The 144179-nt window shown below is 39.6% G+C and overlaps 1 protein-coding gene and 1 long non-coding RNA gene across 9 annotated transcripts; one reads left to right on the top strand and one right to left on the bottom strand.

Annotated features, from left to right (window-relative positions):
* Positions 1-9624: 9624 nt before the first annotated feature.
* On the bottom strand, positions 9625-23016 carry PTGER4 (prostaglandin E receptor 4). 2 transcript variants are annotated; one of them, XM_032851376.1, is made up of 3 exons: positions 22409-23011; positions 21023-21944; positions 9625-11523 (listed from the first exon to the last, which is right to left on the bottom strand). In XM_032851376.1, the coding sequence occupies exons 2-3, from the start codon at positions 21899-21901 to the stop codon at positions 10933-10935; spliced, it is 1470 nt and encodes a 489-aa protein (XP_032707267.1). In that variant the 5' UTR covers positions 21902-21944; positions 22409-23011; the 3' UTR covers positions 9625-10932. The 2 variants fall into 2 exon arrangements, with proteins under 2 accessions (XP_032707267.1, XP_032707268.1); XM_032851377.1 differs by lacking the exon at positions 9625-11523 and adding an exon at positions 18083-18665 and having other exon boundaries at positions 22409-23016.
* Positions 23017-23538: 522 nt separating this feature from the next.
* Positions 23539-132850, top strand: LOC116864117. 7 transcript variants are annotated; one of them, XR_004381946.1, is made up of 5 exons: positions 23539-23830; positions 100527-100569; positions 121491-121578; positions 131871-132078; positions 132537-132850. It is a non-coding gene; the product is annotated as an uncharacterized LOC116864117 (long non-coding RNA). The 7 variants fall into 7 exon arrangements; XR_004381947.1 differs by having other exon boundaries at positions 121488-121578; XR_004381943.1 differs by lacking the exon at positions 23539-23830 and adding an exon at positions 43172-43278.
* Positions 132851-144179: the final 11329 nt, after the last annotated feature.

Here is a 144179-nt window from a genome sequence, read left to right as displayed (position 1 = left end):
TGTAAAACACCTTGGATGGAGTCTTGCATAGGATGTCCTCAGTAAATGTTAGCTATTTCTGTGAAGAACTTGACTTAGTTTGGAGATATTTAACCTGTTTCTTCTGAGTTTAAGAAAGTAGGAGAATTTTGTAATCTTTATCTGAAAGTGAAGAGTCACTACTTTTGATATTTTAGAACAGATGGTTATCAGTTGGGGTTATTCTTGTCATAAAGTCAGCCCTAAAAGAGGCAAGACCCAGGATGGAGGGCATGTAGCTACGATTCTGTTAAAGAACCTAGTCTTTTCCTGTATTCATATCAGTGGGACAGATTTGTCTTTTCCTTACTCAGATATAAGACATAAATTGGAAGACATAAAATGGAGGGAAAAGGAATAATGAATTTTGAAGAACGAAGGCAGCTCATTTATTCATGCCCCAGAAGATGCTCACCTAACACTCTTCTGTGCATGAAGACACGAATGCACATATCATTTTCTAAGATGTGAATACTTATACATAGACATTTGCTAAGCTTATTAACTGCAATAGCAAACACTTCTAATTGATGTTTATAATAATGATACAATTAAAGATGTTTAATATATTCTCTGAAATAACATTAAATACTATATTGAATATAATTTGTATTATTCTTATTTGAAAATTGTATGGGATAGACACTCGTTAGTCAGAACACCACACATCCAGATCATGCCTGATAATTTGAGAATCCATATATTATTCTCTAGACAATAGGTTTTTAGATTATAATGTATTTATCTTAAATATGCTAACGAATGCTACACAAACATTGAAAAGCATGTAAGTTGTGAACCCAGAATCACTGCAGTTGGGGCCTTTTAGAGGTACACACTTTTATAGTAGTAGTCTTAGTGTAAAGAGGTTTTAAATTGATGTTATATGACAAAACTGTAGTGAAGATTTAAGTAAAAAAGTTTTGTCTGAGAAAGCTAGAGTTCCTATGATTATAACTGACCACTATAGCCTCTTGAGTTCGAAAATTATGCTTTATGTAATGATGTCAAAAGTTTGTTTTACTGCCTTTCCCAGCAGTAAGAAAATTCTGTCTTTTTTTTTTTTTTTTTTCCCAGACTTTGTGAGTCAGTAGCCTTTCTAAATTGACTCTGGACCTGCCATCCTGGAGCTTTGATTTCATGACATACATGTATCTACATGAGTTGTGAGTTGACACAGGAACCATAGTTCCATAACTATCTTTGAATTAATTAGTATACTCAATGGGTTTTTTTCTGAGAGATTTATATTAAGCCAATGGTGTGAAATTGATGACATTTTAGGATTGAGAAAGTAAGGGTTTCTTTTTTTTTAATCAATAATAAAGTACAGAAATTTGTGAGTGATTGACTCATTACCAAAGTAAATTAAAAATGAAATATGTCACTTTAGTCACTTGCAATTAAATATGCTCTCTGGAAGGGGTAGCCCTGTGGCTGGTGTGCCATGAATTGTGCCTCAATGAATGTTATATGTGAACTTGGTGTGTGCGCCACGGTGGAAGACAGGTTGAAAAATGTTGATCTACATCTTGTTGAGAAGGCAGAGGGTAGAGGTGGCCTCCTCTCGAGGTGCTTCTTTACACATCCATTAAGCAAGGACTCCTGATCACTCCCTTCTCGGATCACCTCAACTCCCTGCAAAAGGGAGTTCAGGATAAAGAACTAGACATGCAAACCTTTCTCCCCTTTCTGGGGATTTGTAATGCTTGCAGAGAGCCTGTGTTTTATTCTCTTGCCAGACATGGCATAAGCTTTGCAGTGAAAGGCTCTATGACTCTGCAAGGGGAGCCCTGGAGTTGTGCAGGACTGCCCATTCCTTGGTGAGCAGGTCTGTCTTATTCTGGGTTAGATATTAGGTGGCTATTACTGGTGCAAACTAAATCTGATATACTGAATCTCCATTTGCCTGGCTTGGCCTCTCAAGTGGCTCAGAAGTCAGGAGGGGGACGGGGGATATTATTTCATGATTCCCTCAAACCTCAACAAAAATTTGTGAAAATTGTATTTCAAAGTAAGCATGAGATAAACACCAAATTGGGATTTTTTTTTTTTCTAATTTTACCTATTTTTCAAGTCCTGGAAATTCTGTTGGAAATGGATAATGTCAATCACAAGACAATATGTAAACACTTGTTCAGGTTGTCCAAAGACCTATCCCCTGGGAATTGTGAATGACCACAGTATTGACTCTAGATTTACTTAGAAGGAGAAAATGTAGAACAAATCATATTCTCTGCCCACCTTGTTAACTTTCTCAAGAGTATAATTTACATATAGTAAAATGGACCCTATATTGTAAGTTTACAGTTTGAGGAGTTTTAACAAATGTGAACAACCACACAATCATCATTACCATCAAGATGTAGAATATTTCCATCACCCAAAAGTTCTCATGCCCATTTGCCATGAGTTCTCCTCCACCCCAACAACTAGCACTGTTCAACCACTGATTCCTTTCTGTGACTATGAATTAGATTTGACTCTTCTAGCATTTCAAATCATTCAGTATTTACTCTGTGTCTGACACTTTTGCTCGGCATAATACTTCTGAAATCCGTCCATGTCGAGATTCATCTGTGCTATTATGTATATCAGCAATGGGTTTTGTTTTTATTGCAGAGTATTATTCTGCTATATGGTTAAACCACAATTTATAGCTATTCCTGTATGTTGATGGGCATCTAGGTTGTTGATGAACATCTAAGTTTTGATCTCTTACGAAGAAAGCTGCTATGTATATATGTCGCAGGTTTGTGTGTGTGGCAGTGTGTTTTCATTTCTCTTGGTGAAATACCTGGAGGTAGGATGGTTGAGTCTTATGGTTAAGTGTAGGTCTAACTTTCAAGGAAACTGAAACTTTTCCAAAGTATTTGTGCCATTTTGCATTCTGACAAACATTATCAGTTGCTCCATATCCTTGTCAATGCTTGATGTTGTCATTGTTTTTCATTTTAACCACTTGGGTGGATGTGTAGTAGATCTCACTGTGCTTTTAATATGCATTTCCATGATGATGTTAAACATTTTTTCATATGTTTATGTGACATTTGTCTATATTTGGGGAAGTGCCTATTCAAATCTTTGGCTGATTTTTTATTTGGGTTATCTAATTATTGAGCTGTAAGATTTTTTTCTATATTTTAGATAAAAACTCTTTACAAGATATTTGTATTGTGAATATTTTGTCCCCATCTATGGTTTGCCTTTTTTTTTTTTTTTAAGAGTTTATTTATTTATTTGATAGAGATACAACTAGAGAGGGAACACAAGCAGGGGGATGGGGAGAGGGGGAAGCAGGCTTCCCACTGAGCAGGGAGCCCAACTCAGGGTTCCATCCCAGGATCCTGGGATCATGACCTGAGCCAAAAGCAGACGCTTAACCGACTTAAGCCACCCAGGTGCCCCACCTGTTTGTTTCCTTGATGATAACTTCAGAAGAGCAGAATTTTAAAATTTTGGTGAAGTTCAATTTATATTTATTTATATTATATATAAAGTCCAATTTATATATTAAATATTTAAATATTATATATATATGTATATATATATATATAAATGGTTGTGTCTTTTGTGTGCTGAGAAATCTGTGCTTACTCCAAGATCAGAAAGATTTTCTGTGTTTTCTCTAGAAGTTTTAGACTTTCAGCTTTTATAATTAGGTCTGTGATCCATTTGAAGTTAATTTTTATGTGTTGTACAAGGTAAAGGTCAAGGCTCATTTAAAAAATTATTTATTTATAATCTCTACACCTAACATGGGGCTCAAGCTCCTGACTCCAAGATCAAGAGTTGCATGCTTTACTGACTGATTCAGTCTGGTGCCCTGAGGTTAATTTTTTTTTTAAATGTCCAATTAATTATTCAAGTACTATTTATTGAAAAAACTTTCCTGTGGTATACCTTGAAATCTTGAAAATCAGTTTACTGTGTCTTTGCAGGCTTGAGTTGTATATTCTGCTACACTGATCTATGTGTTTATTCTTACATCAATTTCACACTGTCTTAGTTACTGTGGCTTAAAAATGGTAGTCTTAAAAATCAGTGTGGTTTTTCTAATTTTATCCCCCCACCAATTGTGGAGCTAATCTAGTTTCTTTGCTCTTTTTTTTTTTTTTTATTTTATTTTGTTTGTTTTTTTGCCCTTTTAGAATTTTTAGAATTTTGGAATCAACTTGTCTCTATCTGCAAGTCTGCTGGGATTTTGATTTCTACAAATCAGTTTGGGAAAAATTAACGACTATATCATATATTTGAATTCATGATCATGGTATAACTGTCATTGTTTTAGGTATTTCATTTCTCTTAGTGATGCTTCTTGGTTTTCTGTGACTAGGTCTTGCCTATATGTTTGTTGTTTATCCTTAAATATTCCATATTTTTGGATGCTTTTATAGGGAATGTTTTTAAAATTTTATTTTCCAATTTGATACTATTACACAGAAATACAATAAATTTTTTTGTGTATTGAGCTTGTAACCTACCACCTTGATACTTCATTTATTAGTTGAATTAGCTTTTTGTAGATTCCTTACAATATTTTATCTATAATAACAAGTCTTTGTGCATAAAGACAGTTTTTCTTCCTTTTCATACTGCATGCCTTTTATTTCCATCTCTTGCCTTATTGCACAGGCTAGAGCCTCCAGGACAATGTTAAATAGAAGCCGTGAGAAGGGACGCTCTTGCCTCATAATCTTTGGTCTTTCATCATTAAGTATGATGTCACCTGCAGGTTTTTTTTATCCATGTCCTTTATTAAATTGAGGAAGTCCCTGGGCAATTAAATTTTGTTAAATGTAAATAAAAATGTATTTTCTGCATCTCTCAGAAGATCTTATAATTTTTCTTTTATCCTGTTAATATGATGAATTACGTTTATTTTTTAAATGCCAAATCAGCTGCATTCTTAGATAAACCCTAAAGATCCTTTTAGATCTTTTTAAATTAATTTCATAATATTTTATTAAGGATCTTTAAGTCTATGTTCATGAAGAATATCAGTCTGTAATTCTCTTGTAGTTGTCGAATCAGGATAATGCTGAGTTCATTTGTAAAAATATTGAGTATTTTTACCTACTCTTTTCTCAAAGAGTTTCTATAGATTTGGTATTTCTTTCAATAGTGCTTAATAGAGGTAACAAGTGAAGTCACCTAGGCCTAGTGTTTTCTTTTGGGGAGGGTTTTAAATTAATTATAAGTTCAGTTTTAAAATAGCCACATTGTAGGTCTTGTCAGTTATGTCACATTGAGTAATAGTATGGTTTGCTTAAATCAGGATTCAAAAAAAGTCCATTTCATCTGTTTATATGTCTCTTCATTTTTTATTTTTTAAAAAGATTTTATTTATTTATTTGAGAGAGAGAGAGAGAGAGAACACAGGAGCGGGGTGGGGGGTGAGGGGGTAGAAGGGTAGAGGGAGTGGGAGAAGTGGACTCCTTGATGATCGAGGAGCCCGACATGGGGCTGGATCCCAGGACCCTGAGTTCATGACCTGAGCTGAAGGCAGAAGCTTAACTGACAGCCACCCAGGCGCCCCATGAATTTGATTTCTTATAGATGGATATGATTTAGCTCTCTTACATTCCCCCCAATGTATTTATTCGCCACTTCTGCCTCCATTGCCAATAAAATTGATTATCATTTTGGCTTCAATCTATATTCATTATTTAATAAGATACATAATTATCTCACACAGTTAATCTGACCTAGGTTTTTATCAGTTTACCTTTTTTTGTACTTTGTTGCGTACAGAATCGATAATTACTTTTGTTGTTTTTCTGTAATTTTCCATATATATATATAGTTTTTCCCTTCACTGCCTAATAGAAATGTAATACTATTCTCAATATTGCCAGACGTTAACTAATCTGTTAATTTTTTTTTTTTTTAAACCTTAGAGAGATCCTAGAGCCCCTCTCCTGCCTCAGTCTAGATGCACGCCCTCCTGGCCTGCTACAGGGCTGTTGCCTTGAGCTCTTTCATCATTGTTCTCCAAATTCTCTTTGCTTCTCCCTTGCATGGAATCTTGTTTCACCCCTTCTCAAAAAAAAAAAAAAAATAATAATGACCTAATTATTCAGATTTTGTGTGTGGACTTGCCAAGGTAAACGTTTTTTGGACATAGGAATGTTTGGCAGGCTCTTCTGTTGGCTCCCATGCTGTGGAATGCGGTGGGTGACCTAGAAAGGTAAAGATAAGGTAATGAATGAATGGTAGAGACATTGATTTTGATATGAGAATCAGAGGCCCAACCATCTTTCTTTCTTTTTTCCCAAAGTGCTTCCAGCCTGCAGCTAAAACCCCAGGTGTGCCCCAGGACAGCTCCATGCTAAACAGCAGGATGAAATGTGCTCTTTTGCTATGAGTCTCTTTCTCTCTGGTTCCATTTCTTGTGTATCCAGAGAGCCACCTTGGGATCAGACTTGTGGCGTCTGAGACTCAGGTTTGGAGGTGCTGGGAAGGGCACGTGGTGGGGAAGGCAGTGGAAGAGAACACACTTTATGGTGTATTTTGTTCTGAAGCGATCACAAGGACAGGTTCACTGCTGTCTGGAAGGAAAGCATTGCTGCTAAAACTTTCATAAGTTGAAATGGTGTGAAGTGAGGAAGCAACGACCATTAATTTATATGGAAAAATTTTTGAGCTTTCTCAAACCCCCAAAATAACCTTAGACTTTTTTGATATCCTAGGACACGTTTTGCCAACAAATGCACAAAAGAGCTCCAGATGGAGCACAGACACTCACAGACACGGTTCAAGCCCTGGCAGCTTGGTGCCAGGACGCTGAGTGCCAGTTTGGGGCAGGAAGTTGGGGGGCCTCTGTCACCGCTCAGGGTTGCGCTGCCTCTGGAATGGCTCGATGCGAAACCAACGCTGAATGCTATTTTTGCTTTTCACCTTTTTTGGTAAAAGCAAAAGTCTTCTTTGGATTTCTTTGGGTTAGTGAAAGCATACTGATGTAGGTCTTTTGTAAGAGCGAAGTGGTGTAATGCAAACCTTGGGAAAGTGGGAAATGCCTGTAGTTTAGGAAAAATGACTGTCTCGTGTCATATGGCTATTTCTGCATTAAGATTTAAGGCCAAAGGCATAGCTAACAGTAAATACTACTGTACCTTGGTTTTCCCATGGGCCTTTGTGTTTGTGACCCCAATAAGAAACCATGGAGAGGGTCCTTTGGGAAAGGACTTTTGTATTCCATGGTCTTCTCATCAAAGTACCACTTAATAGCTGTACCAGTATCACCAACTTTCCTAACACTCTTGGCGTGTTGGTTAGATTATCTTAAAGATAATGAGATGGAGTTAAGATGATATTTCTGTCCGCTATATCCTGTTGGGACCAGGAAGAGTTTAATACAAGCCAGTTAGACAATCAGAATTTTCTTGCATAGAAAGTTTGAAGCTCTTAAATGTTCAGGAACAAGTTTCCCACAAGAAACTATCTTCCTGTCACATAGCTGGTAAGTTTTATAAATAAATGTGGAATGGATGATGGACAATGCTGAAGCTTTTCTTCCTTGGCTGTTCCTTTAATAAGCCAGACGTAACAATCAAAAGACATTGTCATGGACTGAATTGTATTTCCTTGAAATTCAGATGGTGAAGCCCTCTCCCTGATCCCATGTAGCTGTATTTGGAGGTAGGGCCTTCAAGCAGATAATTAAGGTCCAACCCAGGTCAGAAGGGTGGGCCCTAATCCAGTATGAGTAGTGTCCTTATATGAAAAGAGACATCAAGGAAGCAGGTGTTCAGAGAGAAGGTCATGTGACAGCATAGCAAGAAAATGGCCATCTCAAGGCGAAGAGAGAGGCCTTAGGATACGCCAAGCCTGTTAGAACCTTGACCTTGGGCCTTCAGCCTCCAGACCGTGAGAAAATAAGTTTCTGCTTGAAGCCATGTGGTCTGTGGTATTTTGTCATGGTAGCCCTAGCAAACTAATATGGACATAGAAGCCAATTTAAAAATGTACAAAGGATTCAAATAGACATTTCTCTAGAGAAGATATTAAAAAGGCCAGTAAGCGTGTGCAAAGGTTCTCAACACCATTAGTCAGTAGGGAAATGAAAATCAAAATCACATATCCATTAGGATGGCTAGAATCAAAAAAGACAATAAATACTAATGAGGAAAAAAATATATCGATGAGGATACGGAGAAATTGAGCCTCTTCTACATTGCTGGTGGGAATATAAAATGGTGCAAGCACCTGGGAAAACAGTCTGGCAGCTCCTCAAAAAACTAAACATATAGTTAACATATGACCCAGCAATTTTATTCCCAGCATATAGAGAACTGAAAACAAGTGTTCACATAAAAACTTGTATACAAATGCTACTATCAGAAATACAGAAATATTTTTTTTAAAAGGAAATACAGAAGTATTACACAGCCATAAAAGGGAAACGAAGTACTGATTTGTGCTACAACATGGATGAACCTTGGAAATATGCTAAGTGAAAAAAGCCTGATATTGAAGGCCACATATTGTGTGACTCCATTTATGTCCAGAATAGGAGAATCCATAGATAAAGTGGTTGACAGGTGCTAGGGAGAGAGGAGAATGGGGGGGTGCCTGCGGGTGGGCAGGTTTCTTTTAGGGATGATAAGTATGTTCAGGGATCAGCAGTGATAGTTGTATTCTGTGAACATACTGAAATATGGGGCAAACTTTATGTGGATTTTATTTTAATTAAAAAAATAAACCAGAATCCGTATTCTGGATGGTGAACCTCTGAAGTGAAGTATGAGTGAGATTATTCTTTGAGTATTAGTAATGCTAATTTGTGAATGAGGCTTTGTTTTTCCTCCATAAACATAGCTGATATATAATATGGGTGGTATATGTATTTCATTTATATACAAATCTAAAGATTGTCTCATTGTCCATATACATGGGAGAAGAATGAAAGCCTCTCTCACAGGTAAAATATTCTCTGAAAACATTGTTTTTTAGGTTTCGGTTAGAATGGGGAAAGAGAACATCTCAGGCTTGGGCCAGAAGCTCCTTCTCTAAGCTTCCCTGACATCAGCTGAGAATCACTGTGCCTTCGGGTCTGTGAAGATGCGAGTCCTGACATCATCCAAAAATATCTTTAAAAACTTGCAAATGGCAAGTCACAACCTCACTTCTGGGGATTACTCTGAGTGTGTCCTTACAGTGGTACCATGTGTCAGCTAGGGGCTTTTCAGAAATGTGCACACCCCAGACCTACAGATACTGTTCTCACAAGCTCTCCAGAGGACTGATACATGATCAAGTTTGAGAAGCACTGATTCGGAGAATTTACAAGTCGGGAGGGTCACAAGCTTATGCTGATTTTTTGGTAATAAATATTTGGGTTCTCCACACAGAGTTCTCCATAAGTTAGGCCTAATACCGGCTCCCCTATACTCTCCTCCGCCCATATGTGATTTTAAGCCGAACTTACACCGAGATCTTGGTTTCTAAATATCATTCTCCATTAAGTGGATCCAAGGCTTTGTACCATTGTAACTTTTTTCTAAATTTGACATTACTTCAAAATAAAACAATTAAAAAATTCCAATTTAAAAGGATGTAGACGATGACCTGAAACAAACAAAAATCACACAAGTTTTCCAAAACTGAGGATATGGAACTCAGACTGAGTGTATTTATTTATTATCATTCCAAAATAATTTCAGTTGGTACAACTGCTTCTTAAAACCGTATCACTACCAGGCTCAGAATTTAATTACAACCAAGCAATTCACAAAAACACTTTAAGCAACAAAACATGCTTAGTATTTCCTTGAGAAAGGTCCTTCAAATGTGTACAGCATTGCTGGGTGTGACACAGAACCGCTAGAAGGTTACCCTTATGTGTCCCAGTTCTGCACTCCTCATGTTGTTAAACAAAGCTTCCGGGATACTTCCACATCTCAAAATAAAAGCTTTCATGGGGCAGTCTGCCTTCCTCTTAAATTTTAAAGGATACTCTAGATCGTTCCTTAGGAAAGGAAAACTATGAACACTTTAAGAGGGAAAACAAGTTGCTTAGACTCCTTTTATATTTTACATTTCAGTTATGGGTTCTTTATTCAGACCTTTTAAAATCTGTTATATTTTAAAAAGTATCAGTGGGGACAAAAGTAGAAAACATTTACCAGCAGGTTAGCTTCTTCCGAACTCACAGTTTTCTGGATAAATACATGTAGCATCACTAAAAATGTTTCACTATGTATTACACATAGCTTGGAAAGAACTTTAATATTCTGGACTATAACATTCATGTCTTAAAATAGTATCTTGCTTTATTCCTTTTATAATACTAAACTCTTTCTTTTAAAAATTTATATCTTATTTTATAGCTATGAATCTCACTGTGTATTTTCTACACCTTGGCCTGAATTTGTTTATGAAAAAAATCTAACATCTGCAACTTCAGCTGGTTATACTGGGAAGGGGGGGGAGGTTACCATAATTTTATTATACCTTGTATTAACAATAAACCTTCTCACAGAGAAGAAAATAGTTTAAATACCTTAAATCATATTTACAACAATAAAATTCACATTTCATGCTTTAGTGAGACACTTAAATCACAAGATAGTCCTTATAGTTTATTGGAATGGAGCCCTTCAGTACCTGGCCTTCTGCTGTATGCCAGATACAAAGCTCTGGATGTTACGAAAATAGCAAAACTTACGCCATCCTCCTATCAAGTAGAAAAACTGAGGGTAGATCTTCCCAGCCATCAAGTGGTGACAGAAATCCTGTGTCATAGTGAAGTGAAAAGCAATGTGCTTCCAACCACGGGTCCCCTATGAATCAACTTGATTGTCTGGAAAGTGCTAAAGAGCCCAGATGTTCTTTAATACACTTCCTTCATGTGTCTATTGCACAGGATTTTATATGCTTCCAGAAATAGTGCTGTATTTCTTTCCTTAGCTCCTATATACATTTTTCTGATAAGTTCAGTGTTTCATTGGGAAACGGGACTTGCAGAGAGTTCCCCTTGGGGGCAGGCCCAGACCTGCTGCTCCCATTAACCTCATCCACCAGTAATACACTCTCTGAATCCTGTCCCTGGGAGGAGTCCGAGGTCTCTGATATTCGCAAAGTCCTCAGGGAGGTGGTGTCTGCCTGGGCCAGGCCCACGCCAGTTACACCCGGAAGCAGATTCCTGCCTCCAAGACCATTATCACTGAGGTCCGGCATGTATAGGAGGGTCTGAGATGTGCTGCTGATCTCCTTCAGCTCTCGGGAAAGGAAGGAGCGGGAGTGGCCAGACATGGCGGAAGATGTCCTTCTGCTGTCTGAGCAGTGCTGTCCCGAATGATCTCTGCGGGACCCACCAATGCGGCAGAAGAGGCACTTGATCTTCTCTATTGCTTTGCTGAGCACAGTCTTCCGCAGAAGGATGTAGATCCAGGGGTCCAGGATGGGGTTCACAGCAGCAATTCGGATGGCCTGCAAGTCTGGGTTTTTGCTGATTTCTCGCACCAAACGTGGCTGATACAACTGGTTGATGAACACCCGTACCTGCATAAATGAGATGCTCATGTTTAGGTGTTGTCACTAATCAGCTGGGGAAATATTTGCATCAGTGTCTAACGTAGTAATATCAGCTAGCAGCCCTCCTTTCTATTAATAAGTGCCAAGAAAGAGCAGCTTACATGGTAAGCCTCAGAAAAACCGGTAATTGTGCAATCGCATTTGTTTTGAGTTAGTGTGACTTCAGTATTTCTGTAACTATCTTATGAATATCTTCCCTTGATCAAAGAAGGTATACAAAAATGCAATGTATTTACAGGCAACACATGCGTAAAGTGTCCTCGAGAAACATTTTATTAACTTCCTTTCTGTGAGTGCTTTTAAGTTTTTGCAATTCAGATGAAGTATCTTTTTCCCTCCACAGCCATTGATTTCCCTTATTCCAGTTGCCTTTTAATTTTTTTTATTTTATTAATTTTTTAAAAAAATATTTTATTTATTTGCCAGAGAGTGAGCGGTCACAAGGAGGGGAGAAGCAGACTCCCTGCTGAGCAGGGACTCCAATGCAGGACTCCACTCCAGAACCCTGGGATCATGACCTGAGCTGAAGCCAGATGCTTAACTGACTGAGCCACTTAGACATCCCTCCTGTTGCCTTTTTATATATGTAAATGAAACTGAGTTTGTAAGTTAACTAACCATCCAATCATCACAGAAAAGTCCAGAGATTCCTTTATTATAGAGTTTAGTAAGAATATACTGGAAACTTTTAGACCACTATCTGAATCTCATATCATCCAGAATGACCAGAGAATAGTTTCTATTTTCTCTTTAGAGTCTGTTCATACTAATCCTCTGTATTACCAACTCTTCCTTCAAACGCCTTTTCCAATTTTTTCCCTCCCACTGCATTTCTCGCCTGGATGATTGCCTCAGCCACCCAAGTGGCTTTCCCACCTCCAATTCCTCTCCTCTCCAATCCATCCTCCAAACTGCCACCAGAGGATTCTGTCTAGAAAGCAGATCTAACTGTGCTGCTCAATTGCGAAAACTTCAGTGGCTCCCTGCTGCTTATAAACTATAGTTTTGTTCAGCAACTGCAACTCCGTGCATCCTTCCTGGACTCCTGTCGGAATCAGTCCCTTCTGGGGTGCCTAGGTGGCTCAGTCGGTTAAGTGACTGCCTTCAGCTCAGGTCATGATCTCCCCCAGTCCTGGGATCAAGCCCCACATTAGGCAGCCTCTCCCTCTGCCTGCCGCTCCCCCTGCTTGTGCTCCCTCTCTCAAATAAAAACAATCTTAAAAAAAAAAAAAAAAAAAAAGAATCCGTCCCTCCTTTGTGTCTGTATAGCATTTGAGGCAGTAAATAGCCAAGTGCTGAAAGCAGCTGTGCACAGACCAGTCAGGAAGACAACTGGTTCTACCACAGTTTGAACTGTTTTACGGCAAAATGCACGTCTGCAGCCCACCATAGGACGGGTAGGCATGAATAGACGGGAGCATAAAGAGACCCTGGCAACCTGTTTGCTATTTTGGAGTCTTATTTTTGACAGTTCACAAGTTTACTATAATCACTTACTCATATATTCTTTCATGCATTTAATCATTTAAGAGTAGGCAGCTATAGTGTGTTAGGCGCTGCGATAAGTCTGGCCACAAAAAGTTGCATTAAATACCACAAACTTCTTGAAGGCAGAGAATAATCTACAAGGCAGAAGACAGGAAGGAAAACCAGCTGTGACTGCAGGGTGATTAAATGAAATGGGAGAAGAACATAGGGGAGCACAACTAATCCAGATGCGGGGCAGGAGGGTGTCAGAGGAGGCTCCTGGAGGCTCCTGCCAGAGGAGGGAGCTTGCCTGGGGTTTTTGATGGATGAGGGGGAGTTTGCTAAATTTAGAAGGAAGGATATAGCATTTCAAATAGAGGTAATTCCATGTGTAAAGTCATAGAAGAATGAAATAATATGCCAGCTTCTGGGAACGTCAAATGATTTAATTCTGAAAAGAGCATGAATTTATGTAAACTTAAGGATGACTACATTTTATTCTTAGAGGAAAAAGCACTTGCCGAATGTACACTCTTAAATTTACTCTTAAGAGTTTTGTTGTCTTAATCATCCTTCTAATTCCACTAGGATCTTTTATGTAAAAATCTCACTTCACATAAAGAGTGGTTTTAAGATAACTGACCTCTGTCTTTAGCAATTGTGTAATAATTATTACTTGCCTTTAGTAATTATTTTAACTTAGGGAGAAGGAAGAGGGTAGTCCCAGGCAAGGATGCATAAAAGCCATAAAAAAGGAGAAAGAACTCATGAAAGCAGAGCTGGAGCCATTTAACTAGGGGCAAATACCTCTAATGAGAGTCGAGGATGGTGCTGCTTTACCATACCATATAATAATTCATGTTCATGGTGCATTAATCACCATGAATGAAAGAGAAGGGATATTTTAGAAAGATTTATAACAGTGTAGATAAAATAAGTTGAAAATGCTGAAGGAAACAAGTGACATTAATCTGTGAAACTCAACTCATGAGAAACTTGTCTAGATTAAGCTAGATCAGTGAGGTGTAACCATATGTCAATTTCTTCTGTAGCGGGAATTCAGAACTTGATCAGTTACAGGTCCATAGTCCTTTTCTAAGAAATTAGTTTTTCATTTGCAGTTATTTTATTGTTATTCTTTTTTTATTCTTTTCTTTTTTTTTTTTTTTGATTGCAAAACCTGACTTAAACTTATTTTGGCACTAAAAGCTGAAATGAACTAGACCATTGGGGTATTTATACTTTATTTATTCTACTGAGTGTAAGTATTCCTGTGTTTTGCCTTGAGATATTGTCCCAACTACATATTATACAGTACATTACTAAACTGGTTTTCTAAAAGACAAGAAATTCTGAATTCTAAAACACATCTGGCCCTAAATATTTTAGATAAGGGATTATGGTCCTGTAAATTTCATAGAATAAAATAAAATGGCCAAATGGCTCTCAATACCATAAAATTAATACCTTGGTCTTTGGAAGATAGCTAAATAAAAAGTGAACTAGAATAAACAGAAGTATTTGATGTCTTAATAGACTTTTGGAAACCTGCTTGCACAAGCAATACAAGTCAAAGCAGGATTGATTGTCTATCTTTATAAAAAACTAGTGAAACAAAGCATTTTGGTTTCTTCTTACCATAAAGAATTATTGAGGCAATGAGCTGCGTTTGGGCACTGAGAGATGCCTTTTCTCAGATGAAGTGTTACCAAGACCTGAAGGTTCTTATCAAGCCACTCAGTCGATGGCCGATTCTGGTCTGGGCCCCAAGGTCTCCCAGTGAATTCCATGTTGCTTTTTCTGTTCTACAGGCTGGCTGGCTTTCTGTTTAAGAATTATTTCCTGACAATGGAATCATTGGTACAAAAAGCATGAGGTTTATATATTACTCACATCACCTACTATGTTCCTAAGGGTCAAAGAAATAATGGACTTAAATTTGTTAGTATCAGACCTTCCCAGTGCACAGCCTTTAGGAAAAAACCCCAAGACGGGTCTGTGAGAACTTGAGACTTGCAGCCTCTAGGTGGCGCTGTTGCTCCACCTGGGAGTTTTTGCACTACAGGTTCTCTCTAAACAATAGTTTTCACAGCCATCTCTAAGACCCTTTTCCGGAATAGAATCTTGGTTAACTCTGAACTTTACATTTCTGAGATTTTTAACATTGAAATCTTTTGTTGCTGGTTGCCTCTCCCACCAGTACCTCAAAGGAAACAGGGTGAGTATGGCAAGGAGAAAAATTTTTGAAAGGTTGAATTGGATATAAAAGGAATGAAATTTGTAGCTATTTACAGGAATGTATTAGGAGTTAGCATTTTATTTTAAAATCTCTACGATGTTTTAGAAAAGCCAGAGAGTTGTAAAAAATTAATAATTGGGATTTTATAATCCAAGGTGATGAGAAACATCACAGCAATCTCCCTTCATCCACAGCTGTATTTTATTTTGACTAGTGTCTGAGGGAAGGAAGGAAGCCCTACTTTAGTTCCAAGGAGTGGGGGGGGTGCGGCGGTTGTGCAAGCTTACGATATAATATAAGCCACTGAGCCTGGTTATTTAATTTCATTTTAAAAAAGGAGAGCCCACAGGATAGCAATAAAGACCAGTATGAAAAGTAACATTTCAGGTTCAGATCAAAACATTCTCAAAAAGTGGTCAAATCATTTGGAAAAAAAAAAAAAAATCAAGACAAACCAGTTTTCCTTTGTAGCATGTTCTCATTGGAGATTGACTTGAGGTGGAGAAAAAGACAAACATGAACAAAAGCTCCATGCTCTCCACAATGTTTGAAAAAGTCTAGCCATCTCTGTCTCGCTTTAAAGGCTACTCTCCCCAAAGCAGGGGAAACTCCAGATTAAGATGGGAATATCCACAGCAGTAGTTCAATGTTATGTGGGTAGGTGAAAGTGCTTTTCTGGAATTCCTGTCAAAATAAACAGTTTTCAGTGTTGGAAGAGTGTGCTCCTGATAAAACAGAACCTCTGCATGGGGTGGGGGTAGAGACACCTTAAAACAGTTCACTGGATGCAAACAACATGTATACTCTCTTGCAGTTTTAAAAGTGAATCTCTTTTTTAGGAGCCGCAGATTTGTGCAGGTGCTTTAACTTTAATATTGGCAGACACTACGATATTCTGAAGCGCTTGAAGATGACCAGAAATTAGGACTTGGTAGCATTGGAACATAACTTGGAGAAAACATGATAAACCCAAAACAAGGTAGGAGGACAGGAGAGCTGTAAGAGAGGCTGTTTGTTGCAGAGGTACAGGCATACACTCTGAATCAAACTAACCTCTGTTCAAATCCTGGCCCCATTCCTTCTAATTAACATGCAGGTGATGACAGGGCTTCGTACAATGCCTGGCACATAACGTACACGTCTGGTGTCCTTGCTTTCTTGGGAGCTCATGCATGTAAGTTTGGCTACTCTGGAATACAGGAATAATTTCAAAACCACAGTTTACAAGTAACTTTGAGGTATAGTTAAAGGATTTGGTATCAAAAACATGTCCTTCCTATGTAAGAAAAACCTGTTAGCAGGGAATGTCTAATTGAAGAATGTTGAAATTTTGATGAGACTGATTTAGTCATTGACTGTCAAAGTACAAATGCTTTCTAACAAATGACAAGATCCTAGAGTGGGGTTTGTGTGTGCTATGTGTTCTGTTCCAAGAACATAAATGGAATTATCTGTGTGTGCTCAGTTATCTAACTGCCCTGTGAAGAATCCAAAATTGACACAGCTGTTACTAGAAATTCTTACCACTTTTTTTTTTAAATGACAAAATATATTTAAGTAAAGGATAGTGGAAAGAATTCTTGCCTGTGTGGCAGTGTAAGGAAGCTCCGTTCCCCTTCCCTCTGGGTCACTAACAAGCCATTTATTGTAGGCAAATTATTTAATTTCTACAGTCAGTCTCTACATTGAAAATACATTTCTGAAGTCACTTTTTTTGTTGTTGTTTGTTCGTTTTGTTTTTTTCTATTCAAGCTTTCAGTATTCTAATGGGAGATTACAAGAATCACTTTGTGTCTTGGGTGGGGGGAAATCTTAGCAGATATTCATAAAACTGAGCCTTGACAGGTCAGCAAAGTGTGGTAAAAATTCAGGAGACTGGGACCCCCCTGCCCCCCACAGCTCCTCAGCAAGTTGCAGAAGGATAGAAATTCTTAAGTGCCCTTGGGAAAACTGAGGAGCAGAGTGCAAATACTGGCTAGCCTTGCTTTCTGCACTATTCGGGCGGGATGCTGGATGTGGGAATCCCTTCTTTCCATGTGCTACTCTCTGCAGTGTCCAGGCTTCTACCACCAACTTGGTCTGCAATTCCAGGGTTATGACTAAAAGACTGCTTTCAGGAATGGCTGTGTTTTTAACTTAGCCAAATTTATTTGAAAAATAATCAAATGGTTCAGGTTCTGCTGTAAGAGTACTCGAATTCATGGTATTCCCCTTACCCCTTTAACTGTGATTCGTACTCATCCGAAATCCCATCAGCTGGCCTGGGACTCCGGTTTGCTTTGCTTTCAGTAAAGTCTATCTATTCCCACCCGTTTCCTCTGCTCTAATAAATCTTTCTTGATCGAATGCTGGTGAAGGCTTTATAGAGACAACGGGCGTATAGGAAACAACCAAATTAACACTCACAAGAAGCTATTTTCCTAAAGATCAATGTTTTCCTTGTCCAAAGCAGAAGACGAGTCAAACTGGCCATTCTACCCCTAAAAGAGATGAATCCTTGTTACTTAGAGTAAGAAGAAAGAAAATAAGAGAAGGGAGTAAGCGGTAAATACGGCCTCGGCCTGCCTATGCAAGGGGGAATATGCTTTTCAAATCCTACGGCATTAACTGTTTAGTGCTGAGGCAAAATATCTGATTTTAATTGTTATCTCAACATGAATGACTGCAAAATTGGGCACCAGAAGTTGATCTAGCTACAGTATTTAACACTGGGACCTTAGGAGACTGTTGTCTTATTTGCATATTTCGGAAGAAGTCAGTCCCTTTCATTTATCTTAAGTGTAGACTCTTTAATTTCTTCAGCTTTTTTTGTGTTTAAAAAAAAAGAGACTGGTTTTAAATGGAAGAATAGGCCAAATGACCAAGAACCACCTTCCCACCGAATCTTGTCACGTAACGTTCCTTGTTGAATGTACTTATAACACCTTCTCTGTTCATTTATTATGACTCATTTTAGAAAATTTCACAAGTTTAGCACAGTTTCTTTTATCTACGATTAAGCTCCCAATCTTTCTCAAATTTCCATTCCAGGCTCTGTTTACAAGACATGTGTTTTGGATAACAAATTAAAATTTACTTTTTCCTATGTAACTCAGTATCAGGTGCCCTCTAAGAGCCACTGTAATTTTTTTCCCCTTGTGTCCAAAAGACAAAATTTGGCTGCTTATTAAACTTCAAACACTGTGTCAAGCTTTCTGAAACTCCAAATAAGATCTGTTTGCTCTCTTAGCCTTTCCAAAGCATTTTAACTGTTTTTGAAGGGTTTGATTTTCCTCAAATAGGATTAGCAACCAACTTGCTTTGATAAAGGTAAAAAGGGTGCTTCATTACTTTCCTTGGAACTGAAGATAGGTCCGATGGCTTTAAAAGTCAGAATTCAGAAACTTTAAACTTCAATTGCGATCTGAATATGAGAAACATGAAAATACAAGAAAGCTGTAAAAGTAAGCCAAGGTAGACTATAGTTATGGGTAAATTCCCCTTTTAACTCTTTCAGTAACAGGTGAACTGTGGGTGGGTGGGTGGTATAATGACTTCCTTGCTTATCATTAATTTACAGCTAAACTGATTCTGAAATTAGACTTTGGTAGCCAGAACTAAAGGCTAAACCCCAAAGTTACTGTTCCTTGATTCCTTATTACTTACAAAGGCGTGTGAGTACTTCACTGTATGATTACTTCTTAGCTGAGCCAGTTTCAATTTACAGAGTAAAATTACATAGTATCTCCTGAACTACTGACTTTATATAATAGTGGGTAGTATGTGTTAGTTAAAATGTGGCTAATTTGCAGTCTACAAGTATAGCTCCAATAGTTTCTTGCCTCTAGCTTCTCAAATAACATCAAAGGCTTTGTGATAAATGACCCCTGTACCACAGGGGCAGGTCCACTTCAGCCCATAAAATGAATGAAGTTTTTTATACCTCTTTGGATGTTTTAAGAAAACAATTCACCTGTTCCTGTGCAGTCATCAACAGCTTCATATGCTTACCTTCATATTTTAGAAGTATGTGCAACGTGTTGCTAAACTAGCTCTGTTTCCTCAGTTAAAGTGGATATTCTTCTGTATGTAACAGCCCCTCACTTTGTCATTTATTGTACTGTAAAACATAAGGCAGCAGCCAGAGAAAGGAGCCCTAGCGGGAGCAGGGTTCTTTCTTCCAAAATCTCACTGTATTCTCAGTTGCCATTACAGACAGTAAAATATATTTATGTGGCTCAAGTGTGACTTAACTTGGTAAATTATATTGAGTCCTGGAATGGTTTAAAAGCCCTTCTGGCCAATCATATATATTTCTGTTTTTTATAAATTGTCAAGAAGCTACTGTGTGCTGGCTCTCAGCCACATCTAAGTTCCTTTTGTTTGCACTCACTTTTATCAGAGATATAATATTTTTATATGAAAGATCCCTGGACTGTATTAAGAGAAAGAAAGGAAGAATAGCTCATTAAATTTATTTTCTCTTGTTCCCAATCAGCAGAAGAAAGAAAAGTCCTCTATATTTGAGTTGGTAGTTTAGAATTTTTAGACATGGAGTGTTTTGAGAGATGGAAAACCCAGAACTTGTTGCTTTCAAGAGAAACTCTAGGAAGCTGTTAATGCACCTGAACCTATCAGTTTCTGGTGCATTCTGGTTTAATGACAGGCTGAGAAGAGAACTTAGGTGCATTTTCAACCTTTCTGTTAATAACATTTTGAAAGCTAACCCAAAGGCAATTTTAAAGAAGGCGGTGTCCCCAAAGTGAAGTGTGCCAAAACTCAAATGCACACACTGTATGAAGGCCAAACTTAGAAATGTTCTAGGAGTGAGACATGATGTAATATTATGTGAACAGGGTTTGGAGTCAGGTGGGTCTGAGGTTCATCACAAGCTGCAGGGTTTTGGCTTGGCCATAACTAGATCACCACCTCTAAAGCTTCCTTTGTTTAGGATGGCACTGTACCTCTCACAGTTATTGAGAAGGCAAATTCAATAACCCCTGTACATCAGCCTGCCCTTCACAGGCTTGAGAATCCTGGCTTTCCTGGTCCCAAGAAAGAATGAAGGAACCTGACTCTGGGACATGCCCTAGTAGGAACTGGGACCCACACGTGCAATGCACAGCATGGTAAAGGCAGGAAGTCCAGCCTGACGGTAGTTCTGCTAGATTATTTTAAGCAGGTCACGCCCTGTATCATGTGAGGGCGTCAGACTAGACCAAAACACATCCAGTCTCTCTAGCTCTAAACTTCTACATTATCTACTAAAACAAACAAACAAACCAAAAGAAAAAACTTAATGCATAAATCAAAGCACCAAAACCCCACTGCCCTAAGGAATGGTGTATAACAAAGAGATCACCACCCCCGAGGTTTCGGGCTTCTGCGGTTCACAGTGGAGGACCTAAGTCACACTACAGCGGTTTCCCCTCCACATCTGAGTGTCAGGTGTTCCCGGAAGGCTCAAGGCCAATGTCAGGCAGCGAAGGGTAGGGGCTGTCCCGGGAGAGAGAGGAAACCAGGCTTTCGGAGAAAGAAACTGGGGGGCCTAGGAGAAAAGCACCTGCTACATCTCACTGGGGATGCGGTCGAAGAGGAGGTTGGGCCTGCGCTGTGAGAAGTCCAGCGTCGAAACTCCAGACCCGACCTGGAGGGCAAGTTCACTGTCAAGGCACAAAGAGGGAAAAGAGGAAGCGGCAGACAGAGGAGGGAAGCGGCAGACAGAGGAGGGAGGTGGATGCGGGGCAAGGACCTCTGAGGGCCCCATTCCCAGCCACTCACCACGAGCGGGATGGAGCAGATGAGCACCACCAAGGAGGTGGCGATGAGTAAGATGACCATCTGGATCTCGGCGCCCGCTATGCCGCGGAAACTCCGGCGGCGGCGAAAGTCGCCGAGGCGCGGCAGGGCGGGGGAGGCGGCGGCCGCGCTGCTCCGGCAGGGGGCCCAGGGCACCGCGAGCGGGCCCGCCGCGTGGTGCTGCTCGGTGCCCAGCGACGTGCGGCGCATGAACTGGCGGTGCATGCGGAGCAGCGCACCGCACACCAGCACGTTGCAGAGCACGGTGGCGAGGATGAGGAAGGAGCTGAAGCCGGCGTACATGTAGGAGAAGGCGGCGTGCGCCGTCACGTTGGTGGTCCAGTCAATGAAGCACCAGGTGTCCGGGTACTGCAGCCGCGAGCTGCCCAGGCCCATGTTGGGCAGCGCGCAGAAGAGCACGTTGGACGCATAGACCGCGACGAGCGTGAGGCCGGCCAGCCGCTTGTCCACGTAGTGGCTGTAGAAGTAGGCGTGGTTGATGGCCAGGTAGCGCTCGATACTCATGGCACAGATGATGCTGAGGCCGGACAGGCTGAAGAAGAGCAGGATGAAGGTGCTGTACTCGCAGAGTGCTTCGCCTCCGGGCCACTGGCCCTTCATGTACGTGGCGATGGTCACCGGACTCACCAGCAATGTGCCCAGCAGGTCGGTGACGGCCAGCCCGCATACCAGCGTATAGAAGGTCGTCTCCTTCTGCTCCTTGCGCGACTTGCACAGCACCACGATCGCCACCAGGTTGCCCACCACCCCGAAGATGAACATCACCGCCGGGATGGTCACCGGGCTGTTCGGACGGTCGGGGGTAGAGGAGGCGGACGCATTGACCCCAGGCGTGGACATGGTGCTGGCCCTCGGTACGCAGCCTTGGAGTTCGAGGCTGGGTCTGGGGATGGTGGGAGAGACAAAGGCGCGGTGAGCAGAAATTACCCCTTGCCGGTGTCAGACCAGGGCCCAAGAAACACTATGCTGATGAGACAGGACGAACGACTGGACCCTGCACGGTGGACTGTAGCCACTTACCAACTTCGGCCACCGAAATCTCCAGGCTCCGGATACGTCCTGCCAGAAGCACCACTCTACTGCCATTAATATTTGTCGGTTGATACTGCCAATCTCTCCTCCTCCCCCAGCCCAACTCTCCCCACCGCCAAGATGAACAAGACCTATCTCTAGGGACAAGTGAGTGGTTCGCGCTTATTCCCGACAGATTCTGAGTCAATAAAATCCTCACTGAAAACAAGTTACGGAAGGCAATTTGGAAAGCGCACTAGCTCCTCCCCCGCCCCGCTGGAGGAGCGCCCGCCCACCGCTCCCGGCCTAGTGCCCCCAAACCCTGGTCCGTCTCACCTGTGGTAGCCGCGGCGGTGGCAGCGGCGTAGGACCCCAGGGTCAAGGCTCAGGTATCCACGACACGCCTCTAACCTGCCCTCAGTCTCGCCTCCTCAGTGTGGAGCTTGCCAAGCCTTTGTCTTTGAGAAGAGCCGGGTCTCGGTGGCTGCCAATTTTCCGGAACTGGGGTCAGAATGGCAAGCTTTCAAAAACTTGGGAGAACCAGAAGGGTCGCGGGATGGGTCAACGCAATCTGATCTTGGATTTCTTTCTTTCTTTCTTTCGTTCTTCTTTCTTCCGTACCTTCAAAGACGGGACCAAACTTCGAGGAGCCCGCGGGTCGGGTCCCCGGGCTGACAGCGCGCAGGTGTGGGGCCGCGCGCGCAGGTGGCACGGAGCCTCGGTCCCGGATTCGGACCACCCTCCTCCTCAGCCCTGGGCAGCACGGGCGGCTATCGGGGCTGGCGGCTGCCACTGAGGCTGCTTCCGACGCCCCGGAGGCGGCTTGACGTCCACTTGGCCTGAGGCTCTGACCTGGGATCTTTCATCTTCTTCCTCTTGGCTGCCGGGTTTCGAGCTCCGCTCTCGCCCTTCCAGCCTCTGTACAAACTTTTCTTCTGCTCCAAGTTTCCCTGGCGGAGGCGGGGACACACAGAGCGCGGCCCGGGCGCCCATTGGCCGGCCGGTGAGGGGGCGGGGCGTGTTCTCCGTCGCCTGCGCCGCGAGGCAGCTCGCGGGGCTGGGAGGCGGGGCTCCGAGCCGCGCGCGAGGACCCGCTCCCCGCGGCTTGCCCCGCCTCCTCCCGGCCGGGGTCGCGAAGACAGGGGCGCGCGTCTCAGGCTAGTGTGCAGAGTGCCGCCGCGGGCGGGGGCCCCGGGAATCCCAGGTGCTCTCCCGGAACCCTCTGAGCTACTCAAGACTCGGTTTCCAGAGGGGGCTAACTCTGAAACCAGCATCTCTTCTCCCCCACTGCCTCCCGCTCCGAGTCAGCAATTTCTCGCACCTCTGCACGTGGACCTCCACACCTGGGTGCTGGGAAGGGAGGTCGACTGCTTTAGAACTCCACCTTAGAGCGGCCCAGCTGTGCGCGCGCGCGCGCGCGCGCTCGGCTCTGGGGGAGGTAGGGTGGAGAGGAGCGGTGCGTGCGCGCGCGTGGCCCGGGGTTCCAAGTCGGGAAAGAGCGCGCACGGGACCGGGGGCGTGGATGGGCGGTCGCGTGCCAGGCTTGGGCGGGGGAAACAACTGAGAATCTATCCTCCAAAAGTAATTACAGTCGGTCCAGAAAAGTAGTTGGTTGGCAGTGCCCAGGCTGTGAGCATCGCTCCGTAGGGCATCCCCGGGTTTAAAAAAAAAAAAAAAAAAGCGCAAGAGAGACGGGACCGCCGCCTCTCCCGAAACTGGTGGCGGAGTCCTGCGGCTGTGGAGACAGGTGACCCGCAGGTACCACGTGGGACAGTTAGGGTGGGAGGCCTGTGTAACCGCGGAGATCTTTCTCCTCCTCCCGGGAACTACTCCTCCCAGTAAGAACGGCGGTCTGAGCTTCGAGCCTTGGCCCTGTTGTATTCACGTTGGGTACTTTCACCACGAAGCCTTTGAACCGCTGGCAGATGGGTGCGATGGGGATTTGAAAGTTTTTCCAGGGAAGGAATTGAACAGTCATTGTCTCCATGATTAACTCTTGGAACCGCCCAATAGCTCTACCTTTTTTCTTTAAGTAACAGTTTTACTTACTTGGTGGTGGGAACAGTGTTTTTGTAACAAACTCACTATTCACTTCTTTGTACTCTGGTTCCTAAAATCAAGACTGAAAACAGAAAAGAAACGATTGCAAAACTCCATGGTGTAATTATAACTGCTTCGCCGTTTTGTTTTGTTTTGTTTTTGTTTTTGTTTTTGAACAAAATTAAGAGATTCTGTGGGCCTTTTAAATTCCTAGAAAAATCTGTTTCTAAATGCCAGATACATGCATTTTAACATACTGCATTTCCTCATAGATTAAGCAAATAACTCGATTCTTTTATGTGATAAGCAGGTATTCATTCCTTAAATGTTATTTCATAAATAAACAGACCCCCTAAGAATTGACCTGGTTCTCCTTTTATTGTCAAATGGCACGGTAAAAAAAAAAAAATAATAAATAAATAAATAAATAAAATGAGCAATGGGAGAACCAGAAAGGGCATTCCAGACTTCACCTCATTACAGGACATGAAATACCTGGAATTACTCTTAAAGATACCACATGGATATATTAATATAATATTGTTCTATTGTTTATGCTATTTCCTCATGAATATCGGGGATTTGGAAGGAATCTATAAAAATAATTGCTGGCAGTTGGTCAGTTGCCCAGTCTTCTCTCAATCACCATAATAACCATTTCTGTTTGTCTATGTTTTCTGTGAGTAGTAAACTCTAAGGATGTGTCAGTCCTGAAAACAAGGTAACACTAGAAAAAGGAACCGGAACATTCTACCCCCATTCTTCCCTAATCCGTTGCATCATTATCACCCTGTCAGGTGGCTATCGGTAAATATAGGAAGGAGAGGTGGGAAGTTCTACTTATATATTCATGCTAATAAAAATATTTTTTCCATTTTTCATTCCATTTGAAGTTCCTCAAATGGAAAACAGGATTGGTACTTGTTAATTTTTTTTAAATTTTATTTATTTATTTATTTATTTATTTATTATGTATTTATGTATTTACTTGTCAGAGGGAGAGAGAGAGAGAGAGCACAAGCAGGGGAGCAGCTGGCAGAGGGAGAGGCAAACTCCCTGCTGAGCAAGGAGCTAGATGCAGGACTCCATCCCAGGACTGTGGGATTGTGACCGGAGCTGAAGGCAGGTGTTTAACTGACTGAACCACCCAGGCATCCTGATACTCGTTAAATTTTTAAGGGTGAAGAGTATATTAAATATAATAATAGAGGCACACTGCTGAAATGATTAGTGAGGTTACAAGTTTTAACATGTCATTGATAAGCTGGGCTTGTTATCAATGGAACCATCTTTTTTATACTGGTCTTTTAAATTTTCTTTCTACAGTAGTTCTAGGAAGATGGAAATAAATGAGAAACCAGGACACCAGATGAAAAAAAATTAATGAAGTTTACCTGTATCCTATTTTGCTGTATGATTCTTAAAGCTTAAGTTTAGCCTTCAGAAGTTGAATTTGAAGGTTAGGGAAACAACTATTTTATTTTCTTAATTTGGAAAACTGGAACACAGTGGTTCAGTTGCCCTCACATTCTTCCAGGAATCTATACTGCAAAAGGAAATGAAGAATTTTCATGACATGTAGACTATTTTTGTTCTAAAAATTATTTTCTATTCTCCCTTGCAGTTTTTACCTCAATCCTTATTTCTCTGCACTGGAAGACCTGGGTTCAATTCTTGAGAATTGTTTTAAATCCTTTTTGGAAGTTTAAACTAGTGTAAGAGCTGCCTAAGTGATCAGTCTGTTTTAGCTAAATATTTGCCTACTCTTTTGAGTAAACATCCCAAGGTGGGAACCTGTTTAAAAGCTAAGGCTGGGGGCGCCTGGGTGGCTCAGTGGGTTAAGGCCTCTGTCTTCTGCTCGGGTCATGGTCCCAGGGTCCTGGGATGGAGCCCCACATCGGGCTGTCCACTCAGTGGGGAGCCTGCTTCCTTCTCTATCTCTGCCTGCCTCTCTGCCTATTTGTGATCTCTGTCTGTCAAATGAATAAATAAATCTTAAAGAAAAAAAAAAAAGCTAAGGCTGCTTGGAGGCTACCAACAACATTTCCCTTGACTAATGTGAATCCTCCTGGAAACAAAGGGTTGGGTAAGGAAGAGGTAATTCCTGCGAAGAATCCCATTCCTGGAATGGGTAATTCCTGGTAATTCCAGCAGGATTAATCAGATCTGGCCTGGATCCCTTCCTAAACCTAATCTGGCCAGATCTTAAAGCACTAACATTCATGTAGCAAATCTGTGCAAATTGTGTTTGCTGTCCATCTTCCCTGACAGGCCATGTGGATACTAAAAACAGTGAAAAAGGCATCTGTCTGGTGCAAATAACACAGTGCTCTTGGATACAGTTGTCTTCCATGTGTTCCCCTATTTGGTTCAGCGGATGACAAGTGTGGCATTAACCTGAGCTTGGGCATGAGGAGAGGTCCACAGTTGTGGTTGTGGCCCTCCAAGGACTGCCCTCCCTTTTTAGTGGTATATTTCAAATGTGTGGTCCCCAATTATTACCACTTTCTGATGATGAATTTTAGGCTGAGTCTAGTGCCTGGAGTTCGCACATGTCAGTACTGTGCTTAACTCCCCGGCATCTTCTTGTGGAGATAAATTAACTGCAGTGGAGGTCAGTTGCCTCCAACTGACTCCTTTAGGTTGCTTCCTTCTCCAGCAGTTTTACTCCTCAAAATGTTGGTTTTCTACCCTCTTTATTTTCCCCCTCTTTGCTCTCAAGTATTTCTACAGCACTCCCATTGTGGCTAGGCCAATGGGCAAAGAAAGGATTGATTACTTATTGTTGCCCATTTTTGAAGATCTAGGTGGAGAGGGAAAGCCTTACTAGTTCAGGAGTCTCTTCTGTTGGAAGGCGGACATTCTGATTATACTTGAGTTTCTTGTCACACACCCACCTATCTCTCTGAGGCATCAGTCTAGGCCAGTTGGAAGGAGGAACCTGTGACTTGAGAGAACACGTGAATATGTATTCTGCTTACTGAACCCCTGCAAAAGAAGTTCAGAGCTCTTAATTGGGGAGCAGAGGGCGAAATGAAGTAAGATTGCCATCTGTTGGAATTCAAGCCAAAAATTAGTCTCTGGCCTGGCCTACTTCTTGACCTCCCACTTAATAGGTGTAGATCACAAAGCATGCTAAAGTGCTGAGTTGAAACTCTGCTGTAGTTTAAGAAGGTCTGAAGATATGAAAGTCTGAGGCAGGTCACCTCCTTGAAAGCAAAGGAATTAGATGGGCAGCTAATTTTATTGGAAAACTTTATTTTATTTTATTATTTTTTTAAGAGCTACAGTGTTTGGTTTAACAAGAAATGAGATTAGATTGTTCACATAGAAAAGCAATTTTAAATACGATTTTCTGATGCCAAGTTATTTTGAGTGTCTATTTTCCTGTAATAGATTATATATGATAAAGAGCTATAAAATTTATCTAAAGCATTTTTGCAGAAAGATTCATTCATGGACTCTAATAGAAGAACACCAAGTACATTTTGAGGTCATCTAATGTGAGGGCTGAGCATCAACTATGGATTTTTTTTCTCTCAATCGCCAATTAGTATAAGGTGTCAATTGTTAAGAAATAAAAAAAAATGTTGAAATTTTAGTAGCTGAGATACTTCTCAAAACTGTCTTCCTGTGTTAACGATTTGTGTTCATCTCAATCATATTACACTAGTGCCGCAGTGTTTTTAAAAGAACACTGGCAGTGCATGGTCTAAAGTGCAAGTCTCTCTAAACTGTGTTTAATTTTGACTTTTTTAAAAAATGATTTTATTTTTTAAGTAATTTCTATACCCTATGTGGGGCTTGAACTCAAAACCCCAAGATCAAGAGTTGCATGCTCTACAGACTGAGCCAGCCAGGTGCTCCTAATTTAAACTTTGTTAGCGGTTAGATCTTACCTGAGTATTCTACCTATGGATTAAAATGATTGTTTGCAGCCAAACAAACTATAAAAAGAATTATTTAGTTTTGTCTTCCCTTTCCTGGCTTGCATCTCATCTTTTGTTTTGTGTCCCAAATTGAACACTTTAAAAAAATCTCCCCTCCCCCAAAGAAACAAAATGTATTTTCCTCTTAAGGAGGAAGCTATATGCTAGATACGGTTTTACCTGGACACCCATAATTTTGGAGATCTCGTTTGCAGACTCCTTTAGTTTCTTACCTGCTGTATGGTCACCTGAACTTGAAGGCGTGGTGCTAAAAATGTCCATTTTATGAAGCGTCCATAAATCCTAGGTTGTCAGAGAAAGTCCAGGGATCTCTCTTTTTGGCTTAGGTGATGGACTGTTCAACTTTTAATCCCAAAGCAAGTCTTTTAGCCTTTGCCAAAGGTGAGTCTCAACAGAAGAAAGATTTAAAAATGTATTTCAAAAAATTCAGTTATTTGTATTTTTCATTGATTTTCCCTTGATGTTTTTAAGGGTTAGTTTATTTTCTTAGGACATAGAATATGTTTTTGCACTGACTTTTTCCCCCACCCTGCGTTTTTCTTTCTTTCTTTTTTTAAGTTTTATTTAATCTCTACACTCAGTGTGGGGCTCGCACTCAAGACCCCAAGATCCAGAGTCAGCTTTTTCTCCAATTGAGCCAGCCAGGTACCCCCACAATCCCACTGTGTGTTTCTAAGATGAGATCTATACAAGACAGTTAGAGGGTTGCATCTGCTGTTTTACTGATTTGCACAAACACCGCTTGTAGAGAAAGAGGCCTGAGAGCTGTAGCTTTAGAAAAGCTGTATTTGGGGTGCCTGGGTGGCTCAGTGGGTTAAAGCCTCTGCCTTTGGCTCACGTCATGATCCCAGGGTCCTGGGATCGAGCCCGCATTGGGCTCTCTGCTCAGCGGGGATCCCATTTCCTCTCTGCCTACCTGTGATCTCTGTCAAATAAATAAATAAAATCTATATATATAAAAAAAGCTGTATTTATCAGAAATTCCTATTTCAGGAACTTTTCAGTTTTTCCCAAGTAATCCCCTACACTACTGTGTGGTGGTTTGTGGCCCTTGTTTATTTTTAGAAATCTGAGGGAATCATTTCTCTTGCAGAGTGAGTATCAGCTCTATAATCCGTGAGCTAATGTGTTAATTGTAGTGGCATTTTAAACCTTGGGCAAATGCTAACATCTCATTTCCCCCTTCCTTCCATAATAATGATAAAAGCTTTCCTATAATTCAAATGAAGGCTCACTATTGAGAGCTTTCCTTTGCACACCCCTCCCTGCTCTGCAACAATGAGTCCCCATCACGCCTCCAAGAATAGCAGCACCTGTTGAGCCTTAAATCCACAAACCCTGTGATCTAGACAACCAGGATTCTAGACACCTTCTGAAAGAAGCCAAGCAGATCTTCCCTCTTTCTTTTTCTCCTCACCCTTTCCATTTCCCTATCAACAATATCAATAAGTAGCATTTATTAAGCATTTACCATGTACCACGCAGTATACACAGTGTTTTGGGTGAAATTTTTTTCCCCTTTGTAAAAATTAGGATACTTCTTCTTCTTCTTCTTTTTTTTTAAGATTTTATTTTTAAGTAATCTGTACACCCAATGTAGAGCTCATACTCACAGCCCCGAGATCAAGTTGTATGCTCCACTGACTGAGCCAGCCAGGCGCCCCAATGTTTCAAGGTCACAGAGCTCGTGAGTGCTGTGACAGAGAGTGCAAGCTCTGAATTACAGAGTCTTCTTCCCCAATATTGAGCAGGGGCCCACTCCTAAACACCTCAGCCCCTCCCTGAAACAAATAACAAACAAGCAAACAAACAAATAAAAAGGCTACCACATTTTCATAAAGGATACAGGTAAAACTTCTCTGAACAATAATGGTATGTTCAGTCTAAACACCGGCCGTGCCTGTGCCCCTAGGAAGCGGGTGCAAAAAGCAGGAAGTAGAAAACTCAGTGTTTCTGATTTGAGTTTATAGCCACTGAGTTTACTTTTCTATTGTATATGGAGTAGGTTACCACTTCTGCAACTAGCAAGGGGATCAATAACAACTTCTATGACATTTAAATGATCGAATATTTCCTTATAAAGCTCTGGCTTACTCTCTTCCCAGACAGTGCCCAAATCAACTTTCCCGCTTAGGTTGAACTTACAGTGGAGAGTGGTGTCCATAAGCTGAAAAAGCATTGATTGGGTATAAAGTGTAAGCCATATGTTATACTCAGCCCCCTATATTTATCTTAAATAAGCGTATGGTGAACTTCCAAGGGAGTTGGCATTATTGCTCTTGCAGTTCTATCAGGATGTAAAGTCAGTAAGAAAATCTGCATTCATTTGGTTTCTTTTTTATAGGAGATGGTGTGGGAATGGGTATAATCAAGAAAGATTAGCATAAACTCAGGAATGGGGGTGAGGGGGAGAAATAGATCATCTATCCCTTTTTGTCTTTCTAGATTCATTACAGATATTGCTAATCAATAGCATCACTCTTTCCTTTAAGGGTCCACCACCAGTTTACTAGTAATGGCACAAGAAATGAAACTCATTTGCCATGCTCGATCTAGCATGCAATTTGTAGAGTTGGCTTTAAGAGACCCTAATAGATGGTGGTTTTGTAAACCTGTGATGATACATGTGTGTGGTCCTTTTTGCCTAGATTAAGGAAGGGCTATGAAGATCTTTTATAGGGATTTTTTGCTTTGGAGGGCAAACTTTGTATGAAGAGAATGTGAAATGGGTATAGAAAGAGAGAGATCATGATCATTAAATATGTAACTAGAAAAAAAACCTCACACAGGATAGAGGATCCTGCAAAACAATTTCACCTAATAGGTACTTCAAGAATATCTGGGATGTATCTAGTAGTGTAATAAATGACTTTATGCAAAATACCCACATTTGCAAGTCAGGCAGTAGCGGAACACAAACTGAAGAGGCAGGAAGAGGTTTTGCTTGGGTCAAACTGGCATTTAAGTCTGAATGTTTTCAGCTCTAACTGGATAAATCTTCCAGGACCTCAAATAGAATTTTGGGAGCCAAGTAGGAAGTAAATGATGGGGGAAAAAAAAAAAAGATGACTTAAAACCTAACTTTACTTTATTCAGTAGATATTATGATGTCTAAAAGTACACAAAAATGAGTATTTGGAAAACTGAATTGCTTAAAACCTGTAACAAAGAAGTTTGCTAAAATAATAGAGCCCTTTGGGGAATATTTCCCTAAAGGATCAAACATTTATTAATTATATCTATTTTCTCTTTTGCTGTTGTGTATTTTAACAGTTCTCACTTATATAAAGAATATATATTTTTAATTTTATTTATACTAATCAAACTCTTGTTTATCTCCCTTATCAAAAGGGTAAAATACTATTTGTTTCTTCATTATGATTGTAGCACAGTGTACAATTTTAGAACCAGAGAGGAGAAAACACCATTTTTAGTCTCAGTTTTTACCTACCTTAAGTTCCACAGGATTAAGCTTATTCAGGCTGATTATGTTATAGTGCATCAGTGTTAAATGTGTCCACTTGCAAGAGCTGAATCATTTTCCTAAATTTTTGCTGACCTCCAGTGTTTGGTGAGGAACCTCAGAAAAATTCAGCTTTCTAGCTAATATTTCTGAGCAAGAGAGCAGAACATATTCTATAGAATAAAAATTCACTTGAGGGCCACTTGGGTGGCTCAGTCAATTAAGCATCCAACTCTTGCTTTTGGCTAGGGTTTATCCGCCCAGCGGGGAGTCTGCTTGTTTCCTCTCGAGATGCCCCTCCCCCTGCTCCTGCATGCTTGTGTGCAGGGGCACTCTGTATTTCTCAAATAAATAAGTCTTAAAAAAATTCACCTGATAAGTTGATAACCTCTGTAAGGTATGGAGAAAGAATATATTGAAACTTCGGTTAATGGGAAATTGTATTTAAGAGTAATAGACTCAAAATGGTCCGTGAATTGGTGTATGGTTAGATGAAGAAACACTTTCTTAACACATCAGCATCCTTCTCTATTAACTTAATACTCAACTTCATTAACATGAATACTGAAGAAAGGGTATTAGCATTTTGTTTGCTTTGAGTCGTAGTTCTTAATTTTATTTCAAAGTGCAGTTGAAAGAAATACTCATGCACTTTGGCTTTAAAGCATTCGTTAAAACAAAAAGCAGAATCAAACCTATAAGGACAGAGAACAAATTGATGGTTTGTTCAGAGGGAAGGGTGGTAGGGGGATGGGCAAAACAAGTGAAGGGCAGTGGGAGATACAAGCTTCCAGTTACAGAATAAAAGACAAGGCAGAGGGAAGATAGTCAATGAAATTGCAGCAGCAGGTATGGTGACAGATGGCAGCTACACCTGTGAGCAGAGCGTAACGTGTAGAGAAGCTGAATCACTGTGTTGTACGCCTGAAACTAACGTAACACTGTCAACTATACTCAGATAAAAAATATTTTAAAAAGCATTAGCTTAGTAACTGGGATATTTTCTCCCTGATAACACCAACACTTAAAGATAAGAATGCCTAAAGAAGACAAAATGTCAGTGTTTTTTATCAACGCAGTTGAAGGGGGGAGTGTGGGAAAAAGGAAAGGAGGTAGAAAGGAGGGGAAGGACCAAGGAGAGAGAAAAAGAAAGGGAAAAAAAAGAAGATGACTGGGTGGTAAGTCAGGTACACATTTTCTCAGAGTCACACCCATAGATCAAATCTGATGTTATGGGCATGTTGCTCTTGAAGTTCCATCTACAACCTCCGAAAGCAACAAATACAAACCTGAATGGAAAGCCTGTGTGTCACTAACTACTATTAATAATGTAGAAGATTTGGATAACTTGTTAGAAGTTATTTATATTCTTTTAGAATGCCCATTATCATTGCAGGTGTTTCAGGACAAGCTGAGCTACCTTTCCTGAGAGATCAACTCTTTGAGAATGACAAGAGGAAATATTAATGTTTTCTTACCTCTTCGTTTTTACCACTATAAAAGTATTTTGATTATGCTAATAAGGGATAAGTGTATATTATTATTTACAATATCTATTTGTATAATTTGTGACCTCAAAAAGAAAAACTAACTTTTTGACAATTAATACAGCATAGAGCCTGTTTTCAATACCCATCCTGTCTAGAAGAAAGGCTTTCATGGTCAGATACATTTTGGAGATGCTGTACTCTATTCCCTTGTTAGAAAGTCTTGTTGTATATTGTTATGAAAGGTCCTGGGATGTCTGCAATTGAAAAAATTCAAAACTGTTTAATTTTGTTTTAGTCACCTTCCCCCGGGCTTATGTGATCATGCATTCTTTCATCAGTAACACCTGTTAACATGATACAATTTAGAATTCCTTGGAATTCACTCAGGGGATCTTTCCTAATATGCAAAGGATACTTTATTATTTGGTTTTACTTTATTTGGTTGAGAGACAAACATTGTAATTGCAGTAGATACATTTTTCTTTTTAGGAAAATTTTTCGTGTTAGGAAAATGCATAGGTCATTCATGATTTTATGGATACTGTTACTTAGACTGACCCTAAGTAACATATGTGAAAAATGAGTAGATTTAAAGAAAATACATAGTGAAAAATGTAGAAATAACATACAGATAGGGCAAAATCATGAGGGTGGTAGGTGGTGAGTATCTGAAGATTGGGGATTAAAAATAGGCTGCGGTAACTTGAATATATACATTCAGACTCATCATCAGGAAACACGGGGAAGAAAGATAGTAGCTCTCTGCTTCTGGCTTAAAATAATTTTGTGACTTGGGAAGAGAAGCCTGTTCTGGATGAACCTCAGTTTCCTTATCTGTAAACAGGGAGAGCTGGATTGGAGAATATCTGTGGTTGACTTCAGCTCAACAACGTTGATGTGAATGGTAAGTGATAGAGGCAGTTTGATCTGCTAAGTCCCCTCAGGCCCTCTGGAACTCAGGAAAGCTCGTTTAGTTTTGGGTAGCGAGAGAATTATAATCCTGTAACTATCCGTACCAGGAAAACAGTGGCCAAATGTTGCACTGACCACACCTTGGTGAATGTTGGCTGGGCCGGCACGCTCTTGCGTTGGTTCCTGGGTGGCAGTGAAGCAGAACACTTCATTCTTTGATGTGCCTTTCTTTGGGATCTCTTTACATCCTTTCCTCAAAGTAGCTGAGCCAGGTTCCTGGATTTGAGCTCTTCGTGTGAATGGAGCTCCTGGCAGTTCTAGCTTCAGGGAATTTCTCTGACCTGTGGAGGAGACTGTCTGGAGGACAAGGCTTACTTTCTTTGGTTATAAGGCTGCACCTTTCCTCCCCTGCGGTTTTTTGTTATCTGGAGAATCAACATGTATATAACGTAATATTTAGTCTAACAGTCTGGTCTTGTTTTGAAATTTCAAAAATATGACTTTCTTTTGTTAGATTTATCCCTAGGGCTCCTTGGCTTTGTTTTGATTTTTTTGTTTGTGTTTTTAATGATTCTTGATTTATGAATGGGATCCTGTGATCTATTACATTTCTAATGGCTGATTGTTAGGGCAATATGATAGCATGGTTATGTACAAATACAAACTCTGTTAGGCTCTTTCACTTACTAGCTGTGTGACTTTATGTAAGTTTCTTAACCTGTCTCTTCCTTTGGGTGTTTTAAGTCTTTAAAATCAGCATAAAAAAAATAAATTAAATCAGGGGAATAATACTAATCTCCTCAGAATTAAATAGTAAATACATTAAAAAGCACTTAGTACCGTACCTGGTAAATAGCCCTCAGAAACTGTTTATTATTACAGCTGAAGTCTAGGACAATTTTTTTTTTTTTTTTTTTAAGAAAGAGCATGAGCGGAGGAAGGGGAGGGACACAGGGAGAGGGAGAGAGAATCCTAAGCAGGCCCCACCTCCCCTCCCGCCCCTCACCCCCCCTAGTGGGGCTCGACCTCATGACTCTGAGATCACAACCTGAGATGAAATCAGGACTCTTAACTGACTGAGCCATCCTGGTGCCCCTAGGACAATTTTTGGTCAGATTACTGAATAGTTATTCATGTCAGTTGATTGTCTTGGAAGTTCTAGGTATGTAATTACATCACATGAAAAGAATATCAGTTTGAATATATTTTCCTTTTCCGTTTTTCTAGAAGAATTCTTTACGGGGATCTATAGTACAATGTCAAATAGTAGTTGAAATGATTTCTGTGTCTTTGTACTGATGATTCCAACTTTGTTTTGCAGAATCTATCTACTATAATTTATAATCAATTTTATGTCCCTTTTTTTTAAAAAAAAAGACTTTTTATTTATTTGACAGAGAGAGAGAGAGAGAGGGAGATCACAGGTAGGCAGAGAGGCAGGCAGAGGGAGAGGGCGAAGCAGGCTCCCTGCCAAGCAGAGAGCCTGATGCAGGGCTGGATCCCAGAACCCTGAGACCATGACCTGAGCCAAAGGCAGAGGCTTAACCCATTGAGCCACCCAGGCTCCCCTTTGTCCTTTTTTTAACTTACCATTATGACATGAGCATTTTTCATGTTAATAAACTTTTGGTAAACATTATTTGTTCTAGATTATATAAAAAATTACATACTACAAGATATAGGACATAAAATATACTAAAATATAAAATTATATTTAGTTTAAATAATGATGATAATAATAGGAACATCTGTGTATATGCCAAGCTTAAATAGAATATTAGGAAACCCTTAGGAGCTCTTTCTGCCTTTCCTCATTTGCATCAAGAATTTTTATCCATCTTGGGAGCCTGGGTGGCTCAGTGGGTTAAGCCGCTGCCTTCGGCTCAGGTCATGATCTCAGGGTCCTGGGATCAAGTCCCACATCGGGCTCTCTGCTCAGCAGGGAGCCTGCTTCCCTCTCTCTCTCTCTGCCTGCCTCTCCGTCTACTTGTGATCTCTCTCTGTCAAATAAATAAATAAAATCTTTAAAAAAAAAAAAAGAATTTTTATCCATCATTTCCTTACTTTCCTTTTTAATTTTACCACCAATATATAAATATTGCCAAGTAGATGTATTATAGTTTATTTAATAGTTCCCCTATGGTGATTATTTATATGGGTTTATATTTTGGATGTTGGGAGTTGAGATTTCTCATATTGAAGATTCTTTCCTTGGGATAGATTCTAAGACATGGAATTACTAGGTCAATGGGTGTATGATTATTTTAAAACCTTTGGCCAAATATTTATTGTCAAATTGCTTTCCAAAAGGCCTACATCTATTTATATTCCTCCAAAACAGTATATAAGAATGACCATTAAAGTTCAACAGCCATCAACACTGAAGGTTAATAACTTGAAAGGCAAAAAATAATCATGTTTTTATAAAACTCCTAAAAATGTTTTATTTTTTAAAAGGTTGATTAATTGTTTTTGAAGGATACTCTGTATATAGAAATGTTCACATCTCACAATTGTTTAGCTTGATGAATTTTCACAAAGAGAACACAACTTTGTAAACTAACACCTGAATCAAGAAATATATGGATGCCCAGGTATCTTTGTGCTCACTTCCAGTTTAAATTTAAAGACCTTTTTGTGTGCTAGAACCTTTGAAGAGAGAAAATTGACCTTTCTGACGGATTTAGTTATAAGAGCCAGCACTAAGTTTTTGAATTATGAAGGAGGGAAGATTTATAAAGGTCTATATGTGTTTAACGCTGTTACTGTCCTTATAAAGTAAAATAGTGAATTTGTAATTCTGACCAAATATCTCTCTTTTGAAGTGGCTTGATGTCATTTGGCTATCAAACCAGATAACTTTGCAATTACTCAATTATGCAAGCCCTCATAGTGTAGACTGTAATGCAGATATTTAAGTTATACTGTCTATAAAGATGGATTAGACACAGATTCCTGGGGCCCAGCTAAGACTCACTGAATCAGCATTTGCATTTTTATGAGTGCGTGGCTGGTGCTGATGCACACAGTGGGCCCTGGACCACATTTCAGTAATATTTCTCTAGAGGGTAAATGCCACTTTTGAAGAAAGACATTCTGCAAATGTTGGTAATTGAAGCAGTTACCTAAGGCAACCCTTCTATATTGTATGACCTTGGTTTTTGTTGTTTTTTTTTTTAAAGATTTTATTTATTTATTTGACAGACAGAAATCACAAGTAGGCAGAGAGGCAGGCAGAGAGAGGGGGTGAAGCAGACTCCCTGCTGAGCAGAGAGCCCGATGCGGGGCTCCAACCCAGGACCCTGAGATCATGACCTGAACCGAAAGGCAGAGGCTTTAACCCACTGAGCCACCCAGGCGCCCCATGACCTTGGTTTTTAAAACATGTAATAATATAAGGGTGCCTGGGTGGCTCCATCGGTTAAGTGTCTGACTTTGGCTCTGGTCATGGTCTTGGAGTCCTGGGATCAAGCCCCTCGTCGGGCTTCCCGCTTAGTGTGGAGTCTGCTTGTCTTTTTTCCTCTGCCCTTCCCTCTGCTTGTATATGCTCTTTCTCTCTCAAATAGAGAAACTTTCCATTTTCTGAAAAATGGAATGCTTTTCAGAAAAAACAAAAACATGTAGTAAAATATATTTTTCATCCTTCTGTCCTTTCTAGGCTTTCCTTCTGTGGACCTAGACACATGGTGTAACATAGGGGTGGTGCAGTTTGTGTAACCGGAACAGGAAACATCTAGCTGGAGACACACCCCTTGATTGCAAAATCTCTGGAACTGACCTGGCAGAATGGATCTAGCTTTTCAAAGGATCACCCTAAGCTTATTTATCTTGGCAATCTTATGGGTATATGATCTGTGTTACTGTGGTAGCCAGGTGAAACAGTGTAGCTTCAGGTTTTACCTGACTGTACATATAGCAATAAAACGGAAACAAACAACTGACTTGCTCCCTCCCAAATGTCTTCTCTTTAACCTAAGTTTACCTCTTTGGTGCTGCAGTTTTGCAAGTGGATCATTTTATAAAAATGTTGATAATTCAAATTTTTAGTCAAAAGAGAAGTTTAGAAAATTATCCATCTGTTTCTTCTCTCTAGACATTGAAGAACACTAAAGTTCATATGTTTTTGCAGAGTCATTTTAGGAAAAGCAGAGTGCTGGGGCGCTTGGATGTCAGTTGGTGGGGCATCCGACTCTTGGTTTCAGCTCAGGTCATGATCTCAGGGTTCTGGGATCAAGACCAAGTGAGGCTCTGTGTTTGGTGTGAAGTTGGCTTGTCCTTCTCCCTCTGCTTCTCCCCCTCCCCCTGCTCATGTCCTCTCTTTCCATCTATCTCTAAAGTGAATAAATAAAATCTTGAAAAAAAGAAAAAGCAGAGTGCTTTCTAAATAGTCAGATACTAGGTAATAATTCATAGAAAAATTTTATGGGGTTTGGCTTTTGCTTTCAATTATTATTATTATTTTTAAAGATTTTACTTATTTATTCATGAGAAACAGGGATGAGTTGGGGCAGAGGGAGAAGCAGAAGTCCTAATGCGGGACTCCATCCCAGGACCCAGGGATCATGACCCAAGCTGAAGGCAGACGCCCAACTGACTGAGCCACCCAAGCTTCCTGCTTTCAATGACGTTGATTAGAGATATTGCTTGTTTTGCTAGACTTGGTAGATTAAAGTCATGTTGATTCTGATCCCTCAATATTGCTTGAATCCAACCTACTTCTCTCCACCTCCACCATTGCCCTGGGCTGATGCACCTGTTTCTCCTTTGTGGTCTGCAGCCAGGGGCTACTAACTGGTTCCCCTTATATTCTTGCCCCCTTCCAGTCAGTTTTCCACCTTACTATCAGAGAGGACTTTTTTAATAAAATAAATTGGATCATGTCATTCTTCTACTTAAAATCTTTCAGAGGATTTCCTCCAGTGCAAAGTCCTTATCATGGCCCACAAATTCTTTTACCATCTGCTTCTGGGCCCTTTTCCAAAACTCAGTACCATCTCTCTCTTGCTCATTACACTCAAGATGTTCTTTTAAAAATATATATATATATTTTATTAACATATAATGTATTATTTTCCCCAGGTATATTAACATATAATGTATTATTTGCCACAGGTACCCTGTGAATCATTAGGCTTACACATTTCACAGCACTCACCATAGCACGTACCCTCCCCAATGTCCATAACCCAACCACCCTCTCCCTATCCCCCAGCAACCCTCAGTTTGTTTTGTGAGATTCAAGGTGTTTTTTAACTCATGCAGGCCCTTTCTTATCTCAAGGCCCTCATGCAGGCTCTTCCCTCTGCCTGGAAGTCTCTTCCTACAGTTTTCGTTTGGCTGACTCCTGCCTGTTTTCCATCTATGTTCAAATGCCACATCCTTAGCGAGATCCTCCAAGTCTAAATTATGTTTCTCTAGTGTTTCTCATCATGTATTCTTTTTCTCTCAGTAACTCTTCACAATTTGTAAATATAAACATATGTGTTTGTTTTTCTCACTAGTATGTTTTGAGGGAAAAATTTAAGGCTATGTTGTTCCTCATTGTATCCCTAGTGCCTAGCACAGCGCCTGATCCTGAATAAATACAAGATTTGTAGTTACCCAATGTGTAAATTATCTCCTGCTGTGTAACAAATGAAGGCACAAATTTAAACATTTACTTAAAACAACAAAGAGTTCTTATGTTTTGTTGAGCCAGGAATTAAAAAATTTAACTAATTTTTCTATTTTTCTGTGGACTATTAAGGCTATTGGCAGAAGGCCTCCATTACATGCCTCATGGTGAGTCTATAGAGCTGTTGGAGTGTTCCTCAGACATGGCAGCTGGCTTCTTCTAAAGCGTGACCCAAAAAACAAAGAGAACTTTGGCAGTCACATATGGTCAGTTTCACCACATCCTACTTGTTAAAAGAAAGTCGCCAAGTAAAGGTCGTATGTAAGGGGAAAGGAAATTGGCTCCATCCTTTGAAGGGAGAGGTGTTAAAGAACAGGAGGGCATTTTTGGAAGAACGGGGGTGGGGGCCCTTTTGGAAACCACCACAGTTTTTCCTCTTGCCACAAATTACTTATATTGCCTCCATATGCAAAATATACTAAAATCCTACTATCCCCTAAGAATTGTATCTATTTAAATTATGAGCTTGAAATGCGGGATGTTAACTTCAACATCAGGTCCAAGTGTGGAGAGACAAGTTCCTGGGTGTAGACCCTTAAGTATAGCTCCTTTAATACCATTCCTCTTGATCTTAAGGCTTAAGAACTAAAGAGACAAGTTATTTACTCCACCCACAGCCAATGTGGTACAATGGTGGGATAGGCCTAGCATAACCACTGTAGACAGTTCTGTCAAAAAGGGGGCAAACGGCTTGTGCACTGCAGTCCATGGTCTATGGCAATTGTGAAATCCAGCTGCGCACAGGTGAACAGTTCTTAATTAGGAATCAAGGCTTGGAAATAATGCTGTAAGGCTCTTTGTTCTTAATTTTTAAGCTCTGAGCCTCCCCCTCCCCCCAACCCCGATGAAAGGTATGTGTTAGCAGTTGAGCAGTCTTTTGAAGCTAACTTCCTCCTTGTAGAAGTTTGGGGGTGTAAAGTCCTCTTGTCACTTGTATTCATTCTCTCTCCATCTAAGCTGGTCGTGTCTATGTTAATGTGATGTATGTAAAAATGTAAGTGTTTATAAGACACAGAAATAATATGGAGGAAGAGATTAATTCTGCTGTGGGCAGGGAGGACTGGGAAGGCTCCAAGACAGATGATGTTTAAGCAGCATTTTCAAGAATGAGTAGAAATCCATTGGGAAAAAAAAAAAAAAAGAAAAGAAATCCATTAGGAAGACCACACAGAGAGGAGCAACCTGAACATAGGGAAGAACATGTAGAGGAGAACCACTGGACTGAAATTGTTATGTATGTACACGGACTTATGTGGAACTTGTTATCGATAGTACATATGGTATGCAAGACTTGTATTATATTCTGTAACTCATTATTTCTCAAAATGTGGTCTACCAGCCTCTCACATCCAAATCATTTGGGCACTTATTAAAAATGCAGGTTCCTGAATCCTACTCTGGACTTACTGGAGTCATATCATACTCTTGACCCTCTCGAGGAGGAACTCAAGGACTCTTGAGTTTTAAGGTTAGATGCCCTAAGGGTTTTAGAAGGTTCTCAGTAGGTTCTAAACATGATTTGAAATGTAGATAAAATTGCTCTGGAAGCTGTGCAGAGGGTGGTAAGATGGTCAGAAAGGGAGAAAAGTGTGGAAGCTTTTGCTGATGGTTCTGTAAGAGAAAATGGAAGGCTGATGGAGATGAAAAAAGGAAAAGTTACGAGTTATAAAGATAACGAAGATAACACAGACAAAGGAAATTGATACAATGAGGTTTTTACGTATACATGTATAGATAGATAAAACTTACAGTGCATTACGTGTGTGAAGTTCTGTGGGAACTCAGGAGGCAGAAAATAACACTTGTAGTCAGAAATGAGATGGAGAACAGTGGGAGTGATATTTGAACTGGGACTTCACGTATGAATAGGAGTTTACAAAACAAATAAGGGAAGTTACACGTAGAAAAGAGCATGCATAAAGCTAAGTGAGGATCCAATATGCTTTGGAATAATAAGACGTTGGGTTAGATTTGAATATAGTTGCTTAAGAGAGAGTGGTAGGATATGAGGCAGAAAGGAGAAGTTAAGATCTCATCAGAGAGTAGCTAGCTACTCACCAGCTCATTTCTTCCTCTTCCTGAGCTCACAAATTTCCTTCTTGCAGTTAGGTGAGGTCATGTGATAGAGTTCTCACAGGTTACAATGTGTGTGGAAGTGATTTGCACCATTCTGGATCTGGCCCTTAAAAGTCTCCTACGAGCTGAGCTAGTGTCCATTGCTGTAGACATTTGTGGCAACCTCAGAAGCCACTTGCAGGAGATAACAAAGCCACAAGATGGAGAACACCTGGGTTCTTGAATCACCTTTTGGAGCATAGGTGGCTGCAGATAAGGAACACCCATTTTGGATTCAGTATAAGTAAGAAAAGTAAGAAACAGACTCCTTGGGTTTGAGCAATGGCATATGCTTGCTATGCAAAAGAGTTTGGACATTATCTCATAGGTGAAGAGTCGTTTCCAATAGGGAATGATGTGATCTGATTGTCTTTAGGGGAAAATCACTTTCAATATTTAGTAATGAGAAGCCTTGGGGTACCGTGAGGGTCTTCCACAAACGTTCAATAGCTGTCTAATGAATGGGGGAATGAGTTTCTCTAGGGCTAGGTTGTAGACCAAACACTACATGCATAAGTGAAAGTTATAGGGGGAAAGGTTGACTAGTGTGAGGTTTCCTCAATGAGCTACTTCTTCTTCTGAAGAGAGGGCCCGAGGGAGCTGGGGGAATTCTGTTCAAGTTTTTAGTGGGAAACTGAAATAGAATACCTTTAAGATGTTTTCAGTTTGGGGAGTCCATGACCCAAAGTGATTATTTCGGTCTGAATTAACAGACATGTGCATGTGTGTCCCACGTGAGCCATGCAATTAGTCTCTTCTCTGTTTGTACCATTACACATACATTTATATTATCTAGACATTGAATTTGAATTCTGTGTTTCACTTTATGTATAAAGCCACAGTCACCCTTTCCATATATATAAGCTTGAACCTGCAAACACAGTTTAGCAGCTATGAAATTTGCATTAACTCCCCATCTGTTTATTAATATTACTTTCTATTTCCTCAGTGTCATTTCCAGCAAGTGTTAAATAGGCTGAGCTATCACCCAATTATGAGAATGAATGCGGAGGCTTCAAACACACACACATGCACACACAGATAATTCTCATGAAAAATAACCTATAAATTATTTCTTTTTAGGAGTGCCTGGGTGGCTCAGTTGATTAGGTGTCCAACTTTTGATTTCAGCTCAGGTCATGATCTCAGGGTCGTGGGATTGAGCCCCATGTTGGGCTCCACACTCAATGGGGAGTCTGCTTCCTCCTTCTCCCTCTGCCCCTCCCCCGCTTACACACATGCACACAAACTTGTTCTCTTTTAAATAAATAAATGGATCTTTTTAAAAATATATTTCTTTTTAAAAAGATACAGAACTTTTCTTCTTCCTGAGACCTGTCTTGATTTCTTTTAGTACCTGGTACTACGTTAATTTACATAACCGCATAAAATATTGTCAGAGATCATGAAAGAAACAGACAAGATTGTAACATAGCAGTCTTTTGATTCCAAATTACATAGCTCTTGAACATGAAAAAGGTAATTGACGTGGTGTATCTATGACTTCCTACATATTTCCTGGGATCTGGCTGGCCATCTTGGCTTTAAGAAGACTGAACTTGGTAATGTATGGTTGGGAATCGTTGGGAAAGTTTATTAGCTCTGTTTTAATTAAACTGGTGCAGTGCAGTAGGAGCAAGGATATCACTGCCCTTTTGTTACTCTTGGCGATCCTCCAATTTCTCTTTTGTGATAAATTACCCACCCTTTGGCCTCTGATCATCCACCAGGGAAACAGGTTATTGCTTTGTGGAGCAGAGGGGGAAGTATATTATCGTTTAATTTTCAACAACAAGGGTGGACATGTTGTGTTAGGAACAAATAAATCTTAACAGTTACTAATCTCATGTTTAAGCAATTCCAGGATTCTTTTATTAGGACTTTATGGAAGGCTTTCTGTAAAGGTTGTCATTCTTCTCTGGGTGGTAGATACCCAGGTTATGAAGCCATGACTGTTTCGTGTCTCTAGAAATGAAGGAGGTATCTTTTCTGGCAGGGAATGAGACCTTTCCCAGAGAAGTCTATAGAGTAGGCTGTAGAGTATTGCAAACGTGTTTTTAAAAAGGTTGTTCCAGGGGCACCTGGGTGGCTCAGTGGGTTAAGCCTCTGCCTTTGGCTCAGGTCATGATCTCAGGGTCCTGGGATCAAGCCCTGCATCAGGCTCTTTGCTTGGCGGGGAGCTTGCTTCCCCCTCTCACTGCCTGGTCTCTGCCTACTTGTGATCTCTCTCTCTGTCGAATAAATAAATAAAATCTTAAAAAAAAAAAATAAAAAGTTAGTTCCATTGGGGCGTGTGGGTGGTGCAGCAGTTAGATATCTGACTCTTGCTTTCAGCTTGGGTCGTGATCTCAGGGTCATGGTATTGAGCCCTGAGTCAGGCTCCCTGCTCAGTGTGGATTCTGCTTGGGATTCTCCCTCCTTCTGCCCCTCGTGCCCCCCTTCCACCCCACTCTTTCTCTCAAATAAATAAATCTTAAAAAAATATAGGTCTCTCCATTTAAAGCAAGAGTTTTACATACCAAATAATCAACGGCGAGTATTTCTTTGGAGAAGGATTTGGTGGCTAGTCAGCAAATAGGGGTAGCTTCCATTTTTAACTTTATATACACTCATATTGTTTGATTTTTAAAAACATAATGGATGTTGGGATGTCTGGGTGGCACAGTCAGTTAAGGCTCAGGTCATGATCCCAGGGTTCTGGGATCGAGCCCCATGTGGAAGCCTGCTTCTTCCTCTGCTTACCCCTCTCCCTGCTTTTGCTCTCTCTTTATCCGTCAAATAAATAGATAAAATCTTAAAAAAAAAAACATAATTGAGGTAAATTGCATTTGTAAGAAGAACGATCAGGACAAAAACTAGTAGCTCTCAAATGCATTTAATTTTGGAGAGAGACTCTGACTACTGTATCGTCCTTGCTAAAAATAAAACAACTTGTCAGCATGTCTGCATGTGCCTCAGAAATGATCCTCTCACCAGAGCTATAGCTTATATTTAAAAATTAGGCACGGCTGAATGAAGAACAGGAGAGGGAATTTGACATGGAGGAGAAGGCAGACTTGAGGTAATAGGGACACACCAGAATTCTTGAAGCACCATTCTAAGGAACTGGCTTGATGGGAGGAAAGTAAAGCCCTTCCGTGGGTGTGTCAGTCTGCTAAGTTGCCCTACAAAACACCACAGACTTGGGGGCGCTTAAACAGCAGAAATTATTTTCTCCCACTTCTGAGGCTGGAAGCTTAAGATAAAGATGCTGGCTGGTTCAGTTCCTGGTTGAGGGCCCTCTTCCTGGCTTGCAGATGGCCTCCTTCTCGCTGTGTCCACACATGGTCTTTCCTCTGTGTGCACACATCCTGGTATGTCCTAATTTCCTTTTATAAAAAAAACCAAGCAGATTAGATGAGACGTACCTCAGAGGCCTCCTTTCAGCTTGATTATCTCTCTGAAGGCCTTATCTCCAAATACAGTCACACTCTGAGGTTTAGATTTTAACATGTGAATGGGGGGAACATACAATTCAGTCTGTAACAATGGATATGTTTTCCGTCCACGGTTTTTTATTCTTTTTATTTTTCTATTTATTTTTATGTATTTTTTGTATATATATATGTATATATATGTTTTGTATATTTATTTATTTTTTATTCTTATGGATTTCAGTGAGAATGAGTTGGGAATGAAAATGACTATAAATATGCAGACTCGGGGCGCCTGGGTGGCTCAGTGGGTTAAGCCTCTGCCTTCGGCTCAGGACATGATCTCAGGGTTCTGGGATCGAGCCCCACATCGGGCTGTCTGCTCGGTGGGGAGCTTGCTTCCTCCTCTCTCTCTCTGCCTGCCTCTCTGCCTACTTGTGATCTCTCTCTCTGTGTGTCAAATAAATAAATAATCTTAAAAAAAAATTCAGACTCAAAGTAACCACAGTTTACTGAAGAATAAGAGATGATCACTAGCCCATTGTGCAAAATGAAATTAAAACAATACTGAACTGAAACTTAAGCAAAGATATGTTACACATTTAATGCATGAAGAATAACCAAGAAATTGTATATTTATAGAGGAAGGTGGCAGTTCTGTTGTTTGTGTGGTTTATGTTGAAATCTCGCTACTATTAGAGTCAAGGGATGTATGCTACCTTATTATATTTTAAAGAAAAACAGACATGGCAAGAAAGTGTAAACATTAAACGCACTGAAGCTTTTATAGAATGTTATTCAGTAACAAAGGAAATATTTACCTGGTATCCAATTTAAAATCCTTTTAAAAGCATAATCAAGGTGTTTTAATCAGAGTATGTATTTAGTAAAATGTTTGATATTCCAAGATTTGAAACGTAATAGCACCATAATTATAATAGAAAATATAACACATCTCACAATTTTCTAATTTTGAGTTATTCCAAGAGGTTTTTTTACTTCCTTAGTGTTTAGAATGCTCAATGCTCAAGTTATTTCTAGAAGAATTCTTTTTAGACTTACTGCCAGCCTCTCAATTTGACATATACCAGACGTTGCCTGTGTTGTTGTTGTTGTTTGTTTGTTTTGCCATGTTCAAATATTGTCCCCACCAATAAGGCGGTGAGCATCTTGGGAAGGGCCAAGACTAATTCATGGTTATTGCTCTAGACCCCGGCACATAGTTGGTAGCTAGTAACATATTTATTAAGGCCAAGTAGTATAGAAAATTTCTCATACATTTGATTATTTTGAAAAACTGTGGAAATGTAAACTATGAGAACAAATGTCAGATGATTGCATGGGTGAGGTTTTAGCTCTTGGGTTAGTTGCTCAAATAATTATCTCAGACCCCCAAATACTTTAATTTGAAATGCTTAGAAAATGGTTAAAATGCCTTAAAGATTATTTGCTTATCAGAGAGAGAGTGCACACGAGAGAGAGAGAGAGAGAGAGAGAGAGCGAGAGCGCACAGGCAGAGGGAGAAGCAGGCTCCCCTCTGAGTAGGGAGCCTGATGTGGGACTGGATTCCAGAGCTCTGAGATCATGACCCAAGCTGAAGGCAGCCGCTTAACTGACTGAGCCACCCGTGCATCCCTAAAATGTTGTTTCAGTTTCTTTTTTCAAATTACCTGTGGTAGGTATGCATAGTGGTAAAAATGTGAACTGCTGTGGTCATCATCCTAGCCTTGCCATTAACTCACTGTGTGACTATGGGCCAGTTCTCTGTATCTGTGCCTGAGTTTCCCTTATAAAATGGGATGATATTAATACCTCCCTCCAAGGGTTTTTCCTCAGGATTTAATGAGTTGGTCAGTTAAAAGCTCTCCGAAGGGTCTGGGGCATCATAAGTGCTCCAAGTGTTTGCTTTTTAAGATATCTTTATCAGTTCATCAAAATAGGTGTAGACCCCTGACTCCCATCCCAGCTACTTTCCTCGGTCTCCTACACTTGTGATGTTATTCAACTAAACAAACAAAGCAAAATCATTTCGCTGGCAAAGTAAGTTTTAACCTGTGAAATTAAGACATACTGCCTAGGCCAAATTTCAGACCGATTATCAGCTGAGCAACAATGGCGCAAGCCTTCGGAAGCAGTGGCCCCCTTGGATCTTTTCCCGTGAGTGCTTGTGCCCCGAGTGAATGGTCAAGACATGAGCTAATTGAAGTGAAGTCCAGACGGGATTGATCATAGTTACCTTGGACACCAAGAGCACTCACTTGGCAGCCTTTGAGGGCCCACAAGTCAATGCCCAGCAACTGGAAAGCGAGTGCTTACAAGTAGAATCCCAGTGGAATCACAGGGAAGCTGTGGGCATGGGTCTTGGTTCATAGGAACTGGGAGATGTGTGTTGTCTATGGGAGGTTACCTCCTCTAACACCTAGGATACCTTTGGGTACAGTCCTGAAGTTAATCGTCGAGATGTTATTAGAGGTCCGATCACTACCCGACTTTATGGCTTTGGGCTTGTCTCTTAACTTCTTTGGACCTCACTTCCCTCATGCGTGAGGGGATAGGGCAAGGTGTTCTTCAAATTTCCATCCAAATTCAGTGGTTTATGATGATTCAAGTAGAAGTACAGTCAATAAAAATCTATTTCACTAGCTCACTATACCTCTTCATAAAAGCAAAGTCAGAGTTTCTGCAAGAATACTGTCAATTCCTGTATTTGAAAAAACCTATGATTATGAGAACAGGAAATGAACTGATTCAGACTTCAAATTAAATTAGTTAATATTATTCTTCTTATTTTTTAAGTATTTGACTTTTAGGAGAAAGAAGCAAATCTAAAGAAAATAGTTTATTATAAAAACCAGATATTCCCAGGGGTGCCTGGGTAGCTCAGTTGGTTAAGCATCTGCCTTGGGCTCAGGTTGTGATCCTGGGTTGGAGCCCTTCTTCGGGCTCCATGCTCAGAGGAAAGTCTGTTTCTCCCTTGCCCTCTGCCCCTCCCCCCACTTGTGTGTTCTCTCTCTCTCTCAAATAAATAAATAAGATCTTAAAAAAAAAAAACCAACAAACCAAGTATCCTCAAATCAATTGTCAAGGCCTAGCACAATTCAGTTTTATCTCCTGATCTTTACATCTTTAATATGCTGTTGCTATAATTGATGCTCAGTAATATGTCCCTAAAATATCAAAGACAGATTAATTACTTTAACTAGGCTATACTTAGAAGTAATATGTTTCAATATATTTTATGTCCTTGCCGCTACATTTTAGAAAGCTTTTTGATCACCACTACAAATCAAATGGGTGTCTTGTACAACATTAATGAGAAAATTCAATTTACCAGACAAGAGTTGGAGGAGTAGGATTGCACTGTACTTTCACTACTAATCCGTGTGCATTTAAACAAGTCGCTTCATTTTGTGATCCTCCCTTTTCTCAGACAAACACAGGGTAAGAGAAGAGACAATGTCTAGGATGCGTCTTTATTTCTAAAATGCTATGTGAAGGCAAGTTCTCCACTCCTTTCTCCTATTTAAAAGCTCCTTCCACCCATTTTATTCTGATTCTCCCAAAAAAACTCCCTGCACATACCACCCCCCGCCATACTCATACCAGTAGATACTGTATGCTTTCACTGACAGTAATTGGCAAAGGAAATGTTTGACTGTTTTTTTCCTTTGCTGCTTGCAGAGACTTGGCAAGGTGTGGGTGGTTTCTTGGGTGGTTTCATCACCCGTATAAGTCCTAGGCAGAGATTAGCAGATAAGAGGTGCAGATGACTGAAACCTGAGTTAGTTGCTGAACACAAAGCAAAAATGTTTCCTAAATCCAATTAGTCAAATACCTAGCAAATATGTGACAGATGAGGTCTAAGTGATAGCTCTCGGTTTTGAGAAATGTATACTTAAAAAAAAAAAAAAAAGATTTATTTATTTGAGAGAGAGCATGAGCAGCGTGGGAGGGGTGAGGGCAGAGCCAGAGGAAGAAGCTTCCTCTGTGAGCAGACTTCCCAGTGAGCAGAGAGCCCAATGTGGGGCTCAATCCCAGGACCTGGGGATCATGACCTGAACCAAAGGCAGACCCTTAACCGACTGAGCACCCAGGCACCCCGAGAAATGTATACTTTTAACAAAACAAGTTGGTGCTGATGTATCTGAGCTCTTCAGATAATTCTTAAAAACTAAACTGTATGAAAACTAACTGTATTTGTATTAAAGTTCACAGAAAGGAAAGATTTGGGTTTGGAGTTGTCAGCAGAGTCTGAGAGGGCAGATATGACCTGCAGAGCATCTTCAAGGAAGAATAATATGTATGATTCTTTAATATATTAATTCATCCAGCAAGTATTTATTTAGTGGTTATGATGCTTTGGACTTCTTTAAATGTTGGAAATACAACAATGAACAAAATGGGAAGAAATTCTTGCACACAGCTTGCATTCTAATGGAGGGATTTTAGAAAAATAGAGTAAAATATATATTGTATCAAATGATAAGTACTTTGGAATTAAAAGAATATTCAAGAAATTAAAAATAGAGCTTCCCTATGACCCTGCAATTGCACTACTGGGTATTTACCCCAAAGATACAGATGTAGTGAAAAGAAGGGCCATCTGTACCCCAATGTTTATAGCAGCAATGGCCATGGTCGCCAAACTGTGGAAAGAACCAAGATGCCCTTCAACGGACGAATGGATAGGAAGATGTGGTCCATATACACTATGGAGTATTATGCCTCCATCAGAAAGGATGAATACCCAACTTTTGTAGCAACATGGACGGGACTGGAAGAGATTATGCTGAGTGAAATAAGTCAAACAGAGAGAGTCAATTATCATATGGTTTCACTTATTTGTGGAGCATAACAAATAGCATGGAGGACAAGGGGAGATGGAGAGGAGAAGGGAGTTGAGGGAAATTGGAAGGGGAGGTGAACCATGAGAGACTATGGACTCTGAAAAACAATCTGAGGGGTTTGAAGCAGTGGGGGGTGGGAGGTTGGTGGAACCAGGTGGTGGGTATTAGAGAGGGCACGGATTGCATGGAGCACTGGGTATGGTGCAAAAACGGTGAATACTGTTACACTGAAAAGAAATAAAAAATTAAAAAAAAAGAATATTTAGGCTAATAAGGTAGGTTTAGAGAATGCCCTAAGAAGTGATATAATCAGATTGTATCAAGCTAACCCTCTCATCTTAAAAATGAGGAAACTGACGCTCAGGGAGGTGGAGTGATGTAGCTAAGGTCACCCAGGTTATTAGCAAGAGAGGAATAAAAATCCAGTCTTACCACCTCCTAGTCTAGTGTTCTTCCCCATATGTGCACACCTCCTAGATGGTCAAGTCACAGCTACAAAGGGTGCGAGGGACAGGCATTTTGCATTGGGGGACAAGTGGAAGATACGAGTAGATGGGAAGGCTAGTGCCAAATCTGCAAAGCCAAAGAGAGAAGTTTAGATTAGGTGTGCTGATGGGAAAGACAAGAATAAAATGATCCCTAGAACATTTTGAAAGTATTTAGTTGATGACTAATTCGTCAGATTACAAAATGCTTCTCTTATGTGATTGCCTTCCTGTCCCTTTCTTTTCCTCTCCCTTAGCTCACTAAGAAATCAGTCCTTTGTCCATTGCTGTTTATCATCAGGTAGAACACTGCTATTTTCTGAGAATATCAAAGATACTCTGCTATGGTTTGTCTTGAAACTAGAAATAAGGCATTTTGGATAAACAGAAATATTTTATTTCAGCTCCACATCTAGGGATTCAGCTGTTGCTGAAAGGAATGTTGAGTGAGAACTAAATCTAGACGTGAGATGTGGATAAAATGAACAAGTTGAATCAAATGGAGAGATGCTGTTACTCATACTTTCTTCATAAATTAGGAGTTAAATGCTTAAGTTCCTTCGGGAGTCAGTGCATAAATTATAAACCAGATCATACATTTCCTTAAGTGCAGCATTCACTGTTGCTGATTCATTTTCATTTTAAGTTTCCAACAATTAAGAGGGAGGGAGGGGCAGAAAGAGAGAGAGAAAAAGAGAGAGAAACCACCAACAAAATGCACAAAGAAGGATTTATCTGCAGGTACAAAGATGCCATAATAGCAAAGTAGGTGCAGAAATAGCCTTAGTTTTTACTTTTCTTTGAGAAAGAACAGGAGCTTCAGGGAGGAGGAAAATATATGCCTTAAAGTAGTTACCACAAGTTCAGTAAGCAGAGATTATCAATAGGGCAAATCTTATCTTACTTAGTAGCTGCTGATAACATGTTAGACATGAGTGCTTACTTTGGCCCAAATCTAACGTATGTCTTGTTTTGGACATGAAGGGTATCCTGGAAAGGCCTCTCAGATGCTTGTGTATAAGGTTATAGCCTGGGAGCCTTTATTAGGTGGGGATCATGGAATACATTCAAGGACCTAGCCATGCATCTTGAGGCCCAAGTAAATATTTAGGAAATGGTCTAAGTCCATGACCCTCTCATTTCAAACATGTATTTAATGCAGTACAAAAGCTACTTGGATTTTTTTTTTTTTTTTTTTTTTTGACTTACGGTTGGGATGGGGGTGGGGATGTTAGTTCTAACACTCACTTGTGGGTCATTCACTGCCTATTGCAATTTTCCCACCCAAAGAGCAGAATCACTTCTTTAAGTAATACAGAGTTACTCAACAAGAGGGTCTCTCCTACGCATTCACTTTATTTCAGCTTCTGTCTACCTTGGGGTTAATGACCTATGAAACGAAGGGGCCTCTAAGTAGTGAGAAGAATACCCGTCACTGAGTGTGAGTCTGCTGTTGGGGGTCAGAAGAGATGTGACCCTCAGGCCTTCTTCCGGAACACACAGACTACACATAGGATCCCGGGTGGAATGTCTCAAAAGCTGAAGCGCTAGATTATGCATCTCAAGCACTGTCGGTCCTTAAAAGTTGTGGAATAAATGAACGGAAAGGGAGAAGAGTGCCAGAGAGGACTTCAAACTGTGAGAGTCAGCAAAATAACGCCAGGACAAGAAATGGGGAAGGCAGGAGGGAAGAGCTGCCTTTGGCAGAAAGACAGGTTCCATTTGGGATACATCTGTGGGGAGACGAATCGTGCCAGCAGCTGCTATGTCATGCCTACCCTGTCTAGGCCGGAGCCCTTGTGTGCTTCTGGAGCCCCTCCTGCACTCAGGGTCTCCAGTCATGGCCTCTCCTTCTAGCTCTCCAGTTTTCCCATAAGCCCTTCTCAGCCTTGCCTGGGATCTTGTTCCTGCTCTTTCCCTGACCCCATTTTACTCAGACTCAGAGTTTCTGTAAGGAAGCCTTTTTTTTTTTTTTTCTTTTGCCATGCCACTACCCAAATTAACTTCCCTATTACAGTCCTCAGTGTCCTTTCTCTAGACGGCTCTTTCATGACACGCATCACTCTTTTACTTTTGTAATGATTTGTTCAGGAGCTCGCTCCCCCACTAGATGATAACTTCCATAGAGGCAGGAACCTTACCTGTTTTGCTTATCGTTGGGCTCCCAGGGTCTAGCACTGGGCTTCTCACATAGTAGGCGCTTGAATAATTGAATGAATATATGTCAAGTATATATATACACATACATACGTATGCTTAACATATATTCATTCAATGAATGTATGTTAAGGGTGCCAAGGGTGCAAGTCACGTTGACTCCATAAAACATATGTATGTGTATATATATGATTACATATATATGACCTTGACATATAACTTATGTTAGTTTCAGGTGCACAACATAAGGATCCGACATTTATACACACTGTGAAATGATCACCACAATAAGTCTCTTTGTCAACTGTTTTACATTGCAGTATCTCATTGAATCCTCACAACAGCCCTATGAGGTAGATAATGTTATTAATGACATTTTACAAAGAAGGCATGATAACTTACCCAAAGTTATACAGCATGTGCGTAGCAGGATTGGACCTTGAATTCTGGCTTCTCTGGTGCCAGAGCTGTACTTTTTAATCTCTGGGCTATTCTGCCTCTGCCAGAATGTTAAATACATAGGCGCTTGGGAGTGCAAGCACGACGTAAGAAGTCAGAAAGGGACACGGAGGGAAGAGTAAGGAGTGTTAGGAAATGGCAGTTATTTAAGTAGGAAGGGATCTTCAATTTCACGGAGCCCAAATCCTTGACTGCATGGTGAAGAAGAGAACAGTCTAGGAGTTTAAATTTCTGTGCCAAGGCCACACCACTGGTTGTTCTTTGGAATGTGCTAGATCCCAGGCTCCCAGCCTCCAATTCTGTGCCCCTTTCCATAGGCAGGGCAGATGGGGCCAATGAGGGTGCAAGTCACATTGACTCCAAGCCCCAAGTTGAAGACAGAGGGGGAGAAACGTAGGAAGGCACTGAAGTAAGTATTGTGGTGAATGAGGTGCTTTATGGGACCTTGTATGGCTCTGATTACACTCTAACCATCCTTTGTTGTAGCAACAGAATTGGCTTGCCTTTGATGTCTGTGCCTCAGGTTCCTTTCATTCGGTCCTCTTACTTTTCCAGCATGATTGGGGAAGGGAGATAATAGCCATGCCTTTGCCTCATGAAAGAATATGCGGTTTCTCTAACACTCTGGGGTTGTCCCTACCCCACTTCCCACTGCCCTGCCAGTCTTGCCAGTGAAGAGAGTAAAATCTAGAGAGGTTAACTGATTTTTCACTTGTGGGTAAGAAAGTGGGGTAGACAAGAAGTAACAAGGAAAGAGGAAAAAGGGGAGGTAAGTTAATTTGTTACCAGATTAAATTTGGGTTATATGTCCTGTCTTATACATGTCCAGGGTGACATAAACCTGTCAATTTGACATAGATTTGTAAATTTCTTGTCCTCAAGAATACTTGGGTGGGCACCTAGCTTCAAACTTCCCCTCGGGTCAGACTGATGCCTCCAGAACTCGTTTATCTAATTTGAACCTCTAGGACAGGGCCAGAGTTAGCTTCACCTTGGGAAGAAGGGAGATGCTGCTTCCTTTTCTAGGACCTTCTCCATAGGGTGTCTGGTATGTTGTTGGGGCTACCACAGAGCTGCCCACATCCCTGCCAGGCCCAGGACAGATGGGGATTAGAGATCAGAAGGCCTTTGTTTGGTGCCCTGATCTGAACTTTATTTATATCAATACAAATGATGCAGACTGCTTTTGTTTTATTTCTCTTCAAGACTCTTCTCTATGTTCAAAGCTTGGTCACTCACATAAGCATTTCCCTGATGTAAAGGGGGTCCGCTGTCTTCTCCATGTTGTTACCTCCCCGTTCACTTTTGCAGGGTTGTTGTGTGAAAGCCAGTGGCAAGAGGCAGATAGGTGCTCCTGTGCTATTATTACTATTATCATTATGATGCATGTTTGATGAAAGCTGCAATCTAGGTTGGGATAATTTCCCTGAAGTTATGACTAGTGAAAAATTCCCTTTCGGTCTGGCCTTTGTAACGTTGTTTTAACAATGCCAGGAATGTATCTGGCATCTGTTTTTATAGAACTCAAAGAGATTAACAGATGTGATCCAATTATCCTCCTAAATCCCTGGATGTTGCGGGGAGCAAAGCATATTCAGAAACAGTTGGATCACCAGGACTGAGGTGAAAGGTTCTTTTCAAATCATATCTTTATTTGTGCTGGAAACATGAGACTTTTTGCCTTTCAGCCGGGCCTTGTCTTCATAGAGCAAGATACGTTGTGGTTTAGCTCAGTATCCCAAAGACAAAGGGACTAAGGGACTGTACTTCTCCATACTATAATGAAAGTGCAGTTCTCAAGGTCTACACTTACTCTTATTATTGGTTTTTTGTTTGTTTGTTTGTTTTTGTAGAACGAGCATTTGAGTGGTGAGGGACAGAGGAAGAGGGGGTGGGGAGAATCTTAAGCAGGCTCCAGGCTTAGCTTAGATCCTGACAGGGGGCATGATCTCAAAACCCTGAGATCATGACCTGAACTAAAATCAAGAGTCACTCAACTGACTGAGTGACCCAGGCGCCCCTACCCTTATCCTGCTTGCTTATAGAATCAAATAAAATCAAATCAGAACCTGAGCCAGAATGTTCTAGAGTTCCTTACCTTAAAAGCAACTGAAAAACTGGATGAGACTTACGATTAGGGCTGGTATATGATTTATCTTGCCAAACATGGCACTCTTACCCCACAACAGGCTTAACGGCCCTGGGTAAACCAGGGTCCTGTATTTACTCAACTAACAATGGTGGTGGCAGCGGAGTGTAATTTCCCAGAGTAGAGTGCTTGGCACATTTCACTCCTCAAGCTAATATGTAATAAAGTCCTATTGTAGGTGCTATGGGAGAAATAGATACACATCTCTTACCCTCAAGGAGTTTACAGTGTTGAGAAAGAGATGGCTGTTATTGAGTCAAAACAATACTGAAACAATACTGGTATGTTCTTACTTATTTTAGCCTCTGTTCTCATGATGTTAATCTTATATATTATCTGTACTTCTTTATCTGAAAGGAAATGCTGTAATATCTTTGTTAACATCATTTTAGTGAGATACATTTTACAGAAATTCAGTTCTCTTTATGAAATGTTTTTCTTTCCTAGTTGACTTTAAAGATTTTTTTTCCCAAATATATTCATATGGGCCAGAACAATACTAGGTATGACAAATATTTTAACAATTGAATAAGGAATTACTTTTTTTTTAACAGAATTGTATTCACTTATGTAAACAAATATACATACAACTGTGTAGTGTTTTCAAGTTTGCAAATTAACATAAATGGTCATTCAAATATGCACCAGGGCAGGGGTCTTCTATGTCTTGTTCACAAGGAAAACTCTAGTACCTAGAGCGATAACGTCTGGTACATTGGGGTTACTTAACAAATACTTGAAATGAGTAAATTTCCTATAATATCTGTATTAATTTTGTCCAGGGGGTCATTTATTCAAATAAAACCTTACTTAGATTTAGCAAAGAAAACTGATTATAGTAGAATTTTTGCGGCTAAAACGGGGGCGTGGTTGTGAAGTCCATCCTCCCATCTTTCACAACCCCTGTTCTTTGGAGCAGATATGAAGACTCCTCATCAAAGATAGGAAACCATGGAGAATACAGCATTAGATCTCGTAAAGGCAGAGAGCTCATTTTGTCCACAAATGAAGAAAACGAGGCTCAGTGAGTTTAAATAAAATGCCAAAGGCTATTTGTTGTGTGATAGGACTGGGTTAGGCACTCGTACCTCTTGGCTCCAGGGCAGAGATTTTCCTATTACAGACAGAGCTAGATTAAGGGGAGTGAGAAGTCGGTTAGCCCGGCAGCCCCAGAGGGAGCCAGTTCGCCTGGGAGCTGGACATCACTGAAAACGTAACGGAAGGTAACAGGAAAGAAAAAATTAGCAGAACTCTACCCAGAAAGACTACTGACTTTGTTGGAAGAAGTATTGTGGTTAGTCATGGGTGTGAGACGCTGAGTTCCCCTCATCTTTGTGTGTTTGGGAAACGCAGATAGTCCTGAAATTGCTTTCAAGGAAAGTTGGATGGATTGGGGTTTGTGTCATTGGTTTGAGTGTGCGGATTTGGGGCTAGACTTGCTGATGGAAGAACTGAAGAGAGTGCTTTCCTTCAAATAAATATCGAATATTTGTTTAAAGAATCTCAGTGTGACAGGGTGCTAAATGATTGCCTCTTCAGGATTCAAAAGTCTGGATCCAGTCCAGATGATCAAACTCTGACTTTCTCATTTGCAAGTCGTGAATCGAGACCCTTCCCCTTTGGAAAAATAAATATGTTAGATTTATCACAACAGAAATATGTTGTGATATTGTAATCATATAGATAAACAGATTGCAAGGTTTTTTTCTAATATCATCCTCACTGAAAGAAGGTAAGACTATACCAACCTCGTAATAACTTTTAGGGAATTAAACTGCAGTTTGGGACCACTTAAAAAAGTTTAAAATTGTTGGGCGCCTGGGTGGCTCAGTGGGTTAAGCCGCTGCCTTCGGCTGGGGTCATGATCTCAGGGCCCTGGGATCGAGTCCCGCATCAGGCTCTCTGCTCAGCAGGGAGCCTGCTCCCTCCTTTCTCTCCGCCTGCCTCTCTGTCTACTTGTGATCTCTCTGTCAAATAAATAAATAAAATCTTAAAAAAAAAAAAAGTTTAAAATTGGCTTCAGTCTACAAAAAAATCAATTAATCAATATCCTGAATGTTTCTTATGCTCTTATGGTACTATTTTCCAAACATTTTTGATTATAGCATACTATAAGAAATATATTTGATATCACAGTATACACATAAATTAATATAATTGAAAAAACCCCAAAGTATTATGAAATGGTTCTTACCTTTACTACGTATTGCACTTTTATGTTTTTTATTCTGTTTTGTTTAAAAAGTGCTGGTCATGACCCTCTGAAGTGATATCATGACTGTAATGATTCATTACACAAAATGTAAAAATCAGTGCTGTAAACAATATGAGAGGAATTGAAGGTAAAGGGAGAGAGACCTGTAGTCTACTCGGGGAGAGAAAACTAACTTACAAACCATTGAGCATATTTTTTTCTTTATTAAGTTTTTTATTAATTTTTTTATTTAAAAATTTTTTTTCAAGATTTTATTTATTTACCTGAAAGAGAGAGCCCACAAGCAGAGGGAGGAGCAGAGGGACAAGCAGACTCCCCACTGAGTGCAGAGCCCAATACAGGGCCCCATCCTAGGACTCTGAGATCATGATCTGAGATGAAGTCAGATGCCTAACAGACTGAGCCACCCAGGCAGCCCTATTAAGTTTTGTTTTGTTTTAAATTCTGATATAGTTAATATACAGCATTACATAAGTCTCAGGTACAGAGATTCAACAATTCTATACATTACGCAGTGCTCACCATGACAAATGTGCTCTTAATCCCCTTCACCTATTTCCCCCATTCCCCACTCACCTCCCTCTGGTAACCATCTCTTTGTTCTCAGTAGATAAGAGTCTGTTTCTTGGTTTCTCTCTGTTTCTTAAATTCCACAAATGATAAAATCATATGGTATTTGTCTTTCTCTGACTGACCTATTTTGCTTAGCATTTATACTCTCTAGCTCTATTCATGCTTTTGCAAATGGCAAGATTTCATTTTTTTTTTATGGCTGAATAATGTTCCTATCTATCTATCTATCTATCTATCTATCTATCTATCTATATCACGTCACACCTTCTTTATCCATTCATGTATCAGTGGACACTAGGACTGCTTCCACAGTTTGGCTCTTATAAGTAGTGCTTCAATAAACATTAAGGGTGCATATATTACTTCAAATTAATGTTTTTGTATTTTTTGGGTAAAAAAAAATACTGGGGTCATAAAAAATTAATTTTTTGAGGAGCCTCTATACTGTTTTCCACAGTGGCTCAACTAGTGTGCATTCCCACCAACAATGCATGAAGTTTCCTTTTTCTCTACATCCTTGCCAACACTTGTTTCTTGTGTTTTTGATTTTAGCAATTTTGATAGGTGTGAGGTGATATTTCATTGTAGCTTTGATTTGCATTTCCCTGATGATGAGTGATGTTGATCATGTTTTTATGTCTGTTGCCCATCTGGATGTCTTCTTTGAAGAATGTCTGCTCGTATCTTCTGCCTTTTTTCTTTTCTTTTTCTTTTTTTTTAGAGGGAGAGAGGCAGAGGGAGAGGGAGAGAGAAAATCTTAAGCAGGCGCCACACCCAGTGCAGAACCTGACATGGGTCTTGACCTCAACCCTGAGATCATGACCTGAGGCAAAATCAAGAGCTGGATGCTGGGGGCGCCTGGGTGGCTCAGTGGGTTAAGCCGCTGCCTTTGGCTCAGGTCATGATCTCAGGGTCCTGGGATCAAGCCCCTCATCAGGATCTCTGCTCAGCAGGGAGCCTGCTTCCCTCTCTCTCTCTCTGCCTGCCTTCTGCCTGCCTCTCTGCCTACTTTTGATCTCTTTGTCAAACAAATAAATAAAATCTCTAAAAAAAAAAAATAAAGGAGGCTACAAAGTAAAATTTAGAAGTAATAAAAATGCATTGTGTCAGTGTTTAACGGAGAGTGTTTTTTCTTTCTTCGTTATCATTAAATGTCAGTGGCATTTTACACTCATGATCAGTTATAAGCAAATGCTAATTAAAACCACAACATTATACCATGACATATCTATCAGAATCGCTAAAATTGAAAAGACTGAAGAAACCAGTAGCTGGTAAGTGCGTGGCACAACAGGAACCTTCCTGCATTGCTGGAAGGAATGCAAATTATACAACTATTTTGGAAAACAGCTTGTTACTAAAAACACACCTAGTGTATGTCCCAGCAATTCCACTTCTGGGTATTAAACAAAGAGAAATCAAAACACATCCTCACAAAGACGTGTAAGCAAATGTTCGTAGTAGCCTCCAGTGGGAAACAATCCAAATGTCTATGAACTGTCACTAGATAAATAAATTATGGCATACCTGTATAGTGAATTATTTTATTCAGCAATAAAAATGAATAAACTGTGGATACATACAGCATCATGGTTGAATCTCAAAGTGAAAAAAAAGTCCAGTGCAGAAATCTTCATATTGTATCATGTCAATTATACAAAATTCTAGAAAAGGCAAAAACCCTGTCACCATATGGATAGAAAGCAGATCAGTAGTTGTCCAGGACCAGGCACTAGGGTGAAGAGACTCTATACAAAAGCGTGGGAGAAAACAGCCTGAAGCAGTGGAAGTGTTGTCATGACGTTGGTGGTGGTCACACAACTAAATGTATTGGTCAAAACTCATTGAATTCTATGCTTAAAAGTGGTATTTTTTTTTTGTTAATTACGAAAGCTGACCCAAAAAAGGCAAATAGAAAATTGACGGTATCTTAGATTTTGAATGCATGCAATATGGATTTTTCTCTATTTTTAAAACTATTTAAAATTGTATTTAAAATACAGAGAATAGGGGCACCTGGGTGGCTCAGTGGGTTACAGCCTCTGCCTTCGGCTCGGGTCATGATCCCAGGGTCCTGGGATCGAGCCCTGCATCAGGCTCTCTGCTCAGCGGGGAGCCTCCTTCCTCTCTCTCTCTGCCTGCCTCTCTGCCTACTTGTGATCTCACTCTCTGTCAAATAAATAAATAAAATCTTTAAAAAAAATTAAATAAACTAAAATAAAATACAGAGAATAATAAGAGCAGAAGGAGGGAGCAACTACCTGCATTTCACAGCACAAAACAACCATTTAATGGAGAGGCAATGTGTGGGGTTCGGAGGGTAGGAAAAGAATAGATGAAACAAGATGGGATCGGGAGGGAGACAAACCATAAGAGACTCTTAATCTTACAAAACAAACTGAGGGTTGCTGGGGGGAGGGGGGTCGGGAGAGGGTGGTGGGGTTATGGACATTGGGGAGGGTATGTGCTATGGTGAGTGCTGTGAAGTGTGTAAACCTGGCGATTCACAGACCTGTACCCCTGGGGCTAATAATACATTATATATTAATAAAAAATAAAAAAATTGTAAAACAAACAAAGAAACAAACCACTTAAAAATTTTAAAGTGTTAGGTTTTTTTCCTATTACTCTTTTTTCCCCTATGTATGGTTGTCTCATAAAGGACATCCCTAACTTCCTTCCTTGTGGAGTTGATGGTAGATACTGTACAAATCAAATGAGAGATTTCATGGTGTTCCTGGTTGTTGATATTATTATTTATGCTGATGTATCCCAAAAAAGTTCATGTTTGGGTTCTTGTAACATCTCTGTGCAACAGGAATCAAAGACCTAGAAATGTTTACAGTAATTATTTTAATCCATGTGTCCCAAAGACGTTAAATTTGATCACTGAGAAAGAACTCTAGTACAGAACTAAACTTTATTATTTAGAGGAAATGTTAGAACCAGGGCCTGAAGATAGGAATCATTAGATAATTAGTTATATATAATAGTTTGTAAGAGTGGACCTTATTGATAGTGGCTTTGTGGAACCTTTTGGTTTGATTTTATTGTTGGCTTAGAAAATTTATATAACTGATAATATAGGCTTTCCTCAGCAATAAAGGGATTTGCAGTCACATAAATCGAATCATTCTCCATGTATCTTCCTGTTCATACTTACCTTATAAAGTTGATAAGGGCAGAAGGCTTTAGCATATTTGCATATTGCTTTGTGGTTATAAGCTGAGGCTTAGCAAGGGTTGGGGTGAGGAAGTTTTAAGGGGGAAGGTCTAGATCCCAACCCTTGGAATAGAGAGCTATTCTGACACTGAATTTTTGATGCACCTTGATTTGTATAATAAATTGTGGTTCACAGATTTCCTTGTAGCTGTGAATGGAGTGAAAGGGAGGCCTCCTTGGGATCCAGTAACCTGTCCTAACACCCAGGTGGAGGCCTATGTTCCTGAGGACAGAGTAGGGGTCGGGGAAAGTGGGTTCCAGATACAATCCTCTTCTGATACTGACAGAGGCCAGTAGCTTCTCAATGCGGAGATATTTATTCTAAGGCTACAGACTTCTGAACTTAGTTTCTGAACCCTGGGTCTCTATGTATTCCAGTGAGAACTTAGTGTAAGTTTCTTGCTTGAGTGTCTACTGTATACTCGGAGCTTTTCATAGCTCATCTCATTTAACCCTTACAACTACCACAAGAGACAAGTCTTTTTCTCATTTCCATTTCAGAGGTAAGGAACCCAAGGCCTTAAGAAAGTTGAGGATCTTGCCCAAAGCCACACAGCTTGTCGGTGAAAACTTGGAATCTCTTTGAGATCATATGGGGAATTTGTTTCTGTTCCATTTGAGAAAAGGAGCCAATACTTTCCAACTTGCATAAGAGAAAGGAAAGCTGATTTCATCACCCATGCTCCCATGTAAATTTATTTTTTCAGTCTCATTTCCCTCAGAATTTTAAAGACTTCAGTCCTCTCTCTTCTGTTCTTCTGGTGTAAGAGCTTGGACAAGTCACCCTTTCCTCTTTTTCTATAAGAAAGAAAAAAGTTACCCAAAGAAACTTTAAGCCAGTTACTTTACTTCCCTAGCCCTTAGTTTGTCTATCTGTAAAGTGGGGACAACAACAATACTGATCCCATCAGGCTGAAGTGGAAGTTGGTTGGAAATAGTGTGGGCAAAGCAATGAATAAAGTCAGGATTCCAGATTGTTGTTCTTACTGCTGCTGTGTTTAGAGAATTCTTTCCCACGCAAAGGGAAGTGGGGACAGAAGTTTGTATGTAGAAATGTTTTTCCCTTCTTGTACCTAACCTTGATGAACAGAGAACTTCAGGGCTGTTGTTTCTATCTGAAAAATTCTTCTAACTTCCTTGCTTTCTGTTTTGAGAGTAGGGAAATAAATTTAGAGAAAATTGATTAGCCATGAAGATTATTGACTGGAGATGCTAGAGGAACTATGTTCAGTTTTTTCTCAGTCTGGTTTGGTTAAACAGTGAAAGGAAAGCCTTTTGCTGTCTTTTAGTGCTGGAATAGAAACTATAACCAGGGTTTTGAAATATGAAAGGTGTTAATATTTGTATGTATCTAAGCTAAAGTAATTTTTATGTGTTGCATAATTACTAAATGCCCATTTGCCGCCCCCCCCACCCTTTTTGGTTTGTTTTAGAATACGAAGGAAAGGGTGTGTATTTGAGATATAGATCTTCCCATTAGTGCATTTGTAATTAAAAGACCTGTATTAATGGCACAACTTCCATTTAGAATTTTTTTAATTCAACAAGCATTTATTGCAAAGTATCGAATTGCAGGGAAGGGCAGATGACTAAAGACGCCATCTCTGCAAAGTAGTAATTTAAGGAAGGAAAAGAGGGAAAGGAAGAACATCACATGTGCACAGCTGATTGGGAAAGGCAGATCTGCCCCTGTGCCAGGCAAAGAGCTTTGCCTGTTATGGGCTGGTGATGACAGGAGCTCTGCTCTGCCTCTTCGGGGATGAAGGGTGTGTGACCCCTGCAACCCACACGTGAGATGCTTTCTGGCCTGGCCTCCCTTCCAAAAATAATTTCCTTTCAATGGACCAGACTTAGTCAGAAGACTTCACCTCTCTTGATAGTGTTTTTATCCAGCTGGGGTCTGGTGGTTTTACTGCAGCAACTTGTTTTATGGCTTGAGTTCTGCCCTTGATTATGTAATCTTTGACTATTTTATCATCCTTCACTTCCCTTTTTCTTTCACTTTGAGACGCAGAGCAAGTCACAGAGTGTACAGTGATGAGAAATGTAGTGAGTGAGTATGGAAGAAATGGAATTTGTAGCTACTGTAAAAGGTGACAGGCTGTGTCCCTAAGAAGGAAGATTTCTGTGTCTCCTCCAGGCAGCCCTGCCCAAGGAAGGCCTCCAGCTTTTTCAGAGTAGCCTGGCTGATGGACAAGCTCCAGTCTTACATCTGATAAGTTAGAAAGACCCTTCCACCTTTGAAAAGTATCCTTCCAGGTAATTCAGGAGATCCAGAGAGTAAGCTTCCTTGTGAGAGGGCAGGAACCTAGTCCTAAAGATAGCTCACAGAAATTTCTAGATAATGCTATTTTCTTACTTCTAGAGCAATTCAGAGACTGTTGTAAGAGCTTTGTCGAGTATCCCCAGCGCACAGTCCAAGCCAAGTGAAAGCTCCCAATTAGAATATTGAAGCTTTGATGCCAATTAAAAATAAATGATACTGTTTATGATAGAGTTGTACAGGGATGGGGGAAGGAGGAATAGACCAGAAAGAGGGACATTAAAAGCTTGATATTTAAAAATATGAGCAAACTTCATTAATAAATGAATGAATATTTCAGAGAGTATAGTTGCTGAGCTCAAGCCTGAAATTCTAACAGGGAATATAGGGTTTTCAAGTGATAAGTGCATTAATAAAAAAAGGAGGTGGAAAGGGAAATAGATAAAGGTTATGATTTTTGAGGTTACAAAGTTGAGGTGATTTAAGGACAGAAGAAAAATTCAGCTGTGTTTCCAGTTGGCAATATATTGCAAATTGTTGTTCAGGTAAATCAGCTTTGGTTATGCCCAAACACAGAGCTTCTCAAAAAATCAGAAAGCAATTAATGTGTTTAAGTTTGTATTTGTATAGCTGAATGCCGATAGGTTGGTTTTCCATTTTCCTTCTTGAGAAGGCTTAATTTTTCTTTTGGTAGCTGAGGACCTCTACTTATCCTTGAGTAGAGAGATGCTACCTAAAGTGTCCTCAATTTTATGTTTTAAACAAGTTTATTGTTTTGAGTGGCTAGTTCTCTTGCAGTTCCCAATATAAAGTCATCCAAAGCAACCTTTTAATGTCAATCACAACTTCTTTCTTAAAAAGATTTTATTTATTAGAGAGAGAGCGCTCACAAGCTGGGAGGAGGGGCAGAGGGAGAAGGAGAAGCAGATTCTCTGTGGAGCAAGGAGCCTGATGCAGGGCTCAATCCAAGGACCCTGAGATCATGACCTAAGCTGAAAGCAGCAGTTTAACTGACTGAGCCACCCGGGTGCCCCTTAGTCATAGTTTTTAACACACGGGTATGAGAAACCCTCTTCTATTCATTAATTTCTTACTTCTCCTGACATTCTGTTTTTAAAGATTTTATTTATTTATTTGACAGAGATCACAAGTAGGCAGAGAGGCAGGCAAAGAGAGAGGAGGAAGCAGGCTTCCTGCTGAGCAGAGAGCCCGATGCGGAGCTCCATCCCAGGAGCCTGGGATCATGACCTGAGCTGAAGGCAGAGGCTTTAAACCACTGAGCCACCCAGGCACCCCAACTTCTCCTGACATTCTGTTGTAGATCCTACATAGCACCAAGTGGAGTGGAGGTACTTCTTTTCAGACAAGCTCTGAAAGAATAAAAGGAAAAATTCTCCTTAAATGTGAACAGAGAAACAATGCCTGGTGAACAATTTCCCCTAAATTACTAAAGCAATTATATTTCCTGTTTCAAAACAAAGCGCACCAGGGCATGTTTTCTTTTCTATTACATTTCTAATAAAATCTTATGTGGGAAGAGACAAAGCAATAGAAATTATTTTCCAGAAACACCAGATGTTGGCCCACCTGTCTGGTTACTGTTAAGAGGTCTAATCTTGTAGTTAGGTAAATACCTTAATTAAATCACATGCCATTCCTGCATCGTTAGAATAAGTCCAGAGCTGAAGTTCTTTTCAGAAATGGGAGTGTGTTGGTTTATCTTCCATAGATTATTTGTATACTGCTCCTACACAGGTAGGCATCCACCAAGAGCTGCTGTCATTTGTGCAAAGCCAGATTCCAGGTTTGCTACTCATCAACACTGACTCACCTTAGGCTTCCATTCCCTAATTTGGGATAATCGTGTCCACTTAATAAACGGGTTCTGCCTATGAAATGACACACACATATGAAGCGGCTGGCATCTTGGGAGCGCTCAGTGATGTTAGCTGCTGTCTCTCTCCTTCCTTCTGTTACAGTATTGACACAATCTCCCTTAAACATTATTATCATCTTATTTATTAACTGAAGGGCCTACAGTAATGATTCATTCTTGTATTCAATGTTCATTCAGAAATTTTAGTTTCATATTGTGTTATGCAAAAATGGATAAAGAGATGATCTCTGCTTCCAAGAGGTTCCTAGTCTAATGAGCCAAACTGATGATGGAATTTAATGCCGTCTTTTAACTAAGTTGCAAATATCTGTTCCCATTTCAAGTACATCATCTTTCTGTATTGAGCTATAGGGTCACTTTACTCAGAGATAATAGACATTGGCTGAACACCAGAACCACATGGGCATTTTCTGAAAAACACTAATGCCTGGGCCTTGCCTGGATCAGTGACGTTAGAACTCTGGGTATGGGTGTGTTTAAAATGTTTCCAGGTGCAATTGGAGATAGAAATGACTGGGCTAGAGCCAAGCCAAACTTGACCTCCAGGCCTTATTCCACTTGTCACTCTTTTGTTCCCCTTCCATTTGAGTGCGCCATTCCTTTCTCTTTTCTCTGTCACTGTCCCACATGACCTTCAGAAGGCGGCTTCAAATACACTGTTCCGTGATTCACACCTAGATTATGGTCCCTGTTCTGTGTGGTGCGCTCCTTACTTCTATACTCCATTTTTCCATTTGGACATATCGACAAATGAAATTTATAAAAATTTTCTTTGCCTTTTGCTTTTGTGTGTTTTATTTCCCTAATCAGTGTGGAGGCTTCTTGTGGAAGAGGTCCATGGTCTATTTTTTTGGACAGCATTTCACAAGTATTTTTACACTGTTTGAGGCTGCTGTGGGCACTCCACAAATCATCTCTGCCAACTGACTCACTTCTGCTAAGCTGACTTCTTCCTCCAGCCTCCTGATGTTAGCAGCTGTGGAATTTCAGCATGAATTATTGAACTCTTAACTTGATTTCCAACTCCAAATTTTAATCTTTTCATCAGTCAGTTCTTTGGAATTTAATCTTCCTTCCTTCCCACTAGTCCAACAGAAATATATAAAAATTTCTTATCTTTAGGCAGTTTTGGAGAAGGTACCTGCATTAATTAAATCCAAATATAATAAAATCTGTAGCTCTGAACCATACTCTGCTAAGCATCTTGAAGACAGGGACCATGACATATTTCTCTTTGTGTCCCAGACACATGGACAAGTACCTGGCATACAATAGGTTCTCAGTCAAGCTTGTTGAATTAATTACTTTAGTCCTTGGTCAAATTCAACTTCATTAACAGAGACATTCTGAATTCATCCGTCTTGCAGATTATTTGAGAAATTGGATGCATTTCTTTAAAGGTTTTTTTTTTTTTTTTTTTAATTTGACAGAGATCACAAGTAGGCAGAGAGGCAGGCAGAGAGGGAGAGAGGAGGAAGCAGGCTCCCCATTGAGCAGAGAACCCGATGCGGGGCTCGATCCCAGGACCCTGGGATCATGACGTGGGCTGAAGGCAGAGGCTTTAACTCACTGAGCCACCCAGGTGCCCCTTGGATGCATTTCTAATAGCAATTTTTCTCTGCATTTATCTTCTTATTACTCATAAGTTCTGGGAATCTGACTTTCTTGTTTTATATACTGTGCCTCCCTTAGCTTTTTAGTTGACTCACATTCTTCTGAATTTTGTGTTGGCTCATGTTGGTCATTGATCTGTCTGGCTGTCTCTGGATCTATGAATATCTAACACCATACCTAAACAGGGCCATTCTGAGTTATTGCACTTAAATCACTTAATTTATTTCCTGAAGCTTATTAAAGAAAACATGGAAAACGTGGAAAAAATAAAATGTCAATGAGTTATTCACTCAGAGACCATCACTGGGAATTGGTGAAATTTCTTGTATCTGTACATTTTTAAAGCAGAATTGTGATATAAAATTCAACTGTTCACTCAATTGTATAATTCGGATTATTTCTTAACATTTTAAATTAAGTATTTTTCAAGGGTTTATAAACCTTTTGTTCTATTTAAAAATCTATTGTATACTAATATATAGGTGTATAATAATTTTAATAAATCATTGTCTTGTTGAACTTTTGGATTGTATTCTGGTTTTTTATTACAGTTAATAATCCTGTGATGATCATCTTCATGCATAAAGAATTTTCTATGAATAGCATTATGTTCTAGAAGCTATGGCCAGGAGGATGTGTATTTTCAAGTTCTTGATACATGTGAATAGTTTATATGTCTCTAGGAATGCATCCATTTCTTCCAGATTGTCAAATTTGCTGGCATATAGTTGCTCATAATATGTTCTTATAATCGTTTGTATTTCTTTGGTGTTGGTTGTGATCTCTCCTCTTTCATTCATGATTTTATTTATTTGGGTTCTTTCTCTTCTCTTTTCTTTTTGATAAGTCTGGCCATGTGTTTATCAATCTTATTAATTCTTTCAAAGAACCAACTCCTAGTTTCGTTGATTTGTTCTACTTTTTTTGGGGGGGGGGGTTTGGTTTCTATTTCATTGATTTCTGCTCTGATCTTTATTATTTGTCTTCTCCTGCTGGGTTTAGGCTTTCTTTGCTGTTCTTTCTCCAGCTCCTTTAGGTGTAGTGTTAGGTTGTGTATTTGAGACCTTTCTTGTTTCTTAAGAAAGGCTTGTATTACTACATACTTTCCTCTCAGGACCACCTTTGCTGTGTCCCATGGATTTTGAACCATTGTGCTTTCATTATCATTTATTCCCATGAATTTCAATTCTTCTTTAATTTCCTGGTTGACCCATTCATTTTTTAGTAGGATGCTCTTTAGCCTCCATGTATTTGAATTCTTTCAAACTTTCCTCTTGTGATTGAGTTCTAGCTTTAGAGCATTGTGGTCTGAAAATATGCAGGAAATGATCCCAATCTTTTGGTACTGGTTGAGACCTGATTTGTGACCCAGGATGTGATCTATTCTGGAGAATGTTCCATGTACACTAGAGAAGAATGTGTATTCTCTTGTTTTGGGATGGAATGTTCTGAATATATTTGTGATGTATATCTGGTCCAGTGTGTCATTTAAGGCCTTTGTTTCCTTGTTGATCTTTTGCTTGGATGATCTGTCCATTTCAGTGATGGGGGTGTTAAGTCCCCTACTATTATTGTATTATTGTTTATGTGTTTCTTTGATTTTGTTATTAATTGGTTTATAAAATTGGCTGCTCCCATGTTAGGGGCATAGATATTTAAAATTGTTAGATCTTCTTGTTGGACAGACCCTTTGAGTATGATATAGTGTCCTTCCTCATCTCTTATTATAGTCTTTGGCTTAAAATATAATTGATCTGATATAAGGATTGCCACCGCAGCTTTCTTTTGATGTCCATTAGCATGGTAAATTGTTTTCCACCCCCTCACTTTAAATCTGGAGGTGTCTTTGGGTCTAAAATGAGTTTCTTGTAGACAGCATATTGATGGTTTTTTTTTTTTTTTTTTTTTTAATCCATTCTGATACCTTTTGTCTTTTGATTGGGGCATTTAGCCCATTTACATTTGGGTAACTATTGAAAGGTATGAATTTAGTGCCATTGTATTGCCTATAAGGTGACTGTTACTGTATATTGTCTCTATTCCTTTCTGGTCTACCACTTTTAGACTCCTCTTTGCTTAGAGGACCCCTTTCAATATTTCCTATAGAGTTGGTTTGGTGTTTACAAATTCTTTTAGTTCTTGTTTGTCCTGGAAGCTTTTTATCTCCCCTTCTATTTTCGATGATAGTCTAGCTGGATATAGTATTCTTGGCTGCATGTTTTTCTCATTTAGTGCTCTGAATATATCATGCCAGTTCTTTCTGTCCTGCCAGGTGTCTGTGGATAAGTCTGCTGCCAATCTAATATTTTTACCATTGTATGTTACAGACTTCTTGTCCTGAGCTGCTTTCAGGATTTTCTCTTTGTCACTAAGAGTTATAAGTTTTACTATTACATGATGGGGTGTGAACCTATTTTTTTTTTTTTTAATTATTTTGAGGGGAGTTCTCTGTGCCTCCTGGATTTTGATGGTTGTTCCCTTTGCCATATTAGGGAAATTCTCTACTATAATTTGCTCCAATATATCTTCTGCCTCCTCTCTTTCTTCTTCTTCTGGAATCCCAATTATTCTAATATTGTTTTGTCTTATGGTATCGCTTGTCTCTCAAATTCTTCCCTTGTGGTCCAGTTGTTTATCTCTCTTTTGTTCAGCTTCTTTATTCTCTGCCATTTGGTCTTCTATATCACTAATTCTCTCTTCTGCCTCATTTATGCTAGCAGTAAGAGCCTCCGTTTTTTTATTGCACCTCAGTAAAATCGCTTTTTTGATTTCAGCTTGGTTAGATTTTAGTTCTTTTATTTCTCCAGACAGGGCTTTTATTTCTCCAGACAGGTTTCTCTAATATCTTCCATGCCTTTTTTGAGCCCAGCTAGCACCTTGAGCATTTTCATTCTGAACGCTGGATCTGACATATTACCAATGTCTGTATTGATTAGGTTCCTAGCCTTTGGTACTGCCTCTTGTTCTTTTTTTTTTTTTTTTTTTTGTGGTGAGTTTTTCTGCCTTGTCATTTTATCCAGATAAGAATATATGAATGAGAGAATAAAATACTAAAAAGGTGTCAAAGACCCCAGAAAAATGTACGCTAACCAAATCAGAAGAGACCGCAAATTGGGGGGGGGGAGAAAGGAGGCAAAAAGAAATTTTTAAAAAATTGAAAAAATGTATATATTAGTGTGGTGAATAGAACAGAGTCACCCCACCTGATTTTAGGTGTATTTTGATCTCTTAGAAGAAACTACCTCCCAAAATTTTAAAGAAAGAAAAACTTATATATATACTAAAATAAGGGTAAAGACTATGAAGGGATGGAATATGATTGTAAAGATGAAAATTTAAAAAAAAATTCTAAAAAAGGAATTGATAAGATAAGTTGGTTGGAAAAAGGAAGAAAAAAAAAAGTGGAGAGAATTTGCTCAGGCTGGAGACTAGAACAAAGTCCTGTGCTATATTTCCGGTATATTTTGATCTATTAGAAGAAATTGTATCCCAATATTTTTTAGGGAAAAAAACCCTATATGTATACAAAAAATAAAGTTAGATACAATGAAGGATAAAATATGACTATAATTATGAAGGTTTAAAAAGATTTTTTTTAGAAAGGTATTGTTAAGATAAGCTAGTTACAAAAGGTTAAAAGAGGAAAAGTTAAAAAAAATAGAATAAGAAAAAAATAAAATTAAAAAATTTAATTAACTTTGCAAGACTAAAGAATTATGGGGAGAAAGCCATGAATTCCATGCTTTGTTTTCCCCTCCTCTGGAATTCCTCTGTTCTCCGTGATCAGTGAGCTTGGTCTTGGCTGGATGTTCTTGCTGATCTTCTAGGGAAGGGGCCTGTTGCAGTGATTCTCAAATGTCTTTTTCGCAGGCGGAATTGCACCGCCCTTGCTAGGGGCCGGGCTAAGTAATCTGCTCAGGTTCGCTTTCAGGAGCTTTTGTTCCTTGAACACTTTTTGTACTGCTCTGGAGGACAGGAATGAAAATGGCGGCCTCTGGGGCCTGACTCCTCAGTGTGCCCTCGGAGAAAAGTGGTCAATCACTCCCATCTTCCTGGTCTCTAGCTGCTCTCCTAGCTCACCCAGCCTGTGACCGAGCGTTTCTCTCTCTCTCTGGCTCACAGCCCTGTTTGGAGTCTCCAAATCCAGGAGATTCCTGCCACGCTGCTCTTCCAGTGAAGGAAGGTGGGTCTTCCAGATCTTCCACTTGTGGGGTCCCTGCTCAAAGAGCAGTGGTCCAACTGTGCCATGGATCACAGTTTAAGGTAACCCCAAGCCGAGGGCTCACTCCTCAGCTCCGACTCTGTAGTCAGCTCCCCTGCTCTGATACCTGCGAGCTCTGCTACACTTGGACACCCCCGATCCTTCTGTGACCCTGCGGGACTTGAGACCACAGTGTCCCCGTGAGGGTTCCACCCTTGCTTTGCCTCTGGAGTGATGTCCCTCAGTGGAGCAGACTTCTAAAAGTTCTGATTTTGTGCTCCATTGCTCCACCGCTTGCCGGGAGCCAGCCTCTCCCCCTGCATTCTATGTTCCCATTGCTTCAGATTCACTTCTCCACATGTCCTACCTTTCAGAAAGTGGTCAATTTTCTGTTTCTAGAATTGCTGCTCTTCTTCTCTTCAATCTCCTGTTGGGTTTGTAGGTGTTCACAGTGGTTTGATAACTAGCTGAACTCCTGTGACCTGATGTCATCTCAGTCTGCTTCTCTTCTGCCATCTTGACTCTCCCTTGATACATGTGAATAAACTGCTTCCCAAAAGATTGTAATCTCCCACAGCCCTGACAAAAGTGCATCAGTATTTCCCCTTTTAGCAAACTCTTGTCAGACTTGAGGGCTTATTTATTTTAAGTGGGTGGGGGTTTCCCAAGCAGTCTCCACACTAGCATGGAGCCTGATGTGGAACTTGATCTCACCACCCCAAGTTCATGACCTGGGCTAAAGTCAAGAGCCATACACTTAACTGACTGAGCCACCCAGACACCCCTGAGGACTTATTTTTAATATCAAAAAGATAAGTTTTATTCTATTTAAGAATCCTCTTACAGAGTCCCACGGTGCACATGTCTTTATGATTTTACTCCATTCACTTTGGGATATTGCCACAGCTACTTGTGAATCTTTCTACACCAATGCTACCCAGATGCAGTTGTTGATAGGAAGAAACAAGTTCCTTGGCTTGGTTTGAATGTGTTGCTCTGAGCATACAATAGAGACTGGTAGGCATGTGCAACTGTGGATTGCCTAAGAGAGATGCTCAAGACACCATGTGACATATGTGTTAGTATATCCCCAAATTGAAACTGAAGCTTAATTCTTTGACTGGAGCTCTTTGAACAGGGTTTTGGATATCCAAGCTAGAGAAAGCTATAAAGTCACAGAGCATAACCTACAGACTTCTAAAAACAGAGTTAAATTTTTTTTTGAAATGATAAAAGGCAATGTGGGTTCTTTGGATGACTTCAGTTGACTCTGTTTATATCTTCAGGCCACTTCCATATTCCATTGTAATGGTTGGATCCATTGTCACACCAAAAGAGATGAAATCTGGTTTTGGTTTTGACAACAGCATTGCTGCTATACAGAAGAAATTTTATTTAGGGCCATGGTCAACTTGGCTGAAGCACTGGTTTTTAATATATCATGAAAGTAGACTAGATACCCATTAAATTAGTGCTACATGGAGGAAAGGTTTTATAGAAAAATATGAGATACTCATTTTTCAAGGTACTAATCAAATGTCACATTGTCTCCAAAGCCTTGCCTGGCCACTCTAACTCCTGTTTGTTCTCTTTGTTGGCCCCTTCTGCTATTATAGCAATAACACTGCATTAGAGTTACCTGTTTACATGACTGCTTCCCCCCTACCCAATTATGGTCTTGTAGACAAAGATAATGTTTTCCGTATTGTATCCCCAAAACATTATATATCCATGTAGTACCTCAGAGAGTCTGACATTCGGTAGGTGACTGATCATTGATTAGTGAATGATGGAAATAGGACCTATAGTAAGAAATGGAAAAAAATCTTAAGTGGATGTATCCTAAATAGCGTGTATCTTAAATTAGCTTTTTTAGTCAAAACAGACAATATGGAAATGTGCTTCTCACTTTATAGATGAGGAAGTGGGTCAGAGCAGAGGGAAAGTGACTTCCTCAAGTGTCACAGCTGACTCCAGATTCAGCATGCAGATGCTCTGATTCTCAGATCCATGTTCTTTTCAGACTACCTCAGTGTAATTCATTTTAGGACAATGGATGAATATAGTTCTTTTCTGATTATGTGGGGAAAACACCCTGCAAAATAAGCTTCCTTCATTTGAGGGTGTGTTGATTCCTCCCAGTGTATTTTGGAATAATGCAAATGGAGAAAGACCCCTTAGTCAGTGTAAGATTCATGGTATTTTGTGACTTCATAAAGAAGATGGAAGAACTGAGTCTTCTCAGTGGAAGACTATATAAAAATTGTAATGTTTTAGTGTTAATGTCACATGCTGATGACTTTTACTGAGTGCTATATTTGAACAAATGTCACACCTATATTTATACTTCATAATTTTTGTGAGTTAATTAGTTGAGTAAACTCATATAATGACAAAACTGTGTTTGACCCATAGTTTAGCAAGTGCTCAATATTTTTCTTTTTCTTCTTTTTCTTAATATATCATTCTCTACTCAGAATTTTTTTTCTGTCCTGAGGCATTCAGACGAAGCAATTGTAATGCTTTTTTATTATAGTAGCTAAAAGAAGCAACTGATAATATAAAAGTTATTATGAGCAAAGGGAAGTTCCAGTAGAGAAAGTTCACCTAATAGAAGTCAGTCAGTTCATAGTCTTGACAGGTTACTGTATCAGGCTTTCATGATTAGGATTCCGTTGCACCTTAGAAGGGGATGATCCATTAAGTAAATCATTCTCTTCCTTTCAAAAGTAGACACTGGAAGAAACCAGTGGAGGAGGGTCACAAGAGAACCAGGCAGGGCTCCTGGTTTTATAGGCACTCAAAGGCATGTACCCATGGACACAAAAGAGGCAAAAACAAAACAACAAAAATAAACTTTTTAACTTCAGAGAAAGTGACATCTGAGAATGGCAGTGGAGAGGGACAATGGCAAAGAGCATGGGGGTGTGAGGAGGCACAGACCCATAAATAATCTCTGTGTTCCACATGGGTTTCTGTCTGGCCTGTCTTCCATGTTTTCCATCCAGACAGCCTCCATGTCCTTTTGTTTCTCCATTAGTAAAAAGAAGATGAATGACAAAAGAAGGTTCCTTGCTTGCTTGGTCTTTTGGAATAAGATAAGGGAATGTGCCATTAGCTAAGATGTCCATTAATCTAACCATCACCATAGTACTAGCTTATGGTTTTAATTAGCATTATTTTCTTTGATTATATTTAATTACCCTTATAAGCCCTAAGCACTTTGGCAGGGATGTGATGGAGAAAGTTACTATAAACCAAATTATGAAATTTATTGCTATAATTGCAGTTGAAACCCATGACATCAATTAAATCCTCATTTCTTATTTCCTTAGTTCATGTGATCATCATTCTAGGTATGTATAAAATCTCAGTGTGGCATAATTATGTAATTCCTTAAACAAAGGAGTTCTAGTACCCTGGTTAGGAGAGGCAGAAGTCTAAAACCTTGCTGATAACAATACTGGAAGGATTTTGAGAGCCTAAACTGTGTCTTTTTCCTTGCTGTCTCTCCATATCATGTAGTTCAGACCAAGGAACAGAAAAGAAGTTTAGTAAGCAGTGCCTCTGGAGATACTGATGCTTGATCTACCCAGTTACTGCCATGTTCAATTCCTGATGGTCTGTCACAACTTGACAGGTAGGTTTAAGTCTGCATTCAAGTTTCAAATAGCATTGAAGTCACAAAATCTACAGAATCAGAGTTCCAGGATATGTTAGGGTAATTAATCTTAGCTGCTGCAACAAATAAAATCTTGAAATTTCGGGGGCTTACCAAATAAATACTTATTTCTTACTTATTGCCTACCCCATTTTGCTGCTGTAGAATTTGGAACATGTGGTTTCTGTGGTGGTTGTGAGTGGGAAAACGGAGATGGTAGAGGTGCATTGGTTCTCAACTGCTTTGGCCTGAAAGTGACATGTGTTTCTACTTGGAGTCCTTGGGCTAGAATTAGTTATATGACTCCAGATGTACTTTGAAATATAGGGGAGTTCATGGGATATTAGATGAATACTGACTGTCTTTGACACATCGGGATTTCTGTGGAGCACTGGGGATTCCACTATAGCCTTAGGTACTGACCTGTGGATGCCAAATAATGTAAACATACAGATGAGCCAGACTTTTCTTCGTTCTGTGGGAAATACTTTTTTTTAACCTTAAAAATTAATTTATTTCTTAGCAAAGTAGAATTGACACAACAGTTTATTAATTTCAGATGTACATGATTTGATACATGTATATATTATTTAATGATCACCACAATAGGTCTAATTAATATCTGTCACCATGAATAGTTACAATTTTTTTAATGATGAGAACTTCTAAGATTGCCCTTTTAGCAACTTTCTAATTTACAATACAGTGTTATTGACTGTAGTCACCACGTTGTACGTTATATCCCCATGACTTACTTATTTTATAACTAGTAGTTTGTACCTTTTGATGCCCTTACCCATTTTGCCTACCCACACCCCCCTGTCTCTGGCAACCACCAATTTGTTCTCTGCATCTATGAGTTTAAATTTTTTTTTTAATTCCACATATAAATGAGATCATCTAGTATTTGTCTTTCTCTGTTTGATTTATTCCACTAGCATAATGTCCTCAGGGTCCATCCTTGTTGTTGTGAATATCAAGATTTCGTTCTTTTAATCGCTTGATAATATCTATATCTATATCTATATCAATGCCACATTTCCTTCATCCATTCATTCATCAATAGACACTTAGGTTGCTTCCATATCTTGGCTATTATAAATAACACCACAATGAATATGAAGATGCATATATCCTTTTGAGTTATTGTTTTCATTTTCTTTGAGGAAATACCCAGAAGTGGAATTGCTAGATCATATGGTAGTTCTATTTTTAATATTTTGAGGAACCTCCATACTGTTTTTCACAGAGGCTGCAGATAATTACATTCCCACCAACAGTGCACAAGGATTCTCTTGACAACACTTGTCATTTCTTGTCTTTTTGATAAATAGCCACTCTGGTGTGAGGTGATACCTCATTGTGGTTTGATTTGCATTTTCCCGCCGATTACTGATGCTGAACATCTTTTCATGCACCCGTTGGCCATCTGTATGTCTTCATTTTTTTAAAAAAAGATTTTATTTATTTATTTGGCAGACAAAGATCACAAGTAGGCAGAGAGGCAGGCAGAGAAAGAGGGGAGGGGGAAGCAGTCTCCCCGGTGAGCAGAGAGCCCAATGCAGCGCTCAATCCCAAGACCCTGGGATCATGACCTGAGCCAAAGGCAGAGGCTTTAACCCACTGAGCCACCCAGGCACCCCAAAGATTTTATTTATTTATTTGACAGACAGAGATCACAAGTAAACAGAGAGGCAGGCAGAGAGAGCGGGGGTAGCAGGCTCCCGGCTGAGCAGAGAGCCCGATGTGGGGCTTGTTCCCAGGACCCTGGGATCATGACCTGAGCCGAAGGCAGAGGCTTTAACCCACTGAGCCACCCAGGCGCCAGTATGTCTTCATTTTTTTAACTGGAATTTTTGTCTGTTTTTGCTTTTGGGTTTTTGCTATTGAGGTCTTTTACCTCTTTGGTTAGTTTATTCCTAGGTATTTTATTCTTCTTCTTGCAGGAAAACCTTTTATTAAAATAAGTTAAACATGCAAGACAACTAAAAAAAACATCAAGTCATCCTTTTGCCATGCCATGATTCTTCAGGATCTTTAACTGGACTCTTCTATTGAAGTGCAGCTGAAAAATAATTATACAAGCAAGTTCCATTGTAGATTTTAAGTTGCAAATATTCTTCCATTCTGTGGTTCTCATCCAACCTGTAGAGTATTTTCTTTTTCATTTGGTATCTGTGTTAGTCTGCTAGGTTGTCATAACAAAGTATTGTAGACTGGGAATTTAAATAACAGAAATTTATTTTCTCAGTTTTAGAGGCTGGTAAGTTCAAAATTGAGGTGCCAGCCGGTTTGGTTCCTGTGAAAGCAGATGGCCCACTTCTCACTGTGTCCACGCATGACAGAGAGAATGAGCTGAACTCTCAGGTTTCTGCTTATAAGGACTCTGTTGCTGTTAGATCAAGGCCTTACATCTATGATCTCATTTCATCTTAATTACTTCCTTAAAAGCCCTTTCTCTAAATACAGTCATGGTAAAGGTTAGGCATTCAGCATATGTATTTTGGAGGGATATAAACATTCAGTCAATAGTGTCTTAGGCTTTCTTATGAGTTCCTCGGGGTGCCTGGGTGGCTCAGTGGGTTAAAGCCTCTGCCTTCGGCCCACATCATGATCCTGGGGTCCTAGGATCGAGCCCTACATGGGGGGGGGGGGTCTCTGCTCAGCAGGGAGCCTGCTTCCTTTCCTCTTTCTCTGCCTGTCTCTCTGCCTAATTGTGATCTCTGTCAAACACATAGGTGAAATCTTAAAAAAAAAAAAAAAAAAGATATGAGTTCCTCTTGCCTCAGAGAATGATTAGAACCCAGGAAAAGTTACCAAAATATCAAGCATCTTCCTTAAGTCAAAGGAGAACCAAAGTTTCATACTGAAGATTAATCTGGATTCTTCTGTTGTTCAAGATATTGAAATAAGCCTTCAGGAGGCTGGTTTAAGTTGTTGTTGCAATTTTTTTAAAACCCATCTGTCAAGACTTTTATCTCTTTTTTTTCTTATTGACTCTAAGAGCTGGTTTCTTGAATGTTGCATGTGGTCACATTTCTGTACAGAATAGTTTGAATTACAGTTGTGCGTCTTTCAGCTCTAGGAACCCAAGAAGGGTAATATATATTTCTCAGATTTAGTTTTGAAGTTGTGCTCCTGAGAGACCATGTTTTCAGGTAAATAATTGTCATTTGTAAATCCTTAAAGAGAGCCTTCAAATAATATGAGAAATTAATAGAGAAGTATTAAGTTATGTAACTATTATAACAAGTTACAGTAAAACAGTAGATGAAACTGGCCACATTACATAAAACAACCCATGTCCATCCATAGATGGATGGATAAAGATGTGATACACACACACACAAACACACACACACGCACGCACACTATGGAATAGTACTCAACCATAAAAAAGAACGAAATATTGCCATTTGCAGAAACATGGGTGGATCTAGAGGGTATAATCATGAGTGAAAGAAGTCAGAGAAAGAAAATACCATATGATTTCACTCATATGTGGAATTTAAGAAACAAAATAAACAAACAAACAAAAGAGATATACAAAAAACCCCAGACTCTTAAACACAGAGAACTGGTAGGTGCCAGAGGAAATGTGGATACAGGGATGGGTGAGCCAAGTGAAGGAGATTAAGAGCCCTGAGTAAAAGATGGAATTATTGAATCATATTGGACACCTGAAACTAATATGACACTGTATATTAATTATACTTGAATAAAAATATATAAAAATAAATTTAAAAATAAAATAACAATAAACAACCATATATTAATATTTTTAAAAGCCAGCACAGAACCAGGGAAGTGTTATTTGATTATCTGAACCATTTCCTTAGGTTGTAGAGGGCTGGTTGGCAGCAACGTCATGTGCGTTTACTCTTAGCTTAGTCTTTTATACCTTAGTGTGAGGTCAGCTGTTGTATAATATAGTTCCCTGGGATTTCAGCTTTCCCTTACATCATATACCACATTATCATAATTGATGGAAGTCACCTTTTAAAATACCAAATTATATGGCTGAAGGAATGTCTTATCAAAACAAGTGCCTTGTGAGCTGCATCGCTAATAGATGGGAAGATATCCATTAATTTCCAGACTTTGTTCTCACTTTACTTTCTGCTCTATCCTCATCATGTTCAGGAGGCTGCAGTCCCCAAAATGAGGGTCAGAACCCCCTGTGCTGTCTGGCAAGAGTCAGAATTGCTTTACCCTCCGAAACTTTTGCTTCCAAGGGTTAAAAGGCATTTAGTATTCTATTAAAGCACTGATTAGTTAATAGTTGTGAAGTTCTTTGAGAAGGAATAGCACCCATTGTATGAATTTAAGGAGATATTATCTTTTCATTATTTATAAAACACCTTGAAGTGTAATTATCCTTGTGTTTATAAAAACATTTTGTTTGAACGCAACAGGATGTTGTGATTATTGTCTGAATTAGCAGGTGTTCTAAGAGCTATAATTAGACTGGAGAAACCAGAGGGGGATGTGGTGGACTGGAAGCTTGGCTAAGGACTAGGACTTAAGAAGAGGTACGTGCAGAAGGACTGGGTCACAAGTGATTGCCATGGTCTTCTTTCTGGCACTGGCTCTGGATGGCAAGAATATGGCAGAGAAAAGGAAATTTTCCTCATAAATAGCTAACTCTATAAATTTGTCATAGGTGTAGTATTCTCTTGGCCTCAAGTATTATAAGCACAGTATAGAAGGAACATGGGCTTTGACATCAGTCAGTTCTTGCTGGAATTTTGACTTTGTTTCTTTTAAAAAAAAATAAAATGTTTAATATGTAAATATTATGTAAATGTGACATATTTGGTATGTAAATATTAAATATCTAATATGCAAATATTAAATGACACACTCCTGCACAAGCAATGGACCAAAGAAGAAATCAAATGGGAAATCAAAATGTGTCTCAAAACAAAAGAAAAAGAAAACAATGTTTTAAAACCTGTGGGATAGAGCAAAAGCAGATATTAGAGTGAAATTTATGTTACCAATGTTTGTACTAAGGAGAAAAAGTTCAAATAAACAACTTAACATTATACCACAGAGAACTAGGAAAAGAAGAAACTTGGCAGAAATTTAGTAGAGAAAGGAAATAACAAAGAAAATCAGAAATAAATAAAATGGAGACCAGAGTAAACAATAACATAACATTGAAAGTAATGACCTGTTTTCCCAAAAAATAAAATTGGCAGTGTTTTAATCTATATTAACTAAGGAGAAAGAGAAAGAAGACTCAAAATCCAAAATGAGAAATGGAAGAGAACAATACAACAGATAACCACAGAAATATGTAGTGTGGTAACAGATTACTATGAACGATTATATACTTGCAAATCAGATAACTTAGAAAAAGAAACCAGATAATTCTTAAAAACACACAGCTTACCAAAATGGAATCATGACTCTTCAATCCAAGAAACAGGAAATATTCTTAGACCAATAACAGAATCAAGTTAAATTAGGAATCAAAAATCTCCTAGCACAGAAAAGCCCAACAACATGGTTTCATTAGTTGAATTCTACCAAACATTTAAAAAAGAAATTAATGACGGTCTTTCTCAAAATCTTACAAATAATGGAATAGAGGGAACACATTCAAAATCATTCCATGAGGCCAGTACTACCCTGATATCAAAGCAGGATAAAAACAATACAAGAACAAAAAAATCTAGTTTGTCTGATATAAATATTGCTACTATGACTTTCTTTTGACATCCATTTGTATGATAAATGTCTCTCCCCCACCTCACTTTCAATCTGCAGGTGTCTTTAGGTCTAAAATTAGTCTTCTGTAGACAGCATATAGATGGGTCTTGTTTTTTTTTTAATCCATTCTGACACTATGTGTCTTTTGATTGGAAAGTTTAATCCATTTACAGTCATAAGAATTATTATTATTTTTTAAAGATTTTATTTACTTATTTGACAGATGGAGAGCACAAGTAGGCAGAGCAGGAGGCAGAGGAAGAAAGAGAAGCAGGTTCTCCGCTGAGCAGGTAGTCCAGTGTGGGTCTTGATCCCAGGACCCTGGGATCTGGCCTGAGCCAAAGGCAGCCACTTAATTGACTGAGCCACCCAGATGCCCCAAAAGAATTATCGATAGATATGAATATAGTGCCATTTCATTACCTGTGAAGTCGCTGTTCCTGTAGATTGTCTCTGTTTCTTTCTGGTCTTTGTTACTTTTGGTCTTTCTTTCCCACGCAGAGTCCCTTTTAATATTTCTTGCAGGACTAGTTAGTGGTCATGAGCTCTTTTAGTTTTTGTCTGGGAAACTCTTTATCTCTTCTTCTATTCTGAGTGATAGCCCTGGTGGCCATCTTCAGCTAGCAGACTTTCTCCATTCAGCACTTTGAATATATCATGTCACTCCCTTCTGGCCTTCCAAGTTTCTGTTGAGAAATCTCCAGCTAGCCTTATGGGGTTTCCCTTATAAGCTAAGGATTTCTTTTGTCTTGCTGTTTTTGAGATTTTTCCTTTATTGCTATATTTTGCAAATTTAATTACAGTATGTCTTGGTGTTGGTCTGCTTTTGTTGATTTTGGTGGGAGTGCTCTGTGCCTCCTGGATCTGGATGTCTGTTTCCTTTCCCAGATTAGGGAAGTTTTTGCTATTATTTCTTAAAATAAGTTTTCTGCTCTCTTTTCCCTTTCTTCTTATTCTGGGACTGCTGTAATGTGAGTGTTATTACATTTGATAGAGTCACTGAGTTCCCTAAGTTTGTTTTCATGCTGCATAGTTTTTCTTTCTCTCCTTTGTTCAGCTTCATTATTTTCCATTATTTTATTTATCACTAATTAGTTATTTCCATTTTAATTCCATTTAATTCCATTTTAATTCCATATTAATTATTAATAATGGAAATAATTAATTATTATCAATTTCCATTAATTTCCATTATTTTATTTATTTTATCACTAATTAATTCCTTTTCTCCTTCTGGTGCACTATTCATTGCATAGGTCCTGTTTCTAATCTTGTTTATTGTACTCTTCATCTCTGGTTGATTCTTTTTTAACTCTTCTTTCAGTGGTAAGAGTCTCACTGATGTCTTCTATTCTTTTCTCAAGCCCAGTGAGTATCCTTGTGATTGTTGCTTTAAATTCTCCATCAGGCATGTTACTTACATCTGTTTTGCTTAGGTCTTAGTGGTGTCCTTGTCTTGTTCTTTCATTTGGAATAAATTTCTCCATCTTGCCATTTTGTCTAAGTCTCTGCCTTCTGTATGTTAGACATGTCAGTTATGTCTTCTGCTCCTGAAAGGAATGGCTTGTGAAGAAGAGGTCACGTTGTGCCCAGGGTATGGCACTTCAGAGAGTGACTCCGTTGTGTGCTGTGTGCACATTGCTATTGTGTTTTGGCTGCTCTGTCCTTCAGGCCAGTCATCTGCAGAGGCTCTCCTTGCCTGCTGTGGACAGTTTGGTCCCTGGCCTGAATGTGGTGTGTTTTAACAAGCTCAAATCTACTTGTGAAATGAGACCTGATGCCAACTCCACCAGTACCGAGGCCCTGTAGAACGCTCTGGTCTGGAGACATGCTGTGGGTAGGGGCTTGTGCTCATTTTCTGGGGAGGGGCACGTGCTGCCCTGGGACTGAGGCAAGTTTGACTGAGAAGGGCAATTCCACTGGAGCTCAGGGTGGTGGGGTTTGGTGTGAATTAGACAGCCATTGTCAGTGCTGTGCTGCTCCCTCCTGGTGAGGGGTGGGGGAAGAAAATGGCACCAGCCAGCTCTTTTGTTCCTGGAGAAGGGTCTCCATGAACACTGCCTCTCAGGGAGGCGCTCAGAAAAGAGTCCTCCTTGTGTGCCTAGGCACTCTCGAATTGCTATTTCCACACTGTCTGCCCCAGGATGTTTGCCTGCCTTCTTTCCAGGAATAGTACAATGCCCTCCTGGATCTGTCCGAGCCAAGCTACTGACCTTTAAAACTCTAGGCTTTAGAGATATGGTGTGGGCAGGGGTGTGTGTGCTGTTTTTCTGGGGGAGGGTCCTGCCATGCTGGCACTGAGGCAAGCATGACAGAGATGGGCAGTCCCACCAGACCACAGCAGGGTAGGGCTTGGTGTGGACAGGTGGGGCACCCAGTATCAGCACTGTACTGCCTCCGAGATGGCTCTGTGTTGATGCTGAGGGGCAGGGGTGGCAAATGATGCTGGCCAGCTCCCCTGCTCCTGGAGAAGCCTCTCCAGGAATGGTGCCTTCCAGGGATGTATCTTCCCACTGTGTGCCCCAGGCACTCTTCAGGTGCTATTTCCACATTGTCTTTCCCCAGTTCTTTGCCTGCCTTCTCTCCAGGAGCAGGGGAGGGTCCTCCAGGCTTTATCCCAGCCAAACCTGCTGACCTTTGGAACCCCAGGCTTTATTCCTGCCTCTTGTTTTCCAAGAGGGGGTGGGGAAGGTGGGTGGTGGGGAGGGCTTTGAGGAAGTGTTCTTGTGTGTTCCCCTGGGTGTTCCTCTCTCTTTGTCTTTCTTTCTCTCTTTCTCTGGGGTATTTAGGATGATTTGATAGTTACCTAGTTGTGTTTGTGGGATGAGATGCCTAGGGTCCTCCTACTCCACCACCATCTTGGGGACTTTGATTTTGTTTCTTAGAGCTATTTTGATGCTGACTATTCACCTAACTTCTTTGATTTTAGCTTCCTAATCCATGAAATGGGACAAGTAATGCATAATGTGTGGCAAGTACTAACCACTGTGCCAAATTCATTATGGTGCTCAATAACTTGTATTGATAATCATGATCATTTTTACTCAGATAATATGAGAAAAAAGATGAGAAAATTCAGCCCAATTGACAGTGACTTTTTTTTTTTTTTTTTTTGAGTTGGGCCTTGCATTGTAGTGGTTTCATCAGCTAAAAGTCTTGGTTCTAACAGGTTAATTGGTTACTCCTTTAAGAAAATAGCTATTTGTGTTTTGATAGATATCCTATAAGCATTACAACAATTTAACCCAAAGAATGGCTTTAGTAGGAATTTCAAGCAGAGTCAGGCTGGTGGAGAAAGGTTCAGGGAGTATGACCTACTCTGGACTTTTATATGGAAGACAGTTTACATAACAAACAGCAGTGGCATTTTACATTCAGAGCTTAAGACTTGGTGTTTGATGTGGGCATTAATGCAGTGGACAGGAAAGGGCACAGTGCATTTAAAAGTCAATTATTGCTACATTAAGATAAAGCATGACAATATTCGTCCTTTGATGACATATAAAATGGGCTTTTCTACCTCCATTACAATACCTCATGGTTTCCAGACTTTATTCCAGAAAGAGTGCAAAACAATATTTATGCATATTTTAGATACTGTTTAATTTCTCAATTGATCTACTTATTTTTTAAATTACTGAAATAATGCATATTTATTCTAAAAAAAACACCCCTAACCATTCAGAAGTATAGATGAAAAAATTACCTTAAAGAAATTTTAACTTTGAAAATTTTTTGAAAAAAATTTCATCAGCGTCTCGGTGTTCATCACCATTTGAAAGATGATGAGGGGCTTAGTGGCATCCTGGTGAAGGTTTGCAAACTCTCAGCATTTGAAGTGAGCACACTGTCATCTCTTTTATCCCCAGGTTCTTTCAGGATGACTCCTAGGCATAATGGCAGGACAGGGACCCAAGCTTCTGGCCTGGGAGCTTCCATAAAGGGTGAGGAATTGGGCACACATGAATGCAAGACAGAAGAACTTAAAGTTTCCCTTTAGGAATAACCAACCTCGTAACCAACCAATAATAAAAAAAAATACTCCTATAGAAGGCGGCTGTGGTCACAGTGTAATGTATTTTGTTGTTGGGAGGAGTACAGAGAGAGGGGCTTATACCTTCAGTACCCTTTAAAGTAGAAAGGATGACATAGGCTTTCAAAGTGGAGTTTCTACTTGAGGTTCCATTTCTAGACTTGTCTGTGAAAAAGTAGCACGACTTAAAGGTAGTGTTGATCATTGCTGAAGATCTCTGCTGAAATTATTATTGCTAAGAAGTCTTTATAAAAGACCTGTTAGAGTTCTCGGTTTCTGGCCAGGAGGAGCTTATGATTTCTCTTCACACCCATGGCAACAGATATTGAGGACGGATACACGGTTGAGAAAATGTTGAATGAATTTATGGGTGTGCCATTGTATACAGGAAGGAATAAATATATATTGAATGGTGGAATAACTATGATAATAATTTAGGAATTTCATTTCAAAACTTGTTTTATTTGTTATCCATTTCTTCTCTGTTCAAAGAAAGGATTAGGCCAGCTTTTAGGGATGTGTTTCAGTCATCTACTGCAGTGAGACAAATCACTCTGAAACTTAGTGGCTTAAAATAATAGCAACTGTCTATGGACTGAACTCAAGTAGGTGGTTCTTCTGCTGGTTTTGTCTGGGGTTATGCAGCTTCTGTTATCTGGAGGTTATCTAGGGTTGGAAATCCAAAATTGCTTTACCCATATGTCTGGCTTCTCAGCTTATATACCTGGACCAGGCGGGGGTTGGCTGGGAATCTATTTCTTTCTCTCCTTGCCTCCCTCCCTGCCTCCCTTGCTCTCTCTCTCTCTCTCTCTCCACACAGTGTCTGCAGCAAAGGAGCTGGACATCTCTACATGGAGGTTGAGATCCCCAAAGAGGGTGAAAGCAGAAGCTTCCATATCTCTATGGCCTAGGCCAGGACTGGCGAAGTGTCACTTTCCCCATATTCTCTTGATTAAAGAGAGTCACAGGGGCAGACTGGATTTCATGTCAGAGAGAAAGGAGACTAATTTATTGATGAGAAGAACAGCCAAAAATTTGGGTCATCTTCAGTTCACCAATGTACAAGACATACAATAATAACTTCTAAAAATGGCCATTAAACTTTTTGATTGAAGAGCAACTATCAGCTGTGATGTTTTACACCAACACAAATGGTCTAATATCAAGAGCCCCAAAATTTCAACTTGCCAACTAGCCCAAGGTTTAAGATTTTTTTTGCATCAGAGTTACTCATAAAATTTTACAGTATTAGGGAGAGAATTTGAAGGTCACCTAGCCCAACCAAACGTCTTTTGACAAAAACAAGATTATAGACATTAATCTGTAACACATCAGGGTAACATATGGACTAGCTAATTTGTTTATGTGACTAATTCACTATGACTTTGATTGAGAACAGGGTCATGGGACAAATACATTTACATGGAAGGGAAAATGTAGGAAAATATTCAGAGTATGGGATGTATTCTTAACCTAGCAAGGCCCTGTGAATGGAGATGTGCATGATAGTCCTACATAACACAGAGTGCTTAGAATAGAGCAGAGATCAGAAAATCTGTAAGATGATTCTACCAAGTGTACAATTTTGCTCCAGAGAGGAACTTTAAAGTGGTTTGCTACAACTCTCTTCCCATTAGTCAGAAGACTTCTTGTAAGAAGTGTTTCAACATCATTGGAAATGAGAAGCAGCTTTCTCATGAACTGCTTAGTTAATATAGAGAAATACTTAATTTTCCTCTCAGAGATTGTCTTTTTTTCATATCCTTGTATAAGCTTGAGGTTTACTGAAAGATAAATCTTGGCCGATTCTTGTTTTCATCTTTCTGTAATATCTCTTTCTTGTCTTCTTAGAAGAGGAAGGTGTTAATCAACTGATCTGAGATTATGTTGATTGCTGGCCTATGATATTTCAGAACGTAAGTTTCTAGTGTGGGTTAGTGTTTTAGAGGGTGTGTTTATCCTAATAGAACCCAGCAAAGCCCAGCCTACCGGCCTTTGCCCCTGAGCTTGTTGAAACACATGTCCTATTTCATTTTGTAGTTGTCCTTGTTAGCTGGGCTTAGCAGCTTTGGTCTTCTCATTTTCTGAAAATTATGGGTATGCTTTGAGGTGTCAACATGCCTCAACATGTTCTCAAGGAAGCTTCAAGAGGAGCTTCACTGTGAAGCCAATACATTTTATCTGGAAAAGGATAATTCTGTAAAAGAGGAAATAACAAGTAAGGGGCTTCCCCCTGAAAATGGTAAGCCAGAGATTCCCTCCGTCCACTTCTCCTGCCCTTGAACTGGCTGATAGAATTGCTATTTCCTCTTCCCAGTTTCTAGCTTCTGTCTCCTCCTTGACCAGCCCAGTGTCTATAACAGGAGCTGTTCCCATGGGCACTTTCTGAAAAGGGTAGAGCTCCTTTTTGTAACATTTGTAGGTTCTTTTTGGGCCCGAGTAGTTTTGTTTTTTTTTTTTTCTTTCTTATCAGTATATGTGTACCATGATCCTTGAACTTATGTGGAGAGAATTTGTGTATATAGTGGGTGTATTAAAAAAAAAACCTGATTCAATTAATTTTTTTTTTTCTTAGACACAGAATAACTTCAAATGATTCTGAAGTCATTTAAAACGTCTTAGTATTTCAAAGAAAAATACTCAGGTCGTAGCCTGTTTCTCAATATAAAAGATTTATGCAGCTTGGAACTAATTCATAACCCTAAGTTCCACTTCACTTGGTGCCCTTATAATTGAATTAGTTAAAATGGCAAGCATTTAATGAGTTGAGAAGACAAATTTCCTGGTCCCATGTGTGATATTTGCAAAACTTTAGATTTCTATTTCAATAAAGCTTAAACAGAAATTCTATGCAGTGAATCTATGGGACTTTTGACTGACCAGGAAAGTTGGCCACTGTTGATATGAGCCTCTGCTGGGGTGTGATTTTTTCTTTTGAAACTTAAAGTATAACAGAAGTAAACCAATGCCTATTGACTCACAGTTTGGATTTCTGATTTGTTCTACTGAACTGATGTGATGGCTCTTTGACTCATTTTGCACTGTTAGAAAGGATCCCTCTTAGCTAGAAGGTCCCTGGTTGTTTGCAGTGCCCACACATTTACCCTTTGGTCTTCACTCACCTTCCCCTCCCCCCTCCCTCCCCTCCCCCCCACCATTTCTTGTGGGATCTCTGAAGGACAAGTTTTCTCGGAGATCCTCGAAACTGATCAATACCAGAAAGGTGGTCATCAGAAAGAGTAGTGTCTTAGGATTCTGAGGCTGAGAGAGATGTCAGTGAGTCTAAAACAATTTAGGTGAAGGGGTGATACAGATCTAAAGGTTTGCCTTTCTGGTTCTTTGGGAATCTGTGCTAGCATGGGTCTGCCATGAGTGTTTTCCGATGGTGCTTCACTTGCATGGACCCATGTAGGGCTTGGAAGGGAGGTGGGTGTGCTTTTATAAAATGACCAGGACCTCCCACACTTTCCATTAGGGGCAACTGAGAGAAGAGGTATCCCCCAGCTTGGCCTCCAGACCCAGAGATCCTGCCCATTGTTATCAGAAATTGGATTTCAGACAGCAGCCATCTTCCTGTGGTTTTGGAGACTCTTGGAACAGGCTAGAACAAGAAGAGAACAAGTTGTCAACCAATTTTGCCCAAACTCTGGCTAGTTTAGCCATCTGAGAGAAAAAGAACAATTTTGCCTGAAGGCATTTCTGGTACTGATTATAGGCTGAGGGGGCCCGAGATACAAGCAGCTCCTGACCTGGAATAGCTAGTCAGCTTCTGGGTGGTTCTGTGCAGAAGAGGGGTGGGTGGTGAGGAGACCTGAAATGAATCCTGCAGTCAGAGGGCCTAGGTGAAGAGAGAGACAGGAGAGGAGGAAAGCAGAGCAGAGGAAGAAAGAGAAAGATTTGGGTTAGGAGGTTTTCCAAGGGAATAGACATAAAAGAAAGGATTGGGAGGCCAAAGACAGATCCTTGAGGGACTCCTGCTCCTGATGGCATTTCTGTCAATCAATCTTCCCTAGAAAGATGTTATCTGCATAGGACAATCTGTAGAGCAATCTTACCTTCTTTCAAAGTCATGAGACACACATCTAGGTTTCTGGCATATGGCATATTTTCTTTTTCTCTGACATTTGTTTTTTTTTAATAAATTCCTCAAAAGAATTCCTCCTTGCCTAGCCTCTTTTGAACCCACTCCAGTTACACTCCCTTCCTTTCCATGCAGGTGAAACTCCTATCAGGGTCTCCAGGGTGCCCAAATATCTACTAGTCTCCCCTCTACCCTATATTGGCCTTACTGTTCCTTCAATACCTGAAGACATCTTCCACCTCAGGACTTTTCTTTGCTCTTTGCTGTGGACTGTCCTACCCTAGCTATGATTCAGTTTCATATTTCATTCTGTTTCTCAGAGAGGCTTCCAAGATTACTGTGTCTTTTCCTTTTCCATGTCTTGCATTCTTCGTATCATTGCTTATGACATGGCATTATGTACACCACCAGAATTTAAGCTTCATGAAGGCAGATATCTTACCATTTGCTTCTCTATCCTCAGAATTTAGAACAGAGCCTTGTGCATAATTGGTTCTGATTCATAAATGACAAAGCTGGATCAACCAGCTAACTTACCATATGGCATTCAGATAGTTCTCAGGATGATGGATGTGTCAGTAGATTCATATTTGTTATTTATTCAATGTGTGGCTTTTGACTAATCCTACTTAATTCAAATTAAATACGTTGTTTTGTATTTCTGTTAGATTGCAAACTTTATAGAAAGCATTATTTAACATCTGATGGTGTTATAACTAAGCAAATTGGTGACAACAACACATCAATGTTATCGTCAAGTTTTTATATACATATTTATTTAAAGAGTTAATTTTTTAGAGCAGTTTTAGATTTATAACAAAATTCAGAGGAAGGCACAGAGATTTTTTTCCATATACCTGCTGCTCCCACACATGAACAACCTCCCCCATTATCCACATGCTCCACTGGAGGGGTACCTTTGTGACAACTGATCAACTTGCAGTGACACATGGTAATAACACAAAGTCCATAGTTCACCTTGGAGTTCAGTGTTGGTGTGTTATACATCCTGTGAGTTTGCATAGAAGTATAATGACATATATCCATCATTATAATATCATCTAGAGTATTTTCACAGCTCTAGAAGTCTTCTGTGCTATTCATCTCCCTCCCCTGGCAACCCCTGATCTTTTTATCAACTCTGTCATTTTACCTTTTACAGAATGTCATATAGTAGGGGTCACACAATATGTAGCCTTTTTACATTGATTTCCTTTATTTAGTAATATGCATTTAAAGTTCCTACATGTCTTTCCATGCCTTTAGAGTTTAGTTCTTTTTAGTGCTAAATAATATTACATTGTCTGAATGTATCTTTTAATCTATCCCTTTACTTACTAAAGGACGTCTTGGTTATTTCCAAGTTCTGATGATTAGGAATAAAGCTGCTATGAACATCTGTGTGTAGGTTTTTATGTGGACGTAAGTTTTCAACTCCTTTGCCTAAATACCAAGGAACACAATTGCTGGGTTGCACAGTAAGATTATGTTTAGTTTTATAGGAAGCCATCAAAGTCACCATACCATTTGGCTACCCCACCAGCAGTGTATCAAAGGTCTTGTTGCACCACATCCTTGCCAGCATTTGGTTGTGTCTTTGTCAGTGTTCCAGATAGTGGCCATTCTAATAGGGGTGTAGTGGTTTATGTCATTGTTCTTTTATTTTATTATATTTTTTTAAGATTTTATTTATTTATTTGATAGACAGAGATTATAAGTAGTCAGAGAGGCAGGCAGAGAGAGAGGAGGAAGCAGGTTCCCTGCTGAGCAGAGAGCCCGATGTGGGGCTCAATCCCAGGACCCTGAGACCATGACCTGAGCCGAAGGCAGAGGCTTCAACCCACTGAGCCACTCAGGTGGCCCTCATTGTTATTTTAATTTGCATTTCACTGATGATATGTGATATGGAGTATCTTTTTATATGCTTATTTTTTATCTGCATATCTTCTTTGGTAAGATGTCTGTTAAGGTCTTTGGTCCATTTTTTAATTGGGTTGTTTGTTTTCTCATTGTTGAGTTTTATGGGTTCTTTATGTATTTCGGATAATAGCACTTTAGCAGATATGCCTTTGCAAATATTTTTTTCCTAGGCTCTGGCTTGCCTTCTAATTCTCTTGATACAGTCTTCACTTAAAAAAACTGCAGAAAGGCAGAGAACTATTAGACTTCTTCTTTTTTTTTTTTTTTTGAAAGATTTTATTTATTTGACAGGGATGACAAGTAGGCAGAGAGGCAGGCAGAGAGAGAGAGCGCGGGAAGCAGGCTCTCCACCGAGCAAAGAGCCTGATGCGGGGCTCAATCCCAGGACCCTGAGAACATGACGCGAGCTGAAGGCAGAGGCTTAACCTTCTGAGCCACCCAGGTGCCCCTAGACTTCTGCTTGGCGTGTGATAGCTACAGCAGAAAAATGTAAAAAAGGAAACCCACAAGAACCCCCCAAACCTCAGGCTTGAATGAAAAACAATTCAGGTCAGCTAAATACTAACCAGGTGTCTTTGATGTAAGAAGTAGGATAAAGCATTTGTTTTTATCTAGACGTCAACACAGTAGTGTTGCACACTATGTATAGGCATTTTAAATTTATGTTTTACTTTTTTAACTTTTTCTTGTTAATTAGACAACCAGAAGCATAAGAATGAAACTGGACCATTTCCTTACACCACACACAAAAATAGACTCAAAAGGGATGAAATACCTCAATGTGAGATAGGATTCCATCAAAATCCTAGAGGAGTACAGAGGCAGCAAACTCTGTGACCTCAGCCACGTCAACTTCTTGCTAGACATGTCTCCAAGGTCAAGGGAAACAAAAGCAAAAATGAACTTTTGGGACTTCATCAAGATAAAAAGATTCTGGACAGCAAAGGAAACAGTCAACAAAGCTAAAAGGCAACTTAGAGAATGGAAGAAGGTATTTGCAAATGACATATCAGATCAGAGCTAGTATCCAAGATCTATAAAGAATTTCTCAAACTCAACACCCAAGGAACAAATAATCCATCAAGAAATGGGGAGAAGACATGAACAGATATTTCTCCAAAGAAGACATCCAAATGCCCAACACATATGAAAAAAATGCTCCACATCATTAGTCATAAGGGAAATACAAATCAAAACCACAGTGAGATACCATCTCATACCAGTGAGAATGGCTAAAATTAACAAGTCAAGAAACAACAAATGTTGGTGAGGATGTGAAGAAAGGGGAACCCTCCTACACTGTTTGTGGGAATGCAAGCTGGTGTACCACTCTGAAAAACAGTAGGGAGTTTCCTCAAAAAGTTGAAAATAGAGCTACCCTATGACCCCACCAATCACCCTACTAGATATTTAGCCCAAAGATACAAATTTAGTGATCTGAAGGTGGACCTGCACCCCAGTGGTTGTAGCAGCAATGTCCACAACAGCCAAACTCTGGAAAGAGCTGAGATAGCCATCAACAGATGAATGGATAAAGAAGATGTGGTTCATATATATGATGGAATATTACTTAGCCTCAGAGAGGGTGAATACTAACCATTTACATTGAAGTGAATGGAACTGGAGGGGATTATGCTGAGTGAAATAAATCAGCTAGAGAAAGATAGTTATCATATGGTTTCACTCATGTGTGGAATATAAGAAACAGGCAGAGGATCATAAAGGACGGAAGGGAAAACTGAATGGGAAGTCATCAGAAGGAGAAACAAACCATAAGAGACTCTTAACTCTGGGAAACAAACTGAGGATTACTGCCGAGATGGTGGGGGGTATGCGGTAATTTGATGATAGGCATTAAGGGGGGCACATGATGTCATGAGGACTGGGTGTTATATACAACTAATGAATTAATGAACTCTAGATCTGAAATTAATGATGTACTATGTTGGCTAGTTGAATTTAAATTTAAAAAATAGTAAAATTTAAAAAAGAAAAAAAGAGTTACCACCCCTAGAGAGTGACCATTTCTGATACAATGTTAGCATCTTTGGACTATGCACTCTTGAAAGAACGTTGCTGAATATCTTGAGAATTAAAGTTTGAGTTGATCAGCACTTAATATCCCAATAATGATTCTGAAGTATTTTAAGGAAAATATATAAGTATAGACTCTTTATCCACCAGAAGTAACCACTATTAGAATACATACTTCTTTGATAAATGTTTTAATATTTCTGCATAAAACTAATTTATTTCACTGAGTTCTAAAACAAACCCCTGTGTAAAAAATACCGGTGTGTAAAAAAAAAAAAAAACAACCACCAGGATAAATCATCATGAAAGCCAACAAACATTGCTAGAATCTTCCTGAATGGTTTCATCTAATCTAACCCTCACCTTTCTCCCACAGTATCCTATCCAAGATAGTATCCTATCCAAGAATAGCAAGGAATTCATGCCTTCTTGCTTTTCACTGTAGTTTCTTACCTAATTATGAGTCCTTAAACAATACAGTTTTAGTTTGCCTTACATTTTAATGGTCTAAAGAAAGAGGCTTTTTTTAAAAAGTAGTCTGTAAAAGGAGTTTAAGTGACTTATGTTCTTCTACCCCATCAAACTAACCCCACAAATCCACTCACGCTGTGTATGGCCCCATCAATCAGAAATGGATCCCTTCTGCATTGTTAGACAATCTTTCATTTGTACCGTATAATTCTAAGGAAGGGGCTCCGTATTTGCTGGTTGTCAATCTGTGCTTGTGTATGGAACATCCCTACTTCAACACACAGGCTTTCTCAGAATGTGTTTGCTTATCCACCTGGTACCCTCTTCAGTCTGGCAATTATAGTGGGTCTTTAGCTCCTGTTATATTTCCTTCTAAACTTGAGTCCTCTTACTGTGCTATTTTCCTCATGGATGTGGATGGTGATTTCGTTTGTAGAAGGTGATTTTTGATAGAAAAGAGGTAGTAGTTTTAGGTGAGAAAGGAGCAATAGTCCTCAGTGACTGTAACAGATGTACCAATGTGCTTCAATCTGTTGATGGTGGCAGAGGCTGTGTGTATGTAGGCGCAGGGAGTAGATGGGTATTTTCTGTACTTTCTTCTCAGTTTTGTGGCAAGCAGTAAATCAAGTCTATTAAAAAAAAAAAAAAAAAGGTCTGTTGAGGATTCAGATGAACATTCAGGTTTGGAAGCCACCAAGCTCTCTGAGGGGACATGCAGAACAGAAGCGCCTGCAGCTGGAAAGCTCATCTCTGAGCGGCTGCTTCCTTCCTGTGCTGCTCCGGGAAGCTCCCTATTCTCTAAAGCCTGTTCCATTGTTGGATGCCCCCAGGATTCGAGCATTCTTCCTTATATGGGACTGACGTCAGCGTCATTGTTACTTCCAATCATTGTGTGTAATTCCTCTCCCTGGAGCTGTGTAGACTAAATCTAATGTTTCCCACACAAGGCCATTCGCGTGTATGAAGGCAACCTTCCCATTCCTCCTGTTCCTACCCCATCTCGTATCTTCTCATTTCAAGGCTAAGGATGCCTGAACTTTGAAGAGTTCTTCCCCTGATATAAATTCCAGGCAATTCCCATTCCTGGTTAGTTGCTTTCCTAGGAATTTCTACTTTGAAACTATTGCAATAATAAACAATGCATCTGGCAACAGGTAGCAACCGATCAGAGTGGAGCCCCTGGGTGGGCCTGTCATCACCCCTTACATTGTTGGGAAGGGTCAGGGTCCTGGGACAAGGGCTGAAATGACACGGGGCTTAAACAGCAGCTATTTACCTGCCGGCACTAAAGCATTTCAGTATTTTAGCTGTCAGTCTAACCATCTTGGGGCACACTTGCCAAATACCGGCCTCATCAAGCTCCCTCTTAAAACAGAACGCCAATTAGGAACGTGACAGTAGAGGTGGACGTAGGCACAGAACTCAGAGTGGGACTGTATCAGCTTGCAGACAGAACAAATCTTGGATGTATTTTCTTTTCTTTTCTTTTGGATGTATTTTCAACTGAGGCCCCATGGAGCCATTTTTATCGCACCTACTTTGTGCAATTTTGCATTTGACTTCTGAACCTGAATGCAGGTTCGTTTATCATGAGATTTACGGTCTCTTTTTTCCTGCCTTTTTGGACAGTTGGGCTGGTCAGGCAGCATGTGGTCCTGTCTCATGACTTTGTCCTATCTGTAACTGATGGCTTTTGATACCGTTATGGATAATAAGGTCGAGGGAGGTAAGGATGGAGAGACAATGAGGCCACATACCGCTGGAGACCTCTGCGTAGCAAGCATTCAGTCCACTCATTCTGACTGGTTGTACTCAGAAATCACTGGAAGAATTTTTAAAAAATAGAGATAGCAGACTTTACCCTACACCTCTTGAAGTATCTTCTCCAAGGTATCCATTTTTACAAAGCATCCAGGTAATTGTGATACATGGGCAGGTTTAGGGACCTGCCACTTTAATGTAAGCTCTCTAGTTCAAACAGTTATGCCTCAATAATGGGTCCATGATTAAAGGAGCGAGACTGATACAAAGCGAAGGTCAAGCAAAGCTTTATTTCACGCCAAGCATCAAGAATCTAACCGAATGTTCGGGGACGTACCTCTTACGAGAGAGTGACCCTTCTCTGTTTCACAGACTAGCTTTTTTTTTTTTTTTAATCATTTTTTTTTAAATTTATTTTCAGCATAACAGTATTCATTGTTTTTGTACCACACCCAGTGCTCCATGCAGTCCGTGCCCTCTCTAATACCCAAAACCTGGTTCCCCCAACCTCCCACCCCCCAACCTCTTCAAACCCTTCAGATTGTTTTTCAGAGTCCATAGTCTCTCATGGTTCACCTCCCCTTCCAATTTCCCCCAAGTCCCTTCTCCTAACTCCCCATGTCCTCCATGCTATTTGTTATGCTCCACAAATAAGTGAAACCATATGATAATTGACTCTCTCTGTTTGACTTATTTCACTCAGCATAATCTCTTCCAGTCCCGTCCATGTTGCTACAAAAGTTGGGTATTCATCCTTTCTGATGGAGGCATAATACTCCATAGTGTATACGGACCACATCTTCCTTATCCATTCATGCGTTGAAGGGCATCTTGGTTCTTTCCACAGTTTGGCGACCGTGGCCATTGCTGCTATAAACATTGGGGTACAGATGGCCCTTCTTTTCACTACATCTGTATCTTTGGGGTAAATACCCAGTAGTGCAATTGCAGGGTCATAGGAAGTTCTATTTTTAATTTCTTGAGGAATCTCCACTGTTCTCCAAAGAGGCTGCACCAACTTTGCATTCCCACCAACAGTGTAAGAGGGTTCCCCTTTCTCCACATCCCCTCCAACACATGTTGTTTCTTGTCTTGCTAATTTTGGCCATTCTAACTGGTGTAAGGTGATATCTCAATGTGGTTTTAATTTGAATCTCCCTGATGGCTAGTGATGATGAACATTTTTTCATGTGTCTGATAGACATTTGTATGTCTTCATTGGAGAAGTATCTGTTCATATCTTCTGCCCATTTTTTTATATGATTGTCTGTTTTGTGTGTGTTGAGTTTGAGGAGTTCTTTATAGATCCTGGATATCAATCTTTTGCCTGTACTGTCATTTGCAAACAGACTAGCTTTTAAGGGCAAAGGCCATGCGGTCAGGCTTGGCCACACACAGGCGGCCAATGAGATTGTAACACACACAGGAAACTCCACAGTGATGCTAGGTGACCAACTGAGTTACAATTTACCGTAGTAGACATTTGAACCAGCCTATTACACCTTGATTGGGATTGGCGCCCAAAGGGCGGGGCCCATACTCCTTGGTAACCAGGGAGACAGTATGCATCCCCCCACTGATCAGATGTCTCCACCTGGCCTGACCCACCTTTGTATCTGGGCTTTGTTACCTGAAGCTGATTTCCGGGACTTGTCTCCAAGTAAATCCCCTGGGGGAAGGGGAGCAGGGACAGTTTCTAAATAGGTCCTTACAAAATCTTATGAATGCACTTACTGGCTGGGTTTTTAGCCCTTTTCACTAGATTTTGCCAAACCTTGTACCTTTAAAAATAATCTTTATGCACAACTTCAAAAATAATATTACTGTTCCTATCTGTTCTAACTTGGAGCCTTCACTTTCCCTGATAATAATATTTCTTATGATAAAATGAAAGAAATTAGGCGACTTGTTCATTTCAGTATGTTCTAGAATTTACCTCCCTCTTCAAGTTCTCTGTTCAACCAATTCATTTTATTTTGGGATATTCTGAATCCTCAGCTTCCTGCTTTGAAAAATGCACCAACATAATCCCCCCAAATTGCCTTCATCATGCATTGTCTTTCACTGCTCCAACTCAATGGAGTGGCTGATATATTGATTTTATTTACCTCATGTAGCTAGCAGACACTTAGCACTTATTGTATGACAGACACTCTTCCAACAGGTTTACACATATTAATTGATTTAATTTTTTTTTTTAGCAGCTTATGTGGTGATATTATTGCCTTTATTCCTCAGGAAACAAAAACCAAGAAGATAAAGTAATTTGCTGAAGGTCATATATCTAGAGAGAATGGACCTGGTTCCAGATTCCATGCCCTTAGCTACCAGCAAATATAAAAATGATAGTAATAAATCTAAAGTGGTTTTTAATGTGATGCTGTCTGTTTTGGGGGGGGAGGAGTTTGATAGAGTGGGATAGAAGTCACGTAAATGAGCCCAAATGAGAAGTGGCAGTGGTTGCTATCTGGACCGTTCACTTTTCTCTTACATAAATGTATAGGTTCTAGGCATTGATTTCCACATAGAAAATTCTCTACTTTCATAAATGCCCTAGATCTATGATGTTTAAAATGTGTTTTGGAGTGAATAAGGGGAATGCAAATCGCTGAATTTTATTCTTTATGTCTCCAGTATAATGAAAAAACAACTGTCGAATAATGTGGGCTTTCAGAAGGTAACCTCTAACCTTGCCCCTAACTGTATCTGTTTTCTAGCAGACTTAGGCTCACTTCTTTAATGTCCCTGTGATTTGACCTTTCATTCATTCTTTTGTTCACCCAACAAATTTTTTTTAATTAACATATAATGTATTATTTGTTTTCAGGGTACGGGTCAGTGATTCATCAGTTTTACAGAACTCACAGCACTCACATACCCTCCCCAGTGTCCATCACCCAGACACCGCATTCCTCCCACCCCACCCCACAGCGCAGCAACTCTCAGCTTGTTTCCTGAGATTTAGAGTCTCTTATGGTTTGTCTTCCTCTCTGGGTTTGAGAACTAGTCATAGGCCAGGCCCTGGGGGATAGTGACTGGAAAAATCTGGGTTTCTGCCCTCATGGACCTTAGACTCAAGTTGAAGAAAGACATAATCAATCAAAATTTCATGCATTACTCCTCTGTGTATAATTATTCCATCCTAACAATTTTCACAGTGAGTTATAAACATCGAGTTAATAGCCTGTCCTGTTCTAATTCTAATAGGTTTGAGGGAAAGCCCTAGATTTCCTCTCTGTGCTCCCAGTGTTTGCTAATTCTGACATCCACTTAGTGCTTAATTGTATATTAAATCAATGTATGGATTCATGTTTTTCTAAATGTGGATGTGAAATGACTGGCCTATAGTGATTCCAATTTTGTCTTTGTATTTCAGAATGTATAAAGATACTGTTAATTTCAGGAGCAATTCAGGAGCATTTTAGGGGCTTCGTTAATGAATGAGAAGATGATTTGATGAACCACAGTTAGAAATTTCACCATTTACTTAACATGAAGAATATGGAAGATAGATGAAATTTCTCTTAAAAAAAAAAGATTTCTTTATTTATTTCAGAGAGAGAACAAGAGAGCACAAGTGGGAGAGGCAGAAGGAAAGAGTGGATCTCAAGCAGACTCTGTGCTGAGCATGGAGCCCAACATGGAGCTCAACCTCACAACACTGAGATCATGACCTGAACCAAAACCAAGAGTTGGATGCTTAACCCACTGTGCCACCCAGGCACCCTGGAAGATAGATGAAATTTCTTAATAACCAGAGTCAGTGAAGTTTTTGTACTCATAGAGATATTAAAGATCAGCTGACAACCTCCACGTATTGTCAAAGAGGAGTTTGAGGACCAGAGGGGCTCATTAACCAAGGCCACATAGCCGTTAGGAGAGCCACAACTGGAAACTGGGCTCTGCACCATACTCTTTAAAACAAATCAAAATGAAAAACTATGTAGTGTTTGGTTTTTCATTTTAAAAAAGAAGAGTATGTAAGTTTATTTTCCCATCCCAGTTTACTGAAATTTTAGAATTTTATTTATCTATTGACTAATTGACTGGAATGCCCCCATATTCTTATTTAATGACAAAAGCAGATCTTGCTAGAACACAGATTATTCATGAAGATTATAATTACCTTGTCCCTCATTTTCCTTCTTGAAAGTCTAGTCCAGAAATTTGTAGAGTAAGGTATGGAGATTGTGGTCAATAGGGAGGTTGCTGGATTCAAAGGCAGCTTATATAGGGAGATTAAATAGGCAGGTTTAGATCTGTTTAAAGGAATAGCAGAACAACCAGCTGACTGAATTTCCCTAGAAAATACATCAAGTGGCATTTTATATATGCAAATTTCAAAATACACTCTAGTCAATTGAAAAGTAAAACCATTCTCTGTTTCATTTTCTCTAATCTGTATAGTTTCTGTTTTATCTGGAAATCCAGATGAGATTGATTCTTAGAACCTGGCATTAAGTGATTTCTATACTTTAAATTATTTTTAGGATGGTGAAATTACTGAGTCTTAAAACTGGATTTCTTTTCTTCCACTTCCCATCCTTTCCAAATTCACTGATTCATTGATTGATTCATTCATTCTTTATCCAAGAATATTTTGAGTGAATGTGTGCTTCTCTGTTATGCCTGATTAGAATACAAATGTGGGAATTAACATTGACAGGACTTAGAGTTTGTTTGGCTCAGCAACACCAAGAAATGTCAAGTTGTAGCTCTATCACTGTTACACTCTCTGACGTCATTGCAAAGGCTTAGAAACACACAGCTTTTCTTTAAAACACAATACAGAAATATCATTTAGTGGCTTATATAAACATTTTGGAAACAATTCTATTTTCATTTTATATAGTTTTAAAAGATTTATTTATTAGAGAGAGAGGGAATGGTGGGGAGGGGCAGACCAAAGGAGAGAGAGAATCTCCAACAGATTCCCCGCTTGAGTGTGAACCCTGAGATCATGACCTGAGCAGAACCAAGAGTTGGATGCTTAACCAACTGAGCCAGCCAGGTTGTATTTCATTTTATATTGCTTGAGATAATGTTTATAAATCTTCCAAAAGACTACTATGTTCCTAACATACGTCTTTCAAGTTTCATACTTTAATTCTAGTTTTTGGTTATTAGCTGATGAGATGCATATTCATCCAATTCTGGGTTTTATAAACTGGGACAGTGGTTCTCGAATATGATACGAGGATCCTGGGCATGTGCAGGATGGTGGTTAATAGTGCAGAATTATCACAAGGGGGTTGCAATTTCATGTGTGGCCAAACTATCTCTGGTAGGATAAATATATAATGTCAGACATAAATACACATGTACCAGATATATGTAGATAGTGCTGAGATGAATTAAGTGCAAGTTAATTATAAAATGATTCATTTCTAAACACTTTTTGTCATAATGTATTTTCCCAATCAATAATTATTAAGTGTTTAAATACTGTAACATGTATTCTCAAACAATTTTGATAAGGTTTTCATACTCAGAAAGATGAGAAGCCACTAACATAAAATATGCCCTTAATGAGCTTTGTTTTTTCTTGGTGAAAAGTTCAAATCTACTGCCGTCTGCTTCAACACTTTGGTTTCTGTCTTCTGCACCTTTTCTAATACTGTTACGTCTTTCCTTAGGTGGAGTGATAGAAGTTTCACACAAATTTCTTGTCATACAGAGGTGAGATAATTATTGCTTTGTTTATACCACATTTTCTGATTATACTAAATATTTTCTGGGTTCTCTTGGCCACAGCTGTTCACTGGTCCTGTGTTCTAAGAAAGTGAAGTCATGATTCCTTCCAGGAATTGACTTTGTAGTTTGAGGCTTGGGGATTTCCTGTGATCCCACTGGACTGACTGTAGAGTCCTAAGCCTTCCATTCTGTGCTGGATTCCCCTCACCTCCCCCACCTGGGAATATCAAACTGTCATCCATACCTTCTCATTCCTTTTCTCTTTTTTCCCAATCAACCTCTCCTTATATTGGCGCTCTCTCCTGTGACCATCCTTCAGCTCTCCCAACTTAGAAAATAATCCTGGAACACCTGGATTGGGTGGCTCAGTCTGTTAAGTGTCTGCCTTTAGCTCAGGTCCTGATCTCAGGGTCCTGGGATTGAGTCCTGCATTGGGCTCCCTGCTCAGTGGGGAGCCTGTTTCTTCCTCTCCTTCTCCTTCTCCCCTCACTCGTGCTCTCTCTCTCACTCTCTGACAAATATATAAGTAAAAATCTTTAAAAAGAGAAAGTGGTGCCTGGATGCCTCAGTCAGAAAGTGCCTGCGTTCGGCTCAGGTCATGATCCCAGGGTCCTGGATTGAGCCCAGCATCAGGCTCCTTGCTCAGTGGGGAGTCTGCCTCTCCCTCCCTCTGCCTGCTTCTCCCTCTGCTTATGCTCTCTCTGTCAAATAAATAAATAAAATCTTAAAAAAAAAAAAAGAAAAAGAAAAGAAACCTGTAATCCAGTATTGGATCCCATTGTTCCTCTCTTCACTGTCACACATGTACTTCTCTAGTGTTCCCCTTCACCAACACTTGTTTACCTCCCATTCATTCCTTAGCTTGTGAGCATCTATGTGGCTTCTGCCTTCACCTTCTCCCTGAAGTTGTGCCAGCTTAGGTCAAAAGTGAATCCACCTATTTCAAAAGCTAGCAGGAACTGTTTGTTCTTACTTCAGGTGCCCTCTCTGCCCCCTGGAACTACTTAAACTGCTTCAGTTGGATCATGTTATCACATCCCTCCCAGGCTTTCCTGTATTTTATCTTATTTTACTTTCTCTTATTTTTTTTAATTTTTTTTTAAGTAGGCTCCACGTGGAGCCCAATGCAAGGCTTGAACTCATGACCGTGAGCTCAGGACCTGAGCTGAGATCGAGAGTCTGACACTTAACTGACTGAGCCCTTTCCCACATTTTAGAATGCTCTTTCTCTTTAACTTGGCTGACTGCCATGAATCCTTGAAGAGTTCATGTTAGTGGCACTAACTTGGGAGGCCATACCCTGTCTTCCTCTCAGTTTCAGAGTATTAGGAGGGCTTATGGAGCACCCTTTATTTATCTTTATAATAGCATGTACCACATTCTATCAAAAGTGTTCATGTTAATTTCTACTTTAAGTATCTGTGTCCATTTTATATAAATTAAAAAATCTGGTGAACATGAAGGAGTCTTCTATAACCTCATAACCCAGGGAGAACCACTACTTGTATTTTGGGTTTTATCTCTTCAAGCCACACATGTACACACATGTTGACATAGCATGTTTTGTTTTGTTTTTTAAACAGAATCCTATATCTTGAATATTGTTCCATAATCTGCCTCATCATTTTTAAGGCTTCAGAGTACCTACTTTGGATATATCCCAATTTATTTCAATTGTTCTCTTTTTGGGACACCTGGTGGCTTAGCTCGTTAAGCGTCTGCCTTTGGCTCAGGTCATGATCCTGGCATTCTGGGATCAAGTCCTGCATCAGGCTCCCTGCTCCGTGGGGAGCCTGCTTCTCCCTCTGCCTGCCCCTACCCCCACTTGTGCCCCCTCTTGCTCTTGCTCTCATTCTCTCTCTGACACAGAAATAAATAAATAAAATCTTTAGATAAATAAGGAAAGAAACTGTTCTCTTTTCGTGGGTATGTAGATTACTCCCTTTTTCTCACTGTTGTTTAACCTCCTGCCTTGTATAGACTGCTTTATAACTTATCCATTATAAACTAAGGATACATCTCTAGGGTCGTGGAGGGGGGAGAGCTGTTAGGGCAGAGGGTATTTACAGTTTTAGGACTTTCATATATTTAACCAAATTAATCTCTAGAGAAATGCTGCCCCAGTTTATAGGAGTGGCTGACCACATACGATTGGCATTGCTAATTTGTTGTCCCTCTGTGAATTTTGGTGCTTGAGTGTGACGATGCTGTCTTTCATGGAGATTCCTATGGGAGTGACAATTATTTGCTGAAGGAAACAATCTATATTTATTTTTGTGATTTTTTCCCTGCATTTTTCAAAGAAACATATTCATGCCTGGTCTTAGGGATAGATTTCCAAAAGTAAGTAAGTTAGGATAGATTTATAAGCGGAATACACTGCAGCCTTTGCAAATGTTGATATAGATGTATGAAGGTTGTTTACAAATGGGCTGTTACCTGCCAAAGAGCAGGCTATAAATGGTATATACAGTGAGTCCACTTTTGTAATAAAGACCTATATTCATAAATTATACTTACAATACTGAAATTGGGGATGTACTGTGTTTTGTTATCTCTGTTAAAAGAGTGCCCACGAAACATTTTATAGCTGATCAATAAGCAGTTTAAATCACCCATTTTATCAGAGATATTTCTCATCATCCCCAGTTTTCCCTTTACTAAGAGATGAGAAGAAAGAGGGGTTACAGTGCAGTGGAACCCCATGGTGTACGTTCACTCCACTTTCCTGTGAAACTTTCCAGGCCAGTGAGCAGGAGCAGTGCCCATTTGCCTGCTCTTCCCAGGAGTGTTGTGAAATTAGAGAGATTACTTGGTGTTCTTGGGAGGAGAATTCATGTAGAAATCCTGGGTGTCTCTATTTTTTTATTAATATCCACCTCCTACCCTCAAGTTTTGAAATGACTCACGACTTAATGTGGTTTAATATGTATAATGGGAGACTGCTTGGGAGGAGGAAAGGCATCTGAGGAAATGTCACACAATATTACTGTGTTCTTTAGCATCTCTCATGACATAATGATACATTTGTGTTTTCTGTACTTTCCTCTTTTCCTTTCTGGTAATTTTGCCTGTTGAAAAATTTTCTAAAAAGTCATCCTTAAACCAACTGGGCTAAGAGGGAAACTTCATAAGTTTCCATTTGTGTACCTTTGTTTACCATCCGTATGTCAACATTAAAAAATAAATTGCCTGGTGCCTGTCAAAGGCAAAGACTGTATACCTGGCTAAACTTGTAGCATAAGAAACTTAGAGATATGTCTTTCAGAGTAGTTCAGTAATAATTATAAACTGAAATGCAAAGCATGAATAAAATCTTACAACTAAAAAACTATGAGAGAAAGAAATGTAAATGAAAAGATATTACATAGGGGTGCCTGGGTGGCTCAGTGGGTTAAGCCTCTGCCTCCGGCTCAGGTCTGGACTCAGGGTCCACGTTGGGCTCTCTGCTCAGAAGGGAGCCTGCTTCCCTCCCTCTCTCTCTGCTTGACTCTCTGACTACTTGTGATCTCTGTCTGCCAAATAAATACATAAAATCTTAAAAAAATAATAAACTGCCTGGAAATACTTGAGGTAAAGCTATTTCTGTTTTTCATTCTATCCATGATTACATAGTCTTGCCTTTCCTCTGATAAGGTGCCAAAATTAGAAAGATGGAAAATTCTGCCGCAATTATTAGATAAATCTCTTTCCAGAGAGAACTCATAATAATTGCTTCAGATTGCTGGCATGAAGGACTATTTCTTCTGTTAAGGAGATAAATTATAATTTTTATTTATTTAATGCCTTTTAACTTTTTAGGAACTGTCTCATCCATGGCCTTAGAAATGTTTAGGTAGTTCTATCATGAAATGTAGTGATAACGATTGTTATTAATTATCGAGAGCTTATAGTGTTCTAAAATTATTCAATATGCCTCATATGTGTTACTTCATTTATTATTATTTTTGTTATTTACTATATAGTATATGTTATTTAATAATTTTATGTGGGCTTCTGGCTGGCTCAGTTGGTAGAACATGAAACTCTTAATCTTAGGGTTATGAGTTTGCCCATGTTAGGTGTAGAGATCACTTTAAAATAAAATCTTAAAAACTTGAAAAAAAATCATTTTATGGATTTTCTAGCTTTTTCCTATGCTCTATACCTTCTAGTCTTCTGGGATATGCTATGTAATCTGTCCCTTACTTGGATCGATTTAAAAAATAATAATAACTACAATTGTCATTTATGGAGCACTTATTAGTTGCCAGTCGCTGTTCCAACAGTCTTGTTCCTACATCCCTATTCCTGTCTTTCAGATGAAGAGGGTGTAAAGGTTAAAGTTTTGCTCCAGGTCCCACCAAGAGTAAATGTTAGAGCTGGGATTAGAACCCAAAGCGACTCCAAAAAAGACAATTTACACTCTGCCACCTGTTCTAGTTGACTTAGATAAAAAAAGCAAGACATAGTCTGAGACTGATGTAAGTAATTAGAAAGAGTAACCATAAGTATCTCTAAGTGGATATTAACAATAGAAACCTGAAGTCATACAATTTATTAAGAGGTATCCTAATTTTTAAAATTGGCTTAAAATTTGGTTCTATTTGCTAAAAAAATGAGTAAGCTAAAAAATGAATAAGCCACCTAGAAATATATGCTCTTATAAAAGTTTTTCGAGATCACTGAGCAAACAATTTCAAGTTCAATTCACTCAGCATTCAGGGAGCATCTGCTGTGTACTGGGTGCAAGTGTGTAAGTAGAGAATGTTTTAGTAGGAAGGGCCTTAGAAATCACAGAACCTATTGATTGTCACTCTGTAGTCCACACAGCCTTTGGGTTCTGCCAAGGTCTATCTACAGCCATCTTTGGCTACAGGGAGAAATGGAGAGAACCAAAGGGGAGATCAAGTAATGGAATTCTGGTGCTATCGTGATGTCTTCAACCAGAACAGCTCCAAACTTTTACTTATTGGCCCTTTTGAATTTTCTTCCTTTTATAGATGAAGAAATTTAGGGACAGTGAGTATCTGAGGTGAACAAATGGTGGGCAAAGAAGGCACAAAAAATAGGATCCTTCCATTTGCCAGAACAATGAGTTGCATGATATTCATTATGCTGTTTATACTTGTTTTAGGAGGAGGTTTCATATTTAGCATGTTCCTGAGATCCTTAGCCAAGCCAGTCATATTGCATTCAGATGACCATGTTGTATGCATTGACTAATGGCAAATGTGGTGACTTCGGGGCTATTAAGAAATTGCAGTCGTTGAGTGCAATGCAAATTATTTTGACCTTTATTGATGTTCACTCCTGGTTTTTTTGCCCGTGGTTCCAGCTGAAGTCCTGACTTTACTGTCATACAATTTCGAAGTTATATTCTTAGTGATAGACTAAGAATTATCATGTCTTCTTAACAAACACTCTGATGGAGAAGATTCTGGGCTAGGGGAAATTACTCTATTAATTTTAGCTATTTATGTTTTAACACTATAATTATGTAGTCTTTGGACATAATATTTAAAGAAAAGATACATCTCATTCTAGGTGTCCAGCATTCTGGCTTATATTGCTTTTATCTATTAAGATAATCAGAGGGCTTGGAAACTCAAGTATTTTATATCAAATCAAAGGTAAGAACTGTTTAGCCAGGATTATGAAAATTATATTAAGTTATTGGCTAGAGTGACAAAAATGTGTTGTAGTTGAACTTTAGAGCAAGACACGGGCTTTTCTGCTGTTGGACTAGAGGACAGAGGCAAGGAGACCGACTTGGACTTTAGGAAGCGGAGGAGACAAGGGAAGCAACTCATTTCAATTTGAGGCTGGTAGGAGCAGTTGACATCTGCAGCTGGAGGAGATCATCCAGCAGCTGTGGCTGGGTCATCGTGGTGACTGTAACCCAGACAAGAAAAACAGAATGTGGGAGGCAACCTGCTTGCAATTTCCTTATGCCAGCATTAAAACAATGTTAGGGCTTACTGATTTTTTTCCATGAAGGAAAAAAGTTCACCCAAAATAGGTCTAGGTGGATTTTTTTTTTTTTTAAATAGAAACAAAAATAGTGAGCATGGTTTCCATTAATAAATATCTTTATTTCCTAGACATTTAGGCCTTTTTTTACATTTTGCTCTGAAAGACAATACTGTGAAAAGAATCCTTATTTATTTGTTTGTTTGTTTCTTTCTTTTTTTTTTTTAGAGATGTTATTTATTTATTTGACAGAGAGAGAGAGCGAGCTAGCACACAAGCAGGGGAAGTGGAAGAGGGAGAGGGAGAAGAAGATTCCCAGCTTTCAGGGAGTCTGATGTGGGGCTGGATCCCAGGACTCTGGGATCATGACCTGAGCCAAAGGCAGACGCTTAACTGACTGAGCCACCCAGGCACCCGTTTGCTTATTTCTTATTGGACACATTCCAATTTTTTTCCGTAGGATAAAAACCTAGATTATAGATTTCTATGGTAAAGAGTGTGTATATATAATATAGGTAATAAAATTATCTTTTCAAAACCTTTGCATTCTTACAAGGATTTCTTACCATTTGTTGGGGAATCATAGAAGTTAAGGACGCACTCTTGTTTCAGAGACTCCGGAAGTTACATGGAGCTCTCAGGGGTTGAAGGGATCGTTTTTACTCTATTAAATGTCCTGAGCACTCTCCTTGCCAAGGATATAGCCTCTTCTGATGTCAGTACTCAGCCTTTTCTTCTGCCCTGTCTACCTTACTGATACCTGAGGCCATAACTAGGTGAACTACTGAGCCAAACTGGAACAAATTTTTTTTAAGAATTTGAACCAAGAGGCATACATGAAAGCCAGAAACTCAGAGAATGAGCTAGTTGTACTAGATGCTGGAGCTCTATGGTCACAAAGAGTTAGGGAGAAGGGTAGACATTTAGCAAACTATATGTCCTGAAAAAAGCTGAAATAGAAAACTTTTTGTATAGAGGGGATGTAGAGAAAGAAATCAGTGCTGCACATCAGAGACCACATGGCCTGAGAGGTTCAACAGTGCAGTCCCTGTGAGTCCCATCAGTATATTCTGTGGTTGGTTCCATAAGACCCTCCTCTGCTTTCTGGAGTTTGATCTGTTTTGATCCCCATCCAAGACATCTGACTCCAGGTAAAATGCAAAGCATTTGCTTCAGAAACATGAGCGTCCAAACATAAATAGAGAACTGTATTTTCTGAAATATAAATTTGAACATATTTGACAAAAATGATTTTTCAGAGTTAAAATTTACCCGACCAGACCTGCTCTTAATTGTTTGAATATGTGGAATTTCATACACCCAACGTTACGTTGATGGATCTAGTACAACAGTTCTTAAACTCGAGCACATGTCAAGATTACTTGGGCGGGGGGGCTTGTTACAACTCAGATTGTTGGACCCCATCATAAATTACTGATTCAGCAGTTCTGAGTAGCCCCCTCATTTTTTTTTTTTTCCTAAAAAGTCTTCAAATAATGTCGATGCTTCTAGCCTTGGGGCCACACTTTGAGAACCATTGAAGTAGTAAGAATGTGGGAAAGTCCCTCAGAGAAGAAAATGATTCAATTTCTCATGTTTTTACTAGTCATTCCTAGGAAGATCTTCTTACCATTAACTCTTTCTCTTATCCTCTTCTCCCCTCTACTTCACTACATCCCCCAGACCTCACCCCCTGGAAACCTTTTGTCCCAGCTGCCATATTCTACCATGGATGGCACTTAACACATTGCTTGGTAGCAGTTGTATGCCCAATGAACTGCCACATTCTGAGGGCACTGACCAGTATGTATCATCTGTGTGTCTACTGATTAGCACCACATCTGGACATGACAGGCATGGAATACAAGTTTGTTGACTGAATGATAGAATGAATGAGAAGAATTCCTTTCTTACTGAATTTTTAGGTCCTTAAGGGAGTCCATCTCTGGTGGGCTTAATCCCTCCATTTCTCTCTACCATGGTAGAGTTGAGAGGCCATTGTTTATCTCTTTTTTCACCTTTATTCTTAGACTGTAATTGTCTTTTCAGGATGAAATAAATGAAATAAAGGGAGCACCTGTATTTATGCATGTGCATATGTGCTCTGTTTTCCTTTTTTTTTTTTTTTTTTTAAGTGAGCTGTAGGCCCAACATGAGCTTGGACTCACAACCTGAGATCAAGCATCACATGTTCCAGTGAATGAGCCAGGGATGTGCCCCTGTTTTCCTTTTATTTCCTTCTTGTGTTCACATGATACAATAGCTGGTGAATTGGTGGAATTGGGCATTTCCACCATACCAAGTACCTCCTTGAAGAATGTCCCATTCATAGAGAGTTTTATTTTACATTTTGTGGTTTACAACTCTTGGCTTTGCTTGAGTAGCAATGCATAACCCACAGAACTAGATTGTCATTCATTTGCATCATCATTCATTCACATAATTTCTTGTGAGTCTAGGCATTTTGAGGTAGCACAAAAAAGTACTGAACTAGGAATTAGCAATCCTGGATTCTAGTCTTAGCTTAAGCTTTAATTAGTTGCATGCCCGTAGCCAGGTCTCCGGATTTGATTGTTCAGTAATCTAAATATTCTTTCCAAATCTTACCACTTTCAGCATCTGTGAAGTTGAGAGGAATATGTTCTCAAAAGTGTGACATGATCTAAGCATATATTTATTTTCATATTTATACTTTCATATTTTTGGCTCATATGTCCTTTTCAGTGGTAGAGAGCTCTTTAGGTGAAATGAAGACATCCCAAAGGGTTGTGTTACAGCCATCATCCTGTGTCTTTGTGTCTTCCAGAAATGAATGAAAAAGAATTTAAAGAAGATGTGCCAATTAGAAGAGATATTTTTCATTTATTCCCATGAAGGAGGAGGCTAGAGTTCTTGCCCAGGTCTGAGTATTTGAGTATTTAATTTTTCAGTGAGCAGGAACCAGACCCATCAACATATCCTCTTTGAATATTTATGGTTTGTTCTATATCTTGTCCCTGTGGAATTTCCTGAGTGAAGAGATTGTATGTTTGACTCTTGAAGAAGATAATGTGATCTCAGAAATATGCTATTTGGCATCCGAAGAAAGTCCAGATTTAAAGTATCAGCCTGGTAACTTGCTAACTTCTTCCAAATGTCCAGCTGTTATCATTACAATACGTTCATGTCTTGGTCTTGAGAAGAATAGTTTATAGCAATGTCACAATGGCAGAATAGTTGATGAGAATGTTTTTTTCTACATGTTTGACTTGTTGAAGAAAAACAATTTTGGGGAAGTGATGGTGAGGGTGGAGAAACATATTTTCATGGTGATGAAGCCACAGCAAATTTCCAGAGGAAGACAAGCTGTCACTTTCCTGACCTTTTGAGATTCCCCAGGAAGTTTGATTCTCCATCAGTTTGCTACTTCATAGAAATGAGATCTGATTTTAAAAATCGGCTGGTATATTGTAAGTACTTTCTTTCATAGGAACTGCATTGAAGGTGATCCTCAAACTACTTAGTGCAAAGTGTGAACTGAGATATTGACTTACTTTCATTTCCAGTTTTCTGTTGGTCTTTACAAAAAAAAAAAAAAAGAAGAAGACAACAAAAACGAAAACCCCAACTTAGCTGGATTGAACTTTGGCTAAGTTGTGCCTCCTTTGAATAATATTTCCATTTGGTGTTAACTGGGATACTCAGAAAACCTTAAAATCTTTAAAGGGTCATTTTTCCTTTATGGAAGCAGAAAGGTACTTTTGACTTCCTGGGTCCCTTTAAAAAACCTTTACCTAAGTAAAATATATGTACACCAGGAGAGTACACATAGCATCCATGTAAAAATCATTAAATTTTCAGATCCTTAACACAACTATGTAAGCAGCTCTTAATCAAGAAACAAAACACTGTCAGCACCATAAAAGCCCCCTTATGCTCCATTGTAGTTCCCAGCTCCTCTCCCCATCAATGGTAACCATGATGTTGACTTTTTTTTTTTTAAGATTTATGTATTTATTTTAGAGAGAGAAAGTGACAGCGTGAGTGGGAGGGGCAGAGGGAGAGTGAGAGAATCTCAAGCAGACTCAGTGTTGAGCGTGGAGCCCGACATGGGGCTCAATTTCAAGACCATGAGATCATGACTTGAGATGAAACCAAGAGTCCAATGCTTAACCGACTGGGCCACCCAGACGCCCCTATGATGTTGACTTCTAACAGCATAGACTACTTTTGCCTGTTTTTATACTTTCAATCATGTTTTGGTCATATTAAAGATATTATTCGCCATGGACTCTTGGATCTGACATCTTCCATTCAACATTATGTTAGTGAGAGTCATCATGTTACATATAGGTGCTAATCATTCAGTCTTATTTCTGAATAATGTGTAAATAGGCAGTATTTATTAATTTTACTATTGATGGAATTTGGGTATTTTTATATTTGTGGTCTTTATGAATAGTTTGTCTGTGAATATGCAAGGGCATGTCTTTGGTGAATAGATGTATGTCTTTAAGTCAGAGGTACACTTCGAGTGGAATTGCTAGGTCATAAGATTTGCATAAGTTCAGCTTTACTAGATGCTGCCAGTTTTCCAAAGTCGTACAATTTATGAGCTCATCCTTGGTTTCATCCTGGTATTCCCAAAGGTGCAACTGAATAAAGGTAGTTGAACTAATAATGGCTCTGATATTAAAGCTGAATTGTGATAAAAGGTAGACTCCTGCTGAACGTACCTTTCCTCCTCAAAGATCTGATCTTTCCCTAACTCTTATTTAATGAAATCATAAATTACTGTTCCTCTCTTGTTCAAATGAAGGTAACACTTAAATGATGTTGTTTTGAGGTTCCTGTAAGAGATATGAAGTAGTTTAAAATCATTTTTAAGCTGTCTATACTAAAGAAAAATTGAAAAATGTGAGTCTTTAAAGATTACCCCTCTCTGACTACTGTCAAAAAATGCTGAACGGAACCCATTTCTTTCTTTCTTTCTTTCTTTCTTTCTTTCTTTCTTTCTTTCTTCTTTCTTTCTTTTTTTTTAAGATTTTATTTATTTATTTGATGGACAGAGATCACAAGTAGGCAGAGAGGCAGGCAGAGAGAGAGGAAGGGAAACAGGCTTCTTGCTGAGTAGAGAGCCTGATGCAGGGCTCGATCCCAGGACCCTGAGATCATGACCTGAGCTGAAAGCAGAGGCTTTAACCCACTGAGCCACCCAGGCGCCCCGAATGGAACCCATTTCTTAAAAAATTTTTAGTTCCTGCTAAACAAAGCAAAATGCAGAGATAGTGGAACAGTCCTTATTTAAAGAAAAAAATGCTTTTCAGCAAGGGAAATAACAATGCCAATGAAAACATACTGACGTATCTGTCTGAAAATATTTCTGAAGGAACTAGAATGAGTTGAAACATTACTGCACAACAAAGACATTTATTGTAAGAAAAGACACCCATCTAATTTTCTTTGGACAGCTTTCTTAGAGAGACTAGAGCACTCCAAATTATTCAACTAAGTATTTCTAAATGTTTAGGGTATAAACATTACTGTTATGAATTAAACAACTATAAATAAATGTATAAATTAAAGCAATTTAGTGTTTGTTACAGCTGCATATTAATTTTACTTTTTAAAAATTTTAAAAAGATTTTTAAAATTTATTTATTTGATAGAGACAAAGAGAAGCCAGGAGTAGGAGGAGCAGCAGAGGGAGAGGGAGAAGCAGACTTCCCACTGGGCAGGTTGCTATGAGGCTTGATTCTAGGACCCTGAGATCATGATCTGAGCTAAAGGCAGGTGCTAAACCAACTGAGCCACCCAGGTGCCCCTGCATATTAATTTTAGATAAAATATTATGAAATAGAGTGCTCCTATGTGCTATATAGGCATCAATCCCTTAGATGATCTACAATTACACTGTTTGGTCATGTTTCTTATTTGACCTGTAGGATAATTTTGTTATATCCAGGAGTTCTAGGGTACATATCTTCAGCAGCATTTTCTCACCTATTACTGTAGGCATGTAATTTATTTCATATAAGTTTCTTGGTTCAGAATATAATATGTAATTAAACATGGCTTCTTTGCAAAAATAAGTCATATAGATTCCAGGTATACATATTATTATGAGTGAAAATGCCCCTCCCGAGTGTGTATTGTGTGATATGACTCTAAACACACACACACCACACACGTGTATATCAAGCCCTATGGTGTAAAATAGGGAAAAGTTTGTTTTTGTAAAAAACAAAATAGGGAAAATTTGTTTTTGTTTTTGTAAAATCAATGCACTATAGTATAGCTGAAAGGACCCCTGGTCTCTGCTCAGATGTTTGGATTTTGTGCAACAAATAATAGCAAGCCTGTTCAAGGTTCTCCTAGAGGAATGAGATTAGAGGTCCTTTAGGAAGATGATTCTGGGAGGAACTGGAAGCCGGAAGAAGATTTAGAAACTCAAACTGGCTCATGTAACAGAACTCCTGAAAGTCATACTCAACTCTGTAGATTATGATGAACCATTGTTATATTCAGCTTAAAACAACTAAGAATATCATCTTATTCAATAAATACCATCTTGTACCAAATTCTAGTGTAAATGAACAACAGATATGTCAAACCTTTAAGAAAAATGTGTGGAGCAAACACATTCCACTGAGAAAAATCAGTCCATGAATTGTCCCACCTTATGAAAGTCTTGAAACCATCCAGATTTTATTTAAAAAGATGTCTCTGGGAGCGGCTGGAAGGTGAGGTTGGTTAAGCATCTGACTCTTGCTTTCGGTTCAGGCTGTGGTCTCAGGGTTGTGAGATCAAGCCCTACATCTGGCTCTGTGCTCAGCACGGAGTCTGCTTAAGACTCTCTCTCCTTCCTTTCAAATAAATACATCTTTAAAAAATAAAATGAATTCTGGGGGAACCTGGGTGGCTCAGTGGGTTAAAGCCTCTGCCTTCGGCTCAGGTCATGATCTCAGGGTTCTGGGATGGAGCCCCGTGTCGGGCTCTCTGCTCAGTGGGGAGCCTGCTCCCTCCTCTTTCTCTGCCTGCCTCTCTGCCTACTTGTGATCTCTCTCTCTGTCAAATAGAAAAAAAAAAATGATTTATCTGTCCACCTCCTGGAAACTTAGTGTTCTACAGAAGTAAACAGGAGAATTGTTCATTCTGCTGTTTCTCTTGACAATGAGAAACATAAGAAAATAAGGGATATTGTGAAGGAGTTGAGAAATGGTGAATGGTGAGGGGGAGAGGAATGCTAAAATATCAACTGTTATGTGGAAATCCTTTTTAATGAAAGCAAAGCTTCCATTCTGATTTGGGATTGATGGTAAATCTTTCATGTTTGACATTTTTCCTTTTTACATTCTTTTTTTAAAAAAAAACAATTGGCATATTTATGGCAAAAACAGAGAAAGCATTCTCAGAAATCACGTTTGTCATATCTCAGCATTCATGCTGGATGGTTAGTGTTCAAAACCAGGGAAGCATGTGAATTAAGCTTTTGGAAAAACCGACCTCCTCTCTTAAGACAAAATGTTCTGTAAAGTGTACACCCCACACTTATGTATGACATTAATAAATAGGTCTTTAATTATGCTTCTGTGCCTCCATTCTTGCGAGGCAACCAGGGATATACAGCAGAGCTGGAAAATCCCAGGTGGTTTATGGTTAATGACAAAGGAGCATCAGCAGCACTGAGTAATGAGGTATTTAAAGAATGATACAACCTAATTTTTGTTAAGCCACTGCACAGATAAATGACTTGGTTGGATAGGTAGTTATGCATCGACCTTAATGATAATTGTGCCCAAAACAAATAAAAAAGAAAAAAAATCTCCGCAGAAGGTTTTCAGCACAACCCTGGCCAGCTTGCTTGAGACCAAAGCCAGCTTAAGAGAACTGTGGAGTCAACTGTCTTGTTGTGTTTGCAAACTAGAAGAAAGCAGCACATGAAATTTGGCATAGCACGGGAGTTGTAATTCTGTGCACAAGGTATGCATATGAAAAGGACAGAAGCAATGTGTTTTGATGAGCGAGGAGTCGGGGAGACTTTGCTCTCAGTCCTACAAAAGACTGATCACCACATAAGGCAAATCCTTGGCTTTGCTTTCCTCCAAATGTGACCATGTCATGGTTTCGAAGTTATTATAACACGGACTTTAATATAGCTATTAAAGCTTATCTCCTGCCTTTCAAGGGGTTTGTATCTTAAATTGCTTCACCTGATCATGCCCACCTTTTGTGGGCATAAATAGGAAGCTAGTTACAAAAATGCATTGAAAACAAGAATGTATATAAGGGAAATACTATTACTGGAAATGTTAAGACATCTCTTGAAATATGGAGGACACCAAAAATTGGCTTCGATCTGCCTCAAAAAGCAAGAGGTATTAACTTTCAAAGAACTCTCATAAAAGATACTAGGATAGAAAGGGCCAAGCCGTATGTATAATTATTAACTGGGACCAGTTTGTTTTATTATTAGTCTTGCTCTGCTGCTCTGAACTAGGTGTCAACATGGCCTGAAACTGCACAAATAATGGGGAAAGTAAATGAAACAAATGTACGCCTCCTTACTCTGAGAAAAGTGGACTTAAAGTCGTATACAGAGGGTCCAGTAGTGGAGTTAGGATGAGCCTCATAGTCCATAACTCTAAGGAAACCATATCTAGGGTTGAACATTTTTATCTTGGCACATGAAGACTTCAGGAAAGGGATTGAGGAAAAATAGCTTTCGATATTTGTAAGACCTAGGGATGAGATCTGAGGCAAAGTTAAGGGACTTTTATTATATTTATGCATCATCTATATAAGCATATATGTATATGTTTGTATATATAAAATGTACAAAAGTTTTGTACATAGGTATGTGTGTATATATGTGTGAAGGTTTATACAGTATAATAAATGCAGCACAATGACAGTAATCATATATTGGAAAACAAAACGGAAAAACTGACAAAATCCCTTGGGAGTGATTTTGAGGGACCAGTGAGATTTTATTTTTTTTATTTTTTATTTTTTTTTGGTTAGCTTTAGTACTGGTCTTTTTTTTTTCCCATTTTATTTTATTTTATTTCTTTTCAGTGCTCCAAAATTCATTGTTTATGCACCATACCCTGTGTTCTATGCAACACGTGCCCTCCATAATACCCACCACCAGGCTCACCCAAATATATTCATATAAACCTTTAAATTTTCCTTGAAAACTGGAATAATCTAAGCAAGCCTTTAGCATATTACCCATGTGAAATAAAGACACGCACTAGTGTCTTGGGAGAAAAGAGGGCAATCTTAACCTTACATTAAACTTGCATTTTAAGATAACTTTTTGAAAGGGTACATCAAAGCATGTGAAACTGGTGCCTAATTATATTATCATTAGTATATAGTAGATAGTGTTATCGTTCTTCATAAAGTACTATGAAATAAGTATGTTGAGAATATTTAATTATGTGGATGAGTGAAATAATAAAGGAAAATTGCTAGTTAATTGCTTTCCTTAGAAATGCTATTGGGGTGATAATTGCCTAGCACTCTCGTGATTCATGCTACAGAAATATGCTGTTGGGCTTCTCTCTACAGAATCCTTCTGGGGAAACTAGGAGGGAGAACGAGGACTCGTTGGTATACATTTTGTTCTTTATTCATTATTCTCTGTAATATGCCACTGCCTCTGGGAAGCCTTCCCTGATGCCAGCTGGAAGAACTGTCTATGCCCTGAACACTTTGCCTGTACTTGCCTGTACTTCTATTACGCTTCTCAGCACATGGTATTTTAATTATTATTTCATGTGTTTGTTTCTCCTTCCAAGCTGGGAACTCATTAGAGACGTGACTATGTATTATTCTTCCCAAACCCTAGCTTAGGGCCTGGCACAGCATAGGTAGTTCATGCAGGTTGTGGAGTTGAAAAGTCTCTTCTCATAGAATCAAAGGCAGCAGCTTGGGAAAGTGGGTCTGAGCCAAAGCTTCCCTTATTCTTTCTTCTCAGGAGCATCTGAAACAATCTCATTACCTTTAAACAGAATTGCCTGAAGAGATTCAATCTGTGGACAAACTTCTTTGCTTCCTTATTTTCTCTAAATGAAAAAAAAAAGAAAGAGAGGAAGAAAGAAAGAGATGCATTTTCTTCTCTTTACATTTCTTCTCAGTGGAAAACCATCACTTGAAGGGTGTGACTATTTAAAAAAGTAAAATCATCCATAATTTAGGATCATTGTCTTTTGTGGATGATTTACATTATCTTGTATATATATATGCTCTGTAAATATATCTTTTGAATTTCCCCATTTACTCTAACATGTTATAAATTGGGGTGGGTGTTCTATAAAGCAGTTGAACCTAATGCCTTCTTAATATCAATTTTTGGGATCCTAAGAAAATATATATAATAACTGTCTCTTGAAATTTTTTTTGTGTACATTGCAGACTTTGGCACCCATCTGTTCTCAAGGGTATAGATATGTACCTGCCTAATTAGGGGTGCCTGCCTAATTAAAAAAAATCTAATTTGAAGTCAACAAGGGAAGAGATATCACCACAAGTACACGTAGTGTTTAAGAATGAGAATGAGAAAACGAACTTCATTAAGGAACTCATGCCTCTAATCAGGGAAAAAGCAGGAAGTTGAGAAACAAAGTCAAAATAGTATAACTGTACGTGGTTTATCATTAAAAATGGGAGAAAATGAAAATTTGATTCTGAAAATGTCTGTTAAGGATCAGTTGCAGATAATAAGTGAACTAGTAGCTTAGAGAAGACCTTTCAGTTTTGAGAAGGGGAGGAATGTGGTATGTAAATTCCCAACCAGAGAAATAAAGCGGAGACAGTGTTCAGCAATGGTGGCACTAGGAGGATAACCTATGGATATAAGGAACTGGCATCTTATATTGGAAATTATCTTCCCTCCCTATCTGCCTAATCTCTTGCAGACTAAAATAAACCCTTGAGGTAGCACTTAAGGAGGAAAGTAGGAAAATGAGAGCATATTGCCTAAACACACGTACCCATACATCCTAGAGGAATTTACAGCCGGAGAGGGAACTGTTGATGAATTACTTTGCAACTCACCTCTCTTAGTGTGATCTGGCTTCCTGGCCTTCTCTCTCTCTACTTTTTTAAAGTAATCTCCACACCAAATGCGGACCTTGCAACTACAACTCCAAGACCAAGAGTAGCACGCTGTACAGTCAGAGCCATCCAGATGCCCTCTGGCCTCTCTTTGTAAATGAATGCCTGCCTCCGTAGTCCGCGTGTGTGTGTGTGTGTGTGTGTGTGTGTGTGTGTGTGTTACAGAGATAACTCAGATAAAGACAAAGTTAGAAAATAACAGAGACATAGCAAATGGCAAGAGTGTTTGTTCATTTTTTTTTCCCTACAATGTGTCAATTATATCCCAGTTGATGTGTGAAAAGGACAAGAAAATGAAATGCCAAATGGCTTAATATGTAAATTCCTTAAGCGTATGCTTAAACTTCAGAGATTTATTTTGACTATCAGGCTTTAATGTCAAAATTTTTCTAATCACATTTGGCATATAGACTTGCATTGGGATTTCATCTCATTTTCATTCTTCAGTTTCTTGACATATATGAAATATCTGTAATTTGTAGCTAACAGGTCCTATGGGACACTATGACTGTCTGGATAAAAACCACTGCGCTGGAAAAAATAAATTGGCAGAACAGTGCATCGCACGAGGATTCTTTTCTTGGCTTTCCCCCCCACCACATATTTGTTTTCTTTAGTGTCCCATATATTTAAGATGTTCCTAAAAAGAATGTAACCTGGAGTTGCCTAGGTGGTTCAGTCAGTTAAGCTTCCAACTCTTGATTTCTGTTCATCTCATGATTTTAGGGTGATGAGACTGAGCCCCAGGTAGGGCTCCTGTCTGGGCATAGAGCCTGCTTAAAATTCTCTCCCTCTCAAGAAACTAAAAACTAAAAAATAAATAAAAGGAACTTAACCTGATATATCAATATGATAATAAACAAGCACCCTTTATTTGACTTGGTCCCATTCCAACCCTGTAGCGTGGACTTTGTTTTTATAATTTTATAGATAAGGAAATCAAGACCCATAAAGTTGAAGCAGCTTTTCTAAAGGCTCACCACTGGCTGCCTTGGTGAACCACCTGTCTTCCTTCCATTACACAACATTACTATCAGTCCTAAGTCATTTGAAGCTTGGAGTCATGCGGTCCGGGATTTTGCTAATTCAGCTGATGATGGGAATGGCAATCATGAACAGATAGTATTGTTTCCACTTAAGCTGATTGTGGCTTTAATTTCATATTTTGTTTTCTTTCCCTTTAGTACATTCTGATGACAAATCTAGAAAGCTCTTTCTTAATAGGCCAAAATGCCAGATTTATGCTCTGGCATAAATTTTGAATTACTTTGCAATATACGTATATTTAGTAGTTAAACAGTATTGTTTAACCCAGAAATTTGACCCATGGTGATGAGGGTAGATGTCATTCCTAAGCTCTTTGATTGCAGAGTTGAAGCAGTGTTCTGATCCTTACTTCAAAGTTCCTGTAGTCTTCCCAGTTAGTAGAAGAAAATGTTATCTTGGGTTCTTGCTGAAAGTTTTAGACCTAAGATTTCATAATTTTTTCCATTTCCATCTGCAAAAATGAAGATGCTCTTCACTCCTTGTCTCTTTGTTTCATCCTTGTCAAATCCTAGCTGGGGATGGGAGACAGTAGCATTTGTTTCCTACTGTTGACATTAGAGCTGTTGCCTCTCCATGCAGAAGAGAGGACCTCCTGACTTGGAGATAAATCATTGGGGACACTCCAATGCCCAAGACAGTAAGCATCTTTTCAGCTTTGATTCTAGTGTGCAAGAGTTAGAATATCACCATTTAGTTGCATAGAAGGACCTGCATTAAATTCTTGGCTTCAGAGGGGCCATATATGGGGTGAACTCCCTTGGTCGCTTACCTGCCATGCCAATGTACCAAGCTCCTGGGTGTAAGTCACATTTGGTGTAAAGTAGTAATGAGAGTCTTGTTGTTCCTTGCCAGTGACTTGTTTGAGTGGGCACACGAACCTGTTCTGGAAAATAATCTTTAAGTAATACATTAGGAAATTGGGGAAGTCCTACTGTAATTTTTCTAAAGATTTTATGTATTTATTTGACACAGAAAGAGAGACAGAGAGAGAGAAAAACACAAGCAGTAGTGGGAGAGGGAGAAGTAGGCCTCCCACTGAGCAGGGAGGCCAGTGCGGTGCTCAATCCCAGAACCCTGGGATCATGACCTGAGCTGAAGGCAGACACTTAACGACTGAGCCACCCAGGTGCCCCAGGAAAATCCTACTGTTCTTTGATGTTATATGTGAACAAGATGCTTTGAGAGTTATACCTTGAAGAAAAATACTGAACGCATACCAAGGATGGTTGAACAGAAAATTTGAAGGAGCCTGCATACTTGGTGACATCATTGAGCCACTGATTCAACATTGGGATGGCTTTTCTCTGGTCTTTTTGTTAAGTAATGTCCCTTTGGTTTAAGACCACTAGTCAAGTTTTCTATTACTTGCAGCTGAAACTATTCCTACTTGATAGAATATCCTAAAGGGGAATTGTGTATTACATGTTGCTTTTCAAAACTTTCAATTTCACACTACAGGAGTTCTTACACTAATTAAAAGTACCGTTTGTTTGTGCAGCAAATGGCATAATCCAATAACACAAAATTGAGAGGACACTTGGATATTTTGTTAAGGAACTAAACAAGAAATTAGCTTAGTGAAAACATAATGCATGAGTAGGCTTTATTGGTTCAATGCCAATTATGTTTAATTCATGAATATAAATCCATTATATTGAATCCAATCTTAATTATCATCCTCCTATATCATATTAACATCAGTATTTATGGCAAATTTTTATATACCTGTGTTTGTAGGTTGACTTTAATATTGATGCCTACATAAAGCAAGATCATAAATTCAATACATTTAGAACAATATGGTGCTGGTGGAGGCAAATGCGGTGGTTAATTCCGGAAAAGCAGGCTCCAAACTTACAGATTACTTATGGTGCTCAAGATGTCTATGGCCTTTCTCTGGTATGTGTCCTTTCTCTGCCCAGCTTTGGTCCCCGGTGAAGAGCGAGGGAACAAGAAAATATTTAGAGACCCTAGGATGATGAACAGAAGGAAAAAATGTGGGAGGTTTGACACCACCATTAACTAGAAACTGGTCTCTCTGTATTTGAACCTCCACTCTATGTGTATTTTCTCAAGGTCAGCTCACATATTACTTAGGAATGCCTGGCATTGGTACAATAAATAGAACATCTAGCTCCCTGATGCTCAAGTGCTGAAACAACAGTTGTTCTTACGCGGGCACATTCTCCTCCCAAACGAAAGCAAACCCAAGTCTTTAAGGGATTATTAGAGGAAGGATATTATTTTCTCAGTGACTCAAAGCCAGCTGTGAGGGCCTTTAGTACAGTTTATGCTGCTTCTGCTCCCCTCTCTTCCACCTTTGGCATGTCTACAATTGGATGAAGTGCTTTTCCTGAAATGGCAATCACTATTAAACCCATTAGCTGGAAACCAAAATGTTTCCCTAATTGTTTAAAGTCTCATTGCAAAAAGGAAGTTTCTATTGATTGCAATATGAGGGGAAACGATCCCAAGTTCATCATTTTTTTCCTTTTTATAAACACAGTCAGATGAGACTGATACACTCCGAGTCATCAGATGTAGTTTTCCAGAGAGTCTCATTCATCACCAGAAGTTTCTGCTCTGGGTTTCTTTGCACCCGATCATTCTTTATTTTTTATTTGCTGACCACTTTCTTCTTGAGCTTGTCTGGTCTGCTGTGCATCTTCTCCTTGTTTTCAGAAATTTTTTTTATTAATTTGTAATTATTTTTAACAGCAGTTCTTTGAACCATCATTCTGTCTTTTAAAAAATTAGTTGGCTGGGCCCTACGCCTGGAATATGGCACTTTTTTTCTTCAGCAGACATTTCGGCTGCTCTCAAGCACCCACTTTTAGCCATTGCCTGATGTTTGGAATCCTGATAATGCCTCTCTTTGGCTATGTCCCTCAGGTACGTATCCCTAGTTCTTAGAATAGTATCTAATGCTTAGTGGTGATGTTTAATGTTTCTTGAATGAACGCAGAGATTCAGGTGTTATTTAAAAAAATTTTTTAACTTAATCAAAAACTCCCTTTGACCAAATAAGTTGACCCCACCCCACCACCCCACCCTGCAAAACAAAACAAAACAGTCAGAATGAGGCTTCTGCTGTGATTACACAGTATCCCATTTGGTTTAGACTCTTAACCTCTTTGATAAAGCTTTGCTTCTCTCCTCACTGAACCAGGAGAGTTGGACAACTTCTGAGCAAAGAGGAAAAGTGTTTTTCACTTAAAAGTGCTTGTAATTTGGGGCACCTGGGTGGCTCAGTTGGTTAAGCAACAGACCCTTGATCTCAGATCAGGTCTTGATCTCAGTGTCACGAGTTCAAGCCCCGCATCGAGCTGCACTCTGGGGGTGGAGCTTACTTAAAAGTAATAATAAAAATAAATAAAAACTTTCAAAAAAGGTGCTTATAAGCTGATATAACATAAATGCCAATAAATGTGATATTACCAACTAATATGCTTTATAATTTTGATATTTGTAGATGGGAGCTATAGACAAATTTTACCAAACATTTATTTCATAGATTCAGGCTACATTGTTCACCTCAAAGGAAATTTCATTTTGCTTACAGGAAACTTAAAAGATCCTAGTCCAGAACATTTTCATAGGGGTAATGAAAATTATGGATTGGCTGAAGACTGGATTTAATCAGATTATAGTAGTATACTTAGCAGGCAATATTTAATATCTCCTTAGATCATTAGTTAACATAGCTTATCACATTGAAAGAAATCACTGTATTTGACAGTATAAAATTGAATTTCATTTGGCAATCATGATGAAGTACAGAACACCAAATATGCTCTCCCCTTCCATGGTGTTGACATTCAGGTATTATCAGTTTTCTTAGTACTTTAAATTATATGCTGGAGTGACTGCCAAAGTACTTGAAAGGAGGATAAAGAGAGATTTACTGATTCCAATTTGGCAGTAATTTTGCAGGAATGAGGATAGGCTGTTACAACATTCTAATAGTAAAACTCCAAACGGTTTTCAGTGTAATCTTTATGTTTTAAAGAGTGCTTAGTTGTCGAACTAAGATACCATGGGCTCTTGCAATTGTCTTTGAGCTTTGTGCATTTGATAATCCTTTAGCATAATGAATCCAGAGGGATGAATTAGCTATCTTTTTAGCGATTTCCTGGAAACAGTCCCTAGAAACTAGAGGAAAAATTTACTGAGGGACTGATGAAAGATAGTTTGGTCCAATTGTGTGGTTACAGTTTAAAGTAGGTACTTTGGGATGCCTGGGTGTCTCAGTTGGTTAAGCAACTGCCTTCGGCTCAGGTCATGATCCTGGAGTTCCGGGATCGAATCCCGCATTGGGCTCCCAGCTCAATGGGTCTGCTTCTCCGTCTGACCTTCTCCCCTCTCATGCTCTCTCTCACTTTCTCTTTCTCAAATAAATAAATAAAATTTTAAAAAAAGTAGGTACTTTGACTGACACTTGCATTCTGTTTCTTTGGTGTTAGCAATGAGAATTGCTATACAGACCTTTTAGATTTGGGACATTGGGGGCCAAACAGAACAAAATGGAGAGCCACTCCCTTTACTTTATTAGATTCAGCTTATCTGGGGCAATAGAAATTAACTTTTTGTTAAATTTGCTTAATTATGTTCTATCTTTGTTTGTTCTGCCTACCCATTATGTGGCAATTTCCTTAAGGGCAAAGACTATCTAGCTCAATCCATGTAACCTGTAGTAGAAGCCAGTAGGCTCACCAGGGTCTGACCTGATATTCTACTGGACAGGCTGTTTTTTTAACTCTCCTTTTTAAAATCAAAAGGAAAAAGGGAAAACCTAGATGGCAAGGTGGATTTTAAAACACTGTCAATATTTTCTTTTTCTTTTCTTTTTTTTTGACAGAGATAACAAGAGAGGGAACACAAGCAGGGGGAGTAGAAGAGGGAGAACAGGCTTTCTGTGGAGGAGGGAACCCCATGTGGGGCTCCATTCCAGGACCCTGGGATCATGATTTGAGCTGAAGGCTCAATTGCTGAGCCACCCAGAAGCCCCAAAACACCATCAATATTTTCTTCTCAATACTCCTAGGACAGAGACAGGATTTTCGCTCTAGGGCTGAACGTTTCTGGGTCTTGGCAGGGATTCCTTTGTGAGTACTCTGAGTCATGGAAGTGTGAATCAAGTCAAACTAAGTAGCATACGGAGTACTTATCATGTGCTGACACTGTTCTAAATGGTAGCAACTTGTATAAGCCTTACAGCAATCCTATGATAGAGGTACTAATACTGACTTCATTCTATGAATGAGGAAACTGAGGTGCAAGTCACACTATCTAACTGGTAGACCTGAGATTTGAAACCAGGAAGTCAGGTTGCAGAGCATGTATTAATAGACTATCTCAGCTACTTCCTCATTTGTCTTGGAATGGCTCCCAACAGTGCCAGAGGACTCCAACAGCACCTGTTTCAGACAAGGACTTTGTTACATTTTATAACTTAAAAGTCATCACATGGAAGAGGCTATATCTCTTCAGAAACCGTATGTATGTATTAATGTATGTATGTAGGTATCTAGCTAGCTAGCTATGTAGCCTATTTACTGTTTACTGTGGTAGGCAAAATAGTGGCCACCCAAAGATGTCTGTGTCCTAATTTTAGAGCCTGTGCATATGTTGTTACATGGCACAGGGAATCAAGGTTGCAGATGGAATCAAGATTTTTTTAAAAAATATTTTATTTATTTATTTGAGAGAGAGAGAGTGAAAGATAGTGCATAATCAGGGGAGAGAGGGAGAAGCAAGATCCCCACTGAGCAGGGAGCCTGATGCAGGGTTCGATCCCAAGACCCCCTGATCCATGACCTGAGCCGCAGGCAGACACTTAAGTGACAGAACATCCAGGTGCTCCTGGAATCAATTTTCCTAATGAGCTGACCTTAAAATTAGGAGATAATCCTGAATTATTTGGCTGGGCCCAATGTAATCATAAAGGTTCTTTAGAAGTGGTATTGGGAGTCAAAAGTGTCAGCATTAGAGTCATGAAATATGAAAAAATTTTGACTGACACCATTGTAGGCTTTACAGATTATAACGGGTCACAAGCCTATAATTGTGGGCACCTTCTAGAAGTGGAAAGGACAAAGAAATGGATTCTTCCCCTAGAACCTCAAGAAAGAATTGCAAATCTGTTACCTTTTTATTTTAGCCTGCCAGACTTCTGACCTCTAGAACCATAAGGTAATAAATTTGTGTTGTTTTGAGACATTGTGGTAACTTTTTACATTGGCAATAGGAAAGTAATACACTCAGTTAATTACAGTAAGTGAGGAGTTGGTAATTTGTCTGGTGGGTGGGAGATAGGACTTGTTACTGATAGGAGAGAAAAGAAAAATCTAAGAATCGCTATGTCAAGAAAGAGATGACCTCAGAATTTTTTTTATTCAAAAGTTAATTCTAAACTTACTGAGATTATGTCTGTGTTATGCAATGTTTATGATTTTTTGAATGCTCCATACTTGGACATAGTTAGAGATTGAAAAAGTGTAGAACATACAGTGATAAGCATGTACTTGCTTTTTAGTATTTGCTTCTTCAGGCTTCAAGGGCAGAAACAGGATTTTACTTTGTTTTTTTCTTATCACATAGGATGTTACCTTTTCACTAAGCTATCTACTTTATCTCCTCAGCAGCATCACTAACACTATTCCTTTCAGACGTATTTCATGTCTATATGAGCACATGCTTATGTATAGTCTTTTCCTCTTACAGAACAGTAACGTACTAGACATACAGCACCTTTGCATTGATTTCTGTCCCAAATTCAGAAAAAAATCCCATGGTCATGAAAAATAAGCCAAACAGAATGTTCATGGAATTGTCAGGAAGAGAATTCTTCATGATTTCCCACATTTCATAGTGATATTCTGTAAATGGAAATATATCCAGGGGAACGCAGTAGTGAGCGTATATGGTTCATGCAAAACAGGTACTCAAAATGTTACTTAATGAATTAATGAATAAATTTTAGATGACTGGATGGTAAAGCTAATATACCGTTTCCCAACCTAAATACCTAGGATATAAGTTCTGACTGAAACTTGACCCTTCAGTCTAAGAGTTTAGAGCTGAATGGCAAAGGTAGAAGGTGAGGACAAAACCAACCTGTCATTTCAAAGTTTGAGCTGGAGAATTGAAGACACCATTAGCAGAAAGAGTTCTTTTCTTAGGGAAACCGCAGGACTGGGGTAGTTGGTTTTATAATTACAGAGCTTTGCCCATAATGAGAAAAGTGTATGTTTGAGAGCTATGGCTCTCAGTAACTAAACTGCTCTGTGTGACAGTGTTGAAAGGTGTTTATGTTCTAGCCAAAGCTGTATCTCTGAATACTATGCCCTTTAGATAATTTCTAAATTTACCAATACAGAAATAGTTTCTTACTCTTGTGCACATATTTTGTGTGTATTCATTTTCTCCAAATGAAGTTAGTAGCTGAGCTTTGGAAAAGTTGGAGATAGGAAGATGGTACCATACCCGGTGTCTGGGGTCAGCTTAGATGAATGATGGATTCTGTAGGGCTCTGGATATAGACGTATTGCTTCAAGGTCCAGGTGACAATGTATAGCATAAGACTGGTGGGAGGGCTTTTTATCTCACCTTTGACACAGAGCTCAGCACCTTTCTGGCATCAAAGGACTGGAGACAGAATCTTTGATGTGGGCATTTGGTTTCTCACAATGGGTATCGTCGGCAGTGGCAGCTGGGGACTCCTTCAAGAAGCTTTGTGAGCAAATAAATAAAAAATAAATGAAAGCTTTGTAAGCATCGTTACACACACACACATACATCATCATACATATATGTAGGTTCTTTATATTTTACATAAACCAAAGTGTACTAGACATAACATTTTGCTCACTTGTACGTTGTTTCATACCTTAAAAGAAGGGATTGTCAGTGAAATAAAAGGGGTTTGAGAGTAGATAATGATAAATAATGTCAGTCACATGTACTGAGCAATTACTGGTGCCAGGTACTATGTGCTTCCTGGGTATTTGCTCATTAATCTCTACAGTTGTTCAGAGTTACATAGATACCTCACAGAGGAAGGAGCTTCTTGGCTGTAGACGTTAAGCAGATGTTGGGGACCATCTGCTCTAAATGGAATAGAAAATGTTCCTACTTTGGGGGTGAGTCAGAACAGGTGATTACCAGATCCTTTCCAGGTGTAAGTGCTTAGGATTGCACCAGCTAATGATGGGAGTACAGGGGTGGATATCTAGAGTGGTCAGTAATGTTTGACAAGGACTGACGAAGACTTGAATTTCTCTCTTGCTTTGAAGTAGTGATTGGTTCAAGTTAGAGGTGATGAGGGCTATTACTGATGCTGCTCTCATTGACCTGAATCAAGCTCAGAGTGGCCTTGCTCTGTCTTTAAGATTGAGTCTGCGACCATGAGTAAATCAAATTATAGAGCAAACTGGAGGTCTATAGGGGAGAAACTCTGTCTTATTTTTTCAAAGAACTCTGAGACTTCTTCATGAAACAAACATGCACCCAACCTCTTATCCTTTACTTTAGCTTCATCTCTGAGCTACAATGATGGCTTCAAATGACAAGTTCAGATCATCCAAATATGTTGTAGGACAGTTGGTATGCCAGCACTAAATTGATGCTTGCTGAAAAACAATTCCTTTAAAGATTTTTTATTTATTTTAGAGAGAGAGGGAGAGATGGAATGAATAAGGGAGAGAAACAGAGGCAGAGGGAGAGGGAAGAGAGACTCTCAAGTAGACTCCTTCCTGAGCTTGGAGCCCAATGTAGGGCTCGATCTCATGACCCTGAGAGATCATGACTAGAGCAGAACTCAAGAGCTGGTCTCTTAACAACTTAGCCACCCAGACACCCTGAAAAACAATTTTATCAGAGTAGGCTATTAATTTCTTCATTAAGTTATCAGTGATTTATTTGTTAGGAACCATTCTTTTTTTTTTTTTTCAAGTTTTTATTTAAATTCTATTTAGTTAGCTTATAGTGCAATATTGGTTTCAGGAGTAGAATTTAGTGATTCATCACTTATTAAGTGCCCTCCTTAATACCCAGAACCCATTTAGGGCATCTCCTGCCCATCTCCCTCAATGAATTGTCAGTTTGCTTTCTACCCTTAAGAGTATCTTATGGTTTGTTTCCCTCTCTCCTTTTCTTTTCTCCCCCATTCCCATATGTTCATCTGTTTTGTTTTTTAAATTCCATGCATGAGTGAAATCATATGGTAATTGTCTTTCTCTGACTGACTTGTTTCACTTAGCCTAATACAGTCTAGCTCCATCCACCTCATTGCGAATGGCAAGATTTCATTCTTCTTGATGGCAGAGTAATATTCCATTGTATATACATACCATATCTTCTTTATCCATTCATCAATCGACATTTGGCCTTGTCAGAAACCATTCTAAATGCTTGAAAAATAATGATTACTCTTTGGAGAGATAAGCACATGAAGAAACAACATAACCAAATGCTGTATCAGTGCTGCAGTAGAGATAAGAGGCAAATGTGGTGACTGAGGAGGGATGACTTTTAGTGATAGAGGCATCACAGTAGCAAGTCATGGCTCAACTGGGTGTTGAAGGATGAATAGGATTTCACCAAGCAAAGAAGAGAAAGAAGATGTTTACAGCTTTAGCAACGTTGGGGGGGGGGGCAGTTCACAGCTTTAGCAACGTGGTGGTGGGGATGGTGCAGTGTGTTTGTGCTGGAGCAGTATGTAATTGTGTGTGAAGTAGTGTAATGGAGCCCCAGACATCTGGAATAGCAAGCAGTTTCTGCAGCTGTAAACCAAATGCCAGTCTTCATATGCAGGCAATGAAGAGGAGGCCATTTATTGTTTTGTCAGCCACATCCGCACACACAAGATAGTGATCTCCATCTGTGGTGTTATCTTTAAATAGAAATGGAGCTTCCTGCTGAGGGTTCAGTGGCGTGCTTTTGCTGAGCCCCATTTACCATGCCCTATAATATCTCACTCACGTAGTCTCACCCCAGTTCCGTCAGTGTCTGTGAGAGGTCGGAACATTTCATTCCCACCCAAGGTGGTGAGTACCTTCAGCGGAAGGATCACTCCTTCAGATTCTCTGTAGCTTGCGTGGATTTGCCTTAAATGTGGAGTGAATGACTGAATGAATTCCAGTCACAGGCCATCCTAGAGAATTTATGAGTAGTCTGACCTTGGCTTTGGCTACTGACCACACTCATCCTCTTTGTCCAGGTTGTCAATGGTAATTGACAACTAATTCTTCCCTAATTCTGCCTCTGTGACCTGTTAGAAAAAACATTCATCTGGAGACTAATGTTCTATGTTCTCTTGTTTCAAGCTGTGGGAACAGCAGTCTTTTGATGAAAAAGCCAGTGGTTAAAACACTGAAGACTTTGTTTGGGAGGGCTGGGCTCACCTCTTTTGCAGACCTTTGTAGGGCCCTCCTATCCCTGCTGTTTCCTGAAGAGCACCCCTCACCTCGCACTTCTCTAGCAGAATCTGCAAGCTTTGCATCTCATCTAATTTTACCCATCTCTTTGTCCATTCCCTTAGGTCCTAAAGTTGTGCTAATGGCTAAAGTCATCTGTGCCAAGGTGTCAGAGTCTGGAAATTCAGCTTGAAACAGGGAATTGCCCCCAAACAGAGAGAGAGCATTCTGGACCTTTTGACCTTTCTCACATCAAGCACCCGTTCTAGACCTGGATTCAGAATTCCATTATCAGAGTCAGCTCAGAGTAACTCAAACTCTGTTTAGGTGCTTCAAGTGAGAACTAGCCAGAGGATGAGCAAGTCTCTGAAAGCAGATGAAGTTGAGGATAGTAAAATGATTCCTTCTCCTCCCATCACTGGCTGAGAGTTTATTTAAAAAAAAAAACAACAACAAAACACATCAGGAGACTAATTGTGAATGAAATAAAGGACATCAAAAGAATCTTCCTAATTAACTTAAATACTGATTGTTACCATTAGAAAATGAGTCAGCCTAAAAACACATGTAATTGCAGTCTTCCTGTGTTGTGGGAAGCCTAGAGATTGAAGAAGTACATTATTAGCAGGAAAGGACAGGCCATGGTGACATCCATCATAAGGAAGAGCTGGTTTTAGCCATCACTGACTGTGCATGTGACATTTGCTTGACTGACTGCAAAGCACTGGATGCCCGGGAGGCTGGTAGTCTTCACTGCATGGCCAGTACCTGAGTGGCAAGCACATATTACTACTCCTGTTTGGCAAATGGGAAACCGAGGAACTGGAAATTGTAACGAGAATGAAATAAATCACTGAAGTTCAGGGCAAAATTGTGAGAAAGACCTTGGTACCTTATTTCTCTTGCTGTGCTCTTTTCCCTCCCTTCTTGATGCTTCTTGCTGATTGCATAGTTCTCCTATTAAAACTTTCCTTGGGGAAACGGTGTGTTTTTTATACCTCTGTGTAAATATTGATCATCCTCCTAGAGGACACTTGACTATAGACTCTCACCTCTAATAATGATAAGAAAAATTTTTGAAGGGCTCTCCTAAACCCTAAATTCCTAAAGAGATCAGAGGTACCCATAATTAACATAAATCTGGTGGAGGAGGAAAGAAGAAGGGAACAGAATCTTTCCGTGTGTCCCCGACGTCCCATTGCAGTCCTGCCTTGTGTAAGGTGAGTATCTAGGAACAGGTGGTGTAGCAGAGAACAATGGAGTTTCTTCTGATGATGCAAGTGTGAAAAGCTAATTTGCTAAGTTAACCAAAAGAGATCCTTTCATGGAGTATATATTATGAGAAACTACGTGAGAACTATGGGATGCCCAGATTGGGGATCATTGACTAGTAGAACTAATGTCTTAGCTCAGTCAAAATACAATAAACAAAACCAATATGTATGTCATTATTTATTCAAATATTTCTAATTATATGGCTTTAGATAGGTGTTCTTTATCTTGTTAGTGCTGTGAAATTTGGGGCAGTCTTGTGAAGTCTTTGGGTCAGTCCCTTGACAAAATAGTATTTTTGTTTTTATTTTTTAAAGATTTATTTATTTGACAGAGAAATGGTGAGCATGAGCAGGAGGGGCATAGGGAGAGGAGGAGAGAATCTCAAGCAGACTCCTCAGAGCTCCATCTCATGCTCTGAGATCATGACCTGAGCCAACACCAAGATTTGGATGCCCCCAGAATAGCATTTTTAGTGCATCAAATCAAACACTTAAAATTTCAAAGAAAACAGAGTACGGAAAGGCATTCATCAAAATTTTTACAAAGTTGTGATATAGGCTCTATTAATGAATTAAAAACAAGATCTAGTCCACAGACTCGATGATTTCATAACTTCATAGTGGTGATGAACACAAATAATATTTTAAGTTCTCTGCAACAGCTATCCTGTGATATTAAAATATCTGAGGTTTCTTTGGAGGTACAGTTAAAATTACCTGAATACCTGAGGCTACTAGTGACTACTGGTCCATGTTTATAGTGGAATGAAGTGCTATGTTTAATTCAGGGTTGGTGAAAGGTTTGCAGTGGGCTTCCTGGCTTAACAGTCTGTCTACCTCCTTGAACTGTGTGGTGTTGGAAGGAGAACATAGCCTTTGAATTACCACTCTGAGTTCGAGTCTCCATGAAGACTTTACTTCCAGGGTGACTCAGCTTTAGTTAAACTCAGTTTTAGTTAAACTTCTGGAATTTAATTTTTTTTAATTTGCTTTTTTAAAAATGGGAAACTATTGAATTCTGCATGAAGTTATTGAGCAGGCTAAATGATATCATGTATATTCAACATCTAGCACAATGTCTGTCACACAGAGGGAACTCAGCAAATAATAACTCAGGTAATTTTTTCCCTGACTGTAGAAGGGAGAGTGAAGTAGGTAAGATGATTTGTAAAAGTTAAGTCTTGCTTTAAGATCCTGGTTCTGAGCAATTTGCTGCCTGAGACAACGCACATACAGTCTGTTAGTTTTAAAAGAATTTGAGAAGGAAGATACTTTGGAAAATGCATTCCATTTTATGCAGCTCTAAACCAAGCCGTAAGTCTAGCTGTCTAAAATTTCAAATCTGTAAAATTTAAGCAAGCTTTCAGGAACTAATTGTTAAGAGGTAATGAAAATTCCAGTGAAATAAGATACCATTTTAGGATTTGGAATGCTGGCTTTACTGTTTTATGGTAATATTAAGATTTTAGTTGAGTTCTCATCTTCTCCCATGCAGAAGTGAGAGGGGGTGACATGCCAAGGAGCCATTTAGAAGCCCATGCAGAAGAAGACAAAACCCCAATCTGCTCAGGAGCCTGAGCCACTCCCTCAAGACAAAGGTCAGAAACAAAGCAGGTACTGGACACAATGGACAATTTCAGGGGCTTTGCAGACATATCTAAAATGAGTTAATTGAGAAGAAACTTCACGTGATGTTTTACCCAGTGAGAACTTGCTGAATTTTCACTTCTTTTCTTTTTTTTTTTTAAGATTTTATTTATTTATTTGATAGACAGAGATCACAAGTAGGCAGAGAGGCAGGCAGAGAGAGAGGGGGAAGCAGGCTCCCCACTGAGCAGAGAGCCCGACGTGGGGCTCGATCCCAGGACCCTGAGATCATGACCCGAGCCGAAGGCAGAGGCTTTAACCCACTGAGCCACCCAGGCACCCCCTGAATTTTCACTTCTTAAGCTGTTAAGAAGTTATTGGATTTTTGGAATTTTTATTGTTAAGTATTCCAGATATCTAGTCACTAATCACCAGATACCATAGAATCCAGTAAAATTTATTTGGATTTTACAACTTGAAATGTTAACTTAAAAAAAAAAAATAGAACATATTGCGTGGTATATAAGGTGTAAGTATTCAATTCAGTGAAAATTGTTTAGATTTCTATTTTCAGATTTGGGAGGCTACAATCAAGGTTATTTGAGAAGTGGGACCTGGTGTTTTACTGTTACCTATGAGTGTCCACACAGAAATTTATAGATGTGGGAAAGGCTGGGTAATGAGAATGCTCCGTAAAGAGGCACCGTACTTCACCAGGGAGAAATCGTCCAAGTTCCTTCACAAATGTTAAGATATATGCCTACTTAATTGTATGTTGCATTTTCCATGGTCTTTGCTTTATTCATTTCATGTGCAGCAATTAAAAAGATATATTGTACATTTTAGTATCTCTTATGTTTTCCAATAAATACAAACCTGGAGTGCAAATTTTTTTCTTTTTCATTCTTCTCAGAGATGTGGTGAACATCGAATAAGATCATTATTTTGAAAGACTTACGTCTTGTTCATTTGAGCTGCTATAACAAAATACCACAGACTGAGCCGCTTGTGGATAACAGTAATTTATTTCTCACAATTCTGGAGGCCAGAACTCTGAAATTAGGGCTAGCTTGGTCAGGTGAGGGCTCTCTTTCAGGTTACAGATTTCTAGTATCCTCATGTGGAGCCTTTTTTATAAAGCACTAATCACCTTCCAAAGGCCCCACCCCCAATACCATCACTTTTAGGGGTAAGAATTTGATGTATGGATTTTGGGAGGACACACTCTGTGAGACTGTGATTTATAAGAAATATGTGTTTGGCCATTTAGATGACCATAATATACGGTAGCCCCCCTTGTCTGCAGTTTTGCTTTCCACAGTTTGTTACCTGAGGTTATCCGGGGTCCAGAAGCAGATGATCCTCCTGATGCATTATCAGAAGTTCATCGGGAGACTAATGTTACGTCACAGTGCCTACGTCATTCCCCTCACTTCACCTCATTGTGTAGGGATTTTATCATCTCACGTTATCCCAAGGAGGGTGAGTACAGCACAATAAGAAATTTTGAGAGAGAGAAGCCACATTTATGTAACTTTCATTACAATATATTGTAATTGTTCTACTTTGTTACTGTTATTACTAAGCTCTTTGTATGCCTATTGTATAAATTAACTTTATCATAGGTATGTATGTATAGGAAAAAATATAGGGTGTACAAGGTTCTCTGTTATCTGCAGTTTCAGGCATCTACTAGGAATCTTAGAATGTATCCCCTCGAATAAAGGAGGACTACTGTATTTTTCATATATATTTGGTCTCGGTCAACAGTTCCTGGCTCACAATTCTGCAAACCCTTGGTATTTCCTAAGCGCTGAGAGTGACAAAAGTGTCTTATGTTAATGAGATGACTTCTGGAAAGCACCTAAGGCTAGGGGGTACTTTCCAGGAGAACCAACCATATGATCAGGTTGGAACTCCCAGTTCTACTCCCCAACCTTTGGGGAGGGGGGAGCCCCTCAAGGTTGAATTCATTATCAAAGGCCAATGATTTAATTTATCATGCTTATGGAATGAGGCCTTCATAAAAACCGGGAAGACAGGATTTGGAGAGCTTCTGGGTTGGTGAACACTTGGAAGCACTGGAAAAGTGGTGCCCTAGAGAGAGTATGGAAGTTCCTCCCCCTTTCCCCAAGCCTTGCCCTGGGCTGCTCTTCCATCTGTTGTTCCTGAGTTATATCTTTTTATGCTAAACTGGCAACCTAGTAAGTAAAATGTTTCTCCGAAGCCTGTGAGCTGTTCTAGCAAATTAATCAAATCCAAGGAGCAAGATTGGGAACCTCTGATTTATAGCTGGTCGGTCAGAATTACTGATAACAACATGGGCTTGCAACTGGCAACCGAAGTAGGGAGGGCTGTCTTGTAGGACTGAACCCTTCATCTGTGGGACTTGATGCTGTCTCTGGCCAGAAGGTGTCAGAATTGAGAGACTTGAGTTGAATCCTCGGACACTTGCTGGGGGGCCAAGAATTGTTTCTTGTTGTGGGGGGAACACCCTTCGCACACATTGGAATTGAGTCCAAGAACCAAAAAGACACTCAGATATAGCAACTTGATAAACAGGATTATCAGAGATTATTACTGCCTTTGCCTTATAAATAGATGTTGTCTCTTAAGAAGATGGTTTATTTTATTACATCATAATCCAGTTAGTACATTCAAATTGGTATTGCCTTGAATGATTCTGTAAGATACTCCTTTGCTTTTTAAAAAATAGACTTTGTATCATCCTGCATTAATATAGTATATCTGTTACAATTGATGAGCTAATATGGATGCATTATTATTAAAGTCCATAGCTTATTTAAATTTCCTTAGTTTTTTTCTTATGTCCCTTTGCTGGATTTCCCAGAATCTCATTGATGATGCCACACTACATTTCGTCATCGTGTCTCCTTAGGCAGTTCTTGCCTACAACAGCCTCGGCTTTCCTTGTTTTTGAACACCTTGCTGGTTTTTAGGAATACTGGTCAGGCATTTTATAGAATGGCACCTGTTGGATTTGTCCGTTGGTTTTCTTGTAATTAGATTGAAGTTGTGGGTTTAGGGGAGGAAGTTCACAGGGATAAAGTGCCATTTTTTTATCACCTTATGTCAAAGGTCCATCCTATCGACATGATTTATCACTATTGATATTGACCTTGATCACCTGGCTGAGGTGAAGTAGGTTTAATTTCTCCACTGTAATTTTGGTGCTAGGTGTGCTTTTCATTACTGATGTATTGTTGCTTTAGGTCTTCTCTGCCAATGGAGTAAGGAAATATGTGTGTGTGTATCTGTACATTATATATTGTACAGACTTATAGCATCTGTAACTATTTCTATGTGTAACCATATGTGTCTCTGTTAGGCCAAGCATTAGTTCATACGGGTATCTCCAGTTCTTATCAATCACCAAATGGCTCATGCTAGCCTCTTCCCCTTGCCCTTCCATGATTTCCCACACCAACATTGAGAAACCTGGTTCCCACTATCGGTTTATTTATGTTCAGTCATAATACATATGTATAGCAGTGTCAGAATGATCGTCCCTTACCCCTGTACTCCTGTGGGAAATAACTTCATCAGTTTACATGCCCTGTAACTGAAAACCTGTATCTCCCACCCACTTCACTCAATTTGACCATCCTCTTACCCCTCCCCCAATGCTGGCAACCATCAGTTTGATGTCTGTGCCAAACCCACACTTTTAAAAACAGAACTTCAACCCAATTTTCTAAAGAGCGTCTTGTCATTTACAGATATTCGGTACGAAGAAATTTAAAGAAACTTTCAGCACATTTTATTATAAATTTTTTTGAGTCAAGACAAATAACTAGAATTATATTGCTGGTTAATTTTTCAGAACTGGCAAGATAAATTTTAAGGTTAAATATGTATTTCCTCTTTCCTAGTTTAGCCTTTCCAGCTCCTGTTCCCTCCCACCACCACCCCGTGAGGGTGAGAACTGAGGTTTAAAAGGAACTTAAAATTTTCGGTTATAAAACTGATCTACGTCAGGATTCCCAACTAACTTGACCATCAAACACAATAGGAGGTATAATTTCCTGGCAGAGCACAAATGAGGTATAACTGTGCCCTTGGAAAGAAGTGGACAGCAACAAGCATCCCTGGTCACTGGTGACGTCCATACCGCCAAACACAGTGGGCGATTTTCTGTCTTTATCCTCCCTGATTTCTGAACAGCAATTGATTAGATGAACACTCCTCACTTCTGGAAACCTTTTCCTCTGAAAGCTTCGAGTACCTACATTCTCCTGTTTTCCTTCTACCTGTCTGCCCCTCCTTCTAAGAGTCTCTTGAGGTTCTTAAACTTCCATCCTAGCCTGCTTTCTCTGTGGTGGCTGTCATCTCTCTAAAGTGACGGTCTCATTCCCAATCTTTAAGTAGCTCTACATGCTTCTTAGACTTCAACTGTATCCCTCTTTTCCTCTTGTTCTCTGCATTTCTTAAAGTTTCAGATACTGAATTACTCTGAAAAGTAAAGAGGCCTTATTGCCAAGGGAAGGGGCAAGTTTTAAGCTCTGTTTGTTTTCTTGCAGTGGCCTTTTGAGTGAATTCTTGGGCCTCAATTAACTTAGATATTTCCTACAGGAAATATCTATGCAATTCTAAGTTTTTGTCGGGAAGTTATATCCACTTATCATTGTTTTTCAACTTCCTTTTTGGGCTATGAATTAGCTATAAACAGGCTGAAAGGAATCATCTGCAGTGATGCTTCTGGCCAAAAATATTTGTTTTGGCCACTTGCAGGAACTCAGTTGATAAGTCTTAGAAATATTGGTTACTCTGTGTCCTGGACAGGTGGCCTTGTCACTGCCCATTAATTCACAGCGGTTAGGTAGTCTCCCTACTAGCACAGTGTTTTCAACCTTGGCTACACATTATGATTACAGGGGAAGCTTCTTAAAAGTACTCATGTTTGGCTCCCTTAGAGACTCATGTTTGACTGACCCTGAGTGGTGCCTAAGCAGAGGTACTTTTCCAAAGATCCTTTGGTGATAGTAACATGAGGCTAAGTCTGAGAACCACTGACATCTGCCCTGGGATGAGCAAATCTTCGTCTCAGTTGAACATGGCTTTCTCTTCTGCCTCCTAATACTCGCCTGAGTGGGCATATCGCTTACACATTCAGAGGCCAATTCCTCCTCTGTAATGTAGGACAAATTGTGTCAGCACCAGAAAAGCTAGACCTGACGAGTCTAGCACTTTGTAGGCTCAAATAGGGGTTTAACTCCAAGTACAACCTTCTAATAAGACAGTCCCAATTTTCTTCACTGGTGACAATTTTTTTTCTTTTAGCCAATAGTGTCATTTCCTTTTGTCTTCTTAAAATGTCAGCATATCAGGGTGCCTGGGTGGCTCAGTGGGCTAAGCCTCTGCCTTTGGCTCACGTCATGATCTCAGGGTCCTGGGATCCAGCCCCGCGTTGGGCTCTCTGCTCGGCATGGAGTCTGCTTCCCTGCTCTCTCTCTGCCTGCCTCTGCCTACTTGTGATCTCTTTTAAATAGATAAATAAATAATCTTTTAAAAAAATGTAAATATATCCCCCATACCAGCACTTTATATCCTGTTATTGATGATAATAGCCGGGAGCAGTTCAAAAGTCAAGAAATGAGATCTTGTGTCAGTTGGGCTTTTCTCATTTAGGTCTTAATATCTTTATGTTGGGTTATTCTGATAACCATCCTTGGCTTTGAACCCTTGTCAGTTCCATCCTTGGTATTTTGGAACTATATTTGATATTGATATCCTTTTTCTTTAGAATTAACCCCTTGAAAATCCCTAGTTTTAATCTTGTTAAGATTGTAACACATGGGTAGTGCTTGTGATGAGGATGGTAAGTGATGCAATTTCCAGGACCCTTCACTGCAATTACAATACGAAAGAGCCTTCATTGTGGGTTAAGTGGGAGAACATGAGTTGAAAAAACACTTTTCTTCATTGGGTGAAATAAGTTTTATGGATGTTTCCTTTTTTTTTTTTTTTTAAAGATTTTATTTATTTATTTGACAGAGAGAGAGAGATCACAAGTAGATAGAGAGGCAGGCGTGGGGGTGGGGGGAAGCAGACTCTCCGCTGAACAGAGAGCCGGATGCGGGGCTCGATCCCAGGACCCCGAAATCATGACCTGAGCTGAAGGCAGAGGCTTAACCCACTGAGCCACCCAGGTGCCTCCATCCTCTTTTTGACTGAATCAAGAGCTATGCTCAGAGCCAGGCTGAAATTTCTTTTCTCAGCTATTTGTGGCAGCTCACGAGATAGATACTTTTCCAACGAGATTGTTCGGAGTTCATGAAAAAAGTCAATGACAGGCTATTGGCATCAAAGTATTTTGAAAGTGCCACGTTAACTTCCGTTTTCAAACCAGTTTTAACTGAAACGAAAATACTTTTTATGTTGGAATTTTAATTGGAAACATTTCTCAGCTGTCATCAGTGTGGACACAGTGCATCTCACTACATAAAAGCTGAAATGCTAGATGTAAAGTTCAAATTAATGCAGGAAAGAAAGATATAATCGATATTTTAGTCACATACTGCTGATTTATTTTGTTGTTACAAATAATGTGCTGTTCGGAAGTGTTTTAATCCATAAAGGGCTATTTTGAATCCATTTGCAAAGTGTAAAGTTCGAAAAGACATAACAATTTAACAGTAATTTATGCCCCCAAATCAAATATCATTAAAGAAAAATCAATAGTGCTCTTCAGCATAGAGAATGCAGCATGCTGTACTTTACTCAGCAAAACACAATTCTTTTCAGTGAAAAGCTGCAGATTAAACAATTTAGTGACTTGGTAGACTTTAAAACAACTCAATAGTAACAGGGAAATGCAGGGATAAAGTGTTTCTTTAAAAAGATAGCCAACTCATTAAATTGGGATGTCATTTATTACTTGAAAGAAGGATGCAGATGAATTAGGGAAACACCAACAAATTCATCCTGAGCATAAAGGAAACATGTGAACATATGAACCTACAAATCAGGCTGAAATCTTATTTGGGACAGAGTTTCCATTTCCTTTTCCTATCAATATTATTTCAGAAATTTAGGGGGGAAGCCAAAATGGTTTTCATTTTAGGACATTCAGATAAGCTAAATCAATCTTGGTAATGAAATAATTTAAGATAGGTAGTTAGAAGGAGGCTGATAATCTAAGAAGTGGCTGTTAGGTACATGTACAATTTCTGAGGACTCCTTGAAAGATTGATGTCAAAAAGCTTGTTTACACCCAGTGGGGCTCTGCGAGGTGTTTTCAGCAGAGGAACCATGCCTCAAATCTTATACAAAGTTCTGAACTGTTGAGTCCAGTCAGAGAGAATTATTACCCCTGAACTTACTCCTAAAACATTTTTCTTCTTTGTATTATAAATATAACTCACTTTAAGGAAGCTCCACATAATAAAATATGGATTTATACAAAAGCTTAATAATTTGGGGATGTTCTGACTGGGTTCTGAGAGGGAGGGTGAGAATGGCCAGGTGAAGATCAAGATTATAAGTCCAGGCAAGCTGACATGAAATGGGCCTGAAGGAAGGTTCAGAACTGGATCAGACCAACAGGCAGGAGGGACAGATAACACACATGGACCTTTGGTCCAAGCCAAGCTTAAGGTCTGGAAGAGGTGACTCATAGAGATTCAGAGGTCAGACAGTTAATCCAGGTACAGTTGGAAGGCAGCCAGCAGGGAGCAGAGACCTAGTCTCTGAAAGACTAGGAGAAAGGGAGAAAGACCTAGACTTCACAAGAACTAGAATATCAAGCAGAAACATGAAAAAGAAAGCAGTCACTGAAACTGAATACCAGGGACAAGGGACATGAGAACCAGTAGGTTGGGACCTATGGTACATGGATCATCAGTGAGAACTGTTCCACGCTGACTCAGGGAGCAGTGGGTAACCAGGGCACCTTAGAGTACCAGGCCTCATGCCAGAACAGGCCTGCGTCAGAGCAGTTTTCTCTCTCGGTAACAGGTGTTTGAGTATCAGAAGGATGGGAAGTCAGACATATGATTACAGGTGTGATCTCTCTTCCTTAACCAAGAATTTCAAATCATGGGGGATTTGATTTTGTCAAAAGCAGTTCTGTTTAAGTTTCTAGGAACAGATTTGTTGAGTAAAGTGTCATATATTCTTTCCTTTTTTAACTTACTTGCTCAAAAATTTATTAATTGCATATTATGACTTATGTAACAAGCCATGCACTGGGGATATATGGGTGCATATGACATGACACTTGCCTTTAGAAGCAAGCAGATGGTGAATTGTTACTTAAAATATCCAGCAGTTAGTATAAAAAGGAAGATGTGCATAGGATACTACGGGGAGAGCTTGGGAAGAAGTAGCTGGGGGAGGCTTCCTGCTGTTGGGACAGCTACAGTGTAAAGTGTAATGGGAGAGTAACATTTATTCAGGTAGATAAGCAGGGGGAAGGGCACTGTAAAATGTGCCAGAACTGCCAAGGAGTGGCAGAAAATGAAGTTAGGAAGGCCAGCAGGGGTTGGATCCTGGAGGGTCTTGTGTATGAGGATAAGGAATGTCAGTGTCATCTTTTAGGTACCAGGAGCCACTGAAGAGTTTTAAGCAGGATACTGACAAGATGAGATTTGCCTTTGAGATAGCTTACTCCAGTGGCAGTGAGGGACTGATGTAAGAAGTTAACTCAGGAGGAGGCCTATTGTAGTGAGAGATGCTGAATGCCTGATCTAGAGCAGTGGTATTTATTTATAGAAAGAAGAGAATTAATCCACATGTAATGAAGCACCTGTTGGAGATAGGAGTTTAAATTATTTTGGGATGAGAGAATTTAAAGTTTGCTGGCAAGAAGGATAGAAAGAAATAAAATTGCTAGAAGCCTTGTTTCTAGCAGAGGAGAGGCTAATTATGTTTTGGAGTAAAATTGCCTTTTTTTCTAGGAAACTATTAGTATAGGACCTCTCCTATTCAGATTTCTCCAGAAAGTGGAATCTGAGTCCTCCTGGGCAGTCCCTTACTGGTGGTGTTATTGCAGGGTACAGGAGTGAGAGAAAGGCAAGTGAAACAAAGAAGGAAGAAAAGCCAAAACAAGGAAATGTTACCAAGTTGGAACCACTATGGAAAAACAGGTTGTTCAATGCCAAGGAAGCTTATGCAGAGCGATATGAAATGCATTTTAGGGGAAATGTTTTTCCATTAGCTCTCATCCCCACTGGTCAAGAGTTTGCCCCACAAGGAATAACCCCACTGCACTTCTGAGTTAGGTTCCCATGGCGTCTCTTGCTCTGTCATCAAAAGAGAAGCCCCCATATGGGAGGCCAGTGGTGCAAATTCCAGAAATGGAGCATTGGGGGTGACTGTGAGAAGAGCCAATCTGATTTCTACTCCTTGGTCCTGAGACCGATGGATTATAGCTGTTGAGGAGAGAACGTAATTTTTCAATGGATAGTTCAGCATACATCACATCAGGGAGGTCAACATCCCAATCCTACAGTGTTCACCTTGAGCTCGTGCTTTAGCTGAGTCCTTGACAGGCCTCCCCCTTTTTATTGGGTCAGCTACTTCTAATGCAATGCACGTTAAAAGGCCAAGGGATTCTATGGTCTTGTGTTCACTGTCACACGTTCTTTGCAATAACATGGGCCCCTTGATCTAAAACAAGGTTGTATGTGATACCGTATGATAGATCAGGCATTCTCTAAGTCTCAGATGGTACTGTTGTAAGGACAGGAAAGACAAACTCTTCTGAAAGTAGATGTAAATTCTGGAAAGGACAAACTACAGCACTTTTAAGGTGAGGGAGTCCAATACAATCCACCTGCCAACAAGGGACTGGCTGTTCTCCTGAAACATTTTTCCATATTTGATTACTTGTTATTGAATGTGCAACATTGATTTTGACTATTGGCAGTTTGGACAATCTGCAGTGACAGTAGTCGCTAGATCAGATTTTGTGGGAGTTAATCACAGCAAAATCTTCATTCTTGCCAACATGGTTACTATGTTCATGTGGTTATTACATCAGTACTGACTTGACCAAAGATAGAGGCTAGCTGATGTTTACTGAACAAGTCATCCTGAGTACCTAGTTTTCAATCGCAATGAGTAGAGGTGGGTATCATAAAACAAAAAAGTCTGTGTGCCTTAGCCATCTCCATGGGTCATGCACATACCTTTTACCAGGTGAGGTTTTTTTTGGTTCCCGGTCTTCTAGTATAATTACTTCCTGACCTCTAACAACCATCTAAGCCATTCATCTGCTTAGAAATCCATGTATATCTGTATGTTGGATCACTTCTCTCTGCACAGGAGGTAAACAACCAAATAGACTGCTTGCAGAAGTACGTACTGGGAAGATTCATCACTGCCTATTAGGACCACTCCTGAGTGGGAGTGTGTTACAAAAGAAGTCCATTTTTGCCAACACCAACATTAAACTGACTTATCTGTACACCAGGACTGTTTTTCTTCATCTATCATTTGGTAAGAAAGGACCACCTCTTCCTTACCCCATGAGACGGTATATGTAAACTAAGGGATTGGTGTTAGTACAACAAAGGTATGTGACATGGGAGTCTGGGCTGTGTTTTTGTATAATGTACTGGTGCCTTCTGGATCTGGTCCTGAATGTATTATTTCTAACGTTCTGTCAGTAAATCAACAAATTACTATGACTTTCTTTTAATGAATAAATGTCAATACCTGATACCTGTTAATCTGGAGTATTCATCCCTTTGACACTAGGGTGAAGAGTTTTATGGTGCCATTTTCTATTGCCAATACTATAATTCAGAGGACAGCCCTCACTGAGTTTAAGAATATTTCTTAAAAATCTCCCTCTTGCCTTACCCATGCACTCTGTGGCTCTAGTGAAGGGCTATCCCCTGTGCCTTCCTAGGAAACATAGACATGAGTTGGATTCTTACACAATAAGTCCACTTTAACATTCCAGCCTCCCTGAGTCTTCTGATCCCTTTCTTAGTATTATGCTAAGAAAGTTCTGCATGTCTACTTCATCCACTATGGACCCATCATGTCTTAGCTTCAAGAAAGCATCTCAGCGGTATATTAGGACTGGCCTCCTTTTCAATAAGTTTTCCCTTGTTTGATTTCATATCCTTGAACTAAGTATACAAATACCTTACTGGGGAGTATATTTCCATAGAGCAGAGTTTTGGGGCAGTGAAGAGAGAAAGAGGGAGAGATTATATAAGAAAGTGTTATCAAGTTGGTCACCACTTCATGGGATTATCCTAGAAATCTTTTAAAATGCATCTCAGGACCTTCTCTCCTGAGGAAAACAGAGGGAAACATTTATCCATCAGTTCCCACCCCCTGTTTGTCAAAGGTTCATCTCCTGGGATAAAGTGTCTGTACTTCTGGGTTGTAAGTGGTTTAGCATGAACAGGTTCCTGTGGTGTCTCACTCTGTGTTGTCAACAGAGAAGCCCAAGGTAGAAGGCAAGGTGTGCATTAGCATAGGACTGACACAAAGCACCATCTGGTTGCACCTGCAAGAAACTGGATCAGAATCTGTGCAGAACTGGCTGTTATGGCAATGGCTGGAATAAGACCTGTGCAGCTGATGAGATCTGAAATGGTGCCTGAGTGATATCTGATACAGTACCCAAATACTAACATACTACATGAGTCACTCATTTTTCTTAGGATAAAATCATACAGCTGCTTAAATGTGGGGCGCCTGGGTAGCTCAGTCTGTTGAGTGTCTGCCTTGGCTCATGTCATGATCCTGAGGTCCTGAGATTGAGTCCCGCATCAGGCTCCCTGCTCAGTGGATAGTCTGCTTCTCCCTCTCCCTCTGCCCTATTCATACACTCTCTCTCACTCTCTGTCAAATAAACAAACTAAAAAAACAAAAAACAAAAAACCTGGTTAAATCTGAATTCTTAAGTTGAAAATTAGTACATTAAGTATTGTGTTTAATAATATAAATTAAGTGTACTGTTAGCAAAACCGTATCATTATGGAATTAGAGGAATAGAGAATTAGACTCATCTGGCTCTGTGTGTGTCTGTGTGTCTTATTATGGATCAATATGTTATTTTTAATAGACCTTAAAATTGAAAACCTGCAGGAGGGACCTACTGGTCTGTCATTTTCTTCTCTTATGTTAAGGGAATGATCATGAAAGGGATTAGCCTGGACTTGGTGCTGGGCTATCTGGACTAGATTTCTGGGGAATCTAATGCAGGCTACCCAGGTACTCCAACTGATGAATT

This window comes from Lontra canadensis, unplaced genomic scaffold (genome assembly GCF_010015895.1).
Source record: "Lontra canadensis isolate GAN:19392208 unplaced genomic scaffold, GSC_riverotter_1.0 scaffold5, whole genome shotgun sequence".
Lineage (NCBI taxonomy): Eukaryota > Metazoa > Chordata > Mammalia > Carnivora > Mustelidae > Lontra > Lontra canadensis.
This window is presented reverse-complemented; position numbering and strand designations above follow the sequence as displayed.

Bases quoted from the DNA above. Each gene is read 5' to 3' on its own strand.
- PTGER4 (XM_032851376.1), bottom strand. From the start codon at position 21,901: ATGTCCACGCCTGGGGTCAATGCGTCCGCCTCCTCTACCCCCGACCGT. The intron at 11,524-21,022 runs GTGAGTGGCTGG...TCATTTATGCAG, and splicing joins TCTGCTCCATCCCGCTCGTG to GTACGGGTGTTCATCAACCA.